At 37.1% G+C, this 121,594-nt stretch overlaps 1 protein-coding gene across 1 annotated transcript; it reads right to left on the minus strand.

Annotated features, from left to right (window-relative positions):
• Positions 1-28,161: 28,161 nt before the first annotated feature.
• CENPF (centromere protein F) lies at positions 28,162-110,990 on the minus strand. The gene is made up of 20 exons (XM_027871141.1): positions 110,902-110,990; positions 100,926-101,158; positions 99,547-99,743; positions 96,729-96,844; positions 93,967-94,058; positions 90,419-90,710; positions 86,482-86,684; positions 82,992-83,117; positions 79,336-79,464; positions 71,720-71,842; positions 61,391-61,526; positions 55,418-58,812; positions 48,509-54,142; positions 46,208-46,360; positions 44,692-44,868; positions 41,462-41,623; positions 39,221-39,383; positions 37,056-37,538; positions 34,817-35,001; positions 28,162-28,856 (listed from the first exon to the last, which is right to left on the minus strand). Exons 2-20 carry the CDS (start codon positions 101,085-101,087, stop codon positions 28,650-28,652), a joined length of 12,135 nt encoding a protein of 4,044 aa, XP_027726942.1. The 5' UTR covers positions 101,088-101,158; positions 110,902-110,990; the 3' UTR covers positions 28,162-28,649.
• Between the last annotated feature and the right edge of the window lie 10,604 nt (positions 110,991-121,594).

Consider the following 121,594-nt stretch of genomic DNA (forward strand, 5'->3'; position numbering starts at 1 on the left):
TTTATAAGGTACCTCCTATCTTGATGGACTTACGTAAAAATTATCTTAAAGAAAGGAAAATACCAAAAAGGTGAAAAAAATCTTGGACCATATTAATACCAAAAACAATGCAACTGAGAAACATGAATAACTACTGACCTATATGCCTACTCTCCCATATATTCAAATATCTGCATAAGGATCATCTATCCAGGACATGTTTGATGTGAGTATTAGTAGGGGAAGAGAAACAGAAGGAATAAGCATTTAAGATTCCTTGGAAGATATTACAAAAATAACCCCATTCAGGGGCAGGTAGGTGGCACAGTAGATAGAGCTCCACCCTTGGAGTCAGGAAGACCTGAGTTCAAATCTGGCCCCAGACAAGTGAAACTTACTAGCTGTGTGACCCTGGGCAAGTCACATAACCTGGATTGCCTCACCAAAAAAATAATTCAGCTACCTACGATATATAAATGTCAGGCAAAGCATAAGATAGGGAGATGTATATTCCCTAAAGATATCTGCCACTGTAATAGAAGAGTGTATGTTGAAGAAGGATTCCCTGTGGATAATGAAATTATCCAACTGCGCTTGTATTGTATTAACTTTGTATTGTATTGATGACATTGTATTGATCACATTAAGATTCAGAATATTGTAGAGCCCCCTGGAAGCAATCTACAATTACTCAAAGGTATTTTGTCTGTCCATTTACACAGGAAACACTAAGTAGAAGAAAAAGATCTATTTCCCAGATTTCAACATGCATTTTGGATGGGCGCTCTGTGAAACTAATCCAGCATTATGTATATCTAGGTCAGACAACAGAAATGGGAAATGAGTTGGGCCCAGAGTTGAACAGGAGTCGAAAAGTGGTCTGGATTATTTCCAAACTCCTGCACTGACCCCAAACTTCCTATGAAAGCAAAGGTCTATTGTTTTAATACTAATCTTTTCCTGGTGCCATTATGTGAGAGTGAGACATGGGATACAGCTGCCTCAGAAAAATGAAAAATGAGTCTCACACAGAGGACAATGAAGTTCCAGCACAGGATTAGTCTCTCCAAGTTTGTGTCCAGAGGCAGCATGGCTTCTGATTGAATCCTCATCTCAGCTTCCACTGACCTGGATCCAAAAGATCACCCTTTGTTCCTTGGGGCATCAATGGTAGGTTGGCTATAACACTTGGCCTGAAACACTGGCTCTGGGATTCTGAGACACCAGGACATCCTCATAATAATCTTTCAAACTCACTAGGTTATAAGATTCCACTTCCTTCACTTAAAATGAAAAAAAATGAAAAAGGCAAAGGACCAAGGCCTTCCTCTCGGGGATACATGGCTTCAGAGGGAAGAAGGCTTAGGGCTTTTCCCCTAGAAATATGGCCTCTCATTGGACATTGTGATCAAAGAAGTCGCTGAGATCTCTCAAGAGCTAAGACAAAAGAGGTAGCAGATGAGGCTGATGGGCCTTTTTGAATGTCTACAAAATCAATCAGTCTTCTCTTCACCACTTAGTTAGCAACAGAACTAGTTACAGAATGTCTACACATGGTCTACAGTCTCTCCAAGGCAGTTCCCTCCTGGAAGCAAGCTCCCTAGCATCCTCCACATGGAGAAGTAGCATCAGCAGAGCAAGCTGATGGAGCCTATGAGTATACTAGATGTCCTTGATATCCATATGCCATATCTATCTCCAAAAGAATATAAACTCCTGGGGCAGCTAGGTGGCACAGTGGATAGAGCACTGGCCCTGGAGTCAGGAGGACCTGAGTTCAAATCCGGCCTCAGACACATAACACTAGCTGTGTGACCCTGGGCAAGTCACTTAACCCCATTGCCTAGCAAAAAAAAAAACAAAAAAACAAAACAAAAAAGAATATCAACTCCTTGAGAGTGGGTACTGTCATTTTTGTCTTTGCATCCTCATTGACCTATCCTAACATCCAGAACATAGTAGGTAATCAATAAATGTTTATTGAAATTAATGGGGGGAAAATTTTGCAGCAAGTTTCTCTGATAAAAATCTCATTTCCAAACTATATAAGGGAAGATTCAAATTAATAAAAGCCATTCCCCAATTGTTGTTGTTCATCTTTCGTTTTTGAAGAGGACCAATGACATCATGACGTATTTGTTAGGAAAGTTTTCTTCTTTTTTTTCCTAAAGGGGAAAGGGAGAGAGAGAGACAAAATAAATGCATGTTAATTGAACAAAATATTTTATAAATTAAAAAAAAAACTTAAATTCATCAAGGTAATAAGAGCTAGCATTTACGTAACTTGAAGATTTGCAAAGTACTTTACCTGTTATCTCATTTGATCTTTGTTGTCTCATTGAGACTTTCAGTATGAGTATCAGAAAATTTGGCAGGTATCAAAAAAAGATATTTTTTCTTATAAGATAGTCCCCTAAATAAGGGGACTAACTTTCCTAACTAAAACTCATAGCATCAACTTTCTGACACCCAACTCATCCAGGTATCACTGGTTCTGCCTTTTATGCATCCTTCCAGTATCTCACTACCAAAGACAACTTTTAGGTTAGGCTATAATCTAGTATAACTTGGTAGGAAGAGACCAAAATGGGATAGTTGGATGCAAGCGGTCTTGGCCACAAAGAAGACAGTCAGAGAAGATACGGAAGCATGTGTATGTCCTAAGTTCCCTTCCCTTCCTTCTGACCTAGAATTTTACTCCATTGAGGGGGCCAAGGAATGTGAAAACCTCCATCTTCTTCCCTAGGTCCATAGCTAACTGTGGGTATTCTGCCAATCAGCTGTTTAGAATTACAACCCAGTGAGATCAAAGATTTCCAAGTCTCAGTGTTCCGTCCTCCAGGCAGAAATCTGTGGTCTCCAATGACAAACTTGTTGTCTCCCTATTTTATAAGCTTTCTACATAATTTTAACCACCACTGATTTTACAATGTAACTCCAACCTCACTTAGCTGTCTTCTTTTTGAAAATGAGAAAATGGCATCTTATGAAACATACATACACAGCAGGAACAACAGCAAGACAAATGAACCCCTCCAAAACCCCTGAAAGCTCTTAGGTCATCAGGCTTCATTACAGTAAGAGCAGTTAAGTGCTGCATCCAGGACTTGGTGCTCAGAGCCTATCCTGAACAAAGACATAATTTCATAGGCACAGAGTAAGTTGTTCATCAATTTTACTTCAATTGTCGGTCACCATCACTATGGATACATTTAAACAGAGTAATCAATGTAACAAGTCTAAAAGCAAGTCCGTCTTCCCTATTTCTATCCAAGGTCATCTTGGAACCATGATGGAATCTGTAAACATCCAACTGTCCAAACATAGGCCCTGAAATGTTAGACCTTAGAGAACAGCTTGTCCTGTCCAACCCTCTTATTTTACAGATGAATAAAGTGAGGCACAAAGATATGAAGTGATTTCCCAAGGTCACAAAGGTGCTTAGGGTGGTTAAGGCAGGACCCTGACCTGGATATAGGGCTGTGCTAGAACCTGCTTCTACTGCTTCATGAAAGTTGATTGTTAAAGTTCCTGTGTATATACACCTCAGAAATCAGCCAATTAAGGCTTGATTTATTGTTGTGTTGATTGTATAGAATTAAGTGACAAAGAAAGGGTTAATACTGCAGATTAAATTTGAAAGTATGTCCCGGTTTTCAGAGAGGCATTTGTTAAACATTTACCAGCACAACCTTGCCTGATTTGCTCGACTTCCAACTCGGAATGTTTCTTCCATTACACATATTACCACTCATTTCACTGAGGAAACCACACATGGTTGCAGAGAAATGGTTCTCTTCCTTAAGGCTTCTGATTTGTTTTTAATTTTTTGTAGTACTCAGGTGTCTGGATTTAGCTAAAATTCAATTCAATCCAATTCAAAAAGCATTTATTAAATGAGTGAGGGCAATAGTGCTAGGTGGAGAAGGGGGGGGATACAAATAGAAAGTGAACAATCCCTGTCTCCTGTAACTTGTGCAATATCAGGGGAAACAATGTGTATACATACAGACACATACACAACATATACAAGAGAGAAGGTGATTGGAGAAGGTGGGGAGGGGTGCAAAGAAAAATAGCCAGATATATAGATCTGGAAGTCATCTACATGGAGAAAATAATTCAACCCATGGAAGGTAATTAGATCATTAAGTGATAGTGCATGGAGAAAAGGAGGACCAGGACAGATCCCTGGAGCACACTCATAGTTAAGGGGAATGACATGGGTTATGATCCAACAAAGGAAATTAAAAAGGAAAGGCCAATCAGGTAGAAGAAGAGTCAATAGAAAGCAGTGTCCCAAAAACCCAGTAAGGATGGAGTATCCAGAAAAAGTTGATGGTCAACTGCTGAGCAGAGGTCAAGAAAATTAAGGTCTATACAAGGTCTATAAGGTCACCTGCTGGTCATAAAACGTTGTGGTCTGGTAGATAGAGTACTAGGCTTAAATTTTAAAAGTCTGGATTCAATTCTTGCCTTAGATGCTTACTAGCCATGTGATCCTAAGCAAGTCACTTGGTCTTTCTCAGCTCTCTTAGTTTACTCATCTACAAAATGGTGATAATAATAGCACCTACTTCAAAGGGTATTGTGAGGATCAAGTGAGACATTTTGTAAAACTTAAAGCCCTCTATAAGTATTATTATTACTGTTATTATCATAAAACTTTCATAGCTAGGAGTATGAGTAACCAAAAGATAGAAGAAATTACAAAAGATAAAATATGTAATTTCAATTATATGAAATTGACAGGCCTCTGCACAAATAAAATTAATGCATCAAGTATAAGAAATGAAGCAGTTTAGTAGGAAAAAAAATCTTTGTATCATATCTCTCAGATAAGGGTTTGGTATCCATGCTATCTAGACAACTAAGAGAAATATTTGAAACTAAGCACCATTTCCCAATAGATGAGAGGTCAAAGAATATAAACAATTCTCAAAAGAAGAATTACAAATTATTAATAATAATATGAAATAATGTTCCAACTTACTAATAACAAGAGAAATACAAATTAAAATGACTCAGATTTTACTTCTCACCCAATAAATTATCAAAAATAACAAAAAATAGTAATAATAAATGTTGAAGCCACTCTTAAAGAGATGAGCACACTAATATATCGTTAGTGGAGCTGTGATTTTGGTATAACTATTTTAGAATAAAGTGGCTAAAGTGTCCACACCAGGGGTAAGGAACTTTAAGGCTACATGTGGCCTTCTAGATCCTTAAGCGCAGCCTTTTGACTCAATCCAAATTTTACAGAACAAATCCACTTAATAAAAGTATTTTGGTAAACTTTGGTAAATCATTAGCAAATTTCAGTTGATTGATGGGGTCAGAAGCCAGATTCCAAAGCACCGAGGAATGAAAGAAACCAGAAACAGAAAGTGTAAATAGTTTTTTCAAGGAGGTTGGCTAAGAAAGAGAGGAGAGATATACAACAGCTTCAGGAAATAGTAGGGCATGGTGAGGTTTGTTTTGTTTTGTTTTGTTTTTCAAGGATTTGGGTTTCTTAGGAGAGTGACAGGGAAGGAAACAATAGTTAGTAAGAAATTAAAGATTGGGGTGGGAGGTGGAAATGATTGTGGTTGCAATCTGCCAGAGAAAATGGGAAGGGATCAGACCAAGTGCACACATAGAGAGGGTTGACTTTTGCAAGGAGAAAAGTCACCTGATCATCAGAGACTGGAGTAAAAGAGGAGGACTGGGCTTGATGTTACAGATTTATGAGATGTAGAGAAAAAGGAATTAATGGTATCTACTTTCTCCATTAAACATGAGGAGGTGGGGTTAGAGGTCATGTAGAAGACTTTAGGAGAGAAGAGAAGGGGTACAAGGAAACACAGGTATCTACAGGGATTTACAACGCAACTCTCTAAATACATATTACACAAATCCTGGACAACAGACAAACCAAATAGCAATAGTAGAAGCAACCCATCAAGAGACTGAACAAGTGAAGTCCCAAGACACGAGTAAAATCCCCATATACCCAAATAGTAAACTTGTTGCAAAAGTTATAAACAATTGGAAATTGGAAGGGAAATGGGTGTTAACAAGAAGAAACAAGGATATGATCCACAGAGGACACTTCAAAAAGCTGACTGAACTAAAAATAGGCATATTCTTGTTCATTCAAGGTTGTTGGGAATGAAGAAGCTTGTAAATGAGCTAGAAAGAGAGCTAAAAAATGAGGAGACTCAAAATGTTTGCATTGAACTTTAATGTTGTAGGCAATATTCTGTTTAGGCTTGCCTGACAATTTCTATACCATCTTCTCTGTTACTCTTTTCTCCTTGAGTTGCAACTATATTCCTTGGCTATGTTTAGTTATTTTCTTCCTCCCTACCCTTTCCTCTCCACAAATGTAAACTCCTTGAGGGCAAGGACATTTTTTCCACTGTCTTTAAATTCAAGGCACCTGCCTAATTAAGAGGAATGACATGGGTTATGATCCAACAAAGGAAATTATAAAGGAAAGGCCAGTCAGGTAGAAGAGTCAATAGAGAGCAGCGTCCCATTGTAGACACCTAATAATTGTATGTTGAATGGGATTGGATTAGAATAGAATGTACTTTAGAGATCATCTGGTCCAATCTTTTCATTTTCTTGAGAAGGAAACTTGGGTCTAAGAAGGTAAAGTAAATTGGAAATGGCATATTTAATATTTTATTCATCCTTTCTCTCAACAAGCCTCTCAACAACTACGTGCATATTATGCAACAAGCCTGTTCTAGGTGATGAGGATACAAAGAATAAAAAAGCAAAATTCAGTCTCATCTATCAAGGTCTTTACATGCTACTCTAAATATACTGTAAATATAAGTAGATATAAGATAATTTAAGGAGGGAAGAGTACTAATAGCTAAAGAGGTTGGCAATGGTTGTCGCAATGACTATATGCGGTAGCTTCAGCCAGGATCCAGGAAAGTTTGTATGCTAGGGCCATTTTAGAGAAAGCTTGACTTGTGTGGCAGTTACTTTTGCCAACAAATAAGTCTAATAGAATTAGTGCTAGGGACTGCCTGTAACCTCCCTCATTGGTCCAAAGGGATATACTTGACCCTCTGTTCCATAAGACGCCAGGGACTTGGTCAAACACTTCTGTGTGGACAAATTGATATCTCTTGGGCCACAACAGGAACAATCAGTGAACAGTTAGGGTACTGTCTTTTCTCTCCATGGGGATTCTCCATATGTTTACTATCAGGATGAATTAGTTCTTTGTGCATTTTAAGTTTACTACCCTGTGTTTATTTGGAAAATACACATACTTAGGAGGAGGACAAGAACTCCTGCAGAAGTGGGGAAAATGAGGTGATAGAAGAGGACAGCCTATTTTCCATTAGAGGCCCTCAGGGAAGGAGGGAGAAAGGGCAGCACATGACCAAGGCCAGTTGTATCTGCCCATTTTATTTGAAAGCACACACTGTTCTGTACCCCTAAGCTCTTTTGTTCATGCTAATAGGGACTATGAGATTAGAACATTTTCATCCAAAAGGGCTTTTATTTTATTTTCCTTTTTTGTCCCCTGATCATCATTATTCAAGTTTTTCCTTGTCAGAGTGAATGAGAGAAAACGGAGGTGGATTAGTAGGAATTTCATCTGTGCTCATCATTAGTGGGGGGAAATATATTCTCTAAAAGAAACCAATTAGGGAAGAAATAATTAACTGGGTGAAAATCTTTGCAGTAATTTTCTCTGATAATGGTCTAATATCTATGAAATGTAAAAACAAGATATTAAATAAACATTCAAAGGATCCTAGCAAACAGTTCTCAAAAAAAGAAATGATATTAACAATCATATAAAAATGTCCCAGATCACTAATAATAAATGAAATGAAATTTAAACAGCTCTGAAGTTTTATTTCATACCTGTAAGACTGGCAAAAATGGAAAGTAACAATTATTAGAGGGGCTTTGGGAGAATATACTAACATACTTTTGGTGGAGCCGTTTTGATACATCCATTCTGGAAAGCAATTTGACTATACCTAAAAAGTCACTAAACTGGAGGTATATTCTTAGTACTAGTATTTAGATTGAGCAAAGAACTGGAAACTAAGAGGGTATCCACCAATTGGGGAATGTCTGAATGAATTATGATATATGAATGTAATGACATTATTTTACAGTAATAAATTACAAAAGGGACAGATTCAGAGAAACCTAGGAAGATCTGTATTAATTGACACAGAGTGAAGTGAGCACAACCAGAAGAACAATTTATATAATGACTAGATATTATAATGGAAAAACAACTTTGAAAGATATAAGAAATCTATCAATGCATTGACCAGTCAGAATTTAGAAGACTAATGGTGAAATGTATTTCACAGCTCTTGGAAAAGAAATGGTGAACTGTAAGTGCAAAACGAATATTTGTTTATCACAAAGGACAGAGCTTTAATGTGGTACAGGGAGAGTTGGGAGGGGGTTGGATAGTCATAATGAAGCAAAAAGAAAAAGTATACCAATGAAATATTCTTTTTAAAAATACACAGAAGAGAGCAAAAAGAAGTTCAGAAGGAGCCATAGACAAAGTGGGCTGAGTTAGTAGTACTGTGTTAAATTTAATATCTACTTTTTTAATCAAGATGTTAAATTATTAGTTAATATTTTATTAAGCACCTAGAATGTGCCTGGCACTGTCCTAAGCACTGGAAATTCATAAAAGAGACAAGAGAGACGAGAGAGTCACCGGGGGAGACAAGTAAACAAATAAGTATAAACAAGCTATATACAGGATAAATAGGAAATAATTAAAAGAAGGAAGGCGCTAGAATTAAGAGGAGTTGAGAAAGGCTTCCCAAAGAAAGTGGCATTTTGAGTTAGTGCATGAAGGAAGCCAAGGAAGTCAGTAGGCAGATATGAGGAGGGAGAGCACTCCTGGAATGAGGGACAGCCAGAGAAATGCCTGCAGCTAAGAGATGGAGCATCTTGTTGGAACAGCCTGGAGGCCAATGTCACTGCATTGAAGAGTACATGGCTGTAAGGTAGAAGAAGACTGGAAAGGTAGGAGGGGGCCAGGTATGTGGATACCAAATAAAAGCTTGATAGAGATTCAAGATTTCACATGCAAGTCTCTTTTTCTGTTCTTTGCAAACTGAAATGTTCATTTTTGTTGAGGACTGTTAAGTTCACCCATCCAGCCTCAAATCTCAATCCAATCTCTCTGCATCTGTTCTTCCTATTCCAAGTTTCCAGCATTGCAGGTCTCCTCATGTGCTCCCCATAGCACTCCAGGAGGAATCTCAATTCTTGCTTTTCTCTACCTTGCTTGAGTAGCAAGGCAGCAATTTAGTATTCCTTTTCCCATTCCAGATACTCAGAAAGAAATCCCAAAATGGAACTTGAACAGGCATTTCTTTTTTCCAAACCTGCAAAATTTATGGTGGAAAGTCTTTTCAAGGGCAAAAGGGAAACAGATCTCTGAGCAATATATAGCCACACACATTTCCTACCTTATTGGAGCTCTGCTGATCTTTTTGTCTCTTTCCAAGGATCTCAACTACACAAGTATTACTATTCCCATTTTATAGATGAGAATAATGTAGATGGGATTTCAAAGGGACAAGTGACTTGCCTACAAGCAATCACCCAGATTAGTAAATGCTGGAGTTAGAATTCAGTGAGGGATGAGAAGTTAGGGATATTTAGGGCATATCCCTAACCTGTGATAATATCACAAAAAATACCTGCTATGCTTATGTGTGTTCATGTTCGTTCGTTCTCTCTCTCTCTCTCTCTCCCCTCTCTCTCTCTCTCTCATTAAAATATCTAAAAAGGGGTTTGGAAGCACAGCTGACTTTTCCTTCCCAGTCCAACAACTTCAGCTTTTAAATAATCGTTGATATGATACTGCCAATTTGATTCCTACTTAACAAGTAGATAGAACAGGTAGGTAGCACAGCAGATAGAGTGCTGAGCCTAGAGTCAGGAAGACCCAAGTTCAAATCACATGTTATCATTTCAGAAGTACTTTAATTTCAGATTGATCTTTAACTGACACTGTCAATTTTAACATATTAGGTGGTACAGTAAATAAAACCCCAGACCTGGAGTCAGGAAGACCCAAGTTCAAATCTAACCTCACTTACTGGCTGTGGGACCTTCGGCAAACTTAACCTCCATTTGCTTCAGTTTCTTCATCTGTAAAATGGAGATAATAATAGTACCTACCTCTCATGGTTATTGTGAGAATCAAATGAGATAATATTTGTAAAGCACTTAGTGCCTGGCACATAGTAAGTGCTATATAAGTGTTAGTTATTATTATTAATAGCAACACCTGCCTCACAGGAACATTGCGAGGATTTAACAAGAATGCATTTAAAGCATTTTATAAATCTTAAGAGTTACATTAATGTCATATGTGGCATAGTGGAAAGATCTGATTTCAGAGATAGGACTAAAATCAAGTCCCAATCTCATTTTCAACAGGTAGCTTTTCCCAATCTCTTAATTCTAGTACCTTCCTTCTTTTTATTTCCTATTTATCCTGGATATAGTTTGTTTGTATATACACTTGGCATCTGCTTCTCTGCCTGGTGTCAACTCCATGAAACAAGATGCCCCTCTGAGATTAAGCTCTTCACTTCTAAACTCACCACCATGCTGCTGACTCAAGACTTGATTGACACCACCTTCTTCAGCTCCCTCTCCCCTCCAATTGGAAGGTTGGAGGGTGGAGTAGCTCCTTCCAATGCCTTTCTCTACTGAGGGCAGAAACTAGACTCTCAACTCATTCCACTTTGCATCTGCTGCTCTGCTTGGCTTCGATTCCATGGAACAAGTGTCCCCACAATGGGCACCCATTTTTTGGGTCCCCCCCTTTCCTACCTCGTTTTGTTCATTGTCTCCCCTCATTAGATTGTAAACTCCTTGAGGGCAGGGAATGTCTTTCTTCCTATTCATTGTATCCACAAAGCTAAGCACAATCCCTGACACTTAGTAAGCACTTAATAAATGTTGATTGGATTGAATTTGTCTTCTTCTCCCATTAAATTGTGAGCTACTTAAGGGCAGGGACTGCCATTTTTACCTATTTTTGCATCTCCAGCACTTAGCACAGTGTCTGGCATATAGTGGGTACTTAATAAATGTCTATTGAGCTATATATACATTTGGACGTGAATGCTGTGACAATGAAGTCAAAAGGAGAAGTAGATTAGCAGTTAGTTCTTCTCCAGCAATTTGTTAGGGGCCCAGAGCAGAAAAATACATTTAAATAGAGGTTCTGCCATGGTAAATGTCTATGGAGAGAAGCTGGAAAACAAAGGAAATAATGATACTTGGGTTTTGATAGAAAGTAGAACTGGTCAGTTGCTTCCTGGGAGTCAGTCAGTTAAGAATAGTTATTGAGTGCCTACGGTATGCTGGCTTTGTTTGGAGAAATCAGAATTACATTCTAACCGTTGCTCTCTGCTGAGTCCTGTGACCACAACAAAAAGGAAATGTTGCCTCTTCTTGTATCCCAGACCCAGTGAGTTACTGCTAAAGACTGGAGGGACAGAATAAAATGTCACTCTGACCTGAAGGTTTGAGAGAATGTTTAAAAAAAAAAAACAATTATGAAAAATAATACCAAGCAGACCACATAAATCAGAGCAATAATGTCAAAATGACAGGTACAATTCTGTCCCTATTAAGTTGCTATGCACAATTGAGGCTGGTAAACAAAAACACAAGAAAATGAAAAAAAAAAACTATGAATGGGCCAGTGGCCATCTAAGGTCAGTACTTACTAGAGGCAGGAAGACATACTTGACTATTTCTTGCGGTCCCCTTACATGGTAGGTACTTATAACAAATGATTGCTCAGTGATTATAATGATGGGATTCCAAACCAAATTGAATTCAATTACATACATAAAAGCTGGAAGACATATGCGGAAGAGGGGGAAATGAAGGGAACAAGCATTTATTAAGTACCTACTGTGTGCTAGGTTGTTTCTTGACAGTCCTCTGGCACATGGGAGTCCGTCTTGGCAGGATATGGGATTCCCCTATTGACCCTTGCTTTCTGTGTCATACTCCCCCAGCGTAGGTGCAGCTGTCAATAAGTCTTTGTCCAGGGACCCAGTTTACGTCTAAGGAAGGGATGGTGAACCAGCGAGAGTATGGGGGAAAACAACCCCTTAATGAGTTCAGGTGCTGAGAATAACATGTAACACAAAGGGAGTCAGTTCAGTACAAAGCTTTATTGTACACAGCAAGGAAGAGAGAGAAGGGGAGAAAGAAAATATTGTACACATGTATGAGAATGCGACCTCTGATTAACTGAGAGAACACCAGCCATGATATTACATACCTGCATGTGGGGAAAATCATCTTTCAGACATGTTTGGAATATTTTGAGAGAAATGGTTGGGAGAGGAAAACATAAGCTTTTGAATGGCTGCTGGGAGCACAGACACGTGCGGCGCTAACCCCCAACACTGACTTCTAGCTCTTAGAACCCTGTGTACTGCTAAGAGGAGACTTTCCTTGATGAGACTTTTCTATCTCTCCTTGAAAAGCTGAAATCTTATCTCTTTCCCCAGATGAAAAGCATCATTACTTTGTAGGTTCTTTGGTCTATTGTAATCTGTATAATTTCCTCAATTTCTATTTACTGCTGTTTGATAAAGAGATATATTAGAGTGATGGTCTTTTGTGTACTAACATTTGGTGAGAGCAAGCTTTATCTGAGAGTGCAATCTAAGAGCTGACACTCTTTGAGAGTTATCATGACAAATGCTTTTTATCCTAAATGCATTATTGTATGCCTAGACTATAAGTATTTGAAGTATGATAAACAGATATAACTCCAGCCCTATACCCTGCTTGAAAATAGGTCAGGAAAAGAGCAAACACATGGCCTCCATACTTCTTCCTATTCCCCACAAAGACAGAACTAGCATTCATCCTTGGAGAGAGGTGGGCCAGATCCTAGGTCTGACATCTATCCATGACAAACACAAGCTAAGTAGTCTTTTATATTTAGACAGCCCCACATGCACACATCTTACAGATCTTTTATCTTCATCTAAATTGGTCAGTTTAGATACTAGTTAAAACAATATACAAACAACTTTAAAAGAACAAACAATTGGATAACCATGAAAGGTAATAGGAAAGGGAAGAGGTTTTTTGTTGCTGAGTCATTTCAGTCATATCTGACTCTTTGTGACCCCATTTGGGGTTTTCTTGGCAAAAATCCTAGACTGGTTTTCCACTTCCTTCTCCAGATGATTTTACAGATGAGGAAACTGAGGCAAACAGAGTTAAGTAACTTGCCCAGGGACACACAGCTAGTAGGTGATTTGAACTCTAGTATGAGTGTTCCTGATGGAAGACCAGTGCTCTACCCACTGCACCATCTAGCTGCCCCAGGGAATGAAGAGGTACTTTGACCAGTCTCAGGCAGAGGAAAGTTCACCACGGATGGGAAATGCCTCATACTCAGGGGCCCATTCTACCTCGATGGATGAAAGATACTGATGTTACAGTGGAGACGGTTTGTGCTCAACACCAGCTGCTTCCTTTTCCTCTGTCTTTGCATCACTCATCTTCCCTCAGCCCCCAGTGTCTGTGCACACAGGGCTGCTTGTCTTAGCAGCAATCACAGCAGTGGCTGGGGCAATCTGTCCCAACTGCCTCCTGAAGTTACTCTCTCACTTTCTAATCCCCTGCTAATGTCCTCTCCTAGTACTGTGCTTAGGTGCACATCCCTTGAGAACCTTTCAGCCTTTCCAGACATGGGGAGGAAAAAACCAATTACCTCTCCCAGTAACTAGCACAGCTAGCCTTTGAAAACCTTCTCTCTTCCCACAGAGCAACTGGTTTCCCAAAAAACCTTGCTACACCTGTAATAATGATAATAGCTAGTACCTATATAATGCTTTAAAGTTTGCAAAGTGCTCCAAACATTATTTCATTTGATCATCAGAAGAATCTTGTGAGGTAGGTTCTGTGATTATCCCATTTTACAAATGAAGAACTGAGAGGTTACAAATGAGAAACTTTGGAAGAGGTTAAATTTCTTGCCCATTTTCACACAACTAGCATTTGAGGCAAGATGTGAAATCAGGTCTTCCTGACTCCAAGTCCAGAGCACTAGCCTGCTTTGATTTCCTTTTGAAACATTTTAATGGATTTCTTAAGTTTTATGTAATCTTAATTTCCTTTTTTTTTTTTAACTATATCTCCTCTCTCCCCCAGGATGAAAGTGCAGCCACCCACAGTGCCACTACTGATAGACAGGAGTTTTAACTTGCTCTATTTCTGATCTATCACTTCATTTTCAAACATCTCTCTCCCTACTCCCTTGCCTAGAAAGCCATTTCCTTGTAACAAAAAAATATGAAAGAAAAAGAGGAAGGGAAACATCTCAGCAAAATTAGCCAACACAGTCTCACAGTATATTCAATGTTTCTCACTTCACCAATGAGGTGACTGTCGCATTTCCCACTAGCTATCCTGCTTTGGGACTTCTTTGGTCCTCTCCATCATGCCCCTGTGCTGACCTCCTTCCTCCACCCCGATTTCCACTTTCCTTTTGTGTATTGTCTTCCCCCATTAGATTGTAAGATCATTGAGGGGAGGGATTGTCTTTCTTTCTATTGCTATTTGTATCCCCAGCATTTAGCACAGTGCCTGGCACCTAGTAGGCAGTTCGTTATTGTTGTTGAATCATTTCAATAGCGTCCGACTCTTCATGACCCCATTTGGGGTTTTCTTGGCAAAGATACTGGAATGGTTTGCCATTTCCTTCTCCAGCTCGTTTTATAGATGAAGAACTATGGCAAACTGGGTTAAGTGACTTGCCCAGGGTCATACAACTCTTAAGTGTCTGAGGCCACATTTGAACTCAGATCTTCCTGACTGAAGCCTGGTGCTCCACCCACTGTGCCACCAGTAGGCACTTATTAAATATTTATTGACTAAGTGGAAAAAAAAACATTTATTTATTTATTGACTGACTGAGGGTGGAACATTGGTCAGTTTTATAATTCTTTCCATTTATATTCTTGTAATGCAATCCAAAAAATATTTACGAAGCTCCTACTATGTGCTGGATGCTGTGCCAAGTGCTGGGGACGTGGTTAATAAAAAGACAATCTCTGCCCTCAAGGAGATTACAATCTAACCATTGTTTTATTTTGTTTTTTCAGTTCGGCTTCCTTCACTTTGCCTTGGTTCCTATATCTTCCCGGTGGTCCACAAATTCTTAAAGTACTGTTTCAAGCAATGTATGGCAGATGGGGGATAATGGCAGCAAAGAAAGTGAGCAGACAGTCAGTGACTAGGCGTCTGGACAGCTGAGGCAGTAAAAGGAAGGGAAGCAGTTTTACGTGTGTGTTTGTGTGCATAGCTGTAGTTAGATGTGTATATATGTGTATGGGGGGGTGAAATGGGGTAAAGGGAAGAATTGGCTTTGGCTAATGGGTTCTAAGAGGTAGACACACCAAAAAATAAAATAAAATAAAAGGTTCTGGATATTCTTTGGAGAGGGGAAAGTGTTCCTGGAGCCACACCACTGTGGTACAAACAGATACAATGGTAAACAAATTAGGAACACCCATAGTTAGAACTATGGGTCCAGTAAAGGCTGTAGCCATCAGCCTGCGCTTGAGTCTTGTCTGAGACCCCAGCTCCCGTGTTCCCCACACTTGAGCTTCAAGCACCTCCTGTTTGCTTGAGGGCACTGCTGACTGACAGAAACTTGCCAAATAGCGACCTCAGAGGGAAACCCGCGCTATCTGACGAGGCAGTGAGGGAACCGTGACATGAGTCTGGTAGGAAGGAAGCTTATCAGAACTCACAAGACTCTGGTTAGTGCTTTATTCCTATGGGAGGGTATTGTTTGTCTCTATTGATAAAGTTTCATTGCATGTATTGAGAAGTCTAAGTCTAATTAGTATTTCCCTTGCACTAGTTAGCATATATAATGGTAAAACAGCTGCAAGTGGGCACTGTGTTTTACAATTTACTTCTGGATTTGAATGCTAAAGTCTTTCCTGGCACTCTCTGTTTAACCAGAATTGATGCAAAATTAAATAGAAAACTTTTATCCCAGAAGGAATTCTACAGAAAAGAGGAGACTTTCACTTTCAGAAGATAGAAAAGTAATTAAAAAGCTTATTTATCTTATATTCCTATTCTAAATGTCTCTGCCTAAACAAGCAACAAAAAAAAAAGGCATAAAGTCTTTTCAGTATTGGATTTCTGTGGTGCTCCACAAGTGATATAATTTCACAATAATCAGTAATGGGTGAGAGGCCCCTAAGTGCAATGGATTGAGAGCCAGAAGACATAGATAGGGTCAAGTCCTACTTCTGACACATGCAGGCTTTGTGACTATAGGCAAGTGCTCCTAGGCAACTCTATAGGACCCCAAGTCGAAGAAGAGATGCAGCTGCATACAGTAGAGAGTTTCTACTCCTATGAAATCATATGTCCAGACCCTCCCTCTTCTCCATTCCTCCTCCCAACAAGTGGTTATCCAACCTTTGCTTAAAGACCTCTAAAGACTAGCTCTGATTCTTAGGTGTTATCAGGGAGTAGGAAAGAGTGAACTAAACATTGGTCTGGGTGTCAGAGGATCCAAGTACAAGCCCCAGTTCAGACACTAGCTGTGGGACTTTGAGCGAACCATTTATTCCATTTCTTTACCTACAAAATGAGGGCACTCAACTTCAGTGACCCAAGTCTCATCCAGTTGTAATACTCTATAATAATCTCCCAACACAGAGCCTTCCTCTACATCTTCAAGAGTTCCTATAATAGCTATGTCCAAGGCAGGAAACTGAGGTCTAAAGGACCACATCTGCTGTTTTGTGTTTATTCTACTAATAACCAATGCAAATCACATGGAATGTGGCACCTGAAGGGATGTGGCTTTTAGAATACTCTTTGCCTCCTCTAGGTACTCATTCTATTTTGATGTTTACTTTCTCAGCATATTTTCCTCAAGTAATTTATATTTCTTGAAGGAACGTATTTTATGGAGGCACAATTCTGAATTTCTGTCTAGTGAATCATCCTTGTCAATAATTTCATGAATAATAAAAGAAGAGAAGAACAGAAAGACCCAGGGATTTTCTATCGCATTGGCATTCATTTACATAGTTAATGGGGCTAAATTAAGAATTAAGACAATGGCATAGTGGCTCTTAGGAAAACTAAGAAAATTATAAAGTTTTTCACAGAAAGAAAAAGAAGTATGTGTAACCTACAACCTAGGATCCCCTAGCTATGAACTTACCTAGACCAACTCATATCTTGAAAGGCAATTCAAAAGATCACTTTCTTTTTGGCTCATTATACTCTCACCTAGAATTTACTCTGGGAAATCTCAGAATATCTCACATCTAGGTCTCCCAAATGTAAATGACCCTTTACACATATTAAAGGTAACAAATGATACTGGGAACAGGACAGCCATTATTTCAACCCATAGAAAATGCAGAAGATGAAAAGATTCATTGGAAAAAAATATATAAAAAACACATAAAGTAATCACGATAGTCCATAATCAGTACTATTCTCCTGTCTTTGCAGTGGGGCCTACTTTTTATAGGGTCCTCAGAACCTAGGTGGTACAGTGGATAGAGTTCCAGGCCTGAAGACTGGAAGCCTTGAGTTCAAATGTGGCCTCAAACACTTAGTGGCAATGTGACCCTGGGCAAGTCACTTAATCCTGCTTGCCTCAGTTTCCTCATCTGTAAAATGAGCTGGAAAAGAAAATAGCAAATCACTCCAGTATCTTTGCCAAGAAAACCCCAAATAGGGTCACAAGGAGTGGGACACAACTGAAATAACAACAGAAACTCCAGGTTCATCACCACACTATGGCTTGGACCCCAACTTGGAAGGGCACTTGCAATATTCCACCAAGACTCACAACACTCTCTGTTGCTTAGACTCTCTGGAAAAAATATACCTGGGGCTGAAGGTCAGGCTCTAACAATATTCTAACGAATAATTTTCTCACCCCACCACCACCACCACCACTTTCTGAGGGCACGAACCAACATACTTCGGGTTGCTATAAAGGCAATGCCCTTCCCACATTGAACAAATAACTCACCATAATAGTGGAGTACAAAGTTCAAGTCCTTTGCCTGAATATTGTGGCTGTACTCCCTCGAAGGATTCTCCTACTAACTCTTAACAGCCAATATGGACAATATTCTACATACTATTCAGCAAATTTCTCTTCTCTCATTAGACAGATGCCCAAACTCTCAGAATCAGGGTTACTCACAAGGCAAGCCCTGAGATCGATAGTACTCAGGAAATCTGGCCCCCTCCCCCTTCTCTAGCTAGAAGATCGGATTCCAGGACTCTCAAGCTTGAGTCTCAGAGAGCTATCCTTCAGGAACTTCCTCAGAAATCGGAGGTTCAAGAATTCATTGTCCAGACTGCATGGTCAATTATATACTGCCTCTGCCATCTGCCTTTTGAAAGTTGCCATTGACAGCTCCTGTGAGTGAGATTCATTATGGGAAACCCCAATGAAACTGGTTCTACTTGCAAGATCTCTACAGAATTAAAGACAAAAGCTTGACTCCTACCTCAGTCCATTTTACAGGCCACCACAATGGTGTGGCTCCTCCCCTAAGAGTCTGCCTTCCAACACCTAAGCTTAATTCACCTCATTCATCTCAGAACAGTCCCACTCAGTTAAATTCCCCAGGAGTTCCAAGGTGGAGTTCTAAGCTAATCAGTTCAACTTTGGGGCAAAATCACTCAAAGTTCAAATGTATATGTCCATATCTTCATAGAAAAATGCTTTCAAAAATTCTGAATAGTCAACCCTGACCCCCATAAATTTGTCAAGTTGATTAGTGAAATCCCTGGATTAACACCTTATATTTACAAATAGGAGAAAGGACACCAAATTCTGGCTATTGAGAAGTTGAAAACTATAACCTACATTTCAAAATTCAGTTATATTTTTTAAAGTTTGGCTAAATGTTATTAAAATAGTAACCATTACAATGAAAATCCTTATATATCAAAAAGATTTCCACAATAAAAATCCAGTACAACCAAAGAACTGAACTGTCCTTTAGAGTAGTGGAAATGTGATTTTTTTCTGCAATAAAAAGTTTACAGACTTCAGAAATAAGGACTTTTCCTACTCAAACCATATTTTCATTAATGAGGGTGGCTGAGAATTAAGGGTTATTTCAAATAATTTATACTCTAAACCTACTTTCACTTAAACTGAAGCCATGGCTAGTTTTTCCCCGAAATTATCTGGGGTAATGCCTCTAATTCTCCCACACTTTGCTTTGTATATATTCACCACTCTTCTCTAGGGCTCAGCTGGATCTCACCTTCATTCACACATTTTGCCCAGCAATAACTGGGCTGAGATTGAATGGCTGATGATCACCACCTGGAGTCTCATAGCTGCTCTCTGAGAAGTGCATTTGATGAGTCTGGCTCCAAGAATAGCTGTATAATCAACTGCTTTCTTTGGCACTACAACCCCCAACACTGAACTTCTCTTTGCAGAGGGGGGAGGTCGCATGGGTGCAGGTGGGAGAAAGGCAGGTGCTGAAGAAAATGCATTTCAGTCAGCTAGTTACTGATCCTAGGGATTTCAGATGTTCCTGTTTGGCATTTTGCTTCTTTTAATGCCAATTAAGAGAGTGCCCTACTGGGGTGCCAAACCCATTCAGCTCCTTGACTGATAACTATTGTTTATTGCCAAGGTTCCTGTTAAGACCTCGTGAGCATCACTACCATCTTTCCTAATCTTGGACAAGAACAGTGAGTTTTGACCAAGGGGTAAAAACTAGGAGGAAGGTTTTTGTTCCATGACTCTCTGCCAATGAAAACTTTTTTCCTTTTAAAACTGCCTTCCTGACTGTGAATTAATCCAGTCATCCTGGAACACATAATTCTAGAATTATGCCAAGAAATGATTAAAATGTCCATACCCTTTTCCTTGATCTCACTGCTAGACATATGTCCCAGGGAGGTCAAAGATGGTGGGGAGGGAAAACGGAGGAGAGGATCCCATTTATACCAAAACATTTATAGAGGTACTTAACTTTTTTTATTTTTCCAATTATATGTAATAACAATTTCTAACATTCATTTTTTTAAATTTTGAGTTCCAAAGTGTCTCCCCTCCCCTTTCCTTAAGAAGGCAAGCATTTTGAGATATATTATACATGTATATTCATACAAAACATATTTCCATGTTAGCCATGTTATGAAAGAAAATACAGACGCCCCCTGAGTTTGTTTTTTTTAAAGTATGCTTTGATCTCCATTCTGACTCCATCAGTTCTTTCTCTGGAGGTGGGTAGCATTTTTCATCATAAGTCCTTCGGAATTGTCTTGGATCATTGCAATGCTGAGAAAAGTTAAGTCATTCACACTTGATCATTATTACAATATTGTTGTTACTATGTACAATGTTTTCCTGGTTCTGCCCACTTCAATTCGCATCAGTTCACATAAATCTTCCCAGGCTTTTCTGGAATCATCCTGCTTGTCATTACTTGCAGCACAATAGTATAGAACTGAAAATAAAGTTAACTATCCATCAGTTGGGGAAAGGGTTGAACAAATTGTGCTACATGAATGTAATGGAATATTAATTATAGTGTGTAGGAAACAATATAATGAATTAAAAGAAGTATGAGATGTATGAACGGATGCAAAGTAAAACAAACAGAACCAAGAATATAATATACACAATGACTAGAACAACAGAAATGGGAAATAAAATGAAATTGAATATTGCTTGCTAAAATTATCAAGCTTGGTCCTCTCATTCTGAGAAAAGAAAATGTGTCTCCTTCCGTTCTTTGCAGAGATGGGAGATTATGGGAAAGAAACATTGCCTGTGTTGTCAGATATTATTGATGGGTTGGTTAGTTTTTGCTGAACTGCTTTTTTCTCTCTTTTATTCTTTACCAAACATGGCTCTCTAGAGAGGAAAGGAAAGGGGAGGGGATAGGATATACTCAGAAATTCAAGTGATATAAAAACAAAAAAGTGTAAGTAAAATTAAAAGAAAAGAAAATTCACCTCCTTCATAAAGATTTTCCCTCATCAACCCACCTGATCCCTCCTTTTGTAAGTATAAGTGCATATTTTATGTATTCATATATTAAAAAGATTGATGGGCTAGGAGTCAAGAAACCTGGGTTCTAGTGTTGGTGCTTCCACTATCTAGCTATATAATTGTAGCAAGTCACTTTCCTTTCTGATACTGGGTGTTCTTATGTGTAAAAATGAAGGGATGGGAATAAATCAGGGGTTCTTTACCTCAAGTCCATGAACTCCTTAGGTGTCCTTGGATAGATTTCTTTGAGCTTGAATGGGGAAAAATTATATTTCAATATCTTTGGTTTCCTTAGTAATGTCATGCATTTTATTTGATGCATTAAAAAAACATTATTCTGGAAAGAATCCATAGGCTTTCCCCAGTCTGCCAAGGGTTCCATAACACAAAAAATGCTAAGATTCCCAGGACTCCATGGTCTCTAAGGTCCCTTCTAGCTCTAACATTTACATTCTGTAATCTACCTCTATACATTTATTTCTTTTTCCATGTATTCTTCCCTGTCTCAATACTAAACATTAAAAATGACAACAATATTTGTTAGGTATCTGCTAATCTTCAGTAGGATCCCTAAGGATAGAGCTGACGCTTCTTTTTCCTTTTGTATTCCCTGACAAAATATCTTGTGCAGAAGCTTTCACCAAATGAAAGCTACCGACTGCACATAACTAATCAATGTGTGATTTTTCTACCTATTTATTATTGTTATTGTTCAGTCATTTTCAGTAATATCCAACACTTCGTGACCCCATTTGGGTTTTGTTTTGTTTTTGGCAGAGAGACTGGAGTGGTTTGCCATTTCCTTCTTCAGATTTCCATCTTCCAGATGAGGAAACTGAGGCAAACAAGATTAAATGACTTGCCCTGGGTCACACAGCTAGTGAATGTCAGAGGCTGAATTTGAACTCAGGAAGATGAGTCTTCCTGACTCCAAGCACACATTCTACCCATTGAGCCGCCTAGCTGTAGTACAAATTCAATAAATAGTTGATGAATTGAATTGAATTGAATCCATACATAATGTTGCCTAGCTGATGGCAAACACGGGAAGGAACAAAAAAATACTACGAAGCAGTGTCTCACAAAAGACACCACATTCAAGGCACACAAGGGAAAATCACAGCCACACTGGGAGAGCCAGATTCAAGATGCAGTTCTGTCCCTGTCAGTTGATAAACATTTATTAGGTGCTTTCTGCATGCCAGGCACTGCACTAAGTGCTGACAATAGAAAGAAACATAAAATAGTCCTCTGTTCTCAAAAAATTCAGTTTAATTGGGAGACAAGTAAACAACTAGGCTACGTATAGGATATGTACAACTAGGCTATGTATAGGAGCAATTGGAAATAATCAACAGAGGGGAAACACTACAAGAGAAACCAAGAAAACATTCCTGCAGAAGGAGGGGTTTTAGGTGAGACTTGAAGAAGGCCAGAAAAGCCAAGAGGTGAATATAAAAGAGCATTCTAGATACAGGGAACAGCCAAGGAAAATGCCCAAAATTGGGAAATGAAGTGTCTTGTTCAAGGAACAGCACAGAGGTCAGTGTCACTGGATTACAGAGTGTGTGTGGGTGTAAGGTGTAAAAAGACTGGAAGAGCGGGTAGGTTATGAAGAGCTTTATATGCCAAAGAGAGAGTTTTATGCAGTTATCCTTTCCACATTGCAGGGGTGAGGGCCTTGGCAATACATTGGATATGGGAGTGAATGGGGGGTCGGGGTGAGAGTGAGGAGTTGAGGGCAGCAACTAAGGGACTAGTAAGCAAGGGACTGGGAACATGGTGGTATCCCCAACAGTAATAAGGAAGTTGGTAAGATGGGAGGATTTGAGGGAAAAGATAATGAGTTTCTATTTTGAACATATTGAGTTAAAGATGTCTGTAAGACACCCAGTTCAAGATATCCAATAGGCAGTTGGAGGTGTGAGATTAGAGGTAAGCAAGGAGGCTAGGGCTAGATTAGTAGATTTTAGGATCATCAGCATAGAGATGGAAATTGAATCCATGTGCACTGATGAGATCACCAAGTGAAATAGTACAGAGGGAGAAGAGAAAAGAGCCCATGACAGTGCCCTGTAGGGTACCCACAGTGGCCAGGTGTGATCTAGATGACAATCTAGCAAAAGATACTGAGGACTAGTCAGGTAGGAGGAGAACCAGGAGAGAATGATGTCATGAAAAGCTAAAGCAACTATGTGAAGGCCCTATTCTTTGCCCTGGGACTGCCAGTGGCCTTCTCTCCCAGGTTAGAAATAAGTCTACAAACCTGGCACTTAGGGGCTGAAATCCACATCTCAGATTCCTTCTCAGGAGATCGAGTTCAGAGCAACCAAGCTGCAGCCTTATTATTCTCCTGGGCGCTGAGTCCCAGATACTCAAGGAATGAACTGGGATGGGAGAAATCTGGCTTACAGAGGTACATCCCCTGTGCTGAAGGTTGAGTCATGTAATGGCAGGGGAGCTAGGCTGTATTACTTCCTCCTAATCTGCCATCTTGGCTGCTTTCCAGGACTTTTCTCCCAAAATCTTAGCTTGCAAAAGGGAAACTAGAATGTGGACCTACAGACTCTTCTTTTTCACATATTCCTTAAATCCTACCAAACGCCTCCTCCCCAGATTCAATTTCTAGCCTTCTGGATGAAATCAAATCTCTCAAATCACCTTCATAACTTCCTTCTCCTTGTTCAGCTCAAATCCTTCCTGTGCTTTCTCCCATGACCTTTTCTGGAAGAAGCCAGTAGTAAATGCTTAAATAAGTAAGAATCATTTACAGTAAGCATATTAATTGTTCAATAGATGTTGCCAGTGTACTTAAAAGCAGGGAAAATTGAATATGAAGTAAGAAGACTTGGGTTTGAGTTCAAGTTCCTCCACTTCCTAGCTGTGTGACTTTGTGGGCCTCTTTCCCCTTTCTGAGCTTCAGTATCCATATCCATAAAATAGAGAGTGACAGTATCTACACTACCTTACTCAATGTGTCATGGTCAGGACAGCACTTTGTTAGCTACAAGGTGTTATATAAATATGAGCTCCAGTCAGACTGCATACTGTAGTCAGCCCAAACTGGCTCGAGAGTGACAGTTAAATTTTTGGTGGGAGCATTCACCACACCTTGAGAATCAGGCAAATGCTACAAATCAGGGTTTGATTTATTGTTTGTCTACACTTAAGAAAGTAACGGATAAAATTTAATAAGGCAGATTCAACTTAAAAATGTGTGCTCCTCCTTTTCTGGAGAGCTAGTCATTAAACATTTACCAGCATACCTCTAGCTATTGGTATTGTTAAAATTAGGTTAGGCATTATTTCTAGGGTTTTTTTTTTAACACTATTCATTGGTTTAGGAAGCCATTCTTGCTGGATAACGCAAAAGTAAACTTCATTCTTTTTTTCCCCCTAAAATATGGTACTTACTTTATGCCAGCCACTGTGCTAAGCACTTTGTAAATATTCTCATTTGATGTTCACAACAATCCTCGAAAATAGATACTATTATTATCCCCATTTTATGGATGAGGAAACTGATGCCAATGGATTAAGTAACTTGCCCAAGGTCAAACAGCTAGTAAGGCTGGATTTGAACTCAGGTTATCCTGACTCCAGGCCTGATACTCTATCCATTGCACCACTTAGCTGCCATATAACTTGCATCTAAACCATCACAAATTCCAAATGCTTAGAAATTATACCATACAAGGACTCATTGAAAGAGCCACGGATGTTTAGCTTAAGAAAAAAAAATGTCTTGGGAAATCATGATAGCTGCTTTCAAATATCAGAAAGGCTATTATGTGGGAGAGGGATTGGATTTGGTCTGCTTGTCCCTAGAAGCCAGAAATATGAGCAATGGGAAAGTTACAGAGGGGTAGATTTGTACTTGATATATATAGGATAAATTTTCTAGAAATCAGAGCTACCTCAAAGTGGAATGAGTTGAGGCGAGAGGTGATGGGTTTCTTGTCACCAGAGGTCATAGATTACCTGTCTCACTGTTTAAGGACATAGATTTTGGGGCCTATTGTTGTTCCATCGCGTATGACTCTGTGACCCCATTTGGGGTCTTCTTGGCAGAGATACTGCAGTGGTTTGCCATCTCCTTTTCCAGCTTACTTTATAGATGAGGAAACTGAGGCAAGCAGAGTAAAATGGCTTGCCCAGGGTCACACTGCTTGTAAGTGTCTGAGGCCAGATTTGAACACAGGAAGACAAGTCTTCCTTAACCCAAGGCTGCCTCGATTGGGCTTATACCGTTCTGTTATAGAAGGGATTCTTGTTCAGGCATATATTGGACAAAGTGATCTCTGACGTCTGTTCCAATTCTGAGATGCTATGAATCTGTGTTTCTGTACTAGCAGTCTCTAAAAAGGCAATTATATTGGAAGAAATAGGACCAAGGCTCTGATTTTTTACCTTTTATCACTGGATCTTTGAGAACTTATGGACCATCTTGCCCTGCTTCAAAAAAATTTGCAATTTAAAGTAAAATGTGCTATGTACAAAGTAATAGCAATATTGTAAGATGATTAGCTATGAATGATTTAGCTATTCTCAGCAATACAATGATCCAAGACAACTCTGAAGGACTTACCATGAAAAATGCTATTCATCCCCACAGAAAGAACTGATAGTGTCTGAATACAGATTGAAGCATACTTTTTTTTACTTTATTTTTCTTAAGGTTGGGGTTTTTTAGTTTGTTTCTTTTTGGGGGGGGGTTATGTTTTCTTTCACAACATGAGGTTCACTTACATACATAGACAGATTAGATATAGATATGCATGTCATCTATCTAGCTATCATTGATCATCTGTCTATATAGATATATAGAGCCATACATGTGTATATGTATGTTTTGATTTTGATATTGATATCCAGATTTTTTTCCAGCTTGCCTAGCAGAGATTGACACTCTTTGGCTGCCTGAGCTCTACAGTAGCCAGCTTACCTAACATGCTCCAGGCTCCAAGCACTCTCTTTGGATGCTCAGCCTGTACAGTAGGCAAGTTGCCTATGACTAGGCAACCCCCCTCTCCCCATTTCCAGCTACACACAGCTCCCAGTTACCCAGGAACAACTCCAGCCCCAGACTGAACCTGAATAGACAATGATAACCCAATAGAACTTGTTCCTTAATGATGAATATACATTCCCACCTCATCATTCCCTCCATCCATCTCCGTGATGCTGAACCTCCAGCTGCCACTGTTCAAACCCTGGTTCTTGGCACCCCATCTGACTGTTTATTTATTCCTATCTCCCCCAACCTAAACCTTCTAAGGTCTCACTCTAAAGCTACACAGCTCTTCCACAGTGCTCTCAAGAATGCCTGACTGTTCCATAGGAAACTAATGCACTTCCACTTCTTTTGCCTTGCAATTCTCAAACCTATTCTTTTGTCTTTGCTATGCCCTTTAATCCCTCTACCCTTCAGTTCTTTCCCAGGTCACCATGCCTTTACTAACTACACTCTTCTCCCTTTCCCATCTTGACTCTTTGGTGAACCAGTTTAATTTCTACACTGTCTTCTCCTGAGTCCCTTGCCCCTTTATGCTATTGAAGATCTTATATTACTCCCACCATGGCTCCTATACAAACTGCTAAATAAAGCTGAGGAAAATCATGAAAACTGTTCTGACTGGACCTCCTACAAATATGTTCCATAAATTTCAACTGTGCGCGAAGTCAAGGCAATCCTTCCACAAACCTGCAATTGAATCATTCACCAGTGGCTTTTCCAAACCTTTTCTTCCCTCAAGACTCCCACGGCTCCCCTGAACCTTACCCTCTCAGTGGAGAACCTTTCACTGAAAAATATTGAGGTCATTAGCCAACAGCCCCCTCTTCTACTCTCTTCACCTTGTATTTTCTAGATGCCTTCTACCTCTTTCACCCGTTTCTCATAAAGAGGAGGCCCTATAACCTGCCAAGGTAAACCAGCAACACCCTTCTGTCCTTTCTCCTTCAGAAGATTTCTACCTCTTATCATCTGCCCTCATTTTTCTTCAATCTCTCCATCTACTACTTCCCTCCTGCCTACAGATATGCCCATCTCTTTCCCCATCCTTCAAAAACACTAACTTGATCCATCCATCCCTGTTATCATACTTTATCTCTTCTCCTTTCCTAGCTAATCTACAACTGATGTCTTTATTTCCTTTCCCCACTCCCTTAAATCTCTGCAGTCTGGCTTCCAACTACATCATTCAACTGAAACTACTCTTTCCAAAATTACCAATGATTCCTTCACCCGTTCCATCTTTGATCCAGTAACACTAACCTTCTTGCTGTTCCATGAACAAGATACCTCATAGCTCCAGACATTTTCACTGGCTGTTTTCCCATGCTTGGAATGCTCTCCATCCTCATCTCCTTCTTCTGGCTTTCTTTGGCTTCCTTCAAGCCCCAACTAAAATCTCATCTTCTACAGGAAGCCCTTCTCAATCCCTCTTAATTCTGGTGCCCTTTTTAATTATTTATCCTGTATAGAGCTTGTTTGTACATATCTGTTAGCTTGTCTCCCCCATTAGATTGCGAACTCCTTAAGGACAGGGACTATCTTTTGCCCCTGTTCATATTCCCAGTGCCTAACGGTGTCTGGTTCATACTAGGCACTTCATAAAATGTTTACTGATTGACCAAATACTAAATCTAATGGTCTTCAATCAATCCTTATCCTTCTTGACTCTTTTTTTGGTGAGGCAATTGGGTTTAAGTGACTTGCCCAGTCACACAGCTAGGGAGTGTTATGTGTCTGAGGCTGGATTTGAACTCAGGTCCTCCTGACTCCAGGGCCAGTGCTCTATCCACTGCACCACCTAGCTGCCCCAATGACCATTATCTTAACAAAAACCAATTTAGGGGTTTTTTCTTAGGAGCTGACCTTTACATGATCATTATATCTGAACAATATTATCTGAATATTATTATTATCATCTGATAATCTATTACCTGAATAAGAACAGGATTTCTAAGCATTCTCACACACAGTCATATTTCTCCACTTCCCACACCAGGAGTCAACAGAAAGAATGAATTATATATCTCCACAAGTAATGTATTTTTTTTTATTTTTAATCATTTATGTTAGCTATAGACACTTCAAAATCATAATTTTACTATAAACAAACTATACATATCTTTTACTTACTCCTAAAATACATGGTTTTCTTTTTATTTATTCAAGTGGACATACGGCTATTACAATTCATTCCTCAAAATCTCTCATATGTCTCCTGATACAGACTAAAATTACAATATATATTTTTGGTACTACTGGTCATTTTAATGAATATAACACAAAATGTGTTTTGTAGGTTTAATGCCTCATTCCCTACTTAAAGTATGTTATATTCATTGAAACTTTTTCTACATAACTTTATACAGGACTATTTACATTACTGTACACGGAGGAACAATGAGAATGATATGCAAAAGCAATACAATTGTTCTTATTCTAACATTTCCCATCTAAAAACGCACACACTCAACAACTGCAAGACAACTAGACAAAAACCTCAATGGGAGGCCTTTGAAAAATATTTTTTAATTTGTATAGCACTCATACACTACAGAAACCTTTTAAAATTCATTGAACCCTACAGTTTTCTTCTTTGTTTTGTTCAGGTACAGCGTGTTTACTTGGGGAATGTCTGACTCTCTTGGTTCTCATACTTTCTTTAGGGATGTCAGTGGAAGTTTTTTTTGAAAGATTATTTGCAGAAAGAGGAGATCTTGTGGTAGGTTCTGTAGCTGTCACAAGTGAATCCACTTGGTGCTGATGGACATCTTTTGCCTACAATAGAAACATCTTTGTTTTAATAACTTGGTTTTAATGACTACAAACATTTCTACAAAATTAAGAACAAAGCACAACAATAAACAACTTAAAACTGTCCAACGCTTTCCACGTAGAATTGTATGTGTTGTTGTTTCTCATTTCCTGAGGCATAAGACTTTATTTATCAGGGAAGAAATTAGGAGAAAAGTACGGCATAATGGAACAGGCAGCATAGTAATGGGACAAGCCCAGGACTTAGCAATCAACTGACTTCACTGGAGTTTGATTTCTGACTCTCTCTACAAGTCAGTATAAGCCATCCAGAATACCTGACTCCCAATCCAGTGTTGTTTTCATTATCCAAGGCTCATGATAATATATTTAAACTCAAAACTCTAATGATTCTTTTCAGTGATTTACAAAGAATATGCAAAAGACATGCTACCTGACCTCAAAAATACATATTTTTAAAGTATTAGAAATGTATAATGTTCTTCATTTATTGCTTATTAAGATATTTGATTAAACACTGGCAGAGATACAGCTGTCTGATGACAATTCTCAGAAACAGAACTTCTCTCTGATGTACTAAATTAGAACTTGCTTCTTAAAATTCAATTCAAACATTTAACATGCTTGTACATTTTGTTAGGTTTGCAAGCTCAAATTTAGATAAGACATCCTTCTGTCCTCACAGAATTCCTAGTCTAATATAAAGGCTGAGAGTTGAAAAGAATTATTGAACAGATAAGAGGGAGAGACGTATTAGATGGGAAGAATTAGGGCTACTTATGGACCTTATGATGAGAAAGAAAAAGGAATAAAAGGAATAATATTGATAAAAGCTATATAAGTTGAAGGCAAAAGGAAAAGGTTACTTCTTAGCCTATATGCTTTTCACACAGTTTACTAATAAACTACAATTTACACACACAGATGGTGACAAATCAAACCAAAAGATCAAATAATTAAAAAATCTTCCTCTGCTACACAACTGCAACCAGTTTTTAAAACAGGCAGAACATAAACTATGTAGTTCATGTAAAGTGAAAAGAAAAGGAATTCTACTAATGCATACTTTATAAGTGGTGACAGTTTTGTTAAAAGACACCTCAGTAGAGGCAGTGCAGTGGGGTGGGAAGAGCATTTAATTCGGAATCAGAGGACCTAGGTTCAAATTTCTGACTCTGACATTCCCTATGTGACCTTGCCAAAGATACCTCTTAGTTCCCTAAATAGCTTTAAATCAATTATTCTCTCTCACAAACATGGCAAGGAGAGAGTTCTTAAACAAAAACAGAATACAGAGACTACTCTCAAAAGAAAAGAAAGGCAATTTTAATTAAATGAAACTGAAAACAAAATCAATGCACATATATTTAGAAAAGAAGTGATAGGGAGAAAATATCTTTGTATAAAAAATCTCCAATTAGAGACTGATATCTAAGATATATAGGAAATTTCAACAAATACACAATCACAAACTCTTTCCAGTGGCCAAAAGAAATAAACATTTCAGAAAAGAACTACAAACTGTTATTGGCTATATGAAAGACTGCTAACAAATCACTAATAATAAAAAGAAAAACAATTCTAAAAAACAACTCACACCTAGCAAATCAGCAAAGATGACAAAAGATGGAAATACTCAATGCTGGAGGGAAGGCAAGAACACTAATACACTGCTAGTGGAGATGTGAAGGGGTACAACCACTCAAGAAAGCAATTTGGAATCATGCTTAAAAAAAAAAAAAAGTGATCAAAGCGTCCAATCTTTGAGCCAGAGATCCAATGGAAAGGTATATAACCCAAAGACAGAAAGATATACCCCATGCAACACTCTGTTTCCAGTTTCTTGATACCAGAGCATCCACCAACTGAAGAATGACTAAAAAACTGTAGTACAGGAACACAGTAAAAAACAACTGCATCTTAAGAAACAAACAATATTAGTAATTCAGAGAAGCATGGGAAGATTTACACGAACTGATGCAAATTTAAGTTACTACCTAAATGACTACAACAATATTAACTGAAAGAACAATTTAAATATTGGCCCCTAAGAACAAGTGAGAAAAATTCCCTCCCTCATTTTATTTTAGATGTGAGAGACAAGAAGTGAAAAATGCTACATAAATGGTCGGTTGATTTTGCTGAACTGTGTTTTATGCTTTGTAAAAAAGGGATAGCTAAACAGGGAAAGGAGAGATGGACCATATTCAGAAACGACTATTAAAAACAAGAGGAGCAATGAAAATAAAATAAGGAAGCCCAATCATTACTCCACAGATGCAACACAATCTCCAGCTTTACCAAAAGTAAAGTGGGTCACCAAAACTACACTGTTGTCAACTTCATCCGGCTACAGAGCCAAATCCTATGCTACATGTATGCTGACTTCTCTATAATCTTGAATCATGACCAACTTAGGAAATTATGGTCTAAAATTGATTAAAGCTTGCATTTTAGGTTTGTTCCCCATAATGGTCAATTAGCTTTACTAAACTTTTTTCAAATTCAACATAAAAGACACTTTACTAATCACAATGGAGAATAGGTTGTAGTGTATAGATGGTGTAATACAAACCTATTCTCCCCCAGGCTAAGGGGAAGGAACAATTTAAACCATATGCTAAACTCGTGGCCAACAGTCAGTTAGGACTGTCCAATTTCACAGTAACAGAAAACTATAGGAACATATTCATAAGGTTCTTGAGTATTTATTACTAGGGAAGTTGTTTGAGAATAAACTACTGAACTTGAATTGAAAAGACATAGCCCATCCTTGATCATCTAAGAGCTGCTGACTTATTAGCTTATATCACAAACTCAATATTTCACTTTTTAATTAACTTGATCTGATCAATTCTTTACAAAAAAATTAAACAGAAAGCCAAGAACAGCCAATTTCTAAACTATCACTACATTTTGATAGATATTTTAAATAAAGAATAGACACTGATGTATCTTTAAACTTTGTTGTACACCCCATTGTCAGATGAGGCAAGCTTTCAGCAATATCTTTTAAAATGACTAGGTAAGAGCTAAAAGTAAGTCTGAGTCTGATCAAGGTATTTTTTTTAAAAGTCCACTTTCAAAAGGATGCCTTATCATTTGCATGTTCCATTTCAAATTTTCAATTCAATTCAACAAAATTTACTAAGTTAAATAAATATAAAATACCTAGTAAGGCCAAGCACTGGGGATACAAAAACACAAACCAAATGATCTCTACCTATCTAATTCACTTGGCAGTAAATCTGTTGTAACCAGTTATTAATCCTTGGACAGTTGAAAAAGAAAATAATATGGATTGATGGCCCCCTAGCGTGCAAAGCTTTTTTCTTAGACAGCAAATCCTAGAAGCCACATTCAAATTAATTTTGCCATCAAGTCTAGACAACACACATGAAAAGAAAAGATTACCATATGCCCATTTTTCACAGGCTATGCTATTTCTGATATATACACTCATACACAGATTATATACATACACATATATATGTATATATACACACAATATTATGAGAAAGATTAGTAACAAATCCAAGTGACAACTTGATATTACCTTGGAGTAGTTAGTCAACAACAAGCATTTATATTAAGGGCTTACGACATACCAGGAACTGTGCAGAGTACTTGGGTTAAAAAGAGGGCAGAAAATAGTAAGTACCTGGCCTCAAGAAGTCTACATCACAGACATGGGAGTGAGGGATTAGCAGAGAGATACGAAAATAACTGGGAACGTATAAGGTATATATACAGTTAGATAGTTAACCTGAGAAGGGAAGGTATTAGTGGTGAGGAGATTGAGAAAGGTCTACAGAAGGTGGAATGTGAGATTAGTTTTGAGGGAATCAGAGATTATATTCAAGTCAACAAGCATATAATAAGTGCCTATAATGTGCCATGCACTGTGTTAGGGATACAAAGAAACCACCTGTCTTCAAGAAGCTTACTCTCTAATAGAGGAGAAACTTGCTAACAACTATGTTCAAACAAGATACAGACAGGATAAACTGGATAACTGGGTGAGGGGCACCAGGAAAGGCTTCTTACAGAAGGCAGGGTTTGAGCAGAGGCTTGAAAGAAGGCAGGGAAGCTATAAGACTGAAATGAAGAGGAAGACCATTCCAAGCATGGGGACTGTCAGTGAAAATGCCCAGGTGAGAGATGGAGTATCTTATGCCAGGAACAGCAAAGAGATCACTGTCAGCATTATACAGTATGAAGAGCAGAGTAAGAAGACTGGAAAGGTAGGAAGGGGCTAGGTTATGAAGAGCTTCAAAAGTCAAAAGATTTTATATTTGATCCTGGAGATGACAGAGAAACATTCAGGTTTATCGAGTAGGGGAGTGACATGATTAGACTTTTAGATCAATCACTTTGATAGCTAAGTGGAAGACGGAACAGATTGAGAAGAAACAAAGCAAGGAAACCAATCAGCAGGCTATTACAATAATCAAAGGATGAGATGAGAAAGACTAGTGCCAAGGTAGGGACAGTGCCTGAGGGGTCACACACTAGAACTGGAAGATTGTACATCTAAGCCAATGTCAGTAGATCAGAGAACACAAAGGGGAGTAAACTGTAAGAAAACTGAGAAGGTAAGAAAAGGCCACATTATGAAGAGCTTTAAATGCCAAAGGGAGATGCTATTTGAATCTAGAGGGTGACATTGTCAGATCTACACAATAATAATAACTAACATTTATATAGCCCTTCAAAGTTTGCAAAATGACTTCAGCTTGATTTTCACAATAACCCTGGGAAGTAGGTGCTGTTAATTATTCTCATTTGTAAAATGAGGAAACAGAAGATCATCAAACAGACATTAAGTGTGCTGGTCATACAACCATTAAATCTCTGAGGCAGGATTCAAACTCAAGTCTTCCTAATTCCAAGCTCAGTATTCTACATAGCGCACTACCGAGTTACTCTAGAAAAATAACCTTGGCAGTTGAAGGAAGGATGGAGTGGATTGGGGTGAGACCTGAGATAAGGGAAAAGGGTGGAATTTGGGTAGAAGAGGATCAGCTTTCATTCTGTTAGACTATGGTGAAAATTTCACTTTCTGCTATGACTTAACATGACAAATTTAAAGGCCACATGAAAAAATATGTATACTGATTTGTGAACATGAAAAATGCAGACTATGCTTAATACCTTTACCTATAATGTGTTTTTTCTGCTAGAATTCAAATGTTTACAACCTTCTGCAAGTACCTCAATGAGGACAATCACTATTTCCTCCTAGTCAGGAGACTTGTTGGTTCAATTAAAGTGGTGTTTAGAGTACTGAAAAACACTGAAGTAAAAACAACACAGCCTTGAATAAGGAAACTATCAGTGTCTGGGAACAAAGGGAAAAGACACCACCTCAAAGCCCTCATTGTTGTTCAGTTTTTTTAAGTCGTGTCCGACTCCTCATGATCCTATTTGGGGTTTTCTTGTCAAAGATACTGAGATGATTTGCTATTTCCTTCTCCAGCTCATTTTCCAGGTGAGGAAACTGAGGCAAAGAAGGTTGGTTAATTGATTTGTCCAGGGTCACATAGCTAGTAAGTGTCTGAGGCTAGATTTGAACTCAGGTCTTCCTGACTCCAGGCCCAGTACTCTATCCACTGTGCCACCTAGCTGCCCCAAAGTCCTCATTACTAACTTAGAAATCTTTTTCTCACCATCTCCTCTGGGAGTTTGAGGTAATGTTATTTCTTATTACACATTACATTACACATAACACTGCAGTGTCCTTTATGGTGAAAAATTTGTCTGTACAATAACAACAGTGCCATGTTTTTCATTAGGCATTTTCACCGGGCTTATCTATAGTGATTTATTTACACCATACCATAGGTTCACCATACCATAGGAAAGATCAGACATTAAAAGCCAATAAACATAGGAGCTGGACAGCAGAGTGTCAGATTCTCCTGTGATTTCAGACAAGATCCGTGTGCACAGCAGTTAGTTACCTTTTGTGATTTGCTGCCACCAGCTGTTGGTTTGGAGGTCTCAGCAAGATTTTCCAACTGCCCTTTCTGTAGATTCAGAGAAGGTGATAACTTCTGTGCAGCAAGACGGGAGCTGGCCCTCGTGGCCAGGGTTGTTCTCCGAAGGACATAAGGGCTTGTTTTTCCAGTGGGGATGTCAGCAAATCCTGTGACACAAATTGGTTTGTTTTTAAAATATAGCTAGCTTTGATGAGATAGAAATTATAAGGCTTATTCTAATCTAGAGTTGAAGATAATATTCATCTACAGAAAGGAAATAAAGTTTAGTTTTTAGAAAAAGGTAATTTTCATGAACATTTCACACTGGCCATAGAACACAGCACAGGCATTCTGATCTAGAGGGACTTTTCTTAGAATTCCTCAAGTAAGACGTTCCTTCACAAAGAACTAAAAAGATTATGCACGGGTTGTGTGAGTGCACATGCATGTGTACGTGAAGATTCTGACAAGGAACGAGGTAAAAATCACCAACTGAGTCACAACCAATTCTGTGGATGATTTGCTCTATTTCTTTATTAGCCAATGCCAAACGTGAGATTTAAGGTACAGTCAGGGAAGAAAGAAAATAGTGAAAAGTAGGAGAACTAGAGGAAAAAGAAAGAGTAGAACCCATTATTTGTGGGTAGAAGATGAACAAAAGCCACAAACTCAAGCGCGCACCCCCTCACCCCACCTCGAGACTGTAGCATTGACTACCTCCAATAAACAAGCTGGTAACCTCTGACCTAATTCTCACACCACTGAGCATAAACCTGGAGGAGGTTAATAATACAAAGGTACCATGTACAACAAAATATTCAAAGCAGCACATTTTGTGGCACCAAAAAGCTGGAAACAAAGCGGGTGCCCATCCACTGTGGAATGGCTGAACAAATTGTGGCATGTCAGTGTAATAAAATATGATCATGTTACTAAAAATCAATGAATAATTTTCAAAAGGATCAATGAATACCAGGAAAATGAAGAAATATTAGAAGACTTTGTATGAACTAATGTACAGTGAAGAAAGCAAAACCAGAATAAAACTGACATAAATCAATGAAAAAACAAACAAAACAAACAACCAGAACTGTGCTATACACTAGAGATACAAACACGAGGGATGAAATGCTCCCTGTCTTCAAGGAGCTTATCTATTAATTGGAGTGCCAATATATGTGTGTACACACACACACATAATAACTACATTCAGAGTAAATACAAGGCAGTTAGTGGGGAAAGGGGCAAGAGAAGTTGGAGAGAGTTGGAATTAAATAGTCATTGTTTTAGAAGGTGGTGCTTAAGTTGCATCTTTAAAAAAAAAAAAGTTAAGGCCTCTAACTATGCCACAGACAACAGCCAAAATGGCCTTCTTTCTCAGTCCTCATAGCCCATGCCTGAAATGCAGTCTATCACTACCATCTATCAGAATGCCTTTTTCCTTCAAGGCTCATCTTAAGAGCCACCTTCTCCATGAATCTCCTCCTGCTCCCAAATCACCTGTCTACTGTATATAGAATGTAAGCTCTTTAAGGACAGGAACTGTCACTTTTGTCTTTGTATCCCCAATACCTATGTACCTGGTACACAGCAGGCACTAAATAGTTACTGATGAACTGAAAGCCGTATTTAGGACTTTCAGCTAAAATGACCAGTTTTCTCTTGGCCATTTGACCACAATGATGGAGTTATTTTTAATTTTTTTTAAAGGTACTTCCTGTTCTTTGACAGATACTTCATAGGATAAGCTATTTATGACTTATACCTAGGGCAAAAACAAAAGAGAATATAAAACGCATAGTAGGGATATTAGGTGGGGATATCACCAGTACTGTCACACTGGCACACCTAGTTTCTAAATGACAGGTAATCAAGATATCACTGAGTTACTAGGGCTTATGGGAGAGTCACTGGAACTGAAATTCAAGAGGAAATTAAAATCTGTAGCTTTTTAATCCAAAGCACTATTTTTGTTTAGTTATTCAAATCAACCCACCTTTTCTTGTACTCTGGCATGAAGTTTTAGCTATCACAAAAAAGAGGGAGGAAAAGAGTATAGACCAATTTAAATGATCACTTGCAAGTCATAAAGGCCAAATTATATAATAATATCCACAAATGCTCTAGGACTATATACTTCTGTCAGAGACAGGATTTTATTTCACACATTAGGAAAAGGGGTGGGGGGATTAGGGAAAGAAGTTATTTCAGAAATAGTTACCTTTCTTCACCACTTCTGGTAGTCCTTCTGGCTCATATTCAGTGTTCTCCAAGCCTGTTGAGAAGCATGCAGCACCTTTTGGTGTCACTCCTTTTTTGATCCTTTTAGTAAAAGTCTCTGGTGTAGAAGGCACTGACTCTCCATCACTTACTTTGGCACCACAAGACCTTCGTCTCTTGCTTGAAACTTTATTTTGACTGGCTAATGTCTTCTTTTCAGTAACAGGATGACTTGGAGAGTGTATTGAATCAATTGAGTTTAGCAAAGGAGAAGTCTGAGAGGTAAGTTTTCCTTGCAGAGAACTCAGGAAAGTAACCTGGGCTTCTAACATATCTTTAGTTTTTTCCAGCTTTTCATAACTAACAAGAAGGTTACAATACTTATCCAAGTATTCATCTGTCTCTTTATTTTTTTCTTCAATAGTTTCTTTCAGTTCTTTCACCTCAGCTATCAGTTCTTCTACATTAACATCCGAGGCATTATCTATTTAAAAGGAAATGTCATATCATAGTTCAGTAATTGAAGAGGTTCTAATTGTTAACATAAATCACTAATATTTAAACAGGTAACCTTAGGAGAAAATTAAAACTATTAGAATATTAATACAGATCAGTCAAACCCCTAATTATGCTTGAAAATGTAAACATAATGGCCTGATTAAGTTTGACCCATAGCTAACTCAACATATGATCTTGGCTGAACAAACTAGCCTCAACTCCTAGCAAATATTTTTTCCCCAGAGGTACTTACAAAGCCAAATTAATGAGTCTGAATTTCACTTCCTACTTTCTCTATCCACACTTCTGCTAACAGTAATAATGAGCAATGAAATGATCAAAAGACGATGAACAAACCGTCCCGACTGTTTCAATAGTAGGTAAAATAGGCCTACCCTAAATATTTTATCAACACACACACACACACACACACACTCTCACACACACACACACACACACTCTCACTCTCTCTCTCTCTCTCCTTCCTGTGGCCTGTTAGCTCAGTGAAGTGCTAAGGAATACATTCTCCAGTGACCATGGATTTATGTATGCACAGCTATGTGAATGTTTTAGGAGAAGGCAAACTATCCACAGTGAGTGATTCTAATCTTGTCATTAAGTGTAAGATAAGCCTTTATCTATTCACTCCTTCCACACTTTGATGTACTTATTCCTTTAGACTTTGGTCCTTTATCTCTCCCAGCTCCTTGTGTCTAAACTTCAGCCACATGCCCACACAGTAGCCACTTCCTATCAATTCTCCATGATATGTTATATGTATTGCCGTCCTCCTCTTTACTCCAAGTGCTATTCGTCACCTGTCATTAGTCTCACTTGCCCCTTTCCTCAATGGTCTCTCTGCCTGCAATCTCACCTCCTTTAATCTACCTGTATTATTTGCAAAGTAATTTTCCCTGGGCACAGGTCTGACCACATTACTCTCATTCTCAAACATCTTCTGCAGTTACCAACAAATAATTTAGCCTTGTTATTTAAGGCCCAAATAATTTGGAACCAACCTCACTTTTCAGTACCAAATCACAGTCCCTCCCTTCATGAACTCTACATTCCAGGCTAACAAGGCTACTAAGTTTACTCCTTCCAACATATACCTTAGTCTGCTCTCTGTGTATTTGGGTAGGTGGTCTTTCATACCTGGAAAATACTTCTTATTCACTTCTACATGTTTACATGCTGAAATCTTCGTCCCTTAAGGTAGTCTCCCTTGATGAGAAGATTCTCTCCTCAAATTTTCTTATAACATTTTGTATAAACCCTTATCTTACTCATTCATCACTCTCTACCGTGCATCATACATTCCTATTTATGTATATAAAACATGCCATATTCCCCCCAGTAGGCTGAAAGCTCCTTAAAAGGCAGGCAGGATGTGGCTTTTCATCCTTGTTTCCTAGTACAACGGTTGCACAAATCGAAGCCTCAGTAAATGTTTGTTAAATCTGAAGGTCATAGTTATTACAATGTGAAAAATGTGGTTCCCTCTTAATTGACACCAAATTTGAAAACAAATTTAGAAGAACATGAATTATTGTATCATTGAATAACACCTCAAAGGGACATGTGTCTCAAATAATACCATGTTTCAAAAGTAAGAGCATTGCCTGTTGAAAAAGAATTCTGGTTATTATTCCTCTAATTAATGCCTACTTTGTTTCTGGTTCTCTTGCAGAGCTTCAAGGCCAGCAATTTCTTTCTGTAATGCTTCCTTTTCATTCTCCAGCTGTTTACAGGTTTTGATCAGCAACTGTATTTTTCCTCTAGCATTTTCATTCTCCTTCTTCAACTGAGTTACATATTTTATATTATCAGCCTACAAAACAAACGCACTTCTAGTTAAAACCTTATACACTTAAATAATGTCTCTGTACACACAGAAAGGGATTCCAACAATAACGAAAACTCACATTTTATGGTTTGCAAATTGCTCCCTTTACAACAGCACTGTGAGATAGGTACCCCAAACAGACAGTATCATCACTCATTTAAGGCAGGGAAACTGAAGTCTAACAGTTAAGTGAGTTGAATGAGAGCATACTATCATTTGTATGACTAAGGCTTCAAAGCTGGGTCTCACCACTCGCACCCAGTTCACCTTCTATGCTGTACAGTGTATGCCACCATGCTACCTCACCAATGGTACAAAGCACCAAGAATAATGACATCTTGTACTTTTAAAGACTAGTTTTTGTTCAAATCTAAGAATCCAAAAAACACACTAGGAGACTTTTCCAAATGATTCTTCAGCACAAGTCTAAACATTTTGCCACCTAGAATTATAAACAGGATGCCATTTTAGGTGTATTTAATAGCTAGAACAATATATACAAGTTTTAAGTAGTGTTCCTTTAGTTCTAGATGACTGGATGACCTCCACAATCCTTTCCAGCTCTAAATCTATGATCCTTTGACATAAATCAAATATTTACAACTGGACTAACTGTATAACATATATGACTCTTGAATGAAACTTACAGTTATAAATCCAAGAAAATTGTTAGAGGGGATAGGTAAGGAGTGAAGAAAGAGATGTTACCTTGACTCTTTTGTCACAAGGGCACGAGTTGGAATGGAAAAGAACACTGAGCCAGGTACTGAACTACCAGTAGAAGAAAGGATAAAAACCTGGGGTCTAGCAAATCTCTACCACAAGGATCTGGATCAAATGGTCTATCTAAAGTAACTGCATTGGGCCACAACTCAAAACCATATACTAAGGAGTGGGAGTATTAGAATATGGAAGACTCATACTGATGGGTAATGAGTTTTTAAGTATTTTAAAGCCAAATAATAGTGTTATCATGAATCAGGAACAATAAGCAGGAAAAACTTTCCCAAATTTAAAGCTATATGAAAGTGTAATTATTCAAAAAGAAACTGGATGACAACTTGTCAAGAATGCACTAAGAAAATATTCTTACTCAATTAAGGATTAAAATGACCTGTGAGGTCCTTTTCTAGCTTTGAAATTAGGTAGTGTTTAAAACATTTTTGGGGCAGCTAGGTGGTGCAATGGATAGAGCTCCGGCCTTGGGGTCAAAAGGACCTGGGTTCAAATCCAGCCTCAAACACTTGACACTTACTAGCTGTGTGACCCTGGGCAAGTCACTTAACCCCAATTGCCTCACTCTTACACACAGAGAGACACGCACGCAAAAACCTATTTAAGAAAACAAATACTTCATTATTCTGGTTTAAGTTCTTATACATCTGAAATTTCAAGAATTTTTTTTAAATATTCAATTCTGCCACTTAACCAATTCACAATAGCCTTCTCTCCAAAAGTGAGGGATTACTGAATCATTTACTATAATAAATTTTTCACAATAAAAAAATCCTTATGTTAGGATTATATGACCTTATCCACTGTCTTATGATGGGACCATATATATATATATATATATACACATATATGAAAGAGCTGAAAGTACAAGATACTGACCTGGTTATCTCCATATAAGCCACAAACACCTAAGATGAAACTGAAGGAACTGATTTAGTAATAGGATTAGCAATAAGGTCATGAGATTTACTGGTATATCACATGCAACTGATCAGGAAGCTCTGTCCATTACCTTCACATTCATCTCCACAACTCCTTAATCCCCTTTCAACAGAACTCAGGGAGAAAGGCAGTCAAAACACATGTTTATATATGCACAATTTGGAAAAGATAGCTAATCATTTATCAGTCTCTTCAGCAATACAACCTGTGACTTCAACAGTAGCATCTCTGAGTATGAGTTATTATAAAGTTAAGCGAAAAGCGGGGAAACATTTAAACTTCTACTCTGTAAATTCAATGTAAACCAAATACTCATTAGTGTCACTATATCATTAATGCCCCTAATATATGCCTTAATATGGGCTGAACATTATCATGGAAAATACCTTGGTTTTCTTCAATTCTTCTAATATCTTACTAGTAGATTCCAGAGAACTAGTTAATTCTTCTTTATTGGACTTTAAAATCTCCATCTCTGACTTGTGTGAACTGAGATCTTGTTCTTTACAAATCAGTTTCTCTTGATATGCTTCAATTTCCATTTGATACTAAGAAAGACAAAATATAGTATTGGTCAAGTAGCTCAGCAGAGCAAGTTTACATAAAATCTCAGTAAAAACAAAACATTTCATGACCTGGAATTCTGGGCAATTATACTTTCTACAGTGAAGGTAGAAAATTCTACCTCAGGACCCACTCAGTAAATAGGCAAATGTACATCATTTTTTTTGCTCAACAAATTAATATTTATCACTATATTGTGGTAGAGATGTCTAAAATATATACATATATATGTACAAACATTGAGAATCTCTCACTTCCCTATTAAATTAAAAAGAAAAAAAGAAAACCCCTTTAACATATATACACATACATACATATATGTGTGTATGTGTGTGTGTGTATATATATATATATATACACACACACACACATACACAAAATGGTTATACAAATTCTCACATTGTCCACATCCAAAAACATATGTCTTATTCTACTTTTTAAGACCATCACTTCTCTGTCAGGAGATGACTAGTATATATCATCTTCAGTCCTCTGGACTCAAATTTTATCAGTAAATATACATCCTAAGAGAGGCAGTGCAGCATAGTGGTTAGAAACTTCACTCAGAGTTAGGAAAGCCTTAACAAGTTCCACTTCCAACTCACAATGGCTGTGTGACCTTGGGCAAATCAATTAACCTTTCAGGATATTCTCTAAGACTACACTTTGAAGAGAAGTTGACAATCTACCTTGGTTAAGAAAATCCCTTGGTTACCTACACCATTGAAATCACAGTTCTGATCCAAAAAAAAAAAAAGTCATAACTGGACCATCGATTTAGAGATTAAAGGCACCTCAGAGATCATCTAGGGCAACCTGTACCTTTGAAAGGGCAAGAGACTCTGCCATTTAAGAGTAAACTTAAAGGTAACAGGGAGATGCCACAAAGCTCCAAAGGTACAAAAATAAATTTGTTAACTCAATAGTTATTGAATAAAACTGCCAGAAAGTAGAATATACTTCCTTTGTTGATTATCACAAAGATTTTAACACAGCTCTACAGTCACCGTTTATTCATAAATTCATGTATATGAATATTCACATGATGTGCTTATATATCACTGAACTACCTATATATCCTGAACTACCTAAAAGCATTTAGTCTTTCTTCAATTATTTGGGTCTGTCTTTATTTCTCTAAAGAGTATTTTATAGTTGAATTCATATAGTTCCTATGTATGTAGTGGTTGATATGCCCACATATTTTTGTAAATTCTGTAAATAATATAAAATTTCTCTTACAGGAATGCTGATGATTTATGTATATTTTATACTGGATGACTAGTTTTCAGTGACATGAGGTCTCTCAGCAAAAAAAAAAAAAAGCATAAAGCATCAAAATGATTTGCTACTGGTTAAAAAATAGATAAATCAATCCATGGGACAAATTAAGTATGCAACATAACAGAAGGAAATACAGTAGGCGGAATGTGGTAAATCCAAAGATTTCAGTTACCAAGTTGAGGATTCATCTGACAAAAACTGTTGAGAAAACTGGAAAGCAGTCTGTCAAAAATCTAGTATAGATCAACATCTCACCACATATATAGTAACTTGAATGGGGAGATGAATTAAATGGTTATAAGTAAATAAGAGGAATGGAATGAAAAAGAAATTACCTTTTCAATCTATGGATAAGGGAAGAAACCATAATAAAAGAAATAAAAAGGATCACAAAAGATAAAATTAATATTTTGGGGGGCAGCTAGGTGGCGCCCTGAAGTCAGGAGGACCTGAGTTCAAATCCGGCCTCAGACCAAACACTTGACACGTTCTAGCTGTGTGACCTTGGGTAAGTCACTTAACCCCAACTGCCTCGCTTAAAAAAAATTTATATTTTATCTTTTAATGGATATTAATCTTTAAAAGATATTAAATTTATTACATAAATTTAAAAGGTTTTGCATAAATAAAAGCAGTTAGAAGAGAAATAACAGGGAAAATACCTTTGTAGCAAGTTTATCTGCCGCAGCTCTTCATAACCAAGAAACAAAACAAATGAAGGACATTTACCAAAGTCAAAAAATGTGAACAGGCAGTTCTCAAGGGAAGAAATTAAAGCCATGTGAAAAAAAATGCTCCAAATTACGAATAATTAGATAAATTAAAATTAAAGCAACTCAGATTCTATCTCACACCCATCAGAGTGGCAAAGATGACAACAAAGGAAAATGACAAATGTTGGTGCAGCTACAGTAAAACAAGCGCACTAACGACCCACTCATGAAGCAGTTGTTAAAGCCACTCCAGAAAGCAATTAAGAACTATGTCCCCAAAGTCACTACCCTTTGACTCAGTTATACCACTACTAGGCATACACCCCAAAGAGATCAAAGAAAGTGGAAAAGGACCCCCACATACACAAACATTTACAGCAGTTCTTTTTACAGCAGCAAAAACTGGAAATTAAGGGGGCGTGCCGATCTTTCGAAGACGAACTAAACAAACTATATTCTGTGAACGTACTCTTATTGCACTATAAGAGTGATGACATAAGACATTTTCAGAGGAAACTGGGAAGGTTCCTATGAACTAATATAATAGAGAGTGAAGTGAGAACTGAGGGAATAACAACTTATACAATTACTATACTATTTTTTTAAAACAACTTGAAAAGGCTTTAGAACTCTGATCAATGTAAAGACAAACCACAATTCCACAAGAACAAAGATGAAGCACCCAAGCCAGCTCCTGTCAGAGATGGTGAAGTTAAAACACTTGAGTTAAAATACACATTTTTTTGGTCTTGGCCAGTACTACTTAACTATACAAATGTTAGCTGGAAAAATGATAAAATTAAAGTAAAAAACAAAAACAAGTAGCTATCCAGGTTTAACTGGAGACCTATAATAAGCAAAGTGAACAATCCACTTCATTTTTAGACAGCTTTGATTATAAGGAAGTTTTTTCCTACACAGGACTAAAATCTGTCTCTCTATAACTTCCACAGAAAACTATAATAGAAAGCAATAGCAGCACTCTATCATCTCAGAAGGGGTTAGGCCACAGTTCTCTGTACATGTGTCACATCCCCCTAAATGGAGCTTTTTACCTTTTTGTTTGCTTCCTTGAGTAAAACTTCATATTTCTTATTGGCATCCTGAAGCCTACACTGATAATCTGATATTTCATTTCTTGCTTTCTCTTCTCTTTCCTTCAGCTCTTTTTGCACACAATCCAAACTCTTCTTCAGTTCACACTTTTCCAGGATTAGCTCATCCAGTTGTATCTAAATGCAAAAATGATGTTTGAACAATTTTATCATTTTTTGATAAAAATTTTTATTTTCCTTTTTTAAAAAATGAAAAAACATGAGTAAATGCCCATGAAATGTTAATTTCTGAAGGGAAAAAAATTATCTAGGAACATAAACAGAATAAAATAGTATGTTATAGTTATAATTTTTTAAAAATGATTTTAAACCTGAATTAGTATTCCATGTCAATTAATATATCACAACACAATATTTTTACATTATTTTAAGTATGTACCAGAGGAAGCTGTTAGCTAAATAAACATGAAAACAATATGACTATATTAGTGAGCCATGGATCATTTTCTTCAATTTAATGTTCATCATCTACCTTAACATCTTAGTTATTTCTTCTAAGTGGCTTTGAATAACTGAAATAATAATAATATATACTAATATGTCCAAAGTTTAGAAACTTCAGTGAACTTAGTAAACTGAAAAGCTAATTCAACTTCCTTTCAAATTGTGTCTCTCTTTTGCAGGAACTTGACATTGTCAGAGAATTATTGGCCCCACATAAGGAAACTTCTGAGATAACCTTAATACGTTTTAATTCTCAAACATTTTAAAATGAAAGCCTACATTAAAATGTTTTATATACTTGTCTAAATATAATTTTAAACTTTTCTTGATGACTCAAGGTCATTATAAACATCAGAATAAGACTGCTCTTAGAAGCTGGAGCATGTATAGCTACTTGCCCCTAAAATAAATAACTCTTAGAAAGAGACACTTTCATAGATGTCTTTTTCTCCTTCACTGTCAGTGATCTTTGTATCTACCCCTCATAGTACTCCAGCTATTTTAACCTGAATTAAGCAGAGAAACTTGCTAATTGATTATTAGAATTGTGTGAAAAATAAAGTTTCTCATCAATCAAGAGTCCTCTAAGAAATACTGGGCTTTATTTCATGCACGCTCTTCTAAACACTTATTTGGCTATTCCTAAGCCTTCTTCCACTGACTTCTTGTAGCCTTCTAGAAGGGATGAATAACAAATAATAAAAATAACAGCCACTCAGTAGATGATATTTATCCACAGCATTAAGGTTTACAAAGCACTTCATACTCATTACCTCATTTGAGCCTCACAAGAACTCTTTTAAGTAGATCTGAGAGATACCATTACATTACCTCCATTTTTTTAAAAGGAAAAGATGAAGTCTGATCACTAGATGGATTGGGTATCACTGTATTTGAAAGCAAAGGTTTCAAAGATATTTCATATTATCATACAAGGCCTCCTAAATAACAAAGGTGGCTTTATTAATTTGAAATCACTTAAACGTAGTCACTATTTCAGAGAGCAACTTACTTTCCTCTTCTCTGCTTCTGCTTCTCTACTTTTTACATAATCATTAAGCCTGTTCTTCTCTCCAGTATATTCTTCTTGCAACACTGTCATCTTTTGCATCACCTCATTCATCTCCTTCTTTAGCAGAGCTTCATTATCTGCCACTTTATTTATCTGAAATAGAATTTTTTATTAATCTCCCAAATATTGCTTAGATGGCATGTGGATTTTTAACCAAATTAACTACTTCTCTACAACATATTCTGGATAATTACTTTAGCCTTCAAAATACAATGTAACTTGATAAATTCTCACCTCATTAAACCATCCTAATAATTTTCAATACCCACGAAAGCATTCTTTCCTTTGCAGTGAAGATTTAACAGAAAACAACAGAGAGAGATATGTCAAAGGATACCAAGTCTTCAAATCCTTCACAAATATACTATTACGAATTAAAACCTAAGCAACATTCAGGAAAAGGATAAGAAAAACACTGTATGAAACAGGTTTTTGGATTAGATGAGGTCTAGATTCATTGCTAATCCCCATTATATGCTATCTAAAAGAAGCATCCTTGCTAGAACCTATAAGAGTGCTACTTTTATGTACACACAGCTTTAAGATGAAAGAGTTTAATCATCTCTAAAGCAACAGCTCTCTAAGGCTAACAGTACAGAAAAGCCCCAAAGTACTTTAATAAAAAGGACTATTCTGCATAAGTAAATTTTCTGATTTACTGTTTTGTGTTTTAACCCTTGCTATTAAGGGGGGAAAAACCATTATATGTCTACTATACATCCATGGCACTGTGTTAGTCACTGATAATATAAAAATGAAAAATAATATTGCCTTGTTTTCAAGTACTTTACAATATTTTAGGGGGTCAAAGAAACATTTACACAAGAAAGTAGGTTGTAAAGGAGAATGTAAAAAGAGTAAGGGGAGATTAAAAGGAAAAACACTATTAAAAATATAAGGAGGTAAGGAATACTTCCAGCAAGGGGGAAAGAAAGAAAAAGAATATATTTATATAACTCCTATTACATGCCAGCCACTATGTTAAGGGCTTTTTACAAATATTATTTCATGTAATCCTCACAACTCTAAGAAGTAGATGATATTCAATTTACCATACAACTGAGGCAAACAGAGGTTAAGTGACTGTGCCCAAGGTCACATAACTAGCATCTAAGGCCAAATTTGATCTCAGGTCTTCCTGACTCCAGTCCCAGGACTCTACCACCAGCTGCCTCCAGCAAAGGGGTATATGTGGTAGAAGGGAATTGGGAGGGAAAGGTCACAATGACAAAAGTTTTATTATGGAAGTGCTAACACAGAGTTGAACATCGAAGTAAGAGTTCAACAGGTAAAAATACAAAGGAAATCTGTTCCAGGCACAAAAGAATGAATGCAAGGATAGACACAAATAGGAATCTATCTGGAAACAGTTCGGTCTGGCTAAAAACACAGAAAGCATGAAAGGGAATAAGGCTGGAAATAAATCTCTATGTAAATATAATCAACCTCCTTTCTTGCTTTAATAATAAAAATATATTGAACATAATGTTTCTTAGATGATTAAAGATCATGAACCCAAGGTCCTCATTCTGAACATTAATTTTTATGACAAAATTTTGTGAAAGCAGAAGGTATAATAGACTGAGCAAATACCATGCTACTAAAATATATATCTGATATTAGTTGTCTAGAAAGCAAAATAATGCATCAAGTGTTCTGGTTAATTTACATTTTACCATAATTCTGGTAGACGTCAACAGTAGATATTACTAGACATCAAGAGAAGATAACACCCATAATCCTCAATAGCTCTCCAGCCCCTCATACTTGGAAAACATATGAATGTGGATCACAGTATCGTGATGATCTATATTATGAACATGAGACAGCAAGGTAGTAGATAGATGGCAGGGCAGTCAGGATGACTAATAAGTCTTACCTCTGATATATAGATATATAGATATAGATATATATATATTGATTACATTAACCTGGGCAAATCACTTAACCTTTCAGTAGCCCCTGGAAACCCTCTAAGACTACAAGTTGCAAAAAGGTAGACATTTCCATATTGGGAGCTCCCTACACCAATGTAATCCAAGGTCTAAACAAAATTTTTAAACTATATATACTAGTTTGCAATTTGGAAATTCCAAGACTATCTTTCCACTAATTATTATTCAAAATAACAGCAATATTTATATAGTATTTAAAGACTTTCAAAGTATTTGCTCAAAAAATCTTATGAAATATAGCATCTACAAAGCTGCAAACAGCACAGTTCACTTTTTCATAATTTACCTTTTCAAGAAGAGAGGAGTTTTCCCTCTTTGTCAACTCAAGCTCATTCTCCAGATTGGTATAAGAACTTTGCAGAGCTTCCAAACTGTCATACAAAGTCTCATTCTTGGATAGTTCTTGGATCTTTTGTTGTAATTCTGCTGTAAGATTTTCCAGCCGTGATTTTTCTTTCTCCAGCAGTTGCTGCTCCACCTCCATCTGGGTCAATGCAGAGGAGAGCTTTCTGAGGTCTCCAACTTCTTTTTGAAGTATTCTGCTTTCTTCCATTGCCTTCTCTAATTTTTGTTTGTTGTTTTCCATTTCTTGAGTAACTTCATTTATAGAAGATTTCAGCACAGCATTATTATTTTTGTTCTCTTCAAGCTGCTGCAGCAAATGAACTTTCTCATTCTTTAGAGAATCCACTTGACAATTTAGATCCTGCTCACTGACCTTACATATGTTATGCTCTTTATGTAAGGATTCTATTTTCTCATTTAGATCATTCAACTGTTTTTGAAGCAATTCGATTGTGTGGTTAGATTCTTCTTTAGATCTTCTCTTTTCTTCTTCTTTTTCTTCCAGTAGGCTTTCAAATGAAACATTTAACATTTTCAGTTCTGCCACTTGACCCTGCTTTTCTTGTAGTTCTTTCAAAATGTTTTCTTTTTCTGATGATAAGGAAACAACTTCAGTTTCCAAACATTTTAGGTTTTTGTTCAAATCTTCTAATTCACACAATTGCTTTAACATGTTTTCTTTTTCTGATGTTAAAGAAGTAAATTTGGTTTCCAAGGACTTTAGCTTTCTGGTCATCTCTTCCAATTCAGACGTTTGACCCTGCTTTTCTTGCAACTCCTTTAACATGTCTTTGTTTTCAGACCTTAAAGAAGCAATTTCAGTTTCTAAACATTTTAGACTCGTGGTCATCTCTTCTAATTCACAAATGTGACTTTGTTTTTCTTGTAGCTCCTTCAACATGTTTTCCTTTTCTGACCTTAAAGAAGCAACTTCAGGTTCCAAAGACTTTAGACTTTTGGTCAACTCTTCTAAATCAGACACTTGACCCTGCTTTTCTTGCAGTTCTTTCAAAATGTGTTCTTTTTCTGATGACAAGGAAACAACTTCATTTTCCAAACATTTTAGGTTTTTAGTTGACTCTTCTAATTCACACAGCTGCTTCAACAGATTTTCTTTTTCTGATGTTAGAGAAGCAACTTCAGATTCCAAGCACTTTAGACTTTTGATCAACTGTTCTAATTCAGCCACTTGACCCTGCTTTTCTTTTAACTCCTTTGATATGTTTTCTTTTGCTAACCTTAAAGAAACAACTTCAGTTTCCAAACATTTTAGGTTTATGTTCATTTCTTCTAATTCACAAATTTGATCCTGCTTTTCTTGTAAATCTTTCAACATTTTTTCTTTTTCTAATCTTAAAGCTGCAACTTCAGGTTCCAAACATTTTAAGCTTATGGTCATCTCTTCTAATTCACAAATGCGACCTTGTTTTTCTTGTAGCTCCTTCAATATGTTTTCCTTTTCTGACCTTAAAGAAGCAACTTCAGGTTCCAAACATTTTAGGTTTATGGTCATCTCTTCTAATTCACAAATGTGATCTTGTTTTTCTTGCAACTCCTTTAACATGTTTACTTTTTCTGACCTTAAAGAAGCAACTTCAGGTTCCAAAAACTTTAGACTTTTGGTCAACTCTTCTAAACCAGACACTTGACCCTGCTTTTCTTGTAGTTCTTTCAAAATGTGTTCTTTTTCTGATGATAAAGAAACAACTTCATTTTCCAAACATTTTAGGTTTTTAGTTGACTCTTCTAATTCACACAGCTGCTTCAACAGATTTTCTTTTTCTAATGTTAGAGAAGCAAATTCAGTTTCTAAACTCTTTAGACTTTTGGTCAGCTGTTCTAATTCAGACACTTGACTCTGCTTTTCTTTTAACTCCTTTGACATTTTTTCTTTTGCTAATCTTAAGGAAACAACTTCAGTTTCCAAACATTTTAGGTTTATGTTCATTTCTTCTAATTCACAAATTTGATCCTGCTTTTCTTGTAAATCTTTCAACACTGTTTCTTTTTCTAACCTTAAAGCAGCAACTTCAGGTTCCAAACATTTTAAGTTTATGGTCATCTCTTCTAATTCACAAATGCGACCTTGTTTTTCTTGTAGCTCCTTCAATATGTTTTCCTTTTCTGACCTTAAAGAAGCAACTTCAGGTTCCAGAGACTTTAGACTTTTGGTCAACTCTTCTAAATCAGACGCTTGACCCTGCTTTTCTTGTAGTTTTTTCAAAATGTGTTCTTTTTCTGATGATAAAGAAACAACTTCATTTTCCAAACATTTTAGGTTTTTAGTTGACTCTTTTAATTCACACAGCTGCTTCAACAGATCTTCTTTTTCTGATGTTAGAGAAGCAAATTCAGTTTCCAAACTCTTTAGACTTTGGGTCAACTGTTCTAATTCAGTCACTTGACTCTGCTTTTCTTTTAACTCCTTTGACATGCTTTCTTTTGCTAACCTTAAGGAAACAACTTCAGTTTCCAAACATTTTAGGCTTATGTTCATTTCTTCTAATTCACAAATCTGATCATGTTTTTCTTGCAGTTCCTTCAACATATTGTCTTTTTCTGATTTTAAAGAAGCAACTTCAGATTCCAAGCATTTTAGACTTTTGGTAAATTCTTCTAATTCAGACACTTGACTCTGCTTTTCCTGTAACTCCCTTGACAGGTTTTCTTTTTCCGACCTTAAGGAAATAAGTTCAGTTTCAAAACATTTTAGGCTTCTGGTCATTTCTTCTAATTCACATATTCGATCCTGCTTTTCCTGTAGTTCCTTCAACATATTATCTTTTTCTGACTTAAAAGAAGCAATTTCAGTTTCCAAGTATTTTAGGTTTATGGTCAACCCTTCCAATTCAGATACTTGACTCTGCTTTTCTTGTAACTCCTTTGACATTTTTTCTTTTTCTGACCTTAAGGAAACAACTTCAGTTTCCAAACATTTAAAGCTGCTGATCAGCTCTTCTAATTCTGACACTCGATCTTGTCTTTCTTGTAAGTTTTTCAAAATATTTTCTTTTTCTAACCTTATACTAATAAGTTCAGAATCTAAGCATTTTAGCATTTGGACTAATTCTCCTAATTCAAAGATTTGATAATGATTTTCTTGTAATTCTCTCAGTGTATTTTCTTTTTCTGACCTTAAGAAAACAACTTCTGTTTCCAAACATTTTAGGGTTTTGATCGACTCTTCTAACTGGCAAACTTGATCTTGCTTTCCTTTTAATTCTTTCAATATATTTTCTTTTTCTGACCTTAAGGCAACAACTTCTGTTTCTACACATTTGAAGCTTTCAGTCAATTCTTTTAATTCACATACTTGATCTTGATTTTCTTGCAGTTCTTTCAATACATTGTCTTTTTCTGACCGTAAGGAAAGAACTTCAGCTTCTACACATCTTAAGATTTCAGTCAATTCTTCTAACTCAGACACTTGACTCTGCTTTTTGTGCAATTCCTTTGATATATTTTCTTTTTCTGACCTTAAAGAAGTAACTTCAATTTCCAAACACTTTAGAGACTGGGTCAACTCTTCTAATTCAGACACTCTATTTTCCTTTTCTTGTAGTTCTTTCAAAATAATTTCTTTTTCTGACCTTAAAGCAACAAGTTCTGATTTTAAACAATTTAAGGTTTGAGTCAACTTTTCTAATTCAAACACTTGACCTTTATTTCCTTTTATGTCTTTCATTACATTTTCTTCTTCTGACATCAGAGAAAAAACTTCAGTTTCAACAAATTTTAAGCTTTGGGCCAACTGTTCCAATTGTGACATCTGACCTTGCTTTTCTTGTAACTCTTTCAATATATTTTCTTTTTCTGTCCTTAAAGCAATAACTTCTGTTTCTAAACATTTTATGGTCTGCATCAACCCTTCCAATTCAGACTGTTGACATTGATTTTCTGGTAATCCATTCAAGATATTTTTTTCTGATCTTAAGGCAAATAATTCCAATTCTGAAGATTTTAAGCCTTTCGTTAACTCTTCCATTTGTGTTTTCAGTGTTTCTAATTCAGACTTTGCATTCTCAGCATCAAGAATCATTGCTTCTTGATTTTCTTCTGACATCTGCAATTCTCTTTCAAGTCCTTCAATTCTGTCCTTAAACGAGTCAGCATTGCGTTCACTTTCCTTCAGCTTTTCTAAAATGTAGTGTTTTTTCTTTTCATCAGCCTCTATGCGGATTTTTAGTTTTTCTATGCCACTTCTCAGCTGATGTACTTCTTCTTGTGTTGAATTCAATCTTGCTACAATCTCACCTTTTTCAATTAGAGAATTCTCTAAAACCTTAGAAAGGTTTACATTTTCTGCTTCTGATTCATTCAATTTGGCTTTGAGGTTTTCTGATTCTCTTATAAGAAGCTCTTTTTCATTGATCAATTGACCAATTTCATTTTTCAAGTCATCTTTTACCAAACTAAGCATCTGTGTATCCTTCTCTACACTTTGAAGCTGCTCTTGGAGATGATCTTTGTCTTTTATTAGTTGGTTTACATCAGATGACATAGTCTGAAGGAGTTGTGTTTTGTCTCTTACCTGAGACTCCATTATTTCTATATGTTGCAGAGATTCCCTTTGATTTGACTCAAACACTTCAATTTTTTCCTTCAATTTTTCACATATTTCTTCTACTTGCATTTTTTCCCTTAATAGAATGTCTAGTTCTCCACTAAGGTGGTTTTTCTCAGATATAACCAGAGAAAGTTGTTCTTCAAGATTCAACACCATTTTCTGTTTATTATCATTATCTTTTTCTAAACAGAGATTCTTTGTTTGAAGACATTCCAAGTCAGCTTCAATGGAAAAGGCGTGATTCTCAATGTTAATCTTTTCAGATTTTACCCTTCTCAATTCATTTTCAATTTCAAGAAATTGTTCTTTCCAGTCTTTATTCACCATTCCTAGATTATCTTCAATATCTGGAGTATCTGTGAATATAATTTTGCATGGTCTTGAACCAGAATTTAAGTTTTCCAAAGATGTTACACTCTGAAGTAATTGCTGATTTTCATAAGAGAAGGATTCCAATTTCTCACTCAAGTCTGATTTTTCTTTTTGAAGTTCCTGAATGACTTTTTCTAATTCTGAACACATACATATCTTAGCAGTTAATTCAGCTTTTTGTAAATCCAGCTTGGAGTCTAATTCTTTGATTTCACTGAGCAATCTATCAACTTTTTTATTACTTTGCTCCATGCCACAGAGTAACTTCAAGTTTTCCTTTGAAGTTTCTTTCACCTGCATTTGTAGATTCTGAATGAGCACCTGATTCTCCAGGAAATCCATAGCTGCTGAAGTATCATGACTAGAAAATGATAATTCATTAATGCATTCTGAATTGTTTGGGGTTTTATCTGATGAATTTCCATGTTCATTTTCTAAGTTCAGTTCCCTAGAATATACTACTGCAGAGCCAACATCATCAATTTCAGCTATTTTCTCACACTCCACATTTAAGGTTTGTTGAACATTTTCTTCACAAATGTGTAGTCTGTCACTCTTAATTATCTTTTCATCAGTGAATGAAATATGTTCTTCTGAGTTATCTGAGACACTGTTTTCTTGGTCATTCTTAATTGCCTGTAATTACACAACACCAATAAGAAAACATTTTATTTATCACAAAGAAATGTAGAAGTAGACTAGAAATTAATTTCCAGATATATTTTTCCACAATAAAGAGGGTTAAAATGCAACTTTCCTCCTACTCACCTCCCAAACTGGTCCTTAACTCTCCATTTGGAGTGTCAAAGCAATCACTTTAAATGTTATTTTTGATTTAAGGTAGATAATTATAATCTATTTATGTTAAATATTTTGGGGTAGGAGGTTTGAAACATTAATAGTAGAAATATAAAACTTCCTTTTTCCTGTCCAAAAAAAAATGGCAGGTAAATTCCAACCTACTCATCTTTCATTTGGTAAGTATTAATGTAGTTTAGCTTTTTTTTTTTTTTTTAGATTTTAGTTATTTGAAACAAAAATGAATGATTAAAATGTATCTAAAAATTAAAATATATCTGAATAATTGCTCGGTGAAGCAAAGGTGTGTTTTAAGCAGGTAGAACTAAATCAGATATGTCATAGTAAGCTACCAGGCAAAAAGTTTTCAAACACATGTACTAATTATAAGGAATACTTTTTTAATTGCTGCAATTCTAAAATATAACATTCTTCCTGAAAAGTCAGAGGGGTCAACTCCATCACATAACTTTGTATTTTCATGTCAGATTTATATCAAACAGATACTTGCTAACATTGTTAAATAATATCATTTAACAAATGTCTTTAGTTTTTAATCAAATTCACACAAAATATAAAAATGAAATCAATGTTTAACCAGTCAACTAGAACACACATTAAGTAATCACTATCGATGTGATCGAGCAAATGATCCCCAAAAGAATTAACTCCTTTAAGCTCCAAATAATTTGCATCACTTAAAATCCAAGACTTATTGTCATGGAACCAATTAACAATATTAGACAGGATATGCCTATACAATCACTACCTCATGAGTGGTGAATAACATGTATTCATTCCTTCAAGTTCATGTTCAAACATTATAATATTGCTAAAAAGCAGTCACCACCAACAGTTCCACATACAGTATGGTTGTGATAATGCCAATCACTGTAGTAATTTGCTAAAACCAAGAATTAGATTAATTTGTTTTCCTGAAGTAGTAATGTAGTTTATTGACAAGTTTTATGTAATATAGGAATTTAACTGGGTTTATTTTAATATTTAGGAAACCTTTCAACATCATGCTAGATTTAATGTAATACAATGCCTTTTTTCCTTTGAACATCAGTAACTAAGGTACAGGAAAGTAAGTTTGTTGAACATACTTACATCGTCACCTTCAGCAATAAGGAATGAGCGGGAACTTAAATCAAGACCTTGAAGTTGAAGTCTTGCTACTTCAAGCTGAAGTGATAAGTACTCAGTCTGTTTCTTTTCTGCTGCCAACTTTGACTCCATTTCCACAGTCACGCTTGCCAGTTTCTGTTGCCACTGTTCGTTTTCTGATAAATACTGCTCTCTGAGAGATTCCAGCTCTTTCCTTTCAGAACCTATGAGCTGCTTGAGCTCTTGAATCTCTTTATCTTTCATAATCTCTTGACTTTGATATTTGTCTTCAAGATCCTTCAGTGACATCTGATAAGTTTGGCAAAGTGTCTCAAGTTCTTCAATATTCCAGTTGGGATCAGATCTAGCAGTTCTCTTAGTCATGCAGTCTACCACGGGACTGCGACAAGGCGCTTCGTCTATATTAGCACTGGACTGACTGTCTAAAATATTCTCTTCCAAACTGTTCAAAGAAGATATTTCTCTTGTTTCTTCAAATAAGTCCTTATAAAAAGAAGATTCAACAAAACTTGTAAGATTGGGGGTTTCATTCATACAAGAGGATGATAAAGAATCACCCTCTTCTAATGCAAATTCTTCTTTACCAGGAGTGCGCTGCTTCATCAAATCAGTCTGCAGGTTTTTAAGATTCATTGACAATATGGAATTTTCAGCCTTTAGTGTGTCAGTGTAAGAACGTAGTTCTGACAACTTGGAGCTCATGTAGCAGTGCTGTTCATGTAAAATTCTGTGCTCAATTTGTAAAGATGAAAATTTTTCCTGTAATTCAACAAAATGCATTTGAACTTCTTTGTTTGACAGTTTCAAATGTTCATAGTCACCATCATCTTCAATACTGCCCTCTAGAAGTTTTAAGCAAATAGACTTTGGTTCATTACATTGTTCCCCAAATTCACCTTTATTATTCTCTTCAGTAAGATCACCAAGAAGGTCATTTTCATTATTTAGTGTTTTAACTTCATTTACTAGTTTCTCTACTTTTTCTGCCATTTTGGTAGTTGCTAAGATACATTCTGATTTTGAATCATTAAGCTCAGATGTTAGTTCTAACTTTTCAATTTGTAGAATCTCACACATCTTCTCTAACTCATTTAGCTTACTTACTGCTGTCTGCAATGAAGCCATTAGTTGTGCATTATCATTTTGGCTTGTTGATAGTTCATGCAGAACTGAAATATACTTTTCATCCATTTCTTTTTTGCCGTCCTCATAGTTGCTGGTTCCAAATGACTGATCATATTGCTGAGTTTCCATTACCTTTGAATCCCTAGCTTCCAGCTCCTTTCTAATCACTTCCAATTCTTGCTGTAAGACCTCTTTCTCCTCTTCACTTTCCTGAAGTCTTAGTTCCACATGTTCAGTGACTTCCTCAAATTGTACCATTTGTGCATTATAAGTATTTAAAGAGCCATCTTTAGCTTCAAGATTCATACGAAACATTTCAACTTCAATCGTCTTAAAATTATCTAATTCATTCCCATTTTCATTTAAAGACTCATTGATTTGTTCAGAAGCTGGGCTGCCAGTAAGAACCAATTCATTCCTTTGCACCTCTTTTGTCTTAACTAACTTCATCAATCTATCATTCTCTTGCAGCAAGACATCATATTGTTCTTGTATTTTACTTTTTTCACACTTGAAATTTGAAATTTCTTGTCTTAAGCCATCAGCTTCAATCTTTGAACTATTTTGAATAGCTACAATCTCAGCTCTCAGTCCACACTGTATTGTTTCCATCTCAAGAACTAATTTCTCATTTTTTTCCTCAGCTAGGGCTAGCCGGCCTACATAATCTTCACGTTCTCTTACAAAAGCTCCTTCCAAGTCTCTTAATTCATTATTTCTGTTTCCACAAAGACTAGCAGTATGTTCCCTTAAGATACATTCCAATTCAGTGTTCTTTTCCTCCATTAATTTATATTTTTCTTTAAGAAGTTCAAGTCCCTTTTCAGCTTCTTCACATCTCTTTACCAAAAGAAACTCCTCCTCTTTGTTTCTATCAGATAGCTCTGCAATATTTTTCTCCTTTTCAATTAAGCAGTTTGAAAAATTGAATTTTTTTTGCATTAAGTTCATTTTTTCAATATTTAAAATTGAATTAATTTCCTTGAGATTCCTATTTTCTTGGATCAGTTCTTCAATTTCTTTCTTGTTTTGAAAGAGAACTGAATTAATTTCCTTTTTTTCAGAACTCAGGGCTTCAGACATCAAGTGCAGCTCCTTTACTGACTCTTCAAGTAATCGGTTATTGATTTTTAAATCTTCGATTTCTGCTTGTCCAGATTCCCGTTGTTCACTCAACACTTGAAACTGCTTATCTACAAAACTTTCATGCATATGCTCTCCTTTAATCATATGTTCTTCTATTTCACCTTTGATTTGCACCAACTCTTCACAATGTTTTTGTAATTCTGAGTTCATCTGCTTTTGAGACTCTATCGGAAGCTCAAATGAAGAAACGTCATGTTGTAGTAAAGCTGCACTTTTTACATTCTGGTCTTCTAAATGCAATTTTATTTTCTGATCTCCCCCTTCTAAAGGCAGGCTTCCTTGAATTTCAAATATATTTGTAAAAGAATTGTTCAAAACTGGCTGATCTAAAATCAAAAGATCCCCACAGTGATCATCACTTGTCATTTGAGAAATATTTTTAGATTTTACTAGACTATTGATCCTTTCATATTGTATACACAATTCTTCATAACGCTGATCTTTCCCCAGCATTTCACTGGACATCAACTGTAGTTTTTGTTTCAGATGTTCAACTTCCTCAGTTACCTGAACTATTTTCAAAGAGAGATTTTCTATTTCCTTTTTATATTTCTTATCTAAGCATTCAGCTTTTAGCTGGAGTTCATCATAGGCTCTTTTCTGTGCTTCTAATTCTACATTTTTTCCTTCTATTGCATTCTGAAGGTTTCTGATCTCCAAGCTTAAGTTTTCTTTTTCAGTTTCCATTATTTTGAAGCTTTCATTGGCATCATGATTTTTCATCTGCTGAGTCTTCAGACATATTTCCAAATGATTAATTTTGCTTTGCAAGCCTTCCTTTTCCAATAAAAGCTGATTCAAAAGTTGCTCTTTCTCACTTTTCCACTGAGAAAACAGAGTTGTCTCTTTTTTTAGTTCTTCACATTCTTTCTCCTTTAATTCCAAGGTACTCAGTAACCCTTCTGATTCTCTCTCTGTTCTACTTAATTTATCATTGAGCTGTTCAATATGATGTTCCCTTTTTTTCAGCAGATCTTGAGAACAATCCCGTTGCTTCTCTAGATCAGCCACTGCATGCTTTAGTTTCTCCAAAGTCAAAGATTTTTCCTGTTGATTTATTTTTTTTTGAAGAGTTTTTAAAGCTTCCTCTTGAGTGGTATTCTTATCTAAAAAACATAATGTTTTAATTAATTGTAACTTACAGGACAATAAATAAGCCAGATTACAGTGAATTACCAACTACCTATAAACCTTCCTAGATTAATTTGAACTCCTCATTATTTGGGTTTATATACTTTAAGAGGGAAACTATTATTTATTGAGATCAGGTAGTGAATGTTCTTTCAAACAATATAGAAAATAACACTGGAATATACGTATGGGAATCATTCCTTTTAAAAGCTTTATCATTCTTCCTTTTCAGCAAATTTAACTATATAAGTAACTGAGAAAAAAACAGAGACCATAGCAAAGCCAAGAAGGGACTACCCCCCATTTCCTAACGTACATTGTTCTCACAATCTTTTTAGGTTCTTTTTTTAATAACTTGAAAGGTTAATACTGCCCCTGCCATTCTGAGAAAGAAACTGCTAGATTCACCTATAACTACTCAGAACAAACATAATTTCAAACTTACAGCATACTGTTATCGTAATATGGGGGCGGCTAGATGGCACAGTGGATAGAGTACCAGGCCTGTAGTCAGGAAGACTCATCTTCAAAGGTTCAACTCTGATCTCTGACACTAGTAGCTGTGTGATTCTGGGCAAGCCATTTACCCCTATTTGTCACTATTTCCTCATCTAGAAAATGAGCTGGAGAAGGAAATGGCAAACCATTCCAATATCTTTGCAAAGAAAATCCCAAATGGGGTCATGAAGAGTCAGATGTAACTAAAAAACAACTCAACAGCAACAAATCTTAACATGGCATATGTAAATACAAACCTACTACAATGAGGGGAAGCTCCTCTATTAGCCCCAAATAATCTATATTTTGTAGTTAGGAAAACTGAGGTAAGAAGTATTTGATGCATGACACCACTTCAGTCTATTTTTGGAAATGGTAATGGCAATCTACAAGAGTTTCTTTTCCTTTTAGTTTTCCATGGAGAAAACAAGAGATAATTGATATTTATACCAGCTGTTATTTAGAAAACAGTGAAGATGAAAAGTTCTTCTAAGAAGGAATGAAATCATTTGAATTCAGAATAGTTAAAATGATAAGTATTAAAAAGCTCGTAGAAAAATATAATCCCTTAATAAATATGAGGTTAGCAAATAAAAATATGTATATATGAATAAGGTATGGCAAAAATATACATGCAAAAAAATTGTAAGTTCAGGTGTGGTTAAGGGAATATTATTTGGCTGCAAAAATCATTCAGTCAAATAGGAAATCTAAGACAATGGTCCTTGAGGGCTTGGGAAACAATACAGTTACATAAAAGTTGGTTATAAGTGTTATAATCAAAATTAGGGTAAACCAAGGCACAAGGTTTTGAGAACACTCAATTTATTGGTAAGGCTAGCAATTAATATAAAAGGAGTCTCTCAGCTCTTCAACAAGCCAAAAGACCCCTAATGAGAGGGACAGTTTTCTTTTATAGACTAAAGGAGGAGCCTTTTCTGTAAAGATCTAGAATAGAAGGCAGCATCATAGATGGGAAAACAATATGATTGGTTATAAAGTTTATAGTATTATACATAGGGAAAGCAATATGATTAGTTATACAATCTGAAATATCATGAGTATGATGAATAATATGATTGACTGGAAATTAGGAATGAGGGATTAGAAACAACCCCTCCTTCCATCCTGTCACTAAAAAGTTCATTGTTTGAGTCCAACTGCAAGGACAGTTTAGTGATAATGGATAAGACTCCCTTGGATAATAGACCAGATTCCTTGGCATTCACCTGCATCCTTCAAGGATAACAGATTTGTTTGACACAAGAATAGAACAGTGATTAGCAGGAGAAAGAGATCTCAACTTCTAAACTTAGCTCAGGGACAATAAATGATTTACAGGAAAGCTGGATTTCCAAACTTAACTCTAAGACAAATGAAACATGACTTAGGCAGCTATAAAAATGTCACACAGTGAATACAGAATGAAATTAACAAAAAATAGAATCGACTTGATTTTTACAATATTCGTAAGAAAAATTGTAATGAAAAATGAAATGAATAGTCTTAGTATAACTAACACACTTGAAACATAAAAAACAGTATTGTAGGGAAAGTGATTTACTGACAATATAGTTCTGTTTGGAACATTTTACCATTTTGCTTTCAAAGAACTACAAAGCAGCCATTTGGGGACAGTTAATTTAAAATAATCCCAACTGCCATAACATAAATTGTTAAAATAAATTACATGTAAAAATGTGCACTGATGTCTCATTATCTTCCCTACTCCTAACCAAAAACCAAGGACATTATCCAAAGCAAACTTTAATAATTTACAATTTTACAACTTAACAATTTGAACATCTCCAGGATATTCAAAGATTTGTGTCGTCTTCTCTTAGTGAAAACACCAGCTTAGATACCAAATACTTAAAAAGTCATTCAGGGGTAGCTAGGTGGCACAATGGATAGAGCGCTGGCCTTGGAGTCAGGAGGGTCTGAGTTCAAATTTGACTTCAGACACTTGACATTTACCAGCTGTGTGACCCTGGGCAAGTCACTTAACCCCACTGCCTCACCATAAAAGCAAAAATAAACCGTCATTCAACTTACTTTTCATTTCTTCTGCAAGATTCTGATTCTGCTTTAGATAATGTTTGGTTTTCTTGAGTTCTTCCTCTAGCTGGTAGACTTCTCTTGTTCTTTCATCTAACTGATTGCTGAAAAGTTGCTTTTCCTGCATCATTTCCTAAAATATTGATAATAAAATTTGATAAGAAAAAAAGTATTTTCTAAAAGAATGTAAGAAATTAACTCTTCATGACTAATAATGTGGGCACCGCAAACTGAAATAACAGCTGCTACCCGGGTATGGTATTGGGATATGAAATTGTGACTGATGGATACCAACTCAATAAAAATGTATATATTATGTTCTTTATTGAAGGCAGGCACCTTAATTTAAACAATAAGCCTTAAGAATAGAAAGGAAAGGTAAACATAGGTCATGTTTGACCTGTCTAACGACAGGTCTTTTCTCATCTATATAGTACCACAGGAAAAAAAATGCTGGCTATTTGAGCTTTCCTTAGGCAATGCAAAGAATCCAGACGTAAAGGCGCTCAAAAGGCAAATACCACAAGTACTCCTAAATACATACATATCCCACAATGACCTTGCTTTATGTTGCTTGCATTCATTTGGGAAAGAATAAAATTTAGTGAAACTTGATATAATGCTATCATCAGAACCTACATGTGGGAGTCACTAAATAATTAGTGAAATCACCTAATCACAATGTTATTTTGGTACTTAATTAAATAAAAGTCCCTTGAGAGCTATGGAAGGACAGGCACACAAATACACAGTTGTAAAAGCTTTGAATTAGTCTAATAACTACTGAAAATAATTTAGAATTATGAAATAAAAGTAACCAAAGTATTCATACCCTTTGATCCAGAGATTCTACTAGGAACCTATTCCTCTAAGGAGATCAAATACAGAAAGGCCTATTATATATCAAAATATTTATAGCAGCATTTTTACATTAGCAAAGTATTGAGAATGAAGGGGGAATTAAGAATATCTAAACAAATTGTGGCATATGAATAATGGAGTATTATTGTGTTTTAAGAAACTAAATAAAGGAATTCAGAGAAACATGGGATGTTTTTTATGATTAAAAGTAAACATAAATAGGAAAGATATACACAAACACTACAATAAAAACTCAAAGAATAACAAAACAAAACTTAATACTGTATATTTATAAAACTTTTATCCAGAAAAAGAATATACCCCTCCTTTTCTCTGGACATAACAATTTTTTATAATGAATATTTTTTTTATGAGATCTTGTGAACTTTTCTGAAAGTCCATCACAAAAGTAAATTTTGAGGGCTAAGTATGATAGGACCTGCCTGTAGAATCAGCAAGACTTAGGTTTGAATCTCACTTATGACACATATTGGCTGTGTAACAATAGTTAAGTCACATAACTATAAAGGATTATAAAAGTAGCTATAAAGGACTGAATTAAAGAGGTGGTAATTACGTATAATAATAGATACCCAAACCAAAGGTCCCCACATTGATAAAAACACAAAATGCTGGTTGTTGTTATTTTGGTTGTTTTAAGTAGAGCAATGGGTTGACCAATGGAATAGATTAGGCACATAATATAATAGTAAATGACCACAGTAAACTGGCATTTCATAAACCCAAAGATCCAAACTACTGGGGCAAGAACTCACTATTTGCCAAAAATTGCTGGGAAAACTAGAAAGCAGTCTGGCAGAAACTAGGCATAGACCAACATCTCACACTCAATAGCAAGATAAGGTTAAAATGGGTACATGACTTAGACATAAAGGGTGATATCACAAGCAAATTAGAGGAGCATGAGGGGGGAAAACTACCTGTCAGATCTGTAGATAAAGAAAAACTTCATGACTAAACAAGAGATAGGATCACAGGAGGTAAAATGGCTAATTTTGATTACATTAGATTAAAAAGGGGTTGCACCAAAAAAATAAAAATTAAAAATGCAGCCAAAATTAGAAGGAAAGCAAGAAACTGGGAAAAAAAAAATTTTGTAGCAATTTTCTCTAGTAAAGGTCTCATTTCCCAAATATAATGGAGCCAAATTCATATAACAGCCATTCTTCAATTGATAATTGGTCAAAGGATATGAGTTTTCAGAAGAAATCAAAGCAATAGTCATATGAAAAAATACTCTAAATCACTAAAAATTTAAGGAAATGCAAATTAAAACAACTCTGAGGTATCACCTTACATTCATCAGGTTGGCCAAGATGACAAATGAAGAAAATGACAGATGCTGGAGGGGTTGTGGAAAAATAGGGATACTAATGCACTGCTGATTGAGCTGGGAACTGGTCCAACCATTCTGAAGAATAATTTGGAATTGTGCCCAAAGGCCTATAAAACTGAGCATACCCTTTGACCCAGGAATACCACTACTAGGTCTGTAGCCCAAAGAAATCAAAGGAAAAGAACCCATATATACAAAAATATTTATAGCAGGTCTTTTAGTGGTGGCAAAGAAATGGAAATTGAGAGGATGTCCATCAATTGGGAAATGGTTGAACAAGTAAGTTATTATATATATGACTGTAATGGAATACTATCATGTCACAAGAAATGATGAAGGAGATGGCTTTGGAAAAACCTAGGAAGACTTATATGAACTGATGCAAAGTGAAGGAAGGAAAGCCAGGAGAACATTGTACACAACAATAGCAATACTATATGATGATCAACTGTTAAAGACTTAGTTATTCTTAGCAATACAATGATCCATGACAATACCAAAGGACTCATGATAAAAAATACTATCCACCTCCAGAAAGGAAAATGATAAACTATGTGCAGATTGAAGCTCATTTTCTTTCACTTTCTCTTTTTGCCTTTTCTCCCTCCCTGAAACATGACTAATGTGAAAATCATTTCACGACTTCATATGTATAATGGGTATTGTATTTCTTGTCCTCTCAATGGGTGGGGGAAGAGTTTGAAGGGTAGGAGGAAATTTTGAACTGGAAATAAAACGAGTCCATTAGTTACATTTTTAGATAATGATGTGTTAAAGGAGAAACATAAAATTAAGGAAGTGTAGATATGGATTCTATTTCTGCAGGATAACCTTGTTATGGTGTCCAGGTAGGTGGTTAGAGTTGGCTTATATCACCATGAAACACAAAGAACCAAATACTTCATATTTTTTAAGTAAATACACTTTCCATGTTTCTTTATCATGATGCTTAGGTCTTCAATTGTACTTTTTGATTATTTATTTTTAATAATATTTTTTCCAACTACACGTCAAGACAATTTTTAGCATTCATTTTTACAAGATTGTGAGTTCCAAGTTTTTCTCCCCTCCATCTCCCTCCTAAAATGGTAGGCAATTTGATATAGGTTATACATGTGCTATCATGTAAAACATAATTTCATATTAGTCACAGTTGTGAAAGAAAAAGCAGATCAAAAGAGAAAAACATGAAAAAGAATTAAAAAAGTATGCTTCGATCTACATTCAGAGTCCATCAACAGTTCTTTATCTGGATGTGGATGGCATTTTCCTTCCTGAGTCCTTTGTACTTGTCTGAGATCACTGTGTTGCTAAGAAGAGCCAAGTCATTCATAGCTGATTATTACACAATGTTGCTGATACTGTGTACAATGTTTTCCTGGTTCTGCTCATTTCACTTTGCATCAGTTCATACATGTCTTTCCAGATTTTTCTGAAATCTGCCTGCTCATCATTTCTTACTACACAATCGCATTCCACTGCATTCATATAGCACATCTTGTTCAGTCATTCCCCAATTGATGGGCATTCCTTCAATTTCCAATATTTTGCCACCACGAAAAGGACTGCTATATTTTTGCACATGTAAGGCCTTTTCTCTTTATGATCTCTTTGGGATATAAATTTTACCTAGTAGCAGTTTTGCTGGGTCAAAGGGTATGCACAGTTCCAAACTGATCTCCAGAATGGCTCGATCAGTTCACAACTCCACCAACAGTGCATTAGTGACCCAATTTTCCCACATCCTCTCCAACATTTATCATTCTCCTTTTTTTTTATTAGCCAATTTGATAGGTGTGAGATGGTACCTCAGAGTTGTGTGCATTTCTCTAATCAAAATGTGATTTAGAGCACTTCTTCGTATGCCTATAAATAGTTTTGATTTCATCTGAAAATTGCCTGTTCATATCCTCTGACCATTTATCTATTGGGAAATGGCTTGTATTCTTATAAATTTGACTCAATTCTCTACATATTTGAGTAATGAGACCATCATCAGAGAGACTTGCTGTAAAGATTGTTTCCCAGCTTTTTACTTTTGTTTGTGCAAAAGCTTTTTAATTTTTTAAATTATAATTTTCTTTTTGTTTTACATGTTTATGCTTCTCCAGGATCTTGATACCGGAGATCAAATTTTTTGTTCAATTCTGGTCTTCTCCTTATGAAAGCTTTGAAATCCTTCTATTTTATTGAATGATCATTTTTTTCCCTTTAAGTATTATGCACAATTTTGACAGGTAGGTAGTTCTTGGTTGCAGTTCTGGGATATCATGTTCCATGACATCTGATCCTTTAATGTTGTAGCTCCTAAGTTCTGTGTAATCCTGATTGTTGCTCCCCAATATTTGAATTGTTTCCTTCTGGCCACTTGAGGTATTTTTCCTTGATCTGATAGTTCCATAATTTGGCTACAATGTTCCTTGGAGGTTTTTATATTAGGATCATTTTCCTGGAGTAATTGGTGAATTTTTTCAATGCTTATTTTGCCCTCTGGTTCCAGGATATCAGGGCAGTTTTCCTTGGTCATTTCTTGAAAGATGCCTTCTATGCTTTCAGGTAGTCCAATGATTCTGAAACAGTCTCTCTTGGATCTATTTTCTAGGTCAGTTGTTTTTCCAACGAGGTATTTTACATTTTCTTCTATTTTTTTCATTCTTCTGAATTTTTTTGATTGATTCTTGATGTCTCATAGAGTCATTAGCATCTACTTGCCCAGTTCTAACTTTTAAGGAGTTTTTTCCCTCAGTTAGCTTTTGTATTTCCTTTTCCATTTGGCCAATTCTACTTTTTAAGTAGTTGTTTTCTTTTTCCAAGCTGTTGACTCTTTTTTCATAATTCTCTTGCATCACTCTCATTTCTCTTCCCAATTTTTCTTCTACCTCTCTTACGTGATTTTTAATTTCCTTTTTGAACTCTTCCATGAGTTCTTTCTGGGCTTGAAACCACTTCCCATTTTCCTTTGGGGCTTGGCCCATAGGTGTTTTGACACTGTTGTCCTCCTCCGAGTTTGTGTCTTGATCTTCCCTGTCACCATAATAACTTTCTATAGTCAGATTCTTTTTTTTGCTGTTTTTACTCATCTTTTTTGGCCCTTTTCCCTTCTTTTAAATTTGAGCTCTGCTCCCGAGGTGGAAAGGGCTGCAGGTCCTGGTAGTTTACCTGGTGCTGCTCTGATGTAGCTCTTAGACCCTCATGGCTGATGCTGCGGTTGAGGGAGTAGCTGGTGCTGCTGGAGGCCATAGGGGTTTGGCAGCTTACCTGGTGCTGAGCCGGGCTCCTGTTAATGTCTGGTGTGTGCTGAGGGCAATGGAGTGTTTCTATATTTCTCTGGGGCTATGCTGAAGCATGTGGTGGGGACCCAATGCTGGTAGTTACCTGTTTGCTTAGGTACCTGTAGGGTTAGCAGCTACCTGTTTGCTTGGGAGTATGCTGAATCCTATGGTGGTTATCAGAGCTAGAGTCTGCCAGTTCCCCTGGCTATGCTAAGGCACATGGAGGGTGGTCCTGTTGTTGGCATTTGCCTACTCCATCACACTGGGGATGAGGATCTACTCCTGGTTTGCTGAGGTGCAACTTACTGCTGATTTATTGGGATGCTTCCTGTCCCACACTGCATTCCCCTTTTACCCAAGTGAGACAGACTTTCCTTGCAGATCTTCCAAATTTCTTGGCTAAAAGATTGTTTCACCCTGTCTTTTTGCTGGTCCTGCTGTTCTAGGATTTGTTTTGGGGCACTATTTTATGTTTGTTTGGACATGAATATGGGAAAGTTACCAAGATTTATTGCTTACTCCAACAACTTCCCTCCAGGAGTTTATAATCAAGTTGGAAAGATAAGAGAGGTACTTGTGAAACAGTTAAACTAAGTTTTATCTTGTTAGCAACTGTACTTTAAATGTCTCACCAAGACTGTACTCAAAAAATGAAATGAAAATGATTCTTTAAAAAAAATACAAGTACTGCCCTCCCCCCAACACCCTGCTACACTATTAGATAACAGATGGTGCTGGCAATGCTATGTTGGAAAACTGCCTTCAATTATCAGCCTAGTTACTACTAGCAGATGGGTACCAATGTAGGAAAGCCAAATGCAAGAAAAGAGAGGATGACTAGGGAAAAGTGCTTGGAAACTTACTGGAAGCTGTCTGTTCAAGTATATATTTTTAATTTTGTTACTGGAATGAAATCTGATCTAACTTTGATCATTTGTTTCCTAGCCCCATTGCTTATTTCATGAAAATGACACTACATTAAATTCAGGCTATCTTAGGGATAAAGTATCAACTCAGACTGTCAAGATTACATGGCTGATGATATTTCTGGGAAAAATTAAAATTTTATAACAAATAATTAGGAAAGTATAGTTGAATCATTACATAATAGGAATTTTCACAAATAACACACCTCTAAACCGAGAAAGTCAATATTCCTTATTCAACTGAACACTTAAACATTAGCCAGACCTCTCTGATTAACAGTAAGAATAAATGAATGATCCAGGTGTTAAATAGAGTTTGAAGTTTTGTTGAACTATAAACTAAATATTAATATTGTGCAATAATTTTTTATCCTGAAATGCAAATATATCAAATGTTACTTGTTCCAAAGGTCTCAGTAGGGATGAGGAGAGAGAGACTCTTTGAAGTAAATATATTTGGAAAAGCTAACATATTAACGCACAAAGAATTTTACCTGCATCTCTATTTCCCCAAATGTTTTGTCAAAAAAAGTCAGTCTCATAAGATAATTTCACTTTGAGTTCTCTCTCTTCTGGAATTACCTCATCAAACTCTTGTTTATAAGAAGCATAAGGCTAATTTTGGGACCAATAGTCTAATAAAGATATAAAGTTGTTATGAAATCCAAGAATTTTAAAAGGGCAAGATTAACAAAAATGAACATCTGAAAACACAATTTCAGGCTGGCATCCATAAGCAATTAGTTTCAGTGAGGCTGTAGACACTTTAGACTTGATTGGGTCGCTTGTCAGTAACAATAAGATGAGTATACAAGGGTATATTCTCCTAGGCATCCTCACATAATTTGCAAAACTGGGTACTATCCTGGAAAAACACAACAAAAATCCCTATAACTATGTGCCAGCACTAGTATTCAGCAAATAAAACTACCCAGATTCAACTATTTTTAGGAGAAACAAGGGAGGCATCATTTCCTAAGGCTAAAGAAGACAAATTTTAGTTTCTATTTGGTACTTCTCAACTCCATCCATGAATAAAATTTAATGTCTCCTGATGGAGAAAGGCTGCATCATCATGGAAATGGGTATTGGAAGGGTTATTTTTCTTCCTATATATCTCACCCATTCTTACATGCCAAGACAAACTCCTCAGAGCACTTAGTCATTCAGATTTCCATGCCTGGAAAAGTCCCCAGGCAAATGTTCATAGATTTGGATTGTCAACATGATAGCGTTTTACTGCACTACATCATAATGCTACTGAGTTGGCACTGCAGCCTGGTTGAATAGTTATTTCTGTATATCTGATTTGATACTACAGGGTAACTTTATCCATGATTAGACCACTAAACTGCATTTCTAGTATTGATAACTTCTCATTGTTAAGTACCATATTAATTTACTAAATGGGGACAAGAAAATGTTCAGTACAACTTTAGTATTATTTCTGTATCCAAAAATCCATAAGCGCATTGAACCTTACACTTACTAAGAATTAGACACAATTTTAAATACAATTATCAAGATCAAAAGGACAGAAAATCAAAAGGACAGAAAGACATTCAGCATTTAAAATATTTACTCTATATAAAATATGCCTCCTGTCCTCAATTTTTTTGTTGCTGCCAGTAAAAATGAACATTATTAGCATTATAGTAGCAAAAACCAAGGGGCATAATAGCTGTTAAAGAAGCAAACAAGCAAAACTTGTTAAATCATTTTTCGATTCCAAATCATAATTCGAAGTACAACTAATCTGTCACCAATCTCCCCCAAACCCTGTTCCCTTGTATAAGGAAATAATGTTAAATTATCATATAAAATTTGGATTTGGTTTTGTAGGTAAGTTTTTTCTTAGACATTAGAAACACCTGAAACTAGCGTATAATTGTGGCTAGCTATCTACACCAGCAAATCATATGTTGGGCAAGTTAAGATGCAAAAAAGAATCTAAAAAAAAAAACTGTAAGAATGCCTAGACTGCCACCATGATTTGGCGAAGCAGACAAATTTTATAAGTGTTTTAACCATCCTAATCAATCGATCGTTTTTACAAAATGTTTTCACCAACAGCCAGTAATATCATATGACGATGGGCTCAAAATACAGCTCACAGAGGACACTGTTCGGTGCCAGGCCGCCTGTGGCTATGTCAGCAGAAGCATCTGTTAAAAGATCTCCCTGGCCAAAAGGCAAATATTTGTTTTCCTGAAACAAACACTTCCATTTCAAAATGTTTGCTAATGAAACCAACATTTGATTTGAAGTTTTCTCTACTTTGACTTTGGCAGCTTTTCACTTACTTCTCCATACAGAACACTCTTCAGAAACCATTTAGTTCTAACCTAACATTATATTTCTTGGACACAAAGATTTCAGGGTTTTCTTTAAGATGCATATTTCATAGCTTTAAAATTCCATATATTCTCAACAATTAATAATTCATTAAAGTAAGGGAAAATCTTAGCTTGCTAAAACGAAGTACCCGAACTAACATTTAGTTTAGTTAGGAAACTGAATCCTCTTCAAAATTATTTAATAGCCAATAATAATGGCTAACATTTACATGGCACTTACTATGTGCCAGGCCCTGGTCAAAGTGCTTTATAATTGTTATCACCATTTTAAAGATGAAGAAACTGAGGCAAACAGAGGCAAAGTGTGACTCATCCAGAGTCACATAGTTAATGAGTGTCTGAGAGCACATTTGAACTCAGGTCTTCTTGACTCCAGGCCCACAGGTCTATCCACTGTGCCATGAAGCTGCCAGAAGTTCTTTAATAGAGAAAAGTGCCATTCTTTTGCTATTGCTTTCTTGCAAAATTATGTTTCAACAATTTCAATACTGATTCACAGTTCTCTTCAAATAGCATCAGTGTATTAACTGCCTCCAAATGACTAAAGTCACAAAATAAAACTCCCAGGTCTACCATATAAAACCAATGAGTTATCAATTAAAGTATGTCAGTAGAAAATCATACCTAGAAAAAACACACTGAGTTGTTCCTAATACACTTGCCATTAAGAATCTTTCTACTAACCAAAATTATAACATAAAGAAAACCATGCTGACAGTGGAGGAATGGCACTTACACTGAGTACTAAAGTTAAGTGGTACTCATACTGAGTATTAAGGTTAAATCCCTAAACTATACAAACCATAAGGTTATTTTAAACCAACTTTTAACAGTGAAATTTCATGCTAAACAACCATGTTCACAGACATAAGCCAATGTTCCGTTTACATCTATGAGGTTTCTACTCAACTGAATTCAATAAAACATTAAATCCTACTATATGCAAGAAACTTTGTACAAAAACAAAATGACACAGTCCTTGCTCTTTAAGAGCTGGTATATGGATAAGTACAGGGTAATTCAAGAAGGAGAAGGCCCTCAGTAGCAAGAGGGGTCCACATAGGCTTCAAAAAGGAAGTGGTATCCAAAGAGTGCCTTGAACAGTAAAGGGACTTTGAAAAGCAACTCAATAACATGGTTATTCTATTTGACAACTGAAATAAGAGTTGTTGGAATTTCTGTTACTTTGTATGAGTTTTTATCCTTTATACTTACAAACTTTCTTTTTACCTCCCTCCTCAAAAGGTCATGTACTTAATATAAACAAAAGTTACGCTCTTTTGATGCAACTTACATATTTCTATAATTTCTATAGTAACATTAGTAATTTTTTCAAGTTATAATTCATGGGATGAATACATGTTTGGTAAACTTATTGTGCTACTTTTTGCCTGAAAACACAGACCCACAGTTCTAAGATAAGCAGAAAATAAATCTGAAAAAAAAAAAAAAAAAAAAATGCTGCCCCCTACAAATACAGCTGCACGCAAATACCCATCATTGACCCCAGGGGTCAGCTAGATGATGCATTATGATAGTTACTTCTCGCTTACCTCCATGCTCCTCCTCAGTTCATTTTCCTTTGTCTGACTTGCCTGCAATGCTTGTTCAGTTCTGCAGAGCTTCTGCTTAAACTCGTCTGAATTCCTCTCCAGCTGCTGTTTCACTGCTACCACCTAGACAAGAGCATATTCTATTTTTTTCCTTCCTTCCTGACAAATAATACATGTAATATGATTTTATTTTCTATATTTATTCTTGAGTGGCTGCAAGAAAAACAATTACCTTAGAAAGCATGAATTTACCATAACAACAAAATGGGTAAACCTAAAAGTTAGAAGGGACCTTAAAATCCACTTAGTCTAGGCTGTACCTGAACAATGACATTAACAACAATGGTCATATAGGGTCTGATGAAGACCTCTAAGGGGCTGAAACCTACTATCTCCAGGAGCAACTCATTTCATTTCTAAACAGTATTCATTCCTAGGAAGTTTTTTAAACTCAAATATATCACATATTTCATATTGAGTTCACATATTCAATAATATTTACAAGTGTAAAAATTAAAATAGGAAATTTACTTCTTTAAAGTTTTTCTATGGATCTATATCTCATTCCCAGACTGTCCCAGCTCATCTTTTTTCCCAGGACTTATAATACTGACTTCCTTTACACTATATTTCTCTTACTCAATTCTTCATTTCTAACATTCTGCAACCTGCACACACCCAGCACTTGCTTCTCCAAGATCTTCTAGTTAATTCTCAATTTCAATTCTTTGAAAACTAGAATTCAATAACCAGCCTTCCTCATAGGTTGATACTTTCTTTCCTTTTATTCCACCCTTTATTCTGCACATTTAAAAGACGGAGTTCGTTTTTACTTCCTCACCTACTGTGCCCCCCCGTCCATGTCTCTCACCTATTTCCCTGTTGAGTTTAATGAATTTATATACCATGCTTTGTGTGGAAAGATGTGTTCTCCCTTCATCTGTTGGGTTCATCTGATGCCATTTTTACCCCATGGAACCATGTCTGTACCCTAACCTTGTGAAAAAGTGAGTTCCTTCCCCTTCTTTCTTTCCTCTTAATATATTCTTCTTTCCTTCTCTCTCCTTCTGCTCCTAAGACCATTAAGGGAGAACAAAACCACACAAAGGCACTTTGCCTGTCTTACTTAACTTTCTCAATAACCTGAAGACATTAGAATTCTGGGAGCAAACTTGTTTCTGATTGCCCTATTAAGAATAAAAACAATCATCATCTTACAGTTTCTTCCAGCTGATCAAATGTATTTACTATTCTCCGGGTCTCTTATTTTTTACATTTTGAAATTTATACTCAGTTCTGGCCTTTTCATCAGAAATACCTAGAAGTCTTGTATTTCATTAGTGATCCATCTTATTCCCCTTAGGACTATATGCAGTTTTCCTCTTGATTATAATATGCCTTTATCTTTTGCCTTTTAGAATACTGTATTCTAAGCTATTCTGACAGCTGACAATTCTTCTGTGATCTTGACTAAGTTCGTTCATCCTTGAAATCTCTTTGGCAACTTGTAACAATTTTTTTGTAGACCTAAATGCTCTGGATTATGAAGTCACTGAGAAGTTTATTCACTGACTCAGCTATTAATATTCCTTGTTGTTCTTTGCTGCTTGGCTCGTTTCCTTTAATATTACATTTTTAATGTCATTAATTACATTTAATGTCATTTCATTTCTTCTTTTAAGTCTTATAGCCTGGGTATTTTTTTTTCTGAAGCCCTAATTGGGTTTCTTCTGACAGATCAGAATCCCTATCTCCAACCTCAGTTTCTTTACTGGGGCTCTGTGACTGGATCAGAAATTGTTCCCTTCCATCCTTCCATACCCTTGGATGGTGTGGGCAGGCCTTGCTTGGTCTTGGATATAAATGTTATGACTAGGTCCTCTCATCTTCAGAAATTCCAGGATTTTTGGCTCAGTCACCTGGTGGTTTTGCCTTTATCTCTTTTCTCCCTCTCCTCTTTACAAAGCTCTGAAGCCCGAGTTAACGCTGTTCCTTGCTCTGAGCCTGACAACTCCACAACAGATGTTGTTGGGTATGCCAGTAACAGGCATCTCTCTAGATGAGCCCAGGTGCTGACTTGACACTACCTTCTCTGATGGCTTGGGTAGAGTGAAATCAATAAGCATTTACTAAGCACTTTCTACGTGCCAGGCCCTGTAATAAGCACTAGAATAGAAATACAAGCAAAAATAAAGACAATATCTACCTTCAAAGAGCTTAAATTTTAATGGGGGAAACGCAGCACATAAAAGGCAGCTGAAAAGGAGTTGGAGGAGAAAATATCCACATGGTGACAAAGTAAGGGTCAGATGTAGAATTAGGAGAGGAATAAAGGTTAGCTGGCCTGGGCCCTTCCTTAGAATGAAGGTTCCAAGAATAATTCACCAATGACAGAAGGGGCTTGAGTCTGGTCTGGCTGGGTACTCTACTACCTCAGGCAGGACTGTCTGGACACTAGTCTGGCCCTGACTCCTTCCTTGGTATTTAAATGCACCCTTTGCCTTACACCTACCCTGGCTCATTTTATGATCAGGACTTCCAAAAGATTCTGACAATATTTTTTTCAGTCCTGGACTAAATGGAGAGGCTTATTGCTATTTCCTTTGTGATTTCCTTTATCACTGGCTCTACTTAGTCCACTGTTAGAAATTTACTGGGGTAAGGAGTTCACTTTAAAAGGCAAAATCCCCATAACAGTGCTAGTAGCATTTTTTGTGGCAGCAAATAGATAAATAGATGTCCATCAATTAGAGAATAGCTAAACAAACTGCAATTTAAATAATCTCATGCAGAGTGAAACAGAGTCAAAAGAAAATATATAAATTAACTACAACAATGGAAATAGAAAGAACCACAAAGACAAAAATAAGAATTAAACATGAGGTGAAACCTCACGGTATTGATGATTATCACTTCTCTTATTACTAGTGATTAGAGCATTCTTTCATATGACTGCTCAGAGTTTGCAATTCTAAGAACTATTTGTTCATATCCTTTACTTACTTCTCTAATGAAAAATGATGCATGCACGTGTGTGTGTGTGTGTGTGTGTGTACGTACCGTGTATATCTTGGAAACCTAACACTGCCCTTATCAGAGAAATTTGATATGAAGATTTTTTTTCCCACATGTGACCACTTCCCCTTATTATCCTAAATGCATTAATTTTGTTTATGGGAAAGATATTAAGATGGTCAGATGCATTAGGAAGATTATTTTGGCAACAATTTAAAAGATGGATTACAACCAAGAAAAATTGAATAAAGAGAATAAATACAGGTATTCTGAATAGAAACAAGTCAAGGAAGGAAGGAAAATCAGTATCTTTATCTAAGGACTACAGCCTATGGAATCTCACCCTGACCAGTCAAAAGCAACAAGACACAGGGCCAACATTCAAAGATCAATGAACAAAGGAAAACGAGGCTAGGCCATACACATACATCGGGGGTCTTCTAAGAGATTTAAAGCCAGTGTTGCACCAGAGTCAAAGAAAGAGACAAAGCCTGCACAGCTTAGACAGCCCCAACACCAGTGTACTCTAAGAGGCCAGAAATCAGTGGTCCTATCAAAACAACCACAAGAAACAGGTCCAGCACAGGAAGCCAGGAGTAAGTTGAGGGAAGGAGGGACTTACACAGGATCTTACAAGAAGCCTACAAAAAGTGCTATGTCAAGGGCACAACAAGGAATGGAAAAAACCTTTGGTTGGTGACAGAACAAGAAAAAGACAGAATAGGCCAATGTTAAAAGCTACACTGAGATCACCTGGGAGACAACCCCAGAAGCAAAGGATTCCAGCAGATACCACTTACCCCACCCAGCATGTCAGCAGCCTCAAAGATGAGGGGTCAGAACCACACAAGGCCTACCCATACCATCCAAAATTACATGAGAAAGGGAAGTCTGGCCCTAACACAAAAACCCAATCCAGAAACAGGCTAGAAATATGAGTGAATAGAAGAAAACACTAAAAGGAAATAGGAAATACTATGGGTTTAAAAAAAGCCCAAGAGGTGAACCCAGAGAACAGACTAACTCCACAAGTGTAAGTAAAGCTTAGAGAAAAACAATGTTTAGCCACAAATGGCCTGAAGAAATGAAGCAATACATTTTTAAGAGGAAATCTGAGCACCACATGAAAATAATGAAAGAAGAACAGTTTACTACACAAGGTGGAAAACCTTACCTAAGTAGTGAACTCCTGAAAAAATAATCAAGAAAAAAAAATTACTCCACAGAACAAGTAATTAGAAAAAAAATTAAGACTAAAAATATATATATTAAAAGGTAAGGTATCCACTATAAAAAACTGATCTAGAAAACACACCTAAGAGTTATATAATTTAAGAAGCAAACTCCTACAAGGGAAGTTAGGTGGCGAAGTGGACAGAGCACCAGCCCTGGAGTCAGAAGGACCTGAGTTCAAATCCGACCTCAGACACATAACACTTACCTAGCTGTGTGACTCTGAGCAAGTCACTTAAACCCAACTGCCTCATCAAAAAAAAAAAAAAAAGAAGAATCAATTTCCCACAAAAACAACTAAAGCTCACCTTATTCTACCTCATTCCTGAAATCTAATCATCTGTCAAATCTTTCTGTTTAAACATCTATTATACAATAGTATAATTTATATGGTTATACAATAAATACTCCTCACATCCAACCCTCTAGCTTGACACATAGATCCCTTGACACCTCTTGCCTAGATTATTTTAAAAGCCTCATAGTTGGTCTCTCCACCTCAAGTCTCCCCTGACTCCACTTCATGCTGAATAATGCTAAAAAAGTAATTTGCTTTAAGTTCTATTTGACCATGTCATTTCCTTACTCAATCAAATCCATTGGCTCCCTTTTGTCTCTTAAGATAAAAGAGAAACACCCATGTTTAGCTTTTAAAGCCCTTCTCAATTATCTTTATAATTATATATCTCATTATATATTACTCTACCTCAAATGAGATAATAATATCAAATGAGAAAAGAGTAAATCACTTAACATAGAGCCTGGCACATGGCAAGCATTATATATATAAAAGTTATTAGTGGTAGTATTATTATAATTATTGTTATTATCCCACACTCTTGGATCCTGCCAGCATAGCCTTCTCTGTACCTTATACTTCATACTACATCTGTCTACAGGATTTCTGCAATGGCCAAACCCCTATGCCTAGAATTCAATCCCTCATTATCTCAACTTCATATAATCCTTCTCTTTCTTCAATTTATAGCTCAAGCACCATTTTCTGAAATCCATTCTAATCTCCACACAAAAATTAGCCTTCCCTCTCAAATTACCTTGTATTTGATTACTTTGTGTTACATATATTAGCTTTTTATTTATTCTTTATGTTTTATGTATACTTATTATATGCATTGATAAAATGTAAACACACTGAGCAAGAATTATTTCATTCCTTGTACTTGTATACCAAGCACCTATAGTGCTTGCCATATAGTAGGGGGCTAATTAATACTTGTTGATTTCTGACTGACCATTGGGGAAAAAAAACACTCAGTACCCAGAGAAAGCACTGGCAGTACTTCAGATAATAAAAATCACAACCACATAAGGCCTAAACGTTCCCTCCAGAAATGTGCAGAGGCTGAGCCTACCACCAAAAAAAGTCCCAAATAAAAAATGACATTGATGATAGGAGTATTATGGAGCCCTGGATAACCAAGACAAAAAAAATCCAGAGGAAGCAAATAACTCCACAACATCTGCAAGAGATATCACCAAAAAAAAAAAGAAAGAAAGAAAGAAAAAGGAAAGGAAAGGAAAAGAAAGGAAAAAAAAACCAACAGTCTGGTCACAAGGTCAATTAGAACTCCTGGAAGAAATGGAGAAAGAGTTTAAAATCATATTTTAACTTAAATTAGAAGCAAAGAAGAATTACAAAAGAAATGAGAATACTAGTAAAACTTGAAAGAAGAATTAACTCCTTGGTACAAGATTTGCAAAACCTTATCCAAGTAACAGACTCTGAAAATCAGAATAGACAAACAAATGTTAATGATTCTACAAAACAATAAGAAATATTAAAACAAATTTAAAACACTGAAAAATTGGAAGTATAAAATAACCCTTATCATAAATAATAGACCTGGATAACAGGTTAAAAAACATAAGGATCAGATTACTAAAAAGGCAAGACCAAGAGAAGGGATACTATATTTCAAGAAATCATGACAGAAAACCAAAGAGGCCTTTTAGAACCAGAAAGCTACAAAAATTGCTACACTGTACTAATCTAGGTATAACAACATTAGGACTAGATTCCCAATGTGATCAAAGAAAGAGGAAAAGGATCTATGTATAACATAAAATATTTATAGCACCTCTTTTTGTCTTAATAAATAATTGGCAGGAGATGCCCATCAACAGAGAAATGGCTAAATAAACTGTGGTAAATGAATGTAATGCAATACTATTATGCTGACACTGGGGAAGACTAATATGAACTGATGCAGAGTAAAGTGAGCAGAATTATATAATTTTAAAAAATGTCCCAAGAAAAATAACTCTGAAAGACTTAAGAAGTCTGGCCACTGCAAAAAACAACCAGGAGTCCAGATAATTGATGATGAAGCAAATATCTACCTCCTGACAGAGAGGTGGGCCTCAAGATGTGTAGATTCATTTTTAGACATGACTAATGCAGGAATGTGTTTTGCCTAACCATGAGTATTTGTTACTAAGGTTTTGTTTATTCATTTGGGGGAGGGGGCTGAAAAGGTGAGAGGGAGAAAATACTTACCTGAAGAAAATGTATAACAAAATATGTTTAAAAGAGAGAAAAAAGGAAAATAGAATCCCTCATCTGTAATATTTGTAAAGAGCACTTATATATATATATATATATATATATATATATATATATATATATATATCCTTTTCCCCTGCTTTCATGGAAAGAACCATAAATTGAAAACACAATCACCAAAAAGTAGCACCTAAAGAGTTCAAGTATCAAGGGGCCCCACTCAAGATCACACAAGATTTGTCAGCTACCACTATGAAAATAAGGAAAGCTTGCCTCCAAAAGGCAAAAGATAAATGCTTATAACCAATGATAAGCTGCCCTAAAAAGCAAAGTATAATCCTGGAGAACAAATGGTACACTTCAAAATACAAAAACGAGTATAGAGAAACATAAATGAGCAAACAGAAGGGATTAAATAAGAATGATATCCACCTCCAGATAGAAAACTAATGGACTCAAGAGTGCAGATTGAAGCATATTTTCCTATCCTCCTTTATTTTTCTATTTTCTTATTTTGGACATGGCTAATGAAATAATGTTCTGCGTGACTATACCTATTTGTAATGAGTTTTGTTTTTCTTGCCTTCTCAATGGGTAAGGAAAGAGAAGGAAGAGAATTCAGAAAAGAAAAGAAAATTGAATTTTTAAAAAAACAAGAAACTGAGTCCCAGAGAGATTAAACCAAAATAATTCATTTCCTGTTTGGACTAAAAAGAAGAGATGTTGAGGAAAGCATAAAACAATCTTCTTAAATGGGTTCAAGGTATGAACAGTTTTTTTTTTTAAAGGTTAGGGTACAGAAATGGGGTTGTAGTGAGATAGAGAAATATGAACATCAACTTACTTTATCAAGTTCAGCTTGCAATATGTTTTGAGTGCTTTTGGCTTGCTGTAACTCTTGGTTTAGTTTGGCTTTTATCTGAGCACTTTCCTGGTCCAGCATCCGGAGGGTACGCTGTTGATGAGAGAGTTCCTAAAAATTAAGAGAACAAAAATAAATAAATAATAGCTATTGTTCAGAAGAAGAGGGAGTTAAATAAAAAATTATTCAGTCAGTACACTGAAAGAGCTGTAGACAATAGGGAGCCAGACTTCCTATCAATTTTATAAGAAAATATAATTAACACTAGTACTGGTTCTGGTAATCAAATCCAGGTCTGTTTAGGTAGGGAGTAGACAAGTAGTAATACTATATAGACAGTAATCTAGATTCAAAGTAGTCTGTTAGCCCTCTACTAGAATATTAATTTAATTTTCTTTTCTATTTGAAACAGTGTGCAAAAAAGGAGTTCAAATACATAAATACAGCTGAGATTGCCACGATTAACAATTCTATTCAACCAGAAGAAATAAGACTTTAAAACCCACATATGTAGCATGTATATTGAGAGCACATTTAATAAAAATATGAGGAGAGAACAGAGAGGCTTATGAAAACAGTCTATGTTGGCTAACTTTACAGTCATATAACAGACTAAAAAGTTCAAAGAATATAAGACACTTCTTGCTATATTTATAATCTAATATAAAAAATACATTTAATTTGGCATTTCTAAAATATAACATTAAATGAATGGGGCAGCTAGGTGGCACAGTGGATAGAGCTCCAGCCTTGGAGTCAGGAGGACCTGAGTTCGGACCTGAGTTCAAACCCGGCCTCAGACACTTGATACTTATTGGGCAAGTCATTTAACCCAGACTGCCTCACCAAAAAGTCAAAAATAAATAAATAAACATTAAGGACTCCTCTTTCCATGCACATTACGATTACACAGGATTAATTCAAAGATGAAACAGAACAAATTTATTCACAATCCTGGTTGTTAACAAACGAGACATAAAATGAAATGTTTGCTCATCAAAGGTTTAGGTTATCGTCACAGAAGATGATGTCCAGCATTAAGTTCAAACAGAAACAATCAATAAGCATTTATCATGCTAGATGCTGAATATAAAAGACAACCAGAGGAAACATGTACACATGCCAACATATACAAAAAAGCGCAAAGTCATGTATCGGGTTAGGAGAAAGAGAAATTGATAATCATATGCATGAAGTTAAACTTTGAAGAAAACTAGAGATTCTAAGAGGTGGAAGGGAATAATAAATGTATTTCAGGCACTGGAGACACTATGTACAAAGGCAAAAATGGAAGATGGATTATCACATGAGGAACTGAAAGGCCAGTTGCTTAGACATCAACAACCAACATGTGGCCATAGTCCTTCAGAAGCAAAAACCTGATTGGGGATTGCAACCCAGAAGTACCAGTACTGCAATGCTTTGAACTTCCAGAGAACTTAGGAACAGAAGAAATGGGACAGGTTACTAAGACAGGACACTCTGCCTGTAGAATGCTGTGCAGCACTCCACCAAGCCTGAGAAAAGAGCCTAGTATCCAGCTGGAGCCAGTTTGGACCACTCAAAAGTCAGCTGGAACAGAGAACTTTGAATTGCCCATTGTGGCTAAAAACTAAGAAGCTTTGAGATCCATCCCCAAGGAAACCACAATCAGAAGGCAGGGAATCAGGAAGTGAATAGTAAGGAAAATGAAAGGGGGTGAGAGTAGACAACTGAAAATACCAAAGATTTCAGGAAGAAGAAATCTCAAACAGAAACAGAACATAAACAGAAAAATCACAAGAAAAACAGTAACAGAAGGAAATACGGCATCCAGATCTAGTTAAAAAACAAAAACAAAACAAAACAAAAAAAAAAACAGGCATCTATAAATACAGCGAGAAATGAAGGAAAATGATCCAACATTATATGAGACAGAGGACCCCATGGAATTTGAGGAGAACGTGGATTTACAATATGCTGCTCTTGAGTAGTTTAAAAGAGAAATAAGAATTATGAGAACAGAATTTATGTCCTGCTCAGCAAAAATAATGAACAGAATCAAAAAATTTGAATCTGTAATGACAGACCTCACCAAAGAAACAAAAGAGCAGACAAAAAGATTGAAAAACATGTTCACTATGCAAGCAAAATACATAGATATTGAAGACAGACAATAGAAACAACATAAGGCTCATAGATCTTCCAGAAGAACACTACAGGATAAAAAACCTTAACACCATAATGAAGGAAATGATAGAAGAGCACTGCCCAGAACTTCTGAACATAGAAAATGAAATTTCAACTGAAAGAATTCACAGATAGCCTCTAGAAAAAAAAAAAAAACCCACAGCTGCAAACTCCAAGACCCACAGTGGTTAAATTTAATGATTCAATGAAGAAACAAGTTCCACAAGGCATCAAGAAAAAGATCAAATACAAAGGAAACAATACTTAAATAACGCAATATTATTCTAGAAAAAATGAAGGAATGGAATAATTGTGCGAAGAAGAATTAGAGCTTTTTATCCCATAAATCTGAGCTTAACTATACAAGATAAAAAAAGGAATATTCAATAATAAAGAAGAATTTGAAACATTTTCAAAAAGAAAATCAAACCTAAGGGATTGTTTGCTTCTTGAACACCCCAAACAACAGACTTGCAGAAAGAGTGAATAAATTACAGATAGCAACAGCAACAGAGTGACTTTAGCCAACATACAAGAAGTTGAGTAATATGCATCATAAAAGATAAGAGGAACAATAAAGGGAAAAAAAGAGCTAATGATGCAATGAAAACAAAGGATAAAGTGATGCATAATTCAACATACATTGTGGCATCCATGTATGTTAAGAGACCTATATGAAAATTCCCAGCACAACTGATAGATGCCCAGTGAAAATTTATGGGAGAACATGAATAAGAGTGGAACAAAATGAGAGAACATGGATCCATCTGAATCAATGGCAGGAGTAGATACATGGTGAGATTACATATAAACTGAAGATAGAAGTAAACAAGAAACTATTCAAAAAGTTCAGAAAAGTAGAAGTTGTAAGAGCTACCAATCCACTCTGATAACCAGAATAATCACAGATGAACATTTATACTGGTTATATCACAAAGAAACAAATTATGTTAATGCACAAATTTAACTTAAAAGAAGCAAACTGTCAACTCTCCTTATCATAAAAGTCTGACCTGCCCTTTCCTTTAATAATCCCCATGTGCTATGCAAACTCCAAGCTACAAAAGCTGGGAAATGTAATACAATTTATCTCCCGGCAGGCCATACAGTTAATCGTGATTCAAAAAGGCAACACTGGTTTTTCTTATCTTCTAACAACTCTCCAAAGAGACTGAAAACAACAAATAGAAAGGATTTTTGCTTGCCTATTCTACAAACTACTCTGTGAAAGATGTGAAAAAATGAACATGAGCATAAAAATGATAAAGAGCTGACTGGAATCACAAAACCATTTCTCCACTTATCATATCACACCATGTTGACTTCAATTTTTTCCCGAAATCTCATGCCTTAAAAGTGCCATGACCACTAAAACCAGAATGTATTCCAGAGAGCTGCTCAAAATTATAAACCTCCCTCCATGTACAAATGCACCAAGAATAGTAAATAGATTGTTCTTTTTTTCTTACCTCCTGATAGACCTTCTCTTTGTCCTTGATCTTCTGTTCCAAAGAGCATCGGGTACTTTCTGAATTTTGTCTTTGGCAACTCAAATCTTCAGACATTTTTTTCAACTTTTGCTCCAGTGTTTTACACTACCAATAAATGAAATAATTCACTAAAATATAAAAACTTCAACTAAATCAAATAGAGAAAAGTGTGTTTTTTTCAATTGGGTTTCCTTTTCTTGGTAATAATAATTTGTCCTGAGTTGTGGAAGACACAACATGAAATATGAAATAAAATACAGACATTTCTTGCTTTACCTAAGTGGACAGTTAAACAGACGTCTTTGTAAAAACGATTTTATGCAATGCAAATTTGCCCACAGGCATAGCAGAAAGCAGGCAGGAAGGAAGCTGTACCCATGAAGAGAGGGAACCCGCACACGGTTCAAGGACATGTGGTGGCCAGGGGCAGAGAAGCAGGAGCAGGAGAAGGAACACTCAGGGGACCACAGCCAGCCATAGACACAAACAGGAAAGGATGAGTGAGGTGCAGGGGCCAGGAACAGACATGTGGTAGGTACCCAAACATGTACGAACAAAAACAGACCCGTAGAGAGGGACAACGGTGCCCTCTCTCAGTGCTGGAAGTCTCACTCCAAGCCCCAGATTCGGTGGTGGTGGTCTCTCCACCTGTCTGTTCAGCTTTCACTTGGAGGGATTTTTAAATGAGATTTTTAGGGCTTTTCTTTTGTGGGGGGGAGGCCAATGTGCATCAAACTGAGGGACAGAAGTGGAGAGAGCACAGTACTGTATAGTATAGTTAATACAGGGTTTGGGAATGAGAATTTCTTTCAAAATTCTTTATGTAAAGTCAAATTTGCACAGTATGAATTTATATAAAGCAGAAACTGTCTGTAGTTAACCTAAAAGAAAAACCTAAGGGGCAGCTAGGGGGCACAGCGGATAGAGCAGTGGCCCTGAAGTCAGGAGGACCTAAGTTCAGATCCAGCCTCAGACCAAACACTTGACACTTACTAGCTATGTGACCCTGGGCAAGTCACTTAATCCCAATTGCCTTAAAAAAAGAAAACAAAAAAGAAAACAAAAACCTAAAATAACTGTCATTTAATCCAAAATAAAGAATTTCAATGTCAGTTAACAAATCAATATAAACCAAAGTGTACAGTATTCTAGTTTGTTAAGCAAACCAAGTGAAAATCTACATTTACGCAAAATGTATTTTTTCAGGACACTCCTACTGCAGAGTGCATCAGAGAAAGAAGATAAAAAGGGGTAACGGCACCAAAGAGCTTCTAAGTTAATTTATATGGGGGCTCCTTTACTTCCTTTTAAATTTTGAGTCTGATATTTTAGCAATAGTCTAATATGGTAATTTCATATATTATAGAGGATTTTAAAAACAGCTTCCCAAGTTGATTTATACAGGGTCTCCTTTCCTTCCACTGATCATTTCCTCTCTCATCTTACATAGCTAACATTTATACAGTGCTCTAAAGTTTGTAAAGCACTTTATAATTATGTCCTTTCATCTTCACAATGATTCTGGAAGTGACATTATTATGCCCATTTTATAGACAAGGAAATCAAGACAGAAGTTAAGACTTGCCCAGTGTCACACAGCTAGTAAGTGTCTGAGGCTACATGTGAACTTAGGTCTTTCTGATCCCAGGTCCAGTACTCTATCCAAAGGGTAACCCAGTTGCCATCTTCACTATCTCCCTATGTACAGGATTCATCCTTGATAACAACAAACCTCTCAGCTCCCATATCCTTAAAATGACCCCACCATGCCCTGAAATATCATCACTTTTCACTATCAATTAACTGGAAAGAACTCTCTATACTCCCTAACTTCATCACCCATTTCTCATCTCCCTGTAATCTTGCTTAACAAAACCCCTTCCTCCACTACTGAAATTACTCTCTCAAAGCTTACCAATGATTTCTTAAATGCTAAAACAGATGGTCTTTTGCCAGCCCTTATCTACTTTGAGATCTTTCCAGCTTTTCTACTTACTGGATACTATCCCTACCCCACTCTATAACCCTTCCACCACTAGAGACCTGGGTTCAAAATCCTGCCTCTTACACTTATTAAGTGACCTCAGACAAGTCATTTAACATCTGTGAGTTTGTTTCCTCATCCGTAAAATAAGGTTAGAATAGGTGGCCTCAAAGGTCTCTTTCTGCTTTCTATCTATAATAATCCTGGGATCCTATATTCTATTCTGGCTCTCCTCCTACCAGTGATGACCAAGCCTTCTCAGTTTCATCTGCTGGATCATCATTCCCCTCATCATCCCCTCCTTGGTATCTCCCAAGATACAGTCCTGGTCCTCTGTTCTTCTCAGTCTCAATCATCTGTTTCCATATGTTCAGTTATCATATCTACACAAATAACTCCCAAAACTATATATCCAGCCCTAATCTCTCTCCAAAGCATCAATACCATGTCAACTCACTGTTGAACATCTCACCAAGACCTCAAATTCAACATGTCTAAAACAGACTAGATCTTCTCTACTCCAGCACCAAATTTGGTCCTCCAAATATTAATTTTGCTGTTAGACATACCACCATAACTGGTCACCGAGGTTTCTAATTTCTGTTGTAGGTATCATCAGGCATGCTCAAAAGTCATCCAACTTCCTAACCTCGGTCATCATCGATTCTCTTATCTTTCACCTACTCTCATTCAGTTATCAAGTCTTCACTACCTTATTACAGAAATACAGAGATGAAAAAGAGTTCATGGACTATTGAGTCCAACCCATATTTTAACAAGAATCCCCTTTTCAACATCACAAAGAAGTGTTTATCCATCCTTTAATAAAAATCTTTGGAACCCAGGACCTCCAGAGAGTTCTAATTGTTAAAGTTCTTCCTTACATTCAACTGAAAAGAGTCCCTCTGAAATTGACAACCATTGCTTATTCTGCTATCTAGTGTCAAGTAAAACAAACCTAATAGCTCTTCTAAGTGATAATCCAATTAACTCAAGATACCTATCATGTTCTCTTCTCCAGACTAAGCATTCCTAAGTCCTTCAATGGAATTATCTCAATGCCCTTCATCAACTTGGGCACCCTTCTTGTGGAAGCTAATTCTAATCAAAATTAACAAAATAAAAATTCATTTATTAAGGGCAAAAATCAATAGACATATTCAAGAAGAAAACATATATTCACACTAAACTACTAAAGAGGAGACAGGTGGGAAGGTTGACTAGGTTAACCTCAAGGTTTCCTTCTAATTCTAAGATTTTACGATGTCTATGAAACACTGGAAGATCAGCTGAGCAGTTTAATTTCATGTGAGTCGAAAAACTAAAACCTCACATGTCCTGAGGCTTTCAAAGCTTTCCTATAATTCAGCTTTATCCAATGAAATTACTAACATTTACTTAGTGTCTCTTGCTGTACAATACTTTTGAAGAAGAATGATGAATCGAGTGGAAATTTTAAAATAAACCCCATCCATCCAGAAGTACCTTGGCAGTTGCCTGATCAAATTGTGCTGTTAATCTCATCAGTTCATCCCTAGTTTTGTTCAAAACTTTCTCTTTTTCCGTTAACTCCAATTTTGTTTTCTCCAGTTGGAGCTGTGTTTCTTGCCATTTATTCATGTGTCCTTTTATGTCTTTTTCTTGTCCTTGCAATCGATGTTCCAATTCATTAACTTTGCACCTTAACTCTTAAATCACACAGACACAAAAAACACAAAATAAGCACACTGAAAACTTTAGATTAACAATACATCTTTCACTTGAACTTTACAACTTACAACTTTACAAACTAGTTTGCAATTAATTAATTTCACCTTAGACCATTTAATCTGAATGCAACATAAATAAAAAATGGGATTAAATTGCAATATTTTCTTTTCCATTCTCTCCCATATTCAACTACCATAAAGGAAACAAGATAGAGTTCTTATTTCTACACAAATGAAAAACATTTAGAAAAGATTTTTGACTGCCAAAATCGTACTTTTAATTGAAATGTGGCTTTTCTCCGAAGCACTGCAGTGTTTCTACATTGCAAAGGAAATGCAAAATTAAAATATATTGAGCACCACCCTACATGGGGGCCTTGAGTTCACATGGCCCTTATTCTCCTCTCTGTAGGCGCCACTCCTTTTCCTCTCCTAGAACTGAGATGTGGCAAGGAAACAAGATCTTCTATTCAAGTTCCTGGTGGGAAATGATGTGGTCAGAAATGATCTAAGCACATCTATGGGACCCTACATTTTGTGGACCTAGTTAGCATCTCATTATCAAAATAACATATACCAGTCTTACAGACCCAAGGAAATATACCCACACACTATTTGTGATAAACTGCTTTATCTGAGGCCCTGTTTGTACAAAATGTGCAGCCGCCAACAGGTAAGGCTGACACCCAGTGCCTACGGACACAGCATGGAAAGAGAATATGTAGCAGAAACAGTCACCACCACCACCACCACCACCCATGACAGCCCTCCGCTCATTTTTGTCTTTAGCTTTTTTCACTGAGACTGGGGGGGATGGAGGGAGTGGGGAGGACACAATAACATAGGGGTGAAGTTATCCTTTCTAGTGAGAGGGCAAACAGAAAAGTAGGGTATAGGGCAGCATAAAGCATTCATTGTGCCCATCTCCAAACCCCACCCCACTTCCTTTCTCCTTGCTGGGAAAGTGAAGGGAAAGAAGAAAAGGTCTGGAGGGAGTGGTAATGTAAGCATCTCTGCAGGACAGGCAATGTGTCACAGGCTGGGAAGTGAAAAGAACCTGTCTGGCATCAGGAATAAATTTGAGCAGGGAAGTATGGGATGGGGGAGAAGTAAACTAAAATATTAAAAATTACAACCATATGAGGCAGTTAGGTGGCATAATGAATAGAGCATTGGGCCTGGAGTCAAGATTCAAGTTCACATCAAGTGTCAGACACTTACAAGCTGTTTGACCTTGGACAAGTCATTCAACCTCTGTCTGTCTCAGTTTTCTCAATTGCAAAATGGGGATAATAATAGCACCTACCTCACAAGGTTGTTGTAAAGAACAAATCAGATAGCGCTGAGTGTCTTGCATACAGTAGATGCTATCTAAATGGTATTTATTATCCTTATTATTGATATGAGAAGTACTACACTGGTAAAATTTAGTATTTTTGCACCAAAAAATTAATTCTAAGTGATGACTAACTTATCTCAGGTAGCTATCTCAATCAAGAAGCTAAAGAGGTTTCTGTACCTTCAAATTGACAAAATTAGAAATCTCTGGTCTCCCCTCCCCTCCCCTCCCCATACACCTATACAACCACACTACTACCAAAGAACACAAACTTGAATCTAATAGCACTGGAACTGCATGACATTTCTAACATCACTGAAATCTGGACATCACAGCATTATGAAGACCATTGTGGCATAGTGGAAGGAGGACTGACCTTGGAGTCATTAGGACCTGGGTTCAAATCCTGCCTCTGACACTTACCTAGCTGTGTGCCCATGTGCAAGTCACTTTTCCTCTTTAACTGAACTAACAGAATTGTGCCATTCAAGTGAGATAATTATTATTTAAGTTGTTTTGCAAGATGGAAAAGTGATATATAAAGCATAGCTGTGATTATTTATTATATAAAATTATAAATTATATAATATTATTACATAGTAATATTATTTTTATTAAAAGTATATTCAACAAGTCATTTCAAAAATGACACCTGAGTCACTTGACAGTTAACTGCAACATTGTGTTAATGAAGATAAGGTCAAGTATTTGATTCCCATATAGGCAACTGCATCCAAACTTGTCTAGTAACTATCAAAGTTGGAGACTTTGGTCACAGAAAGGAATGTGAATTACTCAATGTAACTCATCCCTAATACTCTGAGAAAACATAGACACCTGCTTACTGAGAGAATTCAGAACATCTTATATATAAAGACAATACATTCCCCAAAAAATAAACAAAAACAAAGCAAAGGACAGTAGCAAAGGACAGCCTTCCACAGAAAGATCAGGAATTTGGCTTATGTGGCTATGTACAAGAAATTAACTCTCTAAACAAGAAGTTTTCAAAGGACAAAATTCAAGCTACCTGAAGTCATATTAAAAAAAAATGTTCTGAATCACTACTAATATAATAACTAGCACTTAGAGTGCTTGAATGTTTTTAAAAGTGATTTACATATCTTATCTCAATGAACTTGATCCTCACAATTCTATTATTTTTTTTAATCATCCCTATTTTACAGATGAGAAAATAGGTGGAAGAGACATAAAGCAACTTGCCTAGGGTCACACAGCTATTAAGTGGCTGAAGCAGGACACAACTAATTAGAAAAATGCAAATCAAAGCAACTCTGAGGTTCCATCTCACAACTATCAGCTAGGCAAAGATGACCAAAAAAAAAGGGACAAGGACAAAATATTGAGTGAAAAAAGGCAAATTACAATACGTTGTGGAGCTGTGAACTGGTCCAACCATTGTAGAAAGCAATAGGGAACTCAATACTCAAAATCGCTAAACTGTACATACTCTTTGATCCAGCAATATCACTACTAGTCCAATGCCCCAAAGAAAAATGAAAAGGAACGGATATGTACACAAATATTTGTAGCACCTCTTTTTGTGGTGACAAAGAACTAGGAATTAAAGTGGTGCCCATCAACTGGAGGATGGCTGCACAAATTATAGTAAGTTAATAGAATAATACTGTGCCAAAACAAATGATTAAAGGGAGAATTTCAGAAGAACCTGGAAAGATTTATATGAATTGATGTAATGGGGCAAGTAGAATCAGGAGAACAACTGATCAAAAACAAAAACACTGCAAAGAACAGATGTGAAAGACTTAGGAACTCTAAATAATGCAATGACCAATCACAATTACAGAGGCCCAGTGATAAAGTATCCTACCCAAATGTCCTAACAGATGTGATAGATTCAAAAATCAAAATGAGATGTTTATTTTTGGACATGGCCAATGAGGGAATCTGTTTTGCTTGACTATGCATATTTGTTACAAGGATTCTGTTTTTTTCTTTTGTCAAATGTGGGAGTAGTAGGTGAGAGAAAGAGAAAATGCTTGTTACTTGAAAAAAAAATTAAAAGTTCAAAAAATAAAATGTTATCAAGCTCTCCAAAGTAATAACAGGATATACTGTAGAGTGAAAATTTTACTGGCTAGGAGTCAGAGGAGACCTGAAGTCTAATCCCAACTCTACCATTAACAAGTGGGAAAGAAAGATCACTTCATTCCATGTCAGTTTCCTCATCTACTAAATGAAGGGATGTTATTCCCAACTTTAAAGGTTATGTCTCAGGCCCATTCTAACACTTGAAACTTTTTGATACTTCTAGTAAAGTACTTCTAGAATCACTTTTAAAAGTTTTCCAAGACTCATGTTGCAAGTTAAACTTTAAAAATTTAATAATTACCTTGATTCTGAGCTTTTATCTGATCCAGTAGGTGAGGATTACTCTGGTTCTCATGGAAACTACAATTAGTATCTTTCTTCTCCGTTTGCCAACTTGACATCCTATTAGGTGTTGTTTCTTGTTCCCAAGGAATGTGTAAGGCAGTAAGACCTCTCCTAAAGGGAGTTTCTTGAGCATTAGCTGAATGAGTAGGTGTCTTTTCTTGTTGCCATGAGAACACTGATGAAGAAGACTGATGCCGAGCAATTTCCCTATGACTCATGGTGTTTGGGAGAACTGTCTTACTTGCTTTCTACGAAAAGATAATAAAAAACAGCTAAAGACTTCTTTTAAAAAGTCTCCATATTCAAGGCTGCTTATCTTTAAATAACAGTCACAACCACTGATGTATTAGCAGATTTCTTAAACAACCAGGTTTAAATTACCATTAAGAATCAAAAATATCAACATCGACTTTCTTTTCTACAGATGAACCTGTATCAGCATTTCAATATTTGGGAGAGAAACATCTATAAAGCACAATTAAGTTGCATCCAATCAGACCAAGGTATAATGCACAAGGAACTCATCAAACAACTTAATTTTCAAAATACAGACAGATGATGCAATGAGATCAAGTAACAGTATCATGTCACATAAAAGATCACACTCTTGTTAACAGATAGGTTAATCAAAGTTTATTATATAGCTGGATAATCATTCCTTTTGGAAGTAAATCCCAAGGCAGTAATGGGCACTCTGATATATTTATATAATCATATACATGTAGGGGGCTATATCACAACTATAAAGTGAGGCCTCTATGAGCCCTCAAAAGTGGGGAGAACGGATGGATCAAGAGCACTCACCGCCCCTGGGTGCACAGTGCCAGCAAATGAAAAGAGAAAGATTTGGGACAACAGAGCTGACCAAGAAATATAAGGAGGATATAAGGAGGATATACATGGGAGTAAGTAAGAGAGACATTCACTTCTACACAAGACATGATTCTCATTCTATAGTGGAAAGAGATGGACAATAGCCTTATGTCCAGTTATCTTGGAGCAAACCTGTGGTTTGGCAGAGCTGACAATTACAAAGACTTGCTTTGTCAGAATAAGATAGGCCAAATGGTAATAGATAAGACCCTCCTTAATTTCCTCTGGAAAGGAAATATTTGTGTGCATTATAGTTTCCAACTTAAGATATAATATAGCACAGATACAGTAAGTTCCCCCTTCATTAAACAGATTAATTAGATCTAAGTGAAAGCTTAAGAATTATCCACCATGTACGAGTCACATTCCTGCCACGTTGCTGCAATCCACCTTCCCCCTCCACCCTGGGGCCCTGAGTACCTGTGTCATTGGGCTGCTCATATCTCTGTACTTGCAGACCCACTATGATGCACCCACAGCTATCTTCGTGCCATGTCACCCTCCTTCTCAGACTCACAACTCCAGCTCCGATCACGGAGACTCGTGTTCATAGCTGGTGAAAGTTCACCATATCTGGGCACCCCCCCAGACCCTAATGTACTCAGATCATCTTCTGACACTATTACAACTTAAAATGTCACCACTAACCCCCTCCCACTTTCCAAACTCTTGGAAATGATATGGTTAATCAATTGTCCTATGAATCAATTCATTCCACCTGTGAATCCTCTGGTCACAACATCCTTCCCCAGCCATAACTTGACTTTATACTGTCTTCCCCTAGCTCCTTAACAGTGAGGCCCACCATGCTTTTTATATTTGCTTCCCCAGCATTTAATAAGCTACTTAGTGCACTGTAAGCATTTATTAATAAATACTTTTCATTTATTAATTCATATATGCAAGAGACTAAGTTTGGCACCTGGCTGTCGGTGTCAGAACTGATAAAGCTCAGAATGGGGTGAAGGTGACAATGATAGGCAATAAAGAAGTGTTTGTTAGCTATGCTAAGAGGGGAAAAAAGAGGCCCAGCAGAAAGGGTAGACCCATCGCAGGGGGAAAAAACTGTGAAATGACAACAGGGAAAAGGCAGAACTAGAAATGATCAATTTTAAATTTTCATTCTGTTTTTTGTCTGTCAAGTAGAATGACCATGCACTGAAAAAGAGAATGAAAATGGCTAAAAAGGAATCTTGGTACACAAAGTAAGTGAGAACATTTAGATGCCCTTGATGAATTTAACTTCTCTGACTTGAGTGAACTAAATTCCCTGGTATTGAAAAAACTGGCAGAGATGTACGTGACTGTTAACCCACTATTGCTGATATCTGAAAGATAATGGAAAATAGGAAAGGTACTTGGAAACGACAAGAATACCAACCTTCAAAAAAAGAGAGAATCTACAATTCTGAACTACCTAAAGTTTCTAACCTACACTCCAGGAATTTGTTTTGGTTTTTTTTCGATAACTATATTTTGATATAACTGTTTTCCACTGTAATCTCATATATTTTATCTTACACATTTAAAAAAAATTATGCTGAGAAGTCTGTAGGCTTCACCACCAGACAGGCAAAGGAACCAAAGACAAAAAATGTTAAGAATCTCCATAGTCTCCCTCAAGGAAATTCTACAAGGGATCAATAAAGAGATGGGTGGTGAACATCTAGGAAAGAGGCAATTACAAAGAACCAAGATAGCTTCATCAAGAGCAGGTTATGCCAAACTAATTTGTTGCCTTTTTTGACAGGGTTACAAAACTGGCAAATCAGAAGAATGCTGTAAATATATTTTACCTCAATTTTAGGAAAGCATTTGACAATGTTTTTCATACCATTCTTATGGAAAAGATGGAAGATGCTGGCAAGACGATAATATAATTAGCCAGATTTGGAACTGCCAAGTAGTAGTCACTAATGATTCAATGTCAACTTGGCAGGAGGTCTCAGCAGAGTACCCCAGTAATCTGTGTTTGGCTCTGTTATGCTCAAGAATTTTATCAATGAACTGGATAGAAGCATAGACAGTATACCTGTCAGATCTTGAGATTATACAAAACTGGCACATTGGACAACAAAGTCAAGACCCAAAAAGATTTCAGTAGGCTAGCATAAAATCTTCGGTTTAAAAAAAAAAATCAAATTCACAAATATAAAATGGAAGAGGCATTATAAGAAAGCAATATGCCTGAAATAAATGTGAAGAACACTTTCTACAAGTAACAAAACACGTGAAGCAACCTGCTCAAGCCAACAAATCAAGCCAGTGAGAGCTCGGCCTTCCCGAGCATTCTTCCATTTGTTACATCTCACTGTCTAGAAAAATAGCTCCAGAGTTGAATATAAGTATGTAAACTAAACTCTGGGGTTTTTTTTAATGTTTCCATTAGGATTTATATGTGGGGATAAAGACTAACCATTCCTGTTATTACCCTTAATTTCTTATTTTGCATCTGACTCTTAAATAATTCCCATTTTTCATGTAAAATAATGTATATGACCAATAGCAAGTAACTTACTTTTCTAAGTAAATAAAAATCTGTCAACAACTGGGGGAAAATACATTCTAATCTTATACTAAACTATAACAAAACAGGTTTTTTGAGTTATGTATTTCAAAGAATTCACTTACTTTAATTTGTAAAGCTTTTACTTCTTCCTCTAACCTTTTTCGTTCTTCAACTTCTTTACTGTATTTTTCCTGCAGTTCTTCGTACCTGGAAGCTAAAAACAGGTGTGGAACACAACTAATTTCAGGAATAGCATTTCAGTTCAAAGTAAAATCCATCAAGTATCCATCCCAATACTTGAGAATCAAAAAACTAACACTTCAAATTCCAAATGAAAACAAAATGATTTTGTCATGACAAGAAAACTATTAAATTACTCAAAAGTACTTTAAAAATATATAGAAAGATACTATGAACAAAGGTTTCAGAAAAACTTCTCAAGGGCTGCACGCAGAAAATATCAAAATTCCTTTCTAAAGACATACAATGTTAAGATTAGAGGTCAGATCTCAATTTTTAATTTCATAACAAGACCTAGTTTAATCTTTTATAAACAATTATATTCAGTGTTATCCATTTAAATATATGAGGTTAAAAAAATAAACTGAAAATGCACTTTTTTTTTTGAATGAGGCAATCAGGGTTAAGTGACTTGCCCAGGGTCACACAAGCTAGTAAGTTTCAAGCGTCTGAAGTCAGATTTGAACTCAGGTCCTTCTGACTCCAAGGCCAGAGCTTTATCCGCTGTGCCACCTAGCTGCCCCTGAAAATGCACTTTTCAAGATTATACAGCTAATTACTACTGTCAGAGTAAGGACTGGGATTAGGGTCTCACAAATTCCTATTCAAGGATCTTGCCACTACATTTTCACAAACCTCGTTCACCCTAGAAAGAAAACTTGGAATTAGAAAAAGAGACCTGTTCTTTTTAAAACTGCAGGTTTTCTCATTCTTTTTTTTACTTCGAAATTAAGTTAGTGAAGTGCTCTGACCTAAAATCTAAGACTTTTACTTCAGTGTTTTCACATCCTTCCTTTCAGGGAAAAGGGTAAAGAGTATAAACAGAAGCAGCTGGGGCAGCTAGGTGGTGCAATGGATAGAGCACTGGCGCTGAAGTCAGGAGGACCTGAGTTCAAATGTGGTCTCAGACTAAACACTTGACACTTATTAGCTGTGTGACCCTGGGCAAGTCACTTAACCCCAATTGCCTAAAAACAAAAACAAAACCAAAAATAAATAAATAAATAAATAGAAGCAGCTGGTGGTACAACGGATGGAGCACTGGAGCCTACAGTGAGAAGAGCTGACTTTAACTCTGGTCTCATATACTTACTGTGTAACCCTGAGCGAGTCATGTACTAACTGTTTGCCTCAGTTTTTTCAACTATAAAACTAAGACAATAATAACACTTACCTCACAGAGTTGTTGTGAGGATCAAAGGAGATAATATTTGTAAAAATTGCTCAGCAAGCAGGGCCTGGCACATAGTGGCACTATATAAATATTTATTCCTTTTCCCTAAGTAAACTTGAATTAACAAACTATCTTCTTCTGTTTAATTTGTGGATACAGATGCTTAAGTATGAGATTGTACACTGCCAATAATTACTTGTGAGGACAGATTTACAAAGCAGCTGCTTGTAAAACATGTATTACAGATGAGAAATGTTTTTCATTTGGAAGGAGGATAGGTTTTTGTTTTTGTTGCTTTGTTTTTTTTCTGGAAGCCATTGCAGGAGAAAAAAATATGAGCTATAGGAATAGGTCTCTAAAACACCTGCTTGCTAAAGTTTGGAGAAATATCTTGTGCTGAACACAGAAAAGCAAATATACTCAAACTAAATCATTCAATCAACAATTTCTGTACATTGCTTTTCTAAGCTGGAGGAAATTGTGATGAAATGATCATTCTCAAAATGTTGCTGGAAAAGACATTTTGTTATTGCTGTATATGTGTTGTAAAATTGTGGGGACTCTGGATAGACACCTAGGAGAAGGGGAGGTAACAGGATGGGAAATGTGAACCATAACTCAAACTGAGCAGAGAGAAGTGCTTAGAGATGGTAACTGGGCTAAGATGGATGTGAAATGTTTTTATAGAACCCAAGGGATGTCAGTCTTTCCCAATTATTCAAATGGGCTAAAAAATAATATGGCCTACATGCACTCTGATCCCAAAAACTGGTAGCAAAGACAATAAGGACAAGAGCTTTGACCTGGAAAATAACAGAAGCGAGAATTGGCCCTTAGAAGGGAGTAATTAGAGACTAGCTTCTTCTCTAAAATGAGCATAACAGCTGAACATGAAGAGATAATTTAGATATGAGCAAGAACAGGTTAGTTGTCCCAACCAAGATCCTCCAACCTGTTACACAAATTCTTTTTTTTTTTTTTTTTGGTCATTTTCCCTTAGTTCAATTCAAAAACCATTTATTATGCTTTTCCTTGATACTATATTTGCCAGATACTATACTAAGCCCTAGAGACAGAAAGACAGAAACAAAACAGCTCAAGAGAAAGAAGAGCTTGTTTACATGTATGGTCCAGATGGGTAAAATGTGGGATTTCTGGAAGCTAGACAGGACAAATAGAGAAGGGTAGAAGGGGGAAAAAAAGGCCTACTGAAAATCTGATGCACATACACATGTGCTCAGTCTCTCTCATACACACATACACACATGCACGCACACACGCAGATGAAGACACTAAGAGAAGTAGAGCTAAGAGTCCAGTAACTCTAAGTTACGTCCTATTATGGAGGAAAGTAAGGAAAGAAAACCTCAGGTAGGATTGCATGCTGGAATTCTAGTACATTTCTCACACTCTATCTTTTGTCTGAGGCTCTTGCACTAAGCTCTTACAACCCAAGTATCAATTCCATACCACTTTGGTGACTTGACTGTACAGAAGCAGCAGAACTCTTCTGTGGTGTACTGTTTAGTGTCGAGACATCTCCGGGCAACACTGCCAGTTGGCTTCTCTCAAGTTCGGATTTACATCTGTTAGAAAAGGAATTTTGAAATGTGCTCTAATTATAGAAAACAACAGATGAATTACAGAAACGATACATTTCTAATTACCTATACATCATCTAAAAGACTGAAACCTAAAAAATTTTGATATTACAAATTACATTTGACTATTCCAAAACACAAACTGAAAAAACCAACATAATGTCCGACATTTTGTTATTATTTTTAAAATACCAACAAAATTACACCGCAACATTTATAAGACCATGAAAAGAAAAAGGAATATATTATTTGAATATTACATAAATAACATTAACCTGGGCAGCTAGGTGATGCAATGGATAGAATGCTGGACCCGGAGTCAGGCAAACTGTCTTTCTGAACTCAAATATGGCCTCAAACACTTACTAGCTGTGTGACCCTGCACTAGTCACTTAACCTTCTTTGCCTCAGTTTCATCTGTAAAATGAGCTGAAGAAGGAAATGGCAAACCACTCCAATTTCTCTGTCAAGAAAACCCAAATGGGGGCACCAAAAGTTACATAAGACTGAACAATAACAACAAATTAACCTAGAAGGCTCTTCATTCTCAAAGAACCAATTAGTATTACAAGGTACTCAGGCAATCAAATCCATAGATTCACATTTATAAGTACCTACTATCTATGTGTCAGGCACAGGGAATACAAACCTCTTACTATCAAGGAGATAAGACAATAAAGCAACTTGAGATCAATATAAACCTATTAGGACAGGAGTGGAGAATAACCAGTCTCCGCTTCAGATCTAGCCCATGGTTTAACTTTATCTAATTCTAGTTACTCACACTGAAGAAAGAAATCACTGCTAATTTTTACTATTGTTACTACTTTCCCAATAAAGGCCCCACATTTGGTCTATGATAACTGGTTGGACAGAAAATAGAAAAGAAAGGAAACAGAACTGCTGGAAACACGGCAAATTAACACAAAAACTTCCCACTGACACAGAAAATCTTAAGAATGACACTAGCATCTTCTTTGCAAAGAAAAGTGATGGATATTGTAACATTATACCACTTCTTCACCTTAGACTGAAAAAATGGATTCTCAAAGAGCAACAACATTATCAAAGTCTGGACTCACTTGAGGGGATGGTTGAGCCTATGGCAGGTTTCTTAGGGATGAAGAAAGACTCGGGCATGTTTGAAGGCAACAGGGAAAGAACCAGTAAACAGAGAGAGGTTAAAGGTGAGAGGAAAGAGAGAATAGAGGGAGGGAAAAGGTAACTGTCAGATAATACTTATAAAAATTACCAGGTTTAAATTTGGGAGAATCGGTTAAAGCAGTACTTCAGTTCCTGTGATTGCTTCTTATTTTGACAAGAATCCATTTTGCTGGGGGGAGGGGACAACAAAAAGTACCTGGATCATCATTTGCAAGTCCAACCAGTCCAATCTGGCCCCATTAGCATACTGTTTGTTACATACATCGTGAGCTATTATAAGGAATATAGACCCCCCGAATTTTTGTAATGAAAAACTAGTAATAAGAGCAAATGTCAAATACTAAAACTCTTTCCAAGATTAATATTTGGTTAACTAAACAAAATAATTACTTTCCTAAAACTGGTGCTGCACAACAGGACAGATACATACTTTTAATGTACATATACTTTATATCAAGGTTTGGCTCAGTGTAATACTTATAGAAAAACAGCTAACATGTATATAGCACTTTAGGGTTTGCAAAGCACTTTGCAAACATTATCTCATTTTATCCTCACAACAACCTTGGGAGATAGATTTACTACTATCCCCATTTTACAGATGATGAAACTGAGTCAGATCAAGGTTAAGTGATCTGTCCAGGACCATAAAGCTAATGCATGTCTGAGCAGAATTTGAACTCAGGTATTCCCAACTCTAGGTGCAACGCTCTATTCATTTTGCCACCTAGGTACCTCAGCAGTAGAGAGCTGGAAAGTACCAAAGGAATTAATTATGCCACACAAGTGGTACTATGGAAGGAACACTGGATTTGGAGTCAGATAATCAAAAATTTAGGATCCTTTGATGTCTGATCCTAACTTATTTAGTCATCACAGTAACATCGACTTAGGATACAAAGTCCATTTAATTCAACCCTTTCATTTTATAGATGATGAAACTAAGGCCCAGAGACATAAAGTGACTTGTCCAGGTCTCCCTGGGCCAGTTTCCTCATATGCAAAATGAGGAATTTAGACTGCAAGATTTCTACGATCTTAAAATCCAACCCTAGAAAGGTCGTCACTCAGGTAAACAGCCCAGTCAAGATCTGAGGCTAGGCCTTACAGGTTTATAGATTACAGATGGAAAAGACTTTGGAAGTCAAGTCTAACCCTTGTCATTTCATAGGTGAGGAAACTAAAGACAGAGATTGTGAGCTGCACAGACAATAAGTTTGAAAGCTAGAGTTAGAACCTAGGGAGTCTGATTTCAAATCCTGCACAAATACCTGCACCATGATACTTCTCAATTGACCCAATCTTTGTAATAAACCATAACACAACAGATTTCCAAAATAAAGGGTGTGCCAAAATTCTTAAAGTAGTTTTACAACTTTAATACCTTATTAAATTAATAGTTTATTATTAGATTCCTTTTAAATTAAAAGTCTAGCTTCCACAAAAAAATTTAAAACTACAACGAATTTAATTAAAATTAAAAAGCTGCAACAACTTTCTAAAACACCCATCAAAAGAGTTACCTTTTAAGTTCCTGTTCCAGTTTTTCTATTTGCTTTTTGCTTGAATTTAGCTGTCCTTCCTGGAAATTCACTTGTGACTCTTTAACTTGAAGCTCATGAGAAATCTTCTGCCTCATTTTCTCCAAATTATCACATGTTTCCATCAAGCTCTGATTCTCCCTTTTGAGGGTGGCCCCTTCATTTTTCTGATCGTCAACCTAATTAAAATTGTCAAATATTTATAGGAATTTAAAATAAAGAACTTCTTTCTAAATTAACCAAACTTGCTACCAAAGTTAAAGCATTCATCAGTCAATAAGTAACACACTGAACAAAAATTTAAGTGTCTTATATGCACAAGTCACTAGTTTTCTACTTTTGGAACTTATAATCTAGTAAAGTGACAAACACTAAAAAAAATTACTACTAAGGTATTTTATTAATAATTCAGGTTTTCTTTTTCTTTGAATTAAGGAGACTTTCAGATTAACATGTTTTGAATCCTAAAATTTTTTTTTTCGTTAAAGATTTAAGAAGATCATCCAGGCATAGCTGGTGACTTCAGGCAGGACTGCACCTATACTATGACAGATAAATGAGACTGCATTATATTTTTTAAATTCTTCAGTAAAAGGAAACCTCCTCCAAACCTTCTTAAGAAAACTATTCCAATGTTCAACAGCCCTGTGAGCACATTCTCCTAGTGCCATGGAAATAAAAAGACATCATGCAAAAGCAGAAAATTGCTTCTGGTACATAAAAAATGAGGAGACACATTAATATATATAATTTTAGAACAATACATAATTACTTGGCAAGTACATTTTTGGTCACAAATTTAAAAATATATTTGCTTCTAGTTGGCAATCAAAATAATTGTGTTACCAATTAGACCTAGTACACAATTAGGAGATTATACAAATCATACTTTCATTTTCAAACCCTAAGTTATTTTGTTTGTTTTTAACTATTCCAAGGTGAAAATCTAAGATACCACCCAATCTACTTGAGAAAGAGAAATGCCACCTCCCTTTCCACTATCTGTTAACACTGATTTGCCATATTAGAGTCTAAGCCAGAAACTTCTGTACTATTAGTTAAGACTTCTGGAATACTTCCCAAAATAAGCTCTTGAGAAGAAGACTGAATGGGACTCAGGAACTCCCAACATCAGAAAGCTAAGGGATTTAGAATTGAAGAAGAAAAAAATTAAAAGATTAAAAAAAAACAGTAAGTGACCTATAATAAAGTAACAAAAACATTTTCCTCAAAATATTAGACAATAGAATGACTCATCATTTATACAAGTATTTTCATTTATACAATGAAAATTAAAATGTAAGCAAGAAATTATAATACTTGCCCCTCTCCCAGTGATACCTAAATCAATCATATATTACCTTCTGCTTCTGTTTTTGCAAGGCAGCCTCCAGGGATTCCAGCTGAAATTGTCTTTGTTGTCTTTCTTTCTTTAGTTTGTCTAGCTGTCCTTCAAGATCTTGAATTTTTTGAAGGGCTCTGGTAGACAGACCTTCTTTCCATTCCTCTAAAGCCCAACTCATTTTGTTCTATCTTGTTTATTACTCAATCAATATTTAAAAATAAGTTGAAAAGAAGAATCCAATCATCACTCCTGTGATATTAAGGGGGAAAAAATGATAAAAATAAATAAAAATAAAAAAGGAATTCAGTCTCAGAGACTAAACAATCTGTTCACATCCAAGTTCTGTAGAGGTAAGTTAAAAGTAACGTCCAGCTAGCACAGAATACACAGAGCAGGCATTTAAATGTTATGTCTCGGGCAGAAAATATCCAACTCACCTGGCTATGGGATTCTAGTTACTGACCTAGAGCTATTTTTCTCTTTCCACTAAATCAACAATAATTTTGAACAGAGACACTTAGGTAGGGTACAATGACAAGTTAGTAATAGCTCCTTTTTTGTCCCTGCTTCTTCCAGCTATGTCTTTTTTTACATCTTAATTTTGTCTTCTAATATAGTTTTCTACTCTTCCATTGCTTATGATGCAAGGTATTTAGTGTTACATATAGTGTTATACATTTATTACTATAGGAAGAAATTTGGTTTTTCAGAATATGTGCTATTACTGTTCTGAAGCAAACATCAAGGCTATACATGTTCCCAATGGCAGGTGAGTGTTTTCCTCTGTATATATGTCAGCAGTTTGTACTCCAAGTTGATCTAAATCCCTCTCGGTCACTTCATACCTCACTATAATGACCATAATCTTTTTTTCTTGTGGGGGGGAGGGTGTGAGGGGTAATAGAGATAAAAATATTCTGATCCTTTATTTGAGGTACATGACAACGAAGCTATTACGATAGAAAAGGTAACAATGACTTCAAGCTTATTATCTACGGCAAAAAAGTATATGGCTTGGTTTAGTTGAATAAGATCTAGATAACTCTAAAACTTCATTCACACCTCTAGAACCTGAGGATTTAAGTTCTTTCTAGCATCATTATCAAAACTAACAAGTGGCTAAAGAGCCCCCCCCCTCCCGTGCTGTTTGTGTTAAGAAGCAGTGAAAGCCAATAATGATAGAAATGCAAAATAAAAATTATCCTGAGGTAACACCTCATACTGTTCTAAAAGATGGGAAAACTCATGTCGAGAGAGCTAATAAGACTGCTATAGCACCGCAATTCACTGCTGAGGAGCTGTAAACTGGATCAAACATTCTAGAAAAATTTGGAATTGTGAAAGAAAAGGTGCTAAATTGTTCAAATTCCACCTCAAATACTACCACACCTCTGGGACTCCAAGACAAGTCACTTACCCTCCCTTGACTTCAATTTCCTCATCTATAAAATTAAGGGGTTGGATTAGTTGGCCACTGAAGTCCCTTCCAATTCTAGACCTAAGATGCCTGAACAAATTATGGTACGTAAACGTAATAGAATATTATTGCCCTAAAGATAGAAAAGGAAATAATTCCAAGGGAGAAAAATAGCATTTGTCTGGAGAGACAAATGTGGATCCACGGGGAATGCAACAACCCATTAAGATTTATTTAAAAGAAATGTACGGAAGACAGAAGGAAGGCCAGAGAACAGAGATTGTGTATACAAGATCATGTCACAGTCCTAGAAATATAGCATCAGAAATGCTAAAACTCAGAATAAGCCAAGGCTGGTGAGGGAAGCGAAGGACAACAGCAGCAACAACAGAAAAAAAAAAAAAAGGAAGAGAGGGAAGTTAGCTATACAAGGGGAAAAATGAAAAATAAAGAGACGGAATCTTTGCTTAGGGTGAACAGAATCATGATACCAACAAGAGAGAAAAGAAAGATTCAATTCTTTGTTGCTTTGATTTCTCTGCCAAGAATGGCCTAGAAATACAGAAATGAAAAGTACACAAATGATTATCAAGGAAGTGATGCCCAAGATAATGAAGACAGTAAGACAGCACCTTGATGCTTCCCTTGATGAATTCAAGTCACCTGGCCCAGGCAACTTACATCCTCGGGTACTAAAGAACTGGCAAAAGGGATTGCTGGGCCACTATCAATATCTTGAAAGATCATGGAAAATAAGGGATGTACCAAAAGACTGAAAAAAGACAAATGTCCCAGTTTTCAAAAAAAGGAAGTGACAGAGTCTGCAAACTATATGCCAGTGAGGTTAGCTCTGATTCCAAGGAAATTTCTAGAATAATTCTAGAAATGGTGAAAGAAAGCAGTGAATATAAATAGCCAGTATGACTTCATCAAGAACAGGTTATGATAGACTAACTTCATTTTCTCTTTTGAGAGGATTACTCCATGATACAGACATAAATTACCAAGATTTCGTAAAACCTGCCTGTGTGAAAGGTATATAAAATATATAGAGAAGAATATAATCAGATGGATTCAGAACTGGTTGAACGACTGGCCACAGTTGTTGTTAATGGTACACTGTCAACATTAAAGAAGATCTCTGAAAAAGAACCTCAGTATCTGTAATTGGCCCTGAACTGTTTAATAATATTCTAAATGAACTGAATAAAGGGCTAGATGGTGCTCAATAAATTTGTTGACACAGAACTGGATGGTATAGCTAAGACAGTGAATGAGTCAGAATCCAAAAAAGATCTTGACAGGTGAGAAAATTATTAGGCTGAATCTAATAATACAATTAGACACAAAAATTAGCTTCATGAGTAAAGGATGAGGGAAGTATAGATAGACAGCAGTTGCTCTGAAAAAGACTTAGGAGTTTTGGACTACAAGCTGAATGTCAGCAGTGCGATGTAGCAGTCAAAAAAGCTAATGCGATCTTGGGCCTGATAAAGAGGACTCTAGAAATAGGGAGGTACAATCCCATTGTACTCTGTCCTCATCAGAGCTCATCACCCAAAGCATTACCTTCAGTTCAAAGCACAAAAGTTTAGGAAGAACATTGATACGCTGGAGAACGTCCAGAGAAAGATAACCAGGATGGTAAAGGGCCTTGAGTCCATGACATGAGAGAATAGGTTGAAGGAACTAGACATGTTTAGCCTAGAAAAGATAAGACTCAATGGGAGACGTTACAGTTTCCTTCAAGTATCTGAAAAGTTGTCATGTAAAAAAAGGATTAGATTTATTCTGTTTAGCTTGGGACGGCAGTATGAGAAGCAAAGGGGGAAAGTAGCAGAAAGACAAATTTAGTCTTGATGTCATGAAAAGAATTTCTAACAATGTAGAGTTCTGCATAAGTGGAATATGCTACCTAGAAAGCTAGTAGGTTTAACTTCCTTGGAGGTCTTCTAGTAGAGGATAAATGATAATTTATCCAGCATGTTATAGTAGGGATTACTCTTGTGTTAGACTAGTCCTCCACTGAGTTCAACTCTAACTCTCAAATTCCAATACTTCACTGTAAAGAAGGACCAAGAGTAATCAAAGAAACATGAGATTACTTGTGTGAAATAATAAAGAGTGAAGAAAGTAGAGCCAAAAAATATTGTTAATAAAGTCAATATGGAGAGGGAAAAAAACTGTTTAAATAAAGCAATCAATGTTAGCACTATTCTGTAAAAATTAAAATCCACACACCTTCCTTCTGTACTTTGCAGTGAGGTTTATTTGGGTATCTGTAGGGACTAAACAGAATGTAGACAATTTTAAAAGTCTTTTTTTTTTTTTTTAAGTAACGAAAGGACCAAAACTCACAAGAAATGAGACAACAAAGGACCAAGCTCATTCATTAAGTATCAAATCCTTAAAAAGAGAGGTTTAGCTGACCATAGAATAATCTATTTTATCTCAACTACTTTACAAAGAGGTCACTCAGCTACTTATAGCTCTATCTTGCCCTCTTCTCCCAAAGTAACCTTCTTAAAGTGATGTTCAAAAGCTTCTCTGCCCAATTACCTTAGCTATCTTGCAACATTGAAACCAAGTTTGTCTGTCCAAATGAGATGCTATCATTGGCACCCAAAAACTTCAACATTTCTCAAATAATTTATAATGCCCAAAATTGCTAGGATCCTATAAATAGGGTAACTTTAAAAAAAGCAAAAGTCACAGGTAATACAAATTTATTATTTACAAGATTAGCCATTTTTAGGAACCAGGGAATATGAGCTAGGTCAGGGATATGGAAATGCCAGGAGCAGTCAAGGATTCAGGCTTCATCACCATTTCCATAATAACAACTCACTTTCATAAGAGCTTTCAGATTGCAAAGCTCTTTCCTCACAACCACCTGGTGAGCCAGACAACCAAAGTATTATCATCCCTCTTTTTAATGGAGTTATCCTTTCCCTAGAGCAGAGCTACTGTTGCTAATTGGGAAGAGAAAGAAAATCAATCATCTTCTAGCTAGTAAACTTCCTTCTCTTCTTTAAATCTCCAAGACACTTAAGCAAAAGAAAAAAAAAAACAAAACCTTTTCTGCTACCACTTCCCACTGCCTCATCCCCAATTATCTATATCTTCACCCTCCATAGTTCCTATGTCCTGCTCTGCCCTCCCCTTCCATTGTGCCTTCTGGAAACCTGTTCTAGCTTTCAAATACTTAGAGAACTCTAGCCCTCCTGCCTCCTACTCCCTCCCCCCACCACTCCAAAACCTCTCCTTTGAGATTCAATAAAGTCTGTCCAAACATGGTTGTTGTTACCTAGCAGCTCCCATTCTTCCTCTTTTCTCAAGAAGTTCAGCATCAGGCTCAGTCTTCCTCTCCATCCAAAACTTGATATAGAGAGGGAGAGATAAACATACAGATATACCTACATATCTGTCTATGTCTATAGAGAAAGACAGAAATAGAGATATGTCTACATCTCTATGGGGGATGGGGGAGGGGGGGGGAGAGGGAGAGAGAGAGACTATTTTGACATTGCTCAAACACAGACGCTTCTTCACCTCTCCTGATCTATACCTTCACTCAACCTCAGCCTCTACAAAAGGATAGGTTGCACCTTGGATCTCATTATCACACTTAAATGTTGTTTGAGGCTTTATGATCTAGAACTCTAGAATAAACCTCTCTCCAACTACAACTTCCTATCCTCTCACTCACCCTCACTCCCTCTAACCCACTTCTTCCTACTTACCAGAACTCCAGTCACTCCACACCCTCCTCCCTGCTCTCCCAAGTTCATCAAACCTTCTTCACTTTGAAATCTTAACCATATAATTAGCCATTTCAACTCCATCAAATCCTTACTCCTTTGTCCTGTCTCTCACCACTCAGGCCTGTGTTACCTCACCCCCAACCCCATTCAGCTTCCCCTTTCCTATTCTACTGCAGGCTGCTGAAGAACGCCTCTCAAAGTGGCAGTTCAAAACCTTACCTTCTCTCTTTAGTGAAATTCTTTCCCATTTTCCTTACCCTCACCCTTTAACAGAAGACCTGGCCTACTACATTATGTAGAAAATGGAACGCATCTCTCCTGATGCCTCCCTCTGATCTCCAATTCTATCTCCAAACCCCTTGACATGCTTCCCCATTCTCTCCTCCTTTGCTCCAGTCTCTAATGAAGAGTGGGCACCTCTTATCAGGCCTGATCCCTCCTAGTTTTGTCCTTGATCCCATCTCTTGCAGGAGCTTGGCAGATAAATCATTCTCTTTCTCCTCTTTAATATTCTTTGTACACTGGTTCCTTCCCTGTCCCCTACAAACGTGTCCAGATCAGTCTATCCTTAAAAAAAAAAAATTTCATTTCATGCCACCCTCCCTCTCAAGCTAACATCCTAAATTAAATTGCTCATCCTTTTCACAGACAAATTCATAGTCAAAGCTTTCTATACTCCTCATCTCCATTTCTTCACCTCCCACTCATTTCTTAAGCCTTTCCAATAAAGTGTCTCAACCCAACACTGAACTGAAACTGTTCTCTCCAAGGCCACCAAAAATTTCTTAGTTATTAAACCTTTTCCTAGTCTTTCTCCTTTGTTATTCTTCTGACATCTTAGGTACTCTCATTACTACTTTTATGACAGTGCTGCTGTTTACCTCCAATTTGTCTAACTACTCTTTAGCAAGTCTCCCTTGCTAGATCATTCAACAAGTATCAATCAGGTGGCGGGTACTACACTAGCCAACGGACATACAAAGAAAAAAATTAGAGTCCCCACCCTTAAAGAACACATCTTCTATAGGTCAGACAGATCCCAGAACCCTGAGCTTGCCCTAGGAAAGTGGGTTTGAGAAGCAGTGAGGCATTCCCATGAAGGATACACATGGTATGGAAGGGAAGGAAGAGACCCTGGGGTAATGGAGAAGGTTGCAGGGACAAAAAAGAAAAAACCAAATAGGCATCATGGATAGTGATGGAAAGGCACAAAAGTGACCCTGACATCCCCCTCAGACACACCATACCCACACCCTGAACACGTGACCCATTCTCTCCAAACACAATATGCCATAAAGCCCTCAACACACACACACCCACCACCACCAACAACAATCCACTTACAATTCCTTAGCCATATATGTACCACTAAGATCATCTCATGGTCATTACCCACACACAGACATCAAGTCTCACAGCTAATTGACGTGTGGACATTCATATTCTAACCTACTCACAAAATACAAGGACCTCTCACCACTTTCCAGTTTGATAGAACTAGCCAATTTTACTTTGAGATCTTCAGGGACCTCCATGGAAGGCTGGGGCAGGCACCCAGGCAGGTGTCCTGCTCTATACTCTCCCAGTGAGTGTATGATGTCTGTGTGTGTGTATGTATGTCTGAATGTATCTTGAAGAGCGTGTCCAGAGGGAAGGTGTATGATATCTGTGCATGCCTGTGTTATGTTCACCGAAGGCACTCACATCAAGCCTTTTCAGTCATGACTCATTCTCAGGATAGGAAGCTAGGAACTCTTTAAGGAAGGGCCCTTTAGGATCTTGTCCCTCTTATCTGTGTGCCCTTTAAGTGCCTATAAGCCCCCCAAGCACTCTAGCTTAGAGGATGAAGGTATGTAAAGACCCTGAGAAAAGGAACAGCAACAGGGAGATCAGAAGGGGTCAGGCACAACAGTTGCTCAGGAAGATAAATGGTAGATGAAGAGACTACAGCTCTGTGGTGGGAAGGTCCAACAGATAAGTAGGCGTGGCTCTTTGATCAGGAGGGATGATAAGTAGGGAACCTAAGGTCTAGGCTAGAGGGGCAAAAGGCTGAAGGAGGGCCCTTTGGGGCTTATAAATGCTCACCCCATTCCAAAACCCCAACCCTGGATTACTCCTACCATGTAGAAAATATATGAAATTGTCTGTTTGGGGTCATGCCCATCTATTACAGTTTTTCAACCAATACAGATCAGGGTAGCTGTTGCCTAGGCTCCAACTCATTCTCTTTTGTCAAGGATTTTAGTACTCGATTCGGATTCTTCTCCCCAACTTCAGTCCTTATACCAGGAGAGGTCAACATTCACACTGTTACTCCTTCAAACACTCTAATCTTTCAGTTATTCAATAGCCTCAAATCTAATGACCTACTCCTCCATTCTACCTCAGTAACACAGACAGCATTATGAATCTCCCCATTACCCACAAGTGTTCCACTTCTGTAATAACTGACATCCCTCTATCTGACCAGAATTTACCATTCCATCTCTCCTTCTCTTATCTTACCCATCCTAAATCAGGTGCTGGGAACCCCAAAACTCAAGGGCAAAAGGTGCAGGTTCTTCAGGCAGAGGCAACATTAATTGGGGTGGGCAAAATTTTAAGAATCTGCACATTTGTGATGCTTGTATTGACAAGGGTCAGATTTTAAGAATCTGAGCTATTTGTGCTGCTAACAGCAAAGGTGCCAGATTTTAAGAAGTTGAACCACTTAATAGGGGCTCAAGATGGACCTTTTTATACAGAAAGACTGTGAGAAGATATGGATGAGATCTAGGAGTGGCTAATAGACTGGGGTGACCTAGAGGTAACAGAGAAATGATCTAGATGGAATTCAGGGATAGAAATAGCCTGGGATGGTCTGGAGGTAACAGAAAAGGATGGTTGGGCTGGGCCAGAGGTAACAGAGAATAAAGGGTTGGGAGTGGGGTCATAACCAAAGGACAGTTGAAAGAATTATTGGGATGAGCAACGCCTCAGGTGAAGGCCAGAGATCTGAGTTCAGGGTCTGGGTTGTGTGGGAAAGTTTCAGGAGCTTTTCCTTTTTGGAGTCCAGATCTCAAAGACACAGTCTTTTTCTTTTAGAGGTCCAGATCCTATCCCCATCACGCCCATTTTGTATCCCCCAAACCCACAACCAATAAGTAACCTCTCCTCAATCTCAACACTATTAGCTAACCACTAATTATCGTCACTCTTCCTTTGCCAAATCCAAACCTTGTGTTATTACTCTCTCCATTTACTCTCAAACTGCTGAATAGAGCAAAAGCAAGTCATGCAACTAAGCTGCGTACACTACGAGTTTATCTAACCCCAAATGGGCACTGATAGCCACCAGGCAATTTCCCTTATTCCTGCCTAAATTGATTCCCCTACTCACTCCCCCACATAATCTATTCAATTGTCTTCTCCTCAAGCCAGTCCACAGCTCAATCTCCTTCCACCTTTTCAGCTGAAGGCCTCATCCATTACTTAATGAAAAAATTGAGGCCTCTTGCAATGAACTACTCCTCTCAGAACCCTCAGCCATCATCCCATTCTCCTATCTAGAGGAGTAGTTTCAAAGAAACCTGCAAACTCAATATGAACTGATGCAGTAAAATGATTTATACAAAAATAACAATATTGTAAAGACAAACAGCTTGGAAAAACTTAAGAACTCTGATTGATACAATGTAGTGACCAAACACAATTCCTGAGCCAGTGATGAAGTATACTACCAACTTCTTGACAGAGATGACGGACACAAGCTGCAGAATGAGACAAACATTTGTGGACATGGCCAATGGGGGAATTTGTTTTGCTTGACTATGTGTGACCATTTCTATTTGTTACAATGATTTTGTTTTCCTTTTTATTTTATTGGGGGTAGGGGCAAAAGGAAAACAAAATAAATGCTTAATTTTAAATTAAAAAAAAATTTGATATTGTGAACAGCAAATATTTTGTTATTTTTAAAAAGATCCCAAAATATGTCAAAATACTCTTTTCACCCCACCATCAAAATAAAATTTTATACTGAACATGGGAAAGAAAAAGTTACAGTGCTTCCTTATTTGTCTCCAGGATAAAACAGAAATGCCTTTATTGGAAGTTTAAAGCCTTTCACAGTCTGATTTGCATCTGGCACTCTCAATCCCATTTTAAATTCTCAAAGAGTACAGGAAGCCTTCCAAACCACAGGCCAAGACCAGGGCCAGAGTTCAATCTGAGAAATGGGGCTCTGGAATTGTCAATAAATTCACTCCAATGTGGAGTGGGGGGGTGGGGGAGGTGGAGGGAGTGATATCGGTTAGTAAGGGAGGGGAATAACCTTGTCACCAAAAAGGAACAACAGGGATAAAGATCCCTTCTTTACCAGGTGAGGGGCAGGGGTTTCTTAATGAGGGGGAGGGGAATGAGGCGGTTGGGGCAGGAATACCCGGTGGGGGGGGGAGAAGGAAGGGCAGAGAGATACCGTCATTATGGGGGTAGGGATACCCCCATTATGGGGGAGGGGCAGGGATACCTTCACTGCCACGAGGGATGGGGCACTCGGACAGCTTCATTACGGGGGTTGGCGGAGGAAGGAGGGAGGGAAGGGACACCTTCATTAAAGGGGAGAGGAGAGAAGCAGGGACTTTTTCATTACACGGCGCAGGGAAGGAGATGGCGAAGAATTTCTCCTCCTCTACAGGTCCCAGGGTGCAGTACGTGGGGTGCGGGGACCACCCCTTCTCACGACCCGGGGGTCGCTTTACAGAAAAAAACTAGCAACCACCTCCACAACCCCTCCCTCCCCCCGCAGGGCGAGAGTCTGCCCCAGTGCTTACCTTACCCGACCTCCAACAAAGGCCCTGAAAGCTGGGGTGCCGCGTCCACTACCCCGCAAACACTCTCAGATTCAAACCCGGCGCCGCCTCCGCTACGTCAGTTATCTTTACCAGCGTAACCGTGCGCGGAGCGATCTTGTAGCCCATTGGTCCAGCTACTCCGCGGCCGGGCCAATCCGCTTCCTCACTCCAGGGACGCGGCCTCTGATTGGTGCATTTGTATGGTTTTAAAAAACAATCCAGCAGCTGACCAGCTTGGGAGAGTTGTTGGGCAGGCACGAGCTTCTCCGGGTCGCTGTATTTGTGTGTTTGCTGCCTGGTTGTTAGAGGCTTGGGCTGGGGTCCGAGAGCTGACGCCGGGGACTATCCTTGGTTTTGTCCCAGACTGCTCGAGCCGCCTTGCCCTTTTATGCAGGCTGCTCCTTTGTGAGCTTTTGGCATCTTTGTAGCGTGCAAACCTGCTTTCCTTGTCGCAGATACTGGAGCTCTTGTTCCCTGCTCCCTCCCTCAGTTTCCACTTCTGGGTTATTTCACTAGGGTTCTGTCAGAAGCGTTATTAGTCATTTCTGGCCCCTTTAAATATTCCTCTTTTGACATAGCTACACCAGATTCATCCATGTTAGGATTTTTTTTTTCCTGTAAATAATAGCGGAACCATTTAAGCAAAAACAATGAAGCCAAGTACGAAACCTTTTACTGATGTGCTCGTTTAGAGCTGGGAAAGATTATGTCCAACCATCTCCTTTAGCAGGTGAAAAAATGAAGCTCTGGGAAGACTATATGGAGAAATGGAAAGAGATGGGAAAAATGGTGGGGTAATAGCATATTCTGACAGTTATATATAATTTTAAAAGTGGCACAAAGATACACAAAATAGCAATAACTTATGGTTGAATGTAGGACATGTTCCAATTTGCAACGCACTTTCCATGTAATAAGCCTTGCATCTTCAATAAAGGTGACTTGCTTTAATTGTCTCCTGTTATGTCCCAGAGTTCAGAGACTCTTTTGTTATTCAGTCGTTTTTTCAGTCGTCTGACTCTTTGAGACCCCATTTGGGGTTTTCTTGGCAAGATACTGGAATGGTTTGCCGTTTTCTCCTCCAGCTCATTTTACAGTTGAGGAAACAGACAAACATGGTGAAGTGACTTACCTAGGGTCACATGGCTTGGAAGGATCTGAAGTCACATTTGAACTCAGAAAGATGAGCCTTCCTGACTCCAGGCCTGGCACTCTATCCATGAGCCACCTCGCTGCCCCTTTAGATACTCTGGAAGAGGACTGTTGTTTTGGCAAGATTTAATATTTGTGAAGCAATACTCAAATACTGTCAGAATATGTAAACTCTGAAATAAGCAAAGCACCTGAGTAGGATGGGGTTTAATTAATAAAGGAAAATTAAGAGTGTTCAAGCCACCATAGTATATGGAATGAATGATGAACTAGTAAAATTTATTAAAATTTTACTGTATACCAAAAACTATATTAAAACCTGGGAGAGAATCCCTGGTTCAAGGAGGCTACATCCTATCAAGACAATACATGTAAACATGATGTTTCCAAAGAAGGGTATTTTGGTTTGGGAACACAGGGATGATTAGGCATCTACTGCCACATCTTTTCCAGAGGCAGTAGTAGAATTGCAGTTTTGATTTGATTTACTTTTACCAGAGCCATTGGTGGGAATGGAGGGGGGGTGGAGAGTGAGATGGAATGAGAGAGTATGGACCTAAGATGGTGGAACAGCAAAGTGTGGTAGAGTGAGCTACTGCTCCCTCACCCCAACTCCTCCAAACAGATCTAGAAGACACAATAGATCCAATACTGATGAGGAAATTCAAGGGGAAAAAATCACAACGAGACACTACCCAGTGCCGGATCACAGACACAGAGCAGACTGAGGAAAGGACCTGTACCCAGGGGTTATATTCTAGGGTGAGGAGTTATGGCAGATGTTGTGCTATGTACCAAGCAGGGAGAAAATTCAGAAGCAAGCAATAAACAAGTGGCTTGGAACCCTGGAACAAAGCAGGTCTCACATCTAGACTCCAGGCTTCATACTGGCCCGAAGAGCAGAAATCTCAGACTAGAGGGAAGCTTTTAGCTCTGTCACTCTGAACCAGCAGAGCTTCGCAGATAGCCGATAGCAGCTGAGTCCAACTGTAAATTATTACTGTTGTTAAATCCAAATCCAAGTTGGATGAGGTGTTGGGGAGGCCATGGGGGCACTGATCTAATTTTGCCCTAGATCAGACCACTTTGGGAGCACTAAAAGCTTACAAGTCCCCACCCTGAGTTGTCCCTGACATCCTACGATAGCATCATACTCAATACCCTAATAATATGGCAGGAGGACCAGCCTAGACCTTCCTTCCAGAAGTGCATAGAGCCTGACCCTAACATAAAGTACAAAGTAGACTGAAGGTACAAACAAACAAACAAAGCTCACCATAAAAACTGCTGTGGTGGCAGAGAAATTCAGGACACAAACCTAGAAGAGAATGACTCCAAAAATATTTACAAGCAAAGCCTCAAAGAAAAACACAGCTTGGACACAAATTTAATTACAGTTCCTGGAAGTAATGAAGAAAGTTTTTTTTTTTAAGTTAAAATGTTTTTATAAATGAAATAAGAGTGCTAGAGGGAAAAAAATGGAAAAGAATGAGATCTATGGAAGAAAGAATTGAAAGAGGGATTAACAGCTTAGCACAGGAAGTACAAAACAAACTCCCTGAAAATTAGAAAGGACCAAGTAGAAGCCAATGACTCCACAGGGCAACAAGAAATATTTTTTTAAAAAAAAGTTAAAAGACTGAAAAAAAAATAAGAAAATGTAAGGTATTTCATAGCAAAAAACAACTGACCTGGAAAACAGGTAGAGGAGAAAAAAAAAATGAGAATCATTGAACTGCCCATTAGCCATGACCAAAACAAGAGCCTAGACATGAGACTTCAAGAAATCTTAAAATAAAGGTGTTTGAATCTCTTAGGACCAGAAGGCAAAGTGGAAATAGAAAGAACACACTGGTTCTCTCCTTAAAGAAACAAAAATATTGATAGCTCTTTTCGAGGTAGCAAAGAAAGGGAATCTGAGGGGATGTTCATAAATTGACAAATGCTTGAACAAGTTATGGTATGTAAATGTGATGAAATATTATTATGCTGTAAGAAATTATGGAGAGGGTTTCAGAGAAATCTGAGAAGATTGGTGTGTATAAACTGATGTAGAATAAAGTGAACAAAGTCATGAGAACAATTTCTACAATGATAACAATATGATAATGACAAACAACTCTGAAAGAATTAGAAACTCTTATCAGCATAATGATCAACCATGATTCCAGAGGACTAATGATAAAACACACTAATGGAGATTTGAAAGACTCAGACAAATTTTTTTTGGACTTGGTGAATATGGAAACTGGTTTTGATTGACTATATGTGTTTGTGATAGGTCTTGTTTTTTCTTTTGTTCTCAATTGGAGAATAAGATGGGGAAATGAAAAGGCAAGACTTTCCTGACTGAAACAAATAATTTTTTAAAGTAATCAAAAGGCAATTTACATAAATGTCTGTCTGGCTCAGAAAATCCATGGTTCTTTGCATATGTATTTTTTAAAAAATCCAGCTTTCATCTGTGCTTTCTCAGATGATAAATATTTTATTGCTACTAAAAATAATGTTATCATAATACTATGAGGGAATAAGTGGATATTTAATGAAATAAAGGATTATCATATATTCCTATTGAAAAGAGCAGATCTGCATAGAAATTTTGAAAGACAAACACAGGAGTTATGAGAAACACAAAAAAAGTATATATGAATAAACAAAGATAAAGGACTAAATGTGGATATACTGCTTACATTCTAATATGAGGAGATAAAACGTGTCTCCACTGAACCTTATAATCATCAGCATTTCTTAAAGGGAGTTTAATCAGACAGAAGCCCTAGGAGAAGTTCTGTCTCTGTCTGGAACATAACCTCTTCTCAACTCTACTATTCCATCCCATTCCAGCTTGCTTCATATCCTATCTGTCATAACCAAGGAATAATTCAAACTGGTCCCCTGGTAACAGGCTCAATATTGAAATGAAATGAGATATTAATAGGTCATTCAACAGTTAACAAAAGGAGACCTACTTAGCTATATCAAGAGAAGGATATGCAACAAGTATATCAAGGACATTCTGGTTAATTTAGCAGAACAAAGCTCCCTATCACTGTGTTGCCCATAGTGGTTTACCAGTTAAGTATCTGAGAATAACTGGAACTCTTTGTGTCTGTTGTATATTCAGAAAACCAGCAAGTGATGTCAATGGATTAAGCCATTAGGATGATTCCAATATCTTTTAAGAAAAAATGAACCTAACTTACTTCGACACAGAGGGGTTAAAATATTCTCCCATCCCACCATTGTACCATTCACCCTGGCCATCTCCTTGCCATGCACTCACACCGCCTGAGATTGTGCTGTCAGTGAATTAATCTACTCTGCTATGGAGATATCCTGCTTTGTCCTACCAGGTAGGTAGGAGTCGTCTACTTCAATTGACTGTGAAGCCAGAACAAGATAAGTCTTTCCAATTGACAGACTGAGGACAGTCTCTCTGTCTCTGTCTCTGTCTGTGTGTGTGTCTCTCTCTCAGTCTCTCTGTCTCTCTCTCTGTCTCTGTGTGTGTGTCTCTCTCTGTCTCTCTGTCTCTCTTTGTCTCTCTCTCTCTGTCTTTCTCTCTCTCTCCCGGCTACATTCAGAGAGTGCGCCCTCTGTGGACCCACAGTGCAGATTCCATGAACATAACTGGGAAAAAGGATACATTCTTCTTTCTCTCTTTTTGGGCCTTATAACTTGAGGTATTTATGTTTCTATTCTGTTTCATTTGTCCTTCTCAATTTCAGGTGCTAGTGGTAACCCCATTAGAACTGGAAGTTCAAACCATGGGGACCTTGGAGCCAGGATTCCTGGTGGAATGTTGCAGTCAGTCAACCCAAATGCGAAGCCATGAGAAACCAGCATGCCTGAGACTCAAACCCAAAATCCAAATCCAAAACCCAAGGAAGGTTTTGGATTTGGAACAGGTACTATGCTGCATGTGAATGAAACTAAGCTATAAACCTAATCTCCTCACCTCCTTCCCCTGCTTCTCCCCCGCCACCAAAAAAAAAAAAAAAAACAGGTGGTGGGCAGGGAGAGGGGAAAGATTTTGCTTCTCTAATGCTATGTAATATGCTTGTATATTTGTTTACCTTTGACATAAATAATCTTTTATAAGAGCTACTCCCACTGTTAGTGGTTATATGGAAGTAGGATCCTATAGTGGAGTGATGGGGACAATTGGAGAATGGACTATGAACTAGACAAAAGCTGAAGTGATCAATTGTTGGCTTGGGAGAAAAAGAGACAGAAATAGTGACACATCTTCCCTCTCTCCAAGGGGAAGCCTACTATTCCCATGGGTCAGTTGTACATTATAATTTCTATTTTTCCTTCTAGGATGAGTGAAAGTCAGCTAAAGAGACTCAGGAAGCTTCAATCTTTTCTCTAAATGTTCATCTTCCTTCTTGAACTTTCAAAATATGATAAAATTTATTGGCCAATTGTTATATTTGATAATGCTTGGATAGACTAACAGATAATCATAATAGCAAACACTTACATAGCACCTACTGTGTGCCAGGCACTGTGCTAAGTGCTTTATAATTATTATCTCATTTGATCCTCCAAACATCCCTGGGAGGTGGTTGCTGTTATTGTCCCTATTTTGTAGATGAGGAAACTGAATAAAACAGAGGTTTAGTGACTGACCCAGTGTCATTCGGCTAGTGTCTGAAGCCAGAAAATTCAGGTCTTTCTATCTATAGGCCTGGCACTCTATATACTGTACAGAGAGAGAGGCAGAGACAGACAGGATAGTTAAGGTGAGAGGAGGAAAGAATTTCTCTGTTTTAGAGATGAGGTAGGCTGGGATTCAGAAAGAGCTGACCAGGAGAGGAAAGTGGAAGGATTGGTATTAGACTTTCATAAACCCTAAAAAAGTTTCCAAGCCAGAGAATTCCCTAGATGCCTTCCTGTTTCAGGATAAAGGAGGTAGTAAATCAGAAGCATCATGTGGTAGGAAAGTAAAGCTTACTACTTCAGTGAGAGTTACTCAGGGCTTTTCCACTGTGTTTTGAAAGCCAAATTCTAAAGAAGAGAGGGGAGAGCTATACATCCATGCCTTTTCATCAGAAAAGGCTCCAATTGGGGCAGCTAGGTGGTGCAGTGGATAGAGCACCAGCCCTGAAGTCAGGAGGACCTGAGTTCAAATCCAGCCTCAGACCAAACACTTGATACTTACTAGCTGTGTGACCCTGGGCAAGTCACTTCACCCTAATTGCCTAATCCCCCCACCAAAAAAAGAGAAAAGGCCCCAGTAGAGCCTGCTCCATTGGGAAGAATGTTCCCATGGCAACTCAGCAGTTATTAGTACCCAACCTCACTCACAACCCCCACCCCCTTTGTCTGCCTGCCTTATAGTCACTTCCACCTATTGAGGGCCACTTTACAGCCCAGCTAAAAAAAAAAAACAAAAAACCAATCCATCTTCAAATTATATGACAATACCTATTATGTCCCCTCTCATATCCAAGTCTTTTTCCAGGAAAAAACACCTTCAGTTCCTTCAGTCCTCATGTGGTATAAACTTGAGGCCCTTTTCTATCTTGTACTCTTCTCTTGATATTCTGTAGTTTAATGTCCTTCCTAATAGGTGATGCCCATAACTGAAATAATTCTCCATGTATAGTCTAACCACAGTAGAGTATAGTGGAACTATACCTGTCCAGTCCTAGACTCTCAATGTGTAGCATAAAATCATATTAAGCTCTCTTGGTTTCTATATCATGTTGTTGACTCATATCTAGTTTGCTGTCCACTAAAACCTCCAATTTTTTTTCCAGATTAATTATCTAGCTCTTTTTGTTATTGTTTAGTCAATTAATCATGTCCAGCTCTCTGTGACTCCATCTGGAGTTTTCATGGCAAAGATACTGGAGTAGCTTACTATTTCCTTCTCCAGCTCATTTTACAGATGAGGAAACTGAGGCAAAAGAGTTAAGTGACTTGCCCAGGGTCATATAACTAGTAAGTGTCTGCCTCGGGGTTCTCTTGACTCCAGAACTGGTACTCTATCTAAGGTATCACCTAGCTGGCCACCTGGGCTATCTAGCTATGCCTTCCCCATATTTTACTTCTGAAGTTGATTTTTTTTATCCTTTGTAAAACTTTACGTAAATAAATAGCCTTTGACCAAGCCCATGGGGACAATAATTCAAGATACTGGGAAGGAAGGGAATCTGGTAACTGCAGCCCCTGGCTGACACTGATTGAATCTCAAATTCATCCTGCTCACCAAACTTTGGAAAAGGATTTCGAAGATAGAAGAACCAGGAAAGTGAGCAAGAGGAGGAACGAGGAAGCAAAAAAATAAGTGGATGTAAAATAATGAACAGGGTGTCACAGGAACTATCATCCTGGGCTGAAGGAAAGATCAGAACTCATTGCACTTGGAAACTGCTGAGAATCTCTGTGTTGTTGATTTAGGGTCAGTAGCAAGGAGGATGAATCCCTTTTTCCTCCTCTTCCTCTTCCTCCTCCCTCACATCTTTTCCTTAAAGGTTTGCTTCAGTTTCTAGTACTTTTACCTGTGACAAAAGTGTAATTTGCAGCAGCAGCAGCAGCAGCAGCAGCAGCAGCAGCAGCAGCTTTGCTTAGTGCCTAAATATCTAGATGAAGGAGGCTGGGAGGAACTGGGAAGATTCTGTCTGGAAATGAAAGACAGCTTTTTTTTTTTTAGTTAGGCTGGGGGCCTAAAGTTGGAGCATCCTAGTAAATGTTCAACAACTAGCTCTCTAAAAATTTATGGCACACATTTCAGTTTAATCTGCATTATTTACATTTTCTCCACCACTTTCTTAAGTGTAGAAATCAATAACTCAATAAATCAAGCACCGATTTATAACATTTGCCAATTTCTAAGGTTTAAATGCTCACACTGAAATTTGAATAATCAGAGGAGGGGTGCCAGTATGAACTGGCTCCAGCACACTTCTGGCTTGAAGTAATTAAGGCAAAAAAAAAAAAAAAATTGGAGGTCTTAGGGGAGGTGGGAGAGGGGAACTAGTATTGAACTGTTACAAGCCTGGCCAAAAAAAAAAAACCTTTTGAAAAACCTAGGAATATCCAGTTTGAAATCAAGAATGCTTAATAAACCTAGGTTACAAGGTGCAAAACTGTTTCCCTTTCCTTTTTTCCCCCCGGCTGTAGTGTTTTGGCTGGCAGGGTATGAAAAGGGAGAATGAATGGCTTGGAAAGGGAACGACATAACCCTGATGGGAAACTAGGGAAACTCCATTCATTCAAAGGGAAAAGGATCAAGTTGTCCAACCAGCATTCAGACAGGTCCTCTGAATCAGGAGACAGGCTGATACCTCCTCTTGCCTTGTTCACTAGTGACACCTGGTGTCTGACAGTGAGATTTATTCCTAATTCCATTTAAGTAAACTCAACCCAATTCTCTAGTCTTTTGAGATCTTTTCGGAAACTTGCTCTGTTAGGCTAGATGTCATCTATCCCTCTTACCTTTGTGTATTTGGCAAATCTGCTGGTCCATTCGAAAGATACCAACTAGCAAAAGCAAGGCCCTCGCTTTGTTCTGGGTCTTTCTGACCTGGCTGCAGTCCTCAAGATAGGGAATATATAAACAGATTTATAGTCCATAAGAAGGGGAAATGCTGGTTAGAGAAATAGTATAAGTAATATGCCTCACAAATGTCACTATTATGATCTGCTTTTCTTTTTAAAAAATCAAGTATTAAGTAGTTTTAATAATTACCACTTTATAGTCACAGACACTGTCTTCTTAAACAATTCTATCTCTGGTTTCTGGAAGAGAAAATACTAGGAGAAAAAGTAGAAGGGGAAAAGATGTAAGCTCAAGGAAAAGTTGTGAACATGATTTAGAGAGTTTTGAAATTGTAAATAAGGTTAGAAATTGAATTGGAGGAGAAAACATTTGTTCATATTTGAAGAGAAGTTGAAGAACTACAACTGAAAGAGGAAAAAGAAGGAAGGGACAGCTAGATGGCACAGTGGATAGAGTACCAGCCCTGGAGATGGGAGGACCAGAGTTCAAATCCAGCCTCAGACACTTACTAGCTGGATGACCCTGGACAAGTAACTTAACTCCAACTGCCTCCAGAAGAAAAGAAAAAGAAAAGGAAGGGAACAGAAGGACATAAGAAAGAGGAAATAGAGCAGAAAGAAAAGAACTATGGAAAATAAGCAGAAGAGGAAGGGAAAGCTGTTGAGCCATGGAAGTAGGAGATATAAGACATAGAAGGGTGAAAGATTCAAGGATCTCACAGATAAAATTAGTTCAGACAAGATACCTGCCCTAAGAAGCTAGAGAAGGAAAGGTAAGTTGGGAGTAGCTCTCAAAGTGATTTCAGTGGTGTCGGACTCTTTGGGACCCCCATTTGGGGTTTTCTTGGCAAAGAAATTGGAGGATTTTACCATTTCCTTCTTCCAACTCATTTTACAGATGAGAAAACTGTATAGATAATAAACAAGGTGAACTGAAGACCCTAACATAAGGAAGCAAATTTTATCTCCTAAATATCATTAAGACTTGATAAGATGAGACCCGTGACCGAAATGTGCTTCTGCAAGTATATATACCTCAACTTCAAAGGAACAGGATGATAATAATAGCAATAATAATAGCTAACATTTATACAGCACATTGTTTTGCAAAGCACTCTATCAATGTTAAATGATTTTATCTCAAAACAATACTAAGAAGTAGGTATTATTATTATCCCTATTTTACAAATGAGGAAACTTAGGCAAGGAGACATTAAGTGACTTTCACAGAATCACATAGCTAGTAACTGTGTCAGGTCACATTTGAACTCAAGTCTTCCTTACTCAAAGTCCAGCACTTGATCCACTGAGCCACCCAGCTATCTCTAATAGACATGAACAGGGCAACAGTTCACGTGGTTTCCAGACTCAGCAGTCCTTCACACTCTTAAAAATGCTTGATAGGGGCAGCTAGGTGACGCAGTGGATAGATCACCAGCCCTGGAGTTAGGAAGACCTAAGTTCAAATCCAGCCTCAGACACTTGACATTTCCTAGCTGTGTGACGTTAGGCAAGTCACTTAATCCCTATTGCCTTGCCAAAAAAAAAAAAAAAAAAAATTGAGGACCCCCCTCAAGAGCTTTTGTTTATATGGGATACATGCATATATATATAGTAAATTATAAATTAAATATCTTAGTATTATTATGAAAACAGTTCTGACTGCTTAGACCCTCTGAAAGGGTCATAGAGATACTCAGGGGTCCCTAGACCACAGTTTGAGAACCACTGAAGGGTTAAGAGCATCATATATTAAGAAGACCTATTCATCCAAGGAAATCCAGGACAGTGGTGAAATATTTAGATGAATATCAATAGAGCCAGAAACAGAAATTACATTGTCATCAGAGTATATTACATATCATGTAAACAGAAAAATAAATTCAGGAAACATATCACAAGCCTAGTGTGGAGACATAATTTGATAGTGATAATAACCAGTTATCTGGATCTGCTGGTTTCTCTCTCTCTCTCTCTCTCTCTCTCTCTCTCTCTCTCTCTCTCTCTC

The sequence above is a fragment of the Vombatus ursinus genome, unplaced genomic scaffold (assembly GCF_900497805.2).
Source record: "Vombatus ursinus unplaced genomic scaffold, bare-nosed wombat genome assembly UNPS02014798.1, whole genome shotgun sequence".
Taxonomy (NCBI): domain Eukaryota; kingdom Metazoa; phylum Chordata; class Mammalia; order Diprotodontia; family Vombatidae; genus Vombatus; species Vombatus ursinus.

What these genes read in the sequence shown, in the direction of transcription:
- CENPF (XM_027871141.1), bottom strand. Translation starts at nt 101,087, where the DNA reads ATGAGTTGGGCTTTAGAGGAATGGAAAGAAGGTCTGTCTACCAGAGCC. An exon ending in ACTCCTCTCTTCTTGAAAAG is followed by an intron (nt 46,361 to 48,508) that starts GTAAATTATGAA and finishes ATTCTATTTCAG; the next exon opens with ATAAATAAAGTGGCAGATAA. An exon ending in GTGGCAGCAAATCACAAAAG is followed by an intron (nt 28,857 to 34,816) that starts GTAACTAACTGC and finishes TTTCTATTGTAG; the next exon opens with GCAAAAGATGTCCATCAGCA.